Raw genomic sequence first — 144,179 nt, forward strand, 5'->3', positions numbered from 1 at the left:
AAGGGATGTGGTAATGAATCCTGTACATTTACAGAGACATAATATCTTCCTTCATATTCTTCTAGTTCACATAAGAACTTAGAATGTGTCAGCATATCACTTGTCTTCCATACGTTACCTGTCACGGCAGTAGTTCCAACCTGTACTGATGTGTGCACATCCTTACCCACTAGTTCTTCTTTCTCATGAATGTCTTGAGCATTCAAGCTTTTACTAGCGGTCGGCATCTCATCGGTTAACTCCTTCAGAGTCGGCTCCTGGGAACTAGGTGCTTTTAAAGACAAGTTAGCTTGCGGACTCATTTGGTCTGGCTGCAAAATAGAAAACAAAGTTACAGACACGTCCCCCCTAGCCAAAAGTGGAGGGACCACATAGGTTTTACCATCATTATTAACACAATCATTTGATAGATGATGAGAATCTGGAAGTAAAACAGGGTTAGGAATTATATCATCTGATAACCATCCCTGCATTGCCACATCGGCTTTAACTTCGTTATGATCTATTGCGGGGGAGCTGGCATCGTGGCAGGACCTGCCCCTAAAAAAGGATTGGTGGTCGCTGTAGCCATAGTTTGACTTAATTTAGTCATTTGCTCCGTTAACAATTTGATTTGGTCACTCATTTGATTGACATGATGACGTAAACTGTTTTTCCCATTCCTGTACTGCCTATTAGGTTTGGAGTTATTTGGCTGAGGCTGTTGGGAGTTATCAGACTCAGACTGACTGGATCTGTCCCTATTAGTCCTGTAAAATTTCCTCCTTGCCTGAGGGTTTTTCTTCCACTGGGAATTACCCTTCCTCCACTGTGGATTCTTTTTGGCAGTAGGACTTTGTCCTTTGTTATCCTGGGATTCCACATTAGGAGTTTTAGGCCTGACAACAGGTGAGGCTGTAGCCGATTCCTGTTTCTGAGGTTTTGGGGATTTAACCACCTCAGCATAGCTTCTCTTTTTCTGAGATTCTAATCCCAGATGGGCTTGGGTTTCTGCCACCTCTTGTCCATGAAATTTCTGTCTCTTTTTATCAGGCAAATCATCATTGGCATGCAGTACTATATACAGCGTCATGCATTCATTAACAAGCCAATCTAACGAGCAATCGCTATCATAATCTCTAGCAAGATTTGTCCGAATTGGAGAAGGCATTGCATAGAAGAAAAGATCACGGAATTCTCGAGAATCATATCTGGGCTTACGTTCTGTAAGAGAATAAGCGTTCTTTAGAACAGTTAAAAACTCTCTAGGACTTTGGTGAGGCCTACATTTCAGATTATACACAGCCTTCTTAGCAGCTGAGACAGTTTTATACTGTCCAAACTCAATCTTAATCTCATATTTCATATTAGACCAAGATAGGGTTCGCATACTTTGTAAACCTTCAAAGTAATGTCTGTGATGACTTGAAAAAGTCCACGACACATAGTGTTTCTTGTTGGAATCATCATCCATCCCCAAAAACTGCATTGCCCTTTCAAATGATTCTAAATGATCAGCAATATTAGCTGCGCCTTTTTTAGAAAATTCAGCAACAGTCTCCTTAAGGAATTTAATTACCTTAGGGGCATCATAGACAGGTACGGGTAATTTCTTAGTACCCTTTACTGCTCCTTTCAAATTACGGGAGCGCCCGTCTGATCTGTGTGTTCTGGCCGTATTGGCACCTTGTAACATCACAGAGGGTTCACCTGAAACATGACCTTCTGTGAGTCAGAGGAATCGCGTGTATCAGAACATTTAATCTTCTGATTCCGCTGTGATTGGACAGAAACCACCTGGTTAACCTGTTCTTGTAGAGTTTGTAATTGCTTACTTAAACTCAGAACAGTAGACTCTGTTACGGTGGTGTGGGTTTTAACCCCTTCATCACCTTCACCATACAAAGATAGCTTAGGCATTTGCACACTATCCTGTTTAGACAATTGGACTTGGAGTTCTCGTATCTCCCTATGACAATTATCCAGATCATAGCGACAATTCGTTTCCCTGCTCTTAGCATCAAAGTACTGGCCATGAAGTGCCAAATGCTTATCAGTCAAATCATCAAACTTTAGTCTCAACTGTTTGTACTCCGCCTGGGTATCATTTAACTGATCCAGGGCTGCTTTGGAAACTTGCAATTCTTTTTGGAGACTAGACACTTCTTTTTCTCTAGTTTCACGATCTCGCAACAACCGAGAAGCCAATACAAAAAAGTAGGGCCAGGATGAAAAGATTAACCCTTCGCGCTCCTTCAAATCTGATGTTTGAACAATAGCATTCAAACGTCCAACCAAAGGTGATCCGTCAGACCATTCATTTGTTAGGGTCATTTGTACTTCATCCTTAAGGGATTGGAGCCACTCTCCATAATTCTCTTTGATTTTCATATTTTTATGATAACCTCTCATAATATCCTGTTTAATGTTATTAACATGTACCAGCATTTGTGCTTTAGACATCAAAACATCTTCACCAGAAGTAGCACTCGATTTGCTAGACACAGACATGTTTTATGCACTGATCAGTATACAATACACAGTACCAAAAATATACTATGTGAAACAACCGAAAATAACAACAACTACCGTATATCAAGAATTGGAACTATTATTTTACGTGAAATATCTCAGCAGTGCCTCCAATTATGTTAGGGATATTAATGAGACAAAATAGGCAAAACCAATATTTTATCACATACGCAAAATAACGACGCTACCAAATATTGTAGGACCACATCCACAATATTAATTTAAGGAGATACCCTATATTTTATCTCCGATCCTAAATTCTTTCAGATCGCCGAAAATTATAATTCAAATTAGATAGATATCGCCACGATAGTCAATCAAAAATATTTATTTATTGTGAATACAATTTATAAAATCTATGTATGAGTCACACAGTGCATAATATAAAACACAACGTTCTTAAAACATGTCAAAAATGAATCAATTCAAATACAATATATTATCGATAGTTATCAATATGAAATAGTACTATATGAGTCTAACACACAATTAATTTCTAGTCCACTCAGCAACCAAAAATTTATAATAATCAGGGCAGTAATAAAAATATCACTATCTCTCTAATATTAGTTCAACTAATATAACAAATTAAAAATAATTTAATTGTGTCTAAGAGTATTAGTGAAATTCCTAATAGATGCAAATAATGTCAAACTTCATCTATAGGTAAAAATACCTTTTCATTATTGTTATTATCACGGGTTATAAGCTGCAGTCTCACAAGCCGCCATATACAATAATGCAATATAGTACTTCCCAGAAACAGGGAATTCTATACGAAGAAGACAAAATTCACCTCTATTCAGAATAATAAAACAATTATAATTACCACCACTTGTTGCTGTTGTCCCACCGGTCCTTGTAGAAGTTAATCCAGGTTAATTGGCAAGAAATTAAGTGGAAAAGAATATAACTTTCTACCAGTTATATAGGTTAGAACTCAAAGTAACTCCAAGAGTGAAATATGGTGCCAGAATCTTAAGATTCCAATTCTCTGGGGTAAATTTGGTGAATCAGTCCGTCCTTTTTCTTTTTTTTTTTTCAATTAACCAAGACATAAGCTTAAAAACAGAGCTTATTATCATAGCCTCCACCTCTTGATTGGAATTCTCCAATCATAACGGTGGAGTTTTACCCATTAAAATTAGGATTTCTACTCATATTTACACCGTTGTAATTTCTTAATTTACCTGTGAGAGACGCTCTGGTCTAAGAATTAACTTAAAACCATTACATATGTGTTTGGAATTTATCCTTGGTCACCCTTATCGCCAGGTGTTACCTCCTAGATAGTAACTCAGGCCTTGGTAGTCTTACCATGTATCCCCCATTCCAAGTTACATTTCTAAAGATATGCAGCGTCTACTCCTTAACTTTCTCATGGAAGATAACATTAATTGTATCATATATACGCTGAAACATCATTATACATGAATACTCCTTTGTTCTCTATTATAGAGGGAACAAGGACAAAAAAGAAATCATCACTACATGATTAAGTAAAATAAAATGGCTCTGACTCCATTTTGTGTTCATGTAAAGTACAGAATATATGGAATACATGTTTTCTATCATAAAATATCTGACAAACTCTCTGCCAGAGGAAGTGGTTATGGTAAACTCAATAAAAGAGTTCAAAAGGAGCCTGGACGTGTTTCTTGAAAGCAATAATATTACAAGTTATGGATATTAGATTAATAGGGACAGAACGTTGATCCAGGGATTTATTCTGATTGCCATATTTGGAGTCGGGAAGGAATTTTCCCCCTGGTATGAGGCAATTGGCATCTGCTTCATAAGGGTTTTTTTGCCTTCCTCTGGATCAACACAGTAGGGACACAATATTTATATAGGTTGAACTTGATGGACTTTGGTCTTTTTTCAACCTTATGAACTATGTTACTATGTTACTATGTTACTTTTATTCAAAGATAGAAGACAGAATATGAAGAAGAAGATGCAGCAGTGGTCTAGTGGAAGCAGCCAGTGGACGTCTGCGCGATGCGGGTAGACAATCTCTGCTCCTGCCCGGCAGCTCCACTGGGGTTTCCATAATGGAGCGCCGAAAGTTCATGTCACACCGGCGCTCCATCATAGAAGTTCTGGCGGAAGTTGTCTGAGTGCATCGCACAGACGTCCACCGGCTGCCAGAGAGGAGGATCCGCAGCACTGCGGGGGATTCTCCTCTCTGGCAGCCGGAGAACATCTGCACAATGTGTGCAGAAAACCTCCACTGCTGCTGGCCGGCACTTCCGCCAGGGCTTCTATGGTGGAGCACCGGAAGGTCATGTAACGCCGGCGCTCTGTTATAGAAGCTTCGGCGGAAGTGTCAGCAGCAGCGGGGGTTGTCTGCATCGCGCAGACATCCACCGGCTGTCAAAGAGGAGGATTCAGTTCCTTTGCAGCACTAACTAAAAAAGAAAAAAACACATGCCCGGCACCCTGAACTGCAAATCCCTGCTCAAACCTGATTATAGGAACAATGTGCAGCCTATAATCGGGCAAATACGGTATATTAAATAGTGATTTCACTAAAAAATGTAAAAAAGTTGATGATGAGTTCAGATGACTCTCAGTGGGGTCCTAAATGGTATGATTACAGAACATAAAAGTCTTGTCATGTTAGAATTTAACCTCCTGTTATGCACATTTAAAAAAAAATAACAAGCTAAAGTGCAGCCAGGGCAAAACCCACCAGGGTTTTATGGACCCACATAAATTTCCACTACACCCATAATGAAAAAAAATGACTTATTATTATTTATTTATTTAGCACCAACATTGCACCCACTTTGCACCTCTATAAATTGCACCTGCACTAACCTTCATTAATGTAATAATATAAATATGTGCAGGAATATTTATCTGTTAAACACGTTATACAAACATATACCGTAGTTGCTCAATTATAAGACGAGTTTTTTTTCAGCAAATGCTCTGAAAAATACTTTTTTAAAGTCTTATAATCAGGGACGTCTTATATTCATGAGGCTATGAGACTAAGATCCAGATCCCCCGCAGCACTGCAGGGGACCTGGATCCTCCTGTGTCCCCCCCCCAACTTACCGGTACTTCTAAGTCCCCTGTGTGTAGCCGGGGCAGCGTGTAGACGTCTACGGGATTCACGTAGACAACTTCCGCTGCAGCCGGAAGGAGGTGCGGTTAGCAGTGGGGGTTCCCCTTACCGGGGAATTCTCTCTGACAGCCAGGGGAAGGTCTGTGCGATGGACGCAGATAACCCCCGCTGCTAACCGCTCCTCCTTCCAGCTGCTGCGGAAGTTGCGTACGCGAATCGCATAGACGCCTATGTGTTAAAAGGCATATCATGAGGCACAATGGCATTTAGAGGGTTAAAAGGCATATCATGGGGCACAGTGGCATATAGGGGATTTAAGGCCTTTATGGGGCAGAGTGACAAGCCTGGGGGCAGATGTGCGTAACTGGGGGGCAGGTTGGAAAATAAAAGGAATTAAGAACAAAATATTTTTCTCAATCATAGCTTTTATTAAAAAAAATAGTTTACATGAATTAACATTTACTGGTAAAACTTTTTTCCTATAGGGTCGTCTTATATTCAGGCTTTTTCTTTTTTTCCTAAATTAATATTCAGATTTTGGGGGGGGGGGGTCGCCTTATAATCGAGCAAAGACGGTATATTTCCCGGCTGCCGCTGCTGCTTTATGGTGATGTGTTCAGTTACTTTGTTACATGTGAATAGCTGAGAGGATGAGTTTTATAGCAGCTCTGATGTTATTAGAGTTATAAGAAACATGTATTTCCCCCTACTACAGTTGTCCTTTAACTTCAACCTCTACGTGTTCATTTCTCACTCCAGACTGGATGGCCTGAAGAATGGACGGAGCCTTGGCCTAGTGTATCAAGATCTGTTGTTTTCCAAGTAACATCATAAAATCATAATAAATTTGAGAAACACCTGCATTTTTTTGTAGGTGCTCTTCATTGGTTGATGCCATAGGAGGCCCCTGCCGCCGACCAATAGAGTCCCTCATATGGATCTTTAACTCCTGACGCCGAAATATGGCCTTGTGTCACGAACCGAGGACACAGGTAGATAAGGAGCCCAGGTGCAGGGGATACGAGGGGCTCTGTCTGTACCCCACGATGCATGATGGCTTGGGATTGGTACAGGCGCAGGAAATAAATCAAAGACTGAAGATGCGGATTAAGAGTTGTATTGCACATGATGGTACAACAATATAGCAACAAGGAAAGTCTCTTGGCTGAAAGCCCGCTGTATGGGGTACACACGGCAGGGAGCCCTCGGGATGGGGCACACACGGCTGGTTGCCCGCTTGCAGGGCACTCAACTTGGGAGTCCACTTAGTGGGCGCTGGCCGCAACTCAGGAACACGGCAGGTTGCCCGCTTGCAGGGCACACGGCAGGTTGCCCACTTGCAGGGCACACGGCAGGTTGCCCACTTGCAGGGCACTCGACTTGGGAGTCCACTTAGTGGAGCGCTGGCCGCAACTCAGGAACACAGCAGGAGACAAAGTAGGAGCATATCAGGAACCAAAGCCGGAACCAAAGCCGGAACCAAAGCCGGAACCAAAGCCGGAACCAAAGCCGGAACCAAAGCCGGAACCAAACAGGTAGTCCTCAATGTCAAGGCCCAGACTTCAGGGCTGGGCAGGTTTATAAAGGCTGTCTTGATCATGAAATCAACTGCAGCTGGACCTGATAACCAGTCTTAGTGGTTCTGAGTGGCAAGGGCGGCCACTAGTGGCTGAAAACGTAAAATGAGTAATACAAAGTTTAACCAAGTCCATACAGCGAAGGGAGAACGTTACACCTTGGGAGGTTCCAGGAGTTAAAAGTTCATACCAGCGACTCTATTGGTCGCCGGCAGGGGCCTCTTCTGGCATCAACCAATGAAGGGCATGCTCAAAAAGCATTTCCTGGGGGCACTGACAACATATCAATACATCATTTTCTTTGGTAATGAATAAACAGGTGGGTTTTCTAGCCTTTAATGCAGAATTTAAAGTAAAGCATTGGAGGGGAGGGCATGTCCTTTCATTATCCAGCAGCTTTGGCCCAGATGTTTCTCTAATCAGACTTAATTCTTTGCCATATCTCTCAGACATGGTACAGTCAAAGTTTCTGCACACGTCGCAGCACCTTCTGTAACTAAGGCCAGAGAACATGCTGTTTGAAGGAAGTACGTGAGAAGAATGCTTAACTCACTGTGGCTCATGGGAGTTACATGAGGACAAGATGTCAATCTCCAAGTAGAGACAATGAATCTATAATTTCAACCAGCAGTTTATAGACTGCATTAACCTATAAAGGAAGAATAATGTAATTATTTTGTGAGCAAATTATCCGAATAACATTTTTTTTACTTCTGTAGCAATTAATAGTATACATATTTATATATGCAAAGACTATGAAAGCAGTATAATTAAGAATCCAAGATATACCATCAGAAAAATTTAAACAGATTTTTAAAATGTGCAGTCATTGCATAAGATTACAGTGCGAGGTTAGTCTGACTTTGCAGTTATATTGTAAGATATAGAAAGGTGTTCAATTTAACTGGGCCATCAATGATAACAACATGGTCACTAATATATAAACAAATCCCAAGAAATTAACGTATGTACATGCATCATTTTGCAGCTTAATGTAACCTTGAACTGTAATTCACTGCAGCCCTCTGGTGGTGAGCATCAGGAAAATGGTGGCCATAAAGCTGACGTTATAAAATATGTAAGTATTTATGTATCTGTTTATTTATATGATTTATCTAAGCCTACCTTCCTTCCATTGAACCCTTATACAAGTAACATTCTAGGTCTCTAATGCATTTTGTGCCTTATGGGAAATGTGACCCAGAATTTGTGATGTACGTATAAAGTATTCATCTGAAATTGTGACTGACATTTTCTGATCATGAATCCTGGAGAAAGTTTATTCCTTTGCTGCTAAGGGGCATTTGAGAGGTATGGTCTAGAATGACACATCACACACGAGTTTAGTTTGCTGCCATGAATAATTTAGACCAGAATTAGAATAACTGTACCTCTGAGATAGTTTAACTTATTCAGGCATCATTCAGTTTTATTAATGATGAGAAACTGTCAAGTGCTTTTCCAAAAGGCAATTTGTAGGACTATAACTCCAAATGCGACAGGACCTCTTTACACTATAAGCACAGCAGCACTGAATGGCTGTAATTTCTGTAGAAAGTCCATGTTACTATTTAGGAGAAAGGACAGCTCATCCACAAAGTAGTAGACCGCAAAGCAGGGCTGCTGGGTGCTGAAGTCTTCTGTAGCATCCCAAGTTGGCTCTGAAAGTAACATCAGCACAAGCACTGGATTGATGAATCACTATCTGGAAATCTGATGGAAGTTGGATGCCAGGAGAAGGCTACCTGACCTCAAAAATGCTCTTTTGGCTGAATGGGCACAGATTCTCAGACATACTCCAAAACAGGCCCGGACTGGCATTTGCCCAGTGGGCCGGGCCGGAGCAGGGCCGCGGCCGGGCCAGCCAGGACCGAATTGACTTAGGGGCTAATGGAGCTGCAGCTCCAGGCCCCTACCTTAAAATAGGCCCAGTCCGGACCGGACTGACTGGGTCTATGCGGTCGTCCTTAACGCAGGGCAAAAGGGGAACCTGCCCCTTAAGCCTGCAGCAACTACGACCGGGCCCGCTACTTACCGGCAGACGCGCGCGAGCAGCGTCCATTCCACGGCCAGGGGGACGCAGGAATCCAACAGAGCCATGCTGTGCATCTGCTTCCCCTGTGCAGATCCGCGGAAGTCTGCGAGCGGCGCGTGCATCATCGGTTCAGGTAAGGGGGTGAGGGAGGCTGTATGGTGTATGTGAGATTGAATGAAAGAGTGAATTAATGAGTATCTGTGAAGGAGTGAGTGAATGAATGTTTGTGAATGAGTATATGTAAATCAGTATCTGAATGAGGGAATTAATGAGTATCTGAATGAGGGAATTAATGAGTATCTGAATGAGGGAATTAATGAGTATCAATGTATGAATGAATATCTGAATGAGTGAATGATTATCTGTGAATTAGTGAAAAAATATTTGTGAACAAGTGAATGAATATGTGTGTGTGATAGCATGGATGTGTAAGGGGGGGGCAAAGATGCCACAGGCAGGCTGCTATGGTAGAAAAGTTGCCACAGGCAGGCTGTTTTGGTGGCAAAGTTGCCACAGGCAGGCTGTTTTTGTGACAAAGTTGCCACAGGCAGGCTGTTTTGGTGGCAAAGTTGCCACAGGCAGGCTGTTTTGGTGGCAAAGTTGCCACAGGCAGGCTGTTATGGTGGCAAAGTTGCCACAGGCAGGCTGTTTTGGTGGCAAAGTTGCCACAGGCAGGCTGTTTTGGTGGCAAAGTTGCCACAGGCAGGCTGTTTAGGTGACAAAGTTGCCACAGGCAGGCTGTTTCGGTGGCAAAGTTGCCACAGGCAGGCTGTTTTGGTGGCAAAGTTGCCACAGGCAGGCTGTTTTGGTGGCAAAGTTGCCACAGGCAGGCTGTTTTGGTGGCAAAGTTGCCACAGGCAGGCTGTTATGGGGGCAAAGATGCCAAAGGCAGGATGAGTGAAACCGTCTGTGGAAACCCTCCGGATGCGGGTGTCAGTGAGGCAGAGCCTGTCCTGCTGTGTGTATGTGTGTGTGTCGGTGTGCCAGAGCCTGTCCTGTTGTGTGTATGTGTGTGTGTCGGTGTGGCAGAGCCTGTCCTGGTGTGTGTTTGTGTATGGGTGTTGGTGTGACAGAGCCTGGTGTGTGTGTGTTTGGGTGTCAGTGTGGCAGAGCCTGTCCTGATGTGTGTGTCTGGGTGTCAGTGTGGCAGAGCCTGTCCTGATGTGTGTGGTCGGGTGTCAGTGTGGCAGAGCCTGTCCTAGTGTGTGTGCATGTGTTTGGGTGTTGGTGTGGCAGAGCCTGTCCTGGTGTGTGTACGAACACAGAAAAGAACCCCAGCACTCCAATCAATTAGGTTACTTTACTCAAAGAAAGCAAAACAAAAAAGCAACATTCCGGCCAAACAGGGTCTTTGTCAAGCTCAAACTGCCCTGTTTGGCCGAAACGTTGCTATTTTTGTTATGCTTTCTGTTTTTGTTTTGCCCTTTTTCCTGCTAGCTCCCAGCTTCCTGGGAGTTGAGTGCTGAAACATTTCTTCTTTCTTTAACTGTCCTGGTGTGTGTGTGTTTGGATGTCGGTGTGGCAGAGCCTGTCCTGGTGTGTGTGTTTGGATGTCGGTGTGGCAGAGCCTGTTCTGGTGTGTGTTTGGGTGTCGGTGTGGCAGAGCCTGTCCTGGTGTGTGTGTCTGGGCGTCGGTGTGGGAAAAGCCTGTCCTGGTGTGTGTGTTTGGTTATCTGTTTTCTTAATTTACAGTGGGAACTATTTCATTTTAACTTATCCAGAGATAAAATGCCCTCCTGAATTTGTAGTGACTTCAGGGGACAAAACATTCAAGGCCCTGAAATCACCCTGAAATAGTGGAATTGTGTTATTTACTCTATAATATTTATTTCAAGGATTAGTCGCACTAAATTGTGGCTTCAGGCTTCCCATGTTGAATGACCAAGTATTATGTATATGTATGTACATATATGTTTTTTCATGAAAATGGGCTGCTCAGTCTGAAATGCCCGGGCCTATTTTTTGTCCCAGTCCGGGCCTGCTCCAAAATATTATGGAAAGCATTCCCAGAAGAAAAGAGGCTGTTATGACCAACTCTATATAAATTTTTATGGTTTTAGAATGTGATGTCCAACAAGCTTATATAAGTGTGATGAACTGGTGTCCACATATTGTCACATTGCGTATATGGATATGCACAAAAATTATTATTTTTACTCTCCACATACTATTATTATTATTATTTATTGTTTTAAGTAGCACCATCAAATTCCTTAGGTAGACAGGACATAACAAGTAGCATGTAACATAATTTGATTTACAGAAACAACAGGTTAGGAGGGCCCTGCTCAAAAGATCTTACAATCTAGAGGGAATTAGGACAATAGGTAAAAGTGCCAATGTAAGGGATGGACCAGCCACACTAGTGTAAGTATTGCAGGAGAGGGACTGGGAAAGGTGAGCTAAAGGAATATGGGAGGGCGTTAATGTGCTATGTTGTAAGCGTCCTTAGAGAAGTGGGTCTTGAGGGATTTTTTGAAGGACTGAAGGCAGGAGGTAAGATGGAAATTATGTCAAATAGCTAAACAGAGGCATCTTCTTTTAGGGGTGTGGTTAGAGAAGTGGCTAACAGACCAAAGCATTTAGAAGAAAAATAACATATTTATTAGACTTGCACAAATGGGCCAAAAAACGATTCAGACAAGTTTATCAGTTCGTTTTTGGCTCATTAGTTTTTGGGTAACAATTTTCGCTCCCTGGCCATTCGGTTCAGGGGCATTTTTAATTTGTGAACAAAATTCGTTGCCCAGTGCCCACATTCGCTCTCATTCACACTCTCACTCACAATCGGAGGAGAGGATGTCGCTGCAAGCACGGTTATTTTGCCTTCACTTCAACTGGAGTGTGCTAGCTGATGGGGCAGAGGGTCCAAAATGTTTCACGCTTAAATGGGAACAAGGTAAGGGGCAAAGTTGTGTATGTATGTACTGTATATGTGTCTTAGCATCACTGTGCATGTACACAGTGATTTCTTCTATTTTTGCATATTTGTCACTCTTATACAAATGTTTCAGATCATAACTTATTTAAACAGAAAATTCAGTTTTTAAATTATGGTTTCATGTATACAAAGAAAAAATGCTATCCAACCCTACCTGGCCCCAGTGAAAAAGTAAATTGCCCCTTTATTACTAAATCAACCCATTAACAAAATGTAATTGATAATTCAATCCAATTTAACTAGACACACCCAGGTATGATTGCTGCCAGTCCTGGTGAATCTAAACATCAATTAAAAACCTGTTTTGCAAAGTGTAGTATGCTAAAAGGTACATGCTGCAGCAATCTAAAGAAATTCAAGAATAGATGAGAAATAATCTACTGACATCTATCAGTCTGGAAAGGGTTATAAACCCATTTCTAATGCACTGCAACTCCTGCGAACCACGCATTGAGGGTTATTGTCTACAAATGGAGAAAACTTGGAAGAGTGGTGAACCTTCCCAGGAGTGGCTGGCCTACCAAAATTCATGCAAGAGCACACAGGCCACTCATCTGGGAGGTCACAAAAGAACCTAGACTAACATCTAAAGAACTGTGGACCTTGCTACAATCAAGAGCTGCAAGGGGAAGAAAAACACTGATGACCATAAAGAACACAAAGGCTTGTCTCACATTTGCCAAAAACATCTTGATGGCCCCAAGACGTTTCGGATAATTTTCAGATTTTCAGATTTTGTCCCTGCAACTACATTGGCTGCCGTAGTCATGGGTACGCGTATAAAAGTGAGCATCCGCCCTTTTACTGTGGGGCCACGTCTGTCAGTCAATATCGCACCAGATATGACGTTATATTCGGTGCGGTGCTGACTGGATATGATGTCATATCCGACGCGACACTTGCTGGCAGACATGAACCCACAGTAAGAACGAGGCTGTTTGCAAGATGTGCGAGCGCCAGAGAGAAAGCTGCGGATGAGGTAATGGGATGCGAGAGGGAGTGAGCATGAATGTGTATGTGTACTTGTGTAGGCGTTTGTGAGTGTGAGCATGGATGTGTAAATGTTTGAGGGCAAAGATTGCACTGGCAGGCTGTTTAGGGGGACTGACAAGCTGTTTAGCAAGGATGGAACAGGCAGGCTATTTGGGGGCACTGACAAGCTGTTTGGAGACAAAGATGGCACATATAAGCTGTTTGGGGCCAAAGACGGCACAGACAAGCTGTTTGGTTGCAAAGATGGCACAGACATGTTTGGGGGCTTTGGTGGCACAGGCAAACTGTTTGGTTGCAAAGATGGCACTGACAAGCTGTTTGGGGTTCACAGACAAGCTGTTTAGCGGCAAAGATGGAACAGATACGCTATTTACGGGCAAAGATTGCACAGACATGCTGCTTGAAACAAAGACGGCACATACAAACCGTTTGGGGGGCATAGTCAAGACAGGAGGCTCTTTTAATGCTAAGAATCTAACGCTAAAGCAGCAGAACACAACAGGCAAAAGTAAAAGGTACAGAAGGTGGAAGCGCAGGACCAGTCTGCCTCCCAGAGGATGTCAGCTAAGGACCTTACCGAGTGAGCTCCGAATGATCCATCGATGCCCAGAGGTGGGCGAAGAGAACACACAAAACAGTTTGACATAAGAAGTTGAGAATATCCTAGACCCTGGCCACCGTATGAGCCAGATACATGCAGACGCATGCTACACAGAAATTTGAGTTGTCCTGAAGGTACACCGGGAGACATTAACAGACCGGTGAGACTTGCTCTCTTCAAACAATCCCGTAACATAAGTTATAGGTGCTGAATAGGGATCAACCTGGTGTCCCACACACCAGAACATTCTAGGCCAACCTGTAGGATGTAAAAGATTCTCTGATTCTTTGAGCAATCTCCAATAAACTTGGGTCCATTTGGAAACCCCTGAGATTGTCCACACAGCTAGAGACAACTGACCTTTTAGAATCAAAGGATTTGCCTGACCATCTGGGCCTGAAAGAAGAGATTGAAATGACTGCAGAGCCAGGGGATCCTGAACTATCATTTCCAGAAGACCCGGGAACCAGGGTTGTGAGTGCCAGAGCGGAGCCACTAGGATCAGGGAGGTCTGGGATCTTTGGAGGTAGTGGAATGACCCTTGGGATGAGTACAAAGGGAGGAATGGCATCCTTCGCTAGAGCTTCCAGATCTGGGGGCCAGCTGAAGAATTTGGTGATTTGTTCTGACTGCAAATAGGTCCAAGTATAGAGGGCCTCTTTGGTGGTGAATTTCCTAAAAAAAGATCCGCCTGAGCCGACTGATCGTATTAAGGGAATTATTATTATTATTATTATTATTATTATCGTTCATTTATATAGCGCCAGCAGTTTACGCAGCGCTTAATACAATACATAAATTCAAGGGATATGACAAGACAAGAATTGACAGACTAAGACAAACCGATACATTTGGTGGAGAGAGCCCTGCTTGCAAGCTTACAATCTAGAGGGAAATGGGGTGACAAACATAAGGCATAGAGAAACGGTGAGAGGTAGTGTGGTGGTTGTATCGATGACAAGGAAGTTCTAGCAGCTAAGATGGTATGCTTCTCTGAAGAAGTGGGTTTTTAGATGTTTCTTGAATGTCGGGAGGGAGGGTGAATGCTGAAGGTTCCTTGGGAGTAGATTCCAGAGATATGGGGCAGCTCGAGTGAAATCTTGTAGACAGGAAAAGGAAGAAGTGATGAGTGAGGAGGAGAGCCTTAGCCCATGGGAGGAACGTAGGGATCGAGTAGGAGAGTATTTGCTAATGAGGTCAGAAATGTACGGAGGAGCAGTATTATGGATGGCCTTATATGTCAGTACCAGGATGTTAAATGTAATTCTAAAGGTAATTGGGAGTCAGTGGAGGGTTTCACAGAGGGGGGAAGCAGAAAAGGAGCGACGTGCAAGGAAGATGAGCCTAGCAGCGGCATTTAGGATAGACTGTAGAGGAGAGAGTGGAGTGCCAACCAGAAGAGTGTTGCAGTAGTCAAGATGGGAAATGATAAGTGAATGAACCAGAGTTTTTGTGGATTCTTGGGTGAGGAATGGGCGGATACGAGAGATGTTTTTTAGGTGCAAGTGGCAGGATCTGGCGAGGAACTGAATGTGAGGGATGAAGGAGAGGTTTGAGTCAAGGATGACCCCAAGGCATCGGGCCTGGTTAGTAGGAGAGATAGTTGTGTTGTTAATGATGATAGAGAATTCAGGTAATGGAGTGGAGATGGAGGGAGGGAAGATAATGAGTTCAGTTTTAGAAAGATTGAGTTTCAGGTAGTGTTGTGACATCCATGAGGAAATAGCAGACAAGCAATTGGTAATACGGGACATGACAGATGGAGAGAGATCAGGAGAAGACAGGTAGATTTGGGTATCATCTGCATATAGGTGATACTGGAGGCCAAATGAGTTGATTAGTTTGCCAAGAGAGGAAGTATAAAGAGAGAACAGCAGAGGGCCAAGGACTGAACCTTGGGGGACACCAACCGAAAGTGGAAGGGGTGGTGATGTCTTGCCAGAGAAGTTGACAGAGAAGGAACGGTTAGACAGATATGAGGAGATCCAGGAGAGAGCTGTATCTCGAATGCCTATAGAAGCAAGTGAGTCTAGAAGGTGGTGATCAACAGTATCGAAAGCAGCAGAGAGATCCAGTAGTATTAGAATAGAGTAGTGACCTTTTGCTTTGGCAGAGAGCAAGTCATTGGAGACTTTTGTTAGAGCTGTTTCAGTAGAGTGAAGGGGTTTGAAACCAAACTGTAGAGGGTCAAGGAGGGAATTAGAGAAGAGGAAGTTAGTGAGGCGATTGTACACAATCCGTTCAAGCAGCTTAGAGGTAAAAGGAAGCAGAGAGATAGGGCGGTAGTTAGTCAAACAGAAAGATTAAATAGGTGGGTAAGTGATGGACCAAGGGATGGACATAGAGTCCATCCTTCAAAGGAACAGAATGAGAGGGAGGGAGGGCTTGGTATATTCTGGAAGGTGCAGTGAGGTGAGAGAAGGATGCCTACACCACCACCCTTTCTGCCATCAGGCCTAGGAGTGTGGCTGAAGTGTAGTCCTCCAAAGGAGAGTGCAGCAGAAGCAGTAGTGTCATGGGAGGGGATCCAGGTTTCAGTAAGAGCTAGGAGGTTAAAAGCATGGGATAGAAAAAGGTCATGTATACAAGCTGTGTATACAATCTGCATAGGTGTTGGGCCTTAAAGCGCTATAGAACACAATAATGTAGGGGACCTGGAAATATCACCTGAGTACAGGATAAGGGGAGGCCCACCACACACAAAAGCATGAGTCCTTGTGCAGAAGAGCACTTTTCTTTTTCATTATAGAGATGATCTTGAACTTGGGTAATTAAAACATGGTGGACTTTGAATCTATCTCGAATCCCAAGAGCTGAACTTGTTGACTCAGAGTCAATTCCGACTTGAGGATTTTGACGTCAAACCCCAGCTGGTGTAGTGTCTGAGAGACGAAGTCTGTCTGTTCCCGGGGGGTATGTTGACAATGGGAGAATAATGTCAAGGTATATGATAGATCTGATAACCTGAGACCGGAAGATGGCTATAACAGGCTTGAGGACCAAGGGGCGTAACTGAGGCCGAATGGTAGCGATTTGAACTGCCATATCTGCCTGCCCCAATGTAATTGAAGGTACTTCCGGTGGTCCGGGTTGATCAAGACCATGAGGTAAGCGACCTTGAGGTCCAATTTGGTGAACCAGTCTCCCTCTGATATTTGGTCCCACAGCAGATGGATGCCCTCCCTAGTGCTAAACCACAAAGGCGTTTAGGGCCCACAAGTTGATCACTTGATGAAACTCTCCCGTCTGATTCAGAGAAGGACCAAAAGAAGATGGAAGCGAAAGTGAACAGATTGCGACAAACAAAACACAGGTTTGAGGACAAGTAGAAAAGAAGTGGGGGTGGTGAAGGGGGTGTGTTGGACCGGGTGAGATGAAATGGCACCTGAGACCCATTGAAAGGACAACAGGAATAAGTGGGCAGAGTGCCCACAGGCACAGTGATCCAGGCACACAGATAACATAGTAACCAAAGGTTAGAGGAAGAGAAAAATCAACAGAATGGAAGAAAATAATATAAATATGATGAGGAGAAATGATCTGACCTGCAGCTACAGTGAGCAGCAAATTAAGAGGTAGGGGTTTATGTAACTCTGGATGTTTTATCATTTGTTTTTTAGCCGTTTTCTGTTAACTCTTTCTTTGCTTCTATTCATGAGAGTAAAGAGAGATATACTTTAAAATTATGGTTGGGTATTGAAGTAAATTTGGGGTATGATGATTGTCGACAGCAGCTCTACACTAACATATACATAGATAGATAACACCATAAACATACAGACATAGACACATACAATAAAGGTAAAAAATATTTGATCCCCTGCTGATTTTGTATGTTTGCCCACTGACAAAGACATGATCAGTCTATAATTTTAATGGTAGATTTATTTGAACAGTAACAGACAGAATACCAACAAAAAATCCAGAATAACGCATTTCAAATAAATTATACATTGATTTGCATTTGACCCCTATGCAAAACATGACTTAATACTTGTTGGCAAAACCCTTGTTAGCAATCACAGAGGTCAGATGTTTCTTGTAGTTTGCACACCAAGTTTGCACACATCTCAGGAAGGATTTTGTCCCACTCCTCTTTGCAGATTCTCTCAAAGTCATTAAGGTTTCGAGGCTGACATTTAGCAACTCGAACCTTTGTCTCAATCCACATATTTTCTATGGGATTAAGGTCTGGAGACTGGCTAGGCCACTCCAGGACCTTAATCTGCTTCTTCTTGAGCCACTCCTTTGTTGTCTTGGCCGTGTGTTTTGGGTCATTGTCATGCTGGAATACCCATCGACAAACCATTTTCAATGCCCTGGCTGAGGGAAGGAGGTTCTCACCCAAAATTTGACGGTACATGGCCCTATCCATCGCCCCTTTGATGCGATGAAGTTGTCCTGTTCCCTTAGCAGAATAATATCCCCAAAGCATAATGTTTCCACCTCCATGTTTGATGGTGCCAACTCATCTGACCACAACACTTTCACCCAGTTCTCCTCGGAATCATTCAGATGTTCATTGGCAAACTTCAGACGGGCCTGTACATATGCTTTCTTGAGCAGGGGGACCTTGCGGGCACTGTAGGATTTCAGTCCTTCACGGGGTAGTGTGGTCCCAGCTGCCTTGAGAACATTCACAAGGTCCTCCCGTGTAGTTCTGGACTGATTCCTCACTGTTCTTATGATCATTGAAACTCCACAAGGTGAGATGTTGCATGGAGCTCCAGACCAAGGGAGATTGACAGTTATTTTGTGTTTCTTCCATTAAAGAATAATTGCACCCACTGTTGTCACCTTCTCACCAAGCTGCTTGGTGATGGTTTTGTAGCCCATTCCAGCCTTCTGTAGGTCTACAATCTTGTCCCTGACATCCTTGGAGAGTTCTTTGGTCTTGGGCATGGTGGAGAGTTTGGAATCTGATTGATTGATTGCTTCTGTGGACAGGTGTCTTTTATACAGGTAACAAACTGAGATTAAGTGAGTGCTCCTAATCTCAGTTCATTACCTGTATAAAGGGAGCCAGACATCTTACTGATTGATAGAAGATCAAATACTTATTTCACTGAGTAAAATGCAAATCAATTAATAACTTAATGCGTTATTCTGGAATTTTTTTTGTTATTTTGTCTCTCACTGTTCAAGTAAACCTACCATTAAAATAATAGACTGATCATGTCTTTGTCAGCGGGCAACCGTACAAATCAGCAGGGGATCAAATATTTTTTCCTTCACTGTACATACTAACACTTTACACATACATGCATACACACACTCTTATAATATAAACATATAATTACACAAACACACTAATAGCCACTCTAAAACCGTACACACACACATATATATATATATAAACACACCACTTTATTATCAAATAATTACACGAATATGCACACAGAGCCCCTCCAACAGCATACACGTATACATAGATACACAAAGCCAATCTAACACCATGCACTTACACATAGAAACACACATGCATACATGCTCGCTCTAATACCATACACTTAAACATACATGCACACACAATCTAAAACCATACACTTACATATACACACAGCCACACATGTCCCCCTCATACACGTCTCCTTCTTACATTTTTAGCTCTAATTTTTAAGAGAGCTTCAAGTTTATTAGCAATATCGAGGGAGAGGATGTCACCAGAAGTAAGTGTACAGGTTATCTTAGAGCAAAATTGCAGAGCGTCCAGCGATGTCCTCTCCCTGGATCATATAATCAGGGGGAGGACGTCACCGGAAGCTCTGTCATTTTGGCCAAAGTTCACACATGTTATCTTAGGACAAAATGGTGGACGTCATCTTCCCTGACCATCCAATCAGAGAGGATGTCACTGAAGTTCTTTCCATTTTGCAGAATTTCTGGAAGTTCACACAAGTTTATCATTGCGCAATATGGAGGAGCTTTTGGTGGTCATGTTTGTGAAGATGCAGTCGAAGAGAGAATAAACACCAAAAAATATTAACCTGCGCACTATCCCAAATCCCTATGCATATTTAGACAAATTTTTGTTAGTTTCACTCCAATGCCCATTTAAACTGGAAGCTCGCTTGCCACTTCATGGCAAACCTCTTAGGCATATTGGTAAATGCCATCATTTGGTCCTTCTGCATCTGCAGCATACACACAATGAAGCGTCGTATTGCTTCACAAACCCAGCTGTGGCAGTCTTTGTTCTACGTCTCACGAAGTATTAGGATTACGGTAATGATTGCCTATGTGACCGTGTGGTCGGGTAATTACGGTCGTCGTTGAACGCATGCCTGTGTAGTAATGTCTTTACAGCAGTCTCTCCCCCCCGCCCCAGCTGGTTAGTACCGGGGAGGGGGAGATCCCGGTATTTTCAGAACCGATTTTTACGCAGCTGTTTTCTACTATAGATTTGTGAATGACAGGGCCGCCGTGACCACCTTCTCCCGGCACGGATGGTGGGGTCTCCCAACCGGTCCTGTATTGTGGGGGGGAGGTGGGTGACAAGAAGCTGAATCCGAGGGAGGAGGCAGCGCGATCGCCCAGACAGGTAAGCAGCAATCGAAGGGTTAAAAAGGTCATTATCTGCGGCCCGTCCCCGGGTTTTTATTGCTAGGTCTATCAATGCTCGGCCACGGTGTGCGTTTTTGCATGCTAGCTGTGCAAACTTCCAGCACGGCTGCTTATTTGCGCACACTCATACCCGTTAAACGACCATGCATCTGCCCCTATTTTCTACATCTGTTCGTGAGGCCTATATGTACAATATATATAATTTTATATATATATATATATATATATATATATACTCGGCCTCATCCAGCCCTGCACACGGTTGTCTGCATTGATCGTGTTTGCGATGTTTTCCTTTTGCCTGGTTCATGGCGTCCGATCTGTATGTGGAGCTCAGCTGTGGCTGGTAATGCTTACTGCCGCCTATGCTGTTTATGGCCGGTCACCGGAGGGCTTGTCTCACGTCTGATGTGATCTGGGGACTGGTTGATCAGCATTTTCTGCTTCTCCACTTCTGCTATTACCTATATTTGTATGGGTTTGGGGTGTTAGCAGTAGGGTTCAGTATGGCTTGTGTTATTACTAGGCAGATGTAGAGACCCAGAGACTCCAAAACATCAGGACAGCTTAAGGGTATTCTGTACATGTGTATTTCTTGCTCTTTGTCATGCCTCTATGACATGTATATGTGTGTGTGTGTGTATATATATATATATATATATATATATATATATATATATATATATTCCCTCCTATTCTACCTTGGATGGCTAGGCTTGCCCAGTGCTGACGTGATCCATTGCATCATCTGGACAATTTATTATGTTTGTTGAATAGAGATATATTGCTATCAAACATTTACGCTGGGGTTTATTCACTAAAAGGGGAGTTGATATTATGCAGAAACATGCTAGTGTTGGCCCTTCATAATGAATATAAGATAAGAGTTAGCATTGCTCTCCTGACACTTCTTCCTTTAATGAATATACGCCACTGTGCATGTCCTAGCAATGGAAGGGTTATTAACCACTCCATTGTTGTGTTTTTGTTACAAACACACATTATTGGTAAGGCCCTGTAAACATATATTAAACTGTCCTCATCTGCCCTCTTACCTTAATATGAACTTCCTCAAAACTGGTATTTTTTCCGTCAGACATAACGAAGGTCATCCTAATAAATTATACTGCAAATGTTGTAATAAAACTAGTAAGACGTTCCTTTAGTGTATCTTTCATTGTTTTTATTTTCTATTGGTATCATCCAACGTACTGATTGAGAAAAGTGTTGCAAATCTTTAAAAATTAACGTCTGGTATGTCTGTTCAGAAAATTGTTGAAAAGTTTCCGCTTCTTGAGTCCAACCCATGTCTGTTTTTCCTGCAATAAAAGATGAGCTGAACCTTGTATCATATCTAATAAATATCATCATCATCATCATATAATGCATAGTGGTGTTAGTGAGCTGAAGGCCACCTTCCCTTTAAACCTCATCCTCGTAGGAGGATCATTCACTAATGAATATCTGTAGGGAAAGTTGTGATACATTTCATTTGGTTTCTAAAAGGTGACAGCTTGCCATTTGAATGTTCTTCCCTCTTGACAGATGCCTTTTCAGCATAGAGCAGAACACCGCCTTATGAATTTTTAATTTTTTTTAACAGGGTCCATAAAGATCAGAATATATGATACAAAAAGTTAGGTGCCAGCAATAAAACTTTAGGAGCCATGGCAGGGTTAGTCACTGAGCAAGATGAGTTCATCAACACCAGGATTGTACTTGTGGTTCCTGAGAGCAACAGAATACATTTCCTAATATGCCTGCTGTTGCCATACAGACATGATCCAGAGTTTTCAAACACAACCAGCAGTTGAGTAAGCAATGTTCACTTTTTAACATGTTCAAAATCCTTAGCCCAGTCTAACATGTTGTGCTATGTAACTGCAAGATGTTCGTCACGTATCAAGACAGGTTGTCCATTAAAACTATTGTGAGAAAATGGGCTTACTACCTAGGAACAGCCTTTGTGTTAACTGCTCAACATGCCAACTAGACAGTTAAAATACAAACATGGATGGAAAGAATGTATTCTGCATTCATTGAATGAGGTATTTCTTCTGGCTAGTAACTATAGAAGTAAACATACATTATACTGGCTCTTGGGAGTGTCATGCAAGGACATCACCTGAAGGAGTACCCTGTTTTCCAGGGTAGAGGAAAAAAAAAACTTTTCATAAAAACAAAACTTCTATACAGAGCACACAGTGATGTTTAAAGGGACACTCTAAACTTTAAAAGTTAGTCTTTACTAATGGCATTTAGCAAGAAGTTGATTTAATGTTGGGTAAAATATACAGAGGTACACAAATGGTGGGATATTTCAATCCCTTGTTAAACTTAACAAAGATGGCTTATTCAATGATGACCTAAATTGTTGTAACATGGTTTAGGTCATATCAATGTTCTCTTTCAAATTGTTTGGCTGTTTTTTATTTATTTATTTTAAAGTTGTCAAAATAGGTGTTTTGTGTAGGTGAGCTGACTATTGTTTTGGGGGTTTATTTACTAAATGGGGAGCTGTGGTTTTAAGTCTCACTATTCACTAGCACGTTTCTCTTGTCAATTCTTCCTTTAGAGAATAAACATTCCTTGTAGTAAAGCCACTACAGAAGCAAACTCACAGCTTTATCTCGTATGTAGTTGGTTGTATAGCCAAACACAGGCCACGTGATTAGTTAAAACACAATGCTACTTAAAACTTGTTCATGAAGTTTCTTTCTTCTACCCTGATGATATAATGTAGCTGTTGGCCTCCAGCTCTAGACTGGTGCCTTTAGCAACTCTTACCACCATTGCACTGAACACCATGTGTATATGTGGATTCAATAGACAACAGGAGACTTCCATGACAATGTGAGTTTCTAATGGGTAGCTGGTTCATATGGGTTGGGCAACTCTTAGCTTCTTCTGGGTAGCTGGTTCATATGGGTTGGGCACTGGGAGAGCTCCTTAAGATATTCTTTTTTTTCTGCTTCTTGTACAGGTCTGTTGTTTTGCTTTAAACATTTAACCTGATTGCAAATTTGTGAAGGGTTAAATAAGTATAGTTTGCTTATCTTACAGATCAGCTTAAACATTCTCCCATAGTACTAGATTTCAGTTGGTTGCTTACCACAACCTGATAATGTCCTCAGACTGCATACATTGTAGAGTTTTCTTATTTCCTTACGGTGTTTCATGCAAACATTGCGTAACATTGTGACAGTTTTGTATATTACAATAATAAAAAAAACAACTTAAAACTCCATCTATCCATCCACTCATTCATTGATACAGTGAGCTGTCATGGCAGCTGATAACTCCTACTAATCTTTCTACAACTGATTATATTACTAATTAAAGAAACACTAAAACTGAGCAGTAATTAAATACAAAGTGTGTGTAACCTTATTTTTACACAGATGTGGCTTTGTGTTTTTACCTAGTTACCTTATGAACTATGTACACAAGATGGATTAATGCAATAATTGACTCGTGCCCTGCTGGGAATCTCCTGCAATACACAGTAGAATATAAATGGCTGTTTGGATTATGAATTACAGTCCTGAATATAAATGAGGAATTTTTTTTATCCTTCAGCAGTAAACTTATGAACCTATTCCAATGCATTCCGCAAATGAAATACTTACGTGTAAAAAATACAAGTGATGCCACTTCATGGTTCATGTACGATCGGCTTTCATTCTACTTGATTACAAAGACGATCTCTGTATCATAAGTTATGATTAGTTCCATAAATTGGATTTTCCATTTTTTTGGCGTATCCATATTAGTTTAATGAAAAACAAAGTGCCAAAGCAATCAAAGTGTTTGCCACTTATTTTCTTAAGATTCCCTTGCTGTTTTGTGGCGCTTTTATAGTGATCAGTTGTCTGTGCCCATCTTCCATTATTAAAATGTACATTGGTATGCAGGTCATCAGGGTTTTAGAAGGTTATTCGGGTTCAATGGCTTGGGGAAGTTTCTGGGAGCTGGTTATTGCTCTGGAAAGCTATATGTTCATGAATGTTTGGGTATCTCTTACGACAAAAGTCTTCTACTGGCAGTTTAAGAATAAAAAAAATGCCAGTCGATTATACCACATGGCACATTAGAGGATAATAATTTTAAGTTTGAGCCAACCGTCAGAATAATGGTAACTGCGTCCTAGAGCTCCCTCCCTTTCAGCCACATCGAGTTTCCTGGGAGCCTCTAAGGCATTTGAAAGCTTGGAGAGGAGGAGCTGACATGGTATGATGACTTCCCAAGCTAATCCCTGTATTTGAGCTGACCTAGATTTGGGTGCAGCGCAGGTCCTGCTATCTAGCATCGTAACATCGAGAAGGCAAGACATGCTTTGCTTTTTCATACAAGCTATGCAGTCAATTGGATTTTGCATTAACATACATATTCTGTGTATTAAAGAGGCATAATGCTTCCACCAATAGCATCACCCATAATGAATCCATATCAAAGTACTTGACAATATAATATGGATTGACCTGCTGAAGAGACAGATGCTCCAAAGATATAGTGTACAGATCCCTCCGTTCTCTGTGATGTGTGCCAGTTTTGGCTGCTGGAAGCCAATCACTGCAGCAAAGCCCTTCCATTGAATCAATGGGAGCAATTTCTGTGCATGCATGTGTAGGGGGTCTTGTTGGATCCACTGGAAATCTCATAGGAGCTGGCTGGTAGTAAGTATCCACACATGCACACTGTTCGATTGAACGGTTTTATATTTGTCCTAATTATTTGGCAACGGTTTTTACTAGTGGAGGGGCACCTATTTAATTACAATCACTGACCCGTGCATATTAGCGGGGACCAGGCTTCATGGCAGCCGGCTAATATCTCCTTTACCTAAATGCAAAGGGTTAAAATGGTAGCAAACAACCATGTTAGGCAGCACTTGGCCTAAAGTCAGTGATCAAGCTCTCTTCAGAGACGCCATGTATGAGATGTGTGGTTGGTATCCTTGGTCTGCTTTGCCAACCGGGTATTCTGTATGTGGTTGGCACCGAAAGGGTTAATAGATCTAGTGTTAGGCATATCTCACCAAGAGGTTCTGGCTATTTTATTCCCAACTAGGGATTCTTAATGGCAGGGCCTTTAGGAATGTGTTTTTTGTTTTTTTTTGGCATGTAGTGAGAGATAATTTGCTCTCCATTTGTGCCAGTCTCTTCAGCAGGGTCTTTTCATTTGTGAGTGGGACGTTGTGGTAGAAGAGGGAAAAAGCTAGTAGAATAGGTAGCAGTAAAGTTACTTTTGTAATAAATCACAAACATCTGATAGAAACAATACCTTAAACAGCTGAGAGGATACTAAATACGAGCTTATAGGACACTAAAGTCCTTTATTCAGGCATAATTAAGAAAATGAAGATAAAACATGACAAATACATGACGTTTTACTCCAACAAATGCTATGAAACACATACTGTTGGATGGTGGAAGGCAAAATGCGACTTGCGTTAATATTAACAAACTATTTTAATATTCTTATACCTACAATTAATTGGTATCTGAACTAAACACATGAGTTTACAAAACAAAAAATCCATACTGGTTTGATAGCCGTGCCCTGCAGCGTAATTACAATAGTCAGGTATTTATTTTTTGTGGAAAAGCCGCCTACAGGGGCTTGTATCCTTTTGGCACTCTAGGTGTTAAAGTGTTAGCTCTGATGTTGCGTAATTGGACATAAATGGCCCTTGGTGTGATTTGCATAAAGTACATTGGATGTCACGACTTGCCACCACATGACCTAGCAGTACAACAGGCTGTGCTGTGCATTCATAATCTAAAATGAATTTAACCAAGGTGAAGGGATGACTGATTCTATAGACACTATGCAGTCTACTATGACATTTACATCAAATATTTTCATCTATACGTGGAATGACAATGTGCAAATATGCAAAATTCAGAGCAATGTGTTTTTTAGTAAGCCTGTAAACTGTAGTCCAGTCCTAATCACATTGGGTTGTATGATCCTGTATACTTTGTAAAAACTTGCATCATGGCTTCTCGAAAACCAATTTTAATTGTCCAGATGGGTCTCTTTAATGTAAAGTACATTAGATGCAGTTCTTATTTTTAATCATCCCTAAAAATGAAATTAGGCTTTGTTTTAGATTCAGCAGGGTCTAGATCAGTGGTTCTCAACCTGTGGGTCGCGACCCTTTCACAGGGGTCGCCTAAGACCATCGGAAAACACATATTTCACAATATATAATGACATCATTTTATGGTTGGGGGTCACAACAACATGAGGAACTGTATTAAAGGGTCGCGGCATTCGGAAGGTTGAGAACTGGTCTAGATTAACATCTTCCAACTTCTGATGTTCCCACTTCTCAGTGCATGCTTTTAGATCTTGTGTTTTCCCCCATCCATATTAAATGTACACACACATTGGGACACAACTCTAAATTATTGAATTCTGGGGTTTCAATCAGACCAATTGCCACAGGTGTATAGAATCAAGCACCTAGCCATGCAGTCTGTGTTTACAAACATTTGTGGAAATGAAGAGCTCTGTAAATTCAGGTGTGGTACTGGGATAGAATGCCACCTTTGGAAGTCAGTTTGTGAAATGTCATCATAATGGTGGTATTATTAGAAAGTAGGAGCATTTAGGAACAGCAACAACCACATGAAGTCACAGAGCGGGGTCACCGAGTGCTGAGGAGCCTGGTACGTAAAAGTCACCAACGCTCTGCTGATTCCGCAGCTGAAGAGTTCTAAACTTCCACTTGTGTTAATATCAGCACAAGAAAGTGTGCAGTGGGAGCTTCATGGAATGGGTTTCTATGGCTGTGCAGCTTCATGCAATCACCACATCACCAAGTATAATCCCAAGTGTCAGATTGAGTGGGATGAAGCATGCCACCACTAGATTCTGGAGCAGTGGAAACCTGTCATGTGGATCACACAGTTTGACAGGCTGGATAATGGTATGTGGCTGTTTTTCAGGGGTTGAGCCTAACTTCCAGCAAAGGGAAATCTTAATGCTTCAGCATTGTCCAGATGTTTCGGACAATGTTATGCTTCCCACTTTGTGGGACCAGTTCGAGGAAGGCCCTTTTGTATTCCAGCATGACTGTGCCCCAGTGCTCAACGCAAGGTCCATAAAGACATGGTTGGGTGAGTTTGTTGTGGAAGAAGTTGACTGACCCTCGCAGAGCTCGGACTTCAACCCCCATCGAACAACTTTAGGGAAGAACTAGAATGGAGATTGCGAGCCAGGCCTTCTCATCCAACATCAGTGCCTGACCTCACAAACGCTCTACTGGATAAATGGGCAAAAATTCCAACACACTCCAAAATCTTGTGGGAAGCCTTCCTAGAATAGTGGAAGCTGTTATAGCTAGAATGGGGGGACCAACTGCATATTATTGTCTATGTATTTAGAACGCAATGTTATAAAAGTCCCTGTTGGTGTATTGGTCATTTGTCCCAATACTTTTGTCCATATACTGTATTTTGTTCCATTTATTGACACTGATACCTGCTCCTTGCCAGAAGCAGCAGTGAAAGGAGAGAATCCAATGTCATACAGTTGAATGTTTTTGTTTATTCTTGGGGTACTGTGCACCATAAATACATGTTGAACTCCACCCCCCTCACCTCCAGCAATGCCTGTTCTTATTATGATCAGTTACACTATGAGCTGTGTGTACATGTACTTTCCAACTAGGTTATGTACAAAAAGAGCCTGGGGATTATAATTATGGAAGCTGTACTTATATTGCTGCCTTATCATAAGTCACTGCTATCCCTTAGGATAGGATAGGATTTTTTTTTAATGGTGATTTCTAAGAACAAATTCGGTGTGGGGACCTGCTGTGTTGTGTTTTTCGAAAAACTTTTATTAAAACTGGATGATATTTTACTTGGAGGTGTGAAACCATGGAAGAAACACTGTAAACTTGACTCTAATTTCCCTTTTTAATACTCTTCAAAATATTACTGGGCACAATGTTTAACATTCTAAAATAGAATTGATTTTTGCAAAATATATGAAAAATGGAAGTACTTTCCCAGCAATAGTTCCACTTTTAATTTTAATTTCTTATGTAGGTAACCTTTAATCAAGATAGAAGGGAAGTCATTATTTTCACTTCCCTGGGAAAATGAAAGATGGGAGTAGTTTGTTTGTTATTTTATTCATATTGCAGCATCATATTCAGCAACATTGTATTATTATTAAACAGGACATTAGTAAAGCATCACATGGCAATTTGAATTTAGAAATCCTCTAATAAGCAGAGGTATGGCATTTCGTAGGGGAGGGACAGCCATTTTTTTGTGCCATTTCTTGCCCCAGCCCATTGCTGGTGTTCTAAAAATTTAGATCTTAGAACTAGTAATTTTTTTTTATGCTATTTTTTGAAAGCCTGGGGATCGTTCTCTACTACCATGCACGGTGAAAACAAGGTGATCGGTGATCCAAACTGTAGGGCCACAGTGGAGCTGAGTCCCTAGTCTTCGTCTTCTGGAGCTGCACTCCCCCAAAAGGAATATACAGCCCCCTCCTTCCCACCCAGTCATAAGCCTTGGGTGGGCCGGGTCTTCCAAAGTATCCTAGGGAGACCCACTGATGTCTTCACGTCCACGAAAAACTGAATTCTTCAAGGGGAAGTGGGGGCCAGAAGGCACAATCCACTCCCCCCCCCCACCAATACAGGACAGGGTCTTCAAGGACCCAGTGATGCTTAACTCACTACCTAAACCAAAAATGCTGTAGGTGACTAAAAAGAAAAAAAATAAACCTTTCGAAAAAAGGTATGGATTACTTTGTCAATGGAAATTATACTTTGTAGTAGTTTATTTGTGTGGATGCCAAAAGGCTCGCACTCCAGTCTTGTCAAACCAATGCTGGCTCATCTATGGTTGGCATGTATGGTGGAAGGTTGCCGGTGTGCTCAGAAAGCAAACAATGAAAGATTTCTGAGTCATCTGCACGTTTGCAAGCTATTTGACTAGCATTGTGTAAAAATGAAATGTTATAATACATAGAGTAGGCCTTCTGTTGAGCAGGTGTGCACTTTAAGGAGGCATAAAGGTAGCAAGACTGCATGCAGGCTGTGGTTTTTTGTTTGTTTCTAGTTACATTTTAATGTTCTTGATACTTTGTAATTTGTTTTTTTCTTATCAGTATACCCCTTGAACATGTACTGACAAATGTTGGGTCACTCACTCTCAATGTGTACAGCTGCCATCATGTCACTGCAGCCCGTTTTTGTTCGTGTAGTTTGTGTTAAACCCCGGGGATTGTGAGGGCGGGTTACCTGTCCTCAGACAGGTGTATTTTGCTTGAGGGTGTCCCTCGGTAATGTGGTGTGGGCGTGCCACAATTACGTCACCTGTCCGTGTGTTTGGCAGCCCTTGCAGAAACCCGTTTGTATGTGATTGGTCGCTGGCTTGGTTAGGGGGATGACGTAAGCTCCAAGTAAAATTGCCGCACTCTGTATATGTCCGTGCGCGCCCTTTGGTTGGTCACGTTGCGTGCGCGCTCCGGAATGTTGTGAATTGAAGTTAGTCGTTGTCTGCCTCGGGGCCGCGCCCGGGGCCTTAAAGGGACAGGGACCAGCACTTTTGAAAACGCTGCACGTTCACGAGACTCGGGCGTGCTCCCCCCAGTATTCGGGGGAGTTGAGTGCCTTCTACACATCTCTCTGCTGATGCCGAAATAGAAGACTAGCAGCCAGAGGCCCGAGCCTGCCAGGTAAAACGGATACACAAGGTGGCAGACACACCTAGAGAGGTGGCCGTGACCTGACCCCAGAGCGACAGTCAACTGTCGGGGGTGCAGCCGCTGCTGTTACTCAGGCTCCTCACACTAATCCAGCTGTGCCCTTGGTATAAGGGGCCGCATTAACACCTACGGGTAGGGTTTGTATCTGAAACCTGGCATGTCTCGCCGGATTTGGCCAGTCGGTAACAGCGACCGAAATGGTTACGGTAATGGGTTGACACAACAGCCCGTCAGACCAGGTCACCTGCTGGCCGCTGGCGAGCGCTGTGTGTGCCCACCTGATATAACCCTTTATTGCTCGACATGTGTCACTGCCCTATGCGCCGTGCTGTGCAGACCCCCTAGCCGACCGTGTGCTCCCTGTCACAGTGAATACCTGGGGATTGTGCCCGCGGCAACAGCAGCCCTTGCGAGCGAGTCAGCTGGGATGTGTGCACACGGCCTGTGTTCTGTTTATATACAATGTGTCTGCCCTCCCGTGCGCTGCATGCGGGAATCTGGGCTCATTGTTCACTATTAATTGAGCGCTACATTGTAACCCACCGAAAGGGTTACATCAGGATACGAAGCTGGATCTATTCGTGTTTCGACTTGTAATTGTCCGTTCTGCGCCCTCTCTATTGTTATACTAGGTCAGGGTCGCCCTGCTGCTAGCTGCACACCTATTCGCTGTAATGATCTCAGCGTCCTTGTGTCCCCTGATAATTAGACTGTATACTGTCATGACCAGAAGCTACCCTGTGCGGTGACACGCCGTGCAGCCCGTAGACTCGGGCTGTACTCCCCCCGTGTATACCGTGTGAATGTGCTGGCTTCAGTCCCCAGCTCCCTCCCTCACATCCTGCCCATGTGCTGCTGCAGCTCTTTGTCTGTAAGCAGGGCGCTCGGTTTGGCATGACTCGGGTACTGCTGTCGGGGTGATCTCTCCGGTAGGGCTGCCACACGTGTGCTGGTCACTGTGCGTGTCATGATGTTATTCTGCTGTCTTTCTTTCCTCAGCCCTCCCTCCGCCCCTCCGTAGTCCGCTCTCCCTCCCTTTGTGTCTCGCTGGTCTCTGTCCTTACTGGCACTCTCGGTGCCCGCGTTACGTGGCCCCCGGGACCGGCTGGTGACCGGACGGGTGAGAGAATTTGGGTTCGTGTTGGCGATCTAGTGGTTTGCATGCTCTCCTTGCTGCGGGAGGAAATAGAAGGTAGTTTCTTTTGTTGTTGCTTTGTGTTTCCTGCTGAGCACATGGTCCGAGTCCAGGCTGCTCTTAAAGACACAGCCTCTCCCTACTCTGTTTCGGTTGTGTCCTCCAGACAGGTCTTCTGCAATCCGTGGTACTGTTTGAACGGCTTAATGGACACATAATAAGAGATGTTAATCATCGGCATATCCAGCCCTCCTGTGTCTAGAGCTGTAAACCTCCAAATCAATAAACAGGCATGTAAGGCTGCAGCAATTATCGGTTACTTTGTTTAATTTTAGTGTCAATGCCCAACTATATTATGGCTCATCAGAGCCGTTTTCCATTGTACTCATTTGGTGACACCCCTAGTTTTTGACTGGGTTTTTTGTTGTGTGTAAATGGCAACACAACCCATTTGCTCTTGTAACTTTTTTTAATCTCAATTAGAAAGTTATTTACTTGGTATATCATATTCCCTTTTGTTTGTGATTGGTCAGCAGGCCTAACTTAATTCTATGACCTTAACTGGGTGAAGTCTGATAGACCTTCATGGAGTCAAATTGTACAGACACTAATGTGGTGTAAATTAATTCTGCACATTTATATTAAAGTAGTGGGCCAAGGATTTGTTGGGTTGACACATTTCTAGAAATAATACCAAAAGCCCTGGTTTCTTGACTTAGGTTTGTTTTCCTGCCCTGTATATTTCCATTGCAAAGATGGTCTTTCACACTCTAAACTTGTGACACAGCAGTCTCCTACCTGGAACTGTTAATGCAAACTTTGCATAAATACTTTATCTTGCTCTATTTTAGCGGATACCTGCAGGCCTTCCTTGCACAAACACACAACCATAAAATGTGCTCACTAAGAAACTCTCATTAATCCATGTTCATTAGTTGACCTGTTTTAAAGTGGATGATACATTCCTTAGTTGGTTCACAAGTATTTTTTTTAAATTTCTAATATTTATAACAAGGGTATAATTGAGCAGTTCTGTTGAAGTCAGCCCAATATGACGGGTTACCCAATATAGTTTAGAAAGTCAGTTTAATATAGTTTCCCCAGAAATAATGTGCCAGAACACAGGGTCTTAGATGTGTTCATATGTATCGAAATAAACACAAACAAGTGAGTGACAAGTTGGCCTTTTGTGTGGAGAATAAATGTATAAGATGAAAATGTACACTCCAGCGATACTGAGTACTAGCAAATGTTTGTATAAGCATATATTAAATTTTTAAAGGGACAATCTAGTCCTTTTTATGTTCTTAAAGGATGTTGGAACTAGTTTTGCATGGGCTCCTATGGTTTTGGTTCATGCATTCCTAAAGGGGCACTCCAGCTGTCATCGGCAAATGATGGCTGCGTGGTCCATTTTGCAAACGCATGGAGCGACGCATTTGTCCCCATTGCCCAACCCCCAGCTAAGTGCCATGCAGAAGATGTGTTTGGTCGAATACATCTCTGTGCACATGATGTACTCTCCTCCAGTCAGCTCCACTGCAGGCATGGGCTTGTGCTCATCTGTGGAAAGTCGTCCCATGGATTGGCTTAAAGCAGCCAATCAGTGGCAAGTATAGTTGCCACATGGAGGCGGTCGGGCTCTTCTGTGTCAGGTAGGTGCTTTTATTTATTTTTCCCTGATTTGGAGGAGTGCATTCTAAAGTACTCACAGATGAGTTTAATATGCACTCTTCTATAGTGAGGGTGTCAGGGACATTATACTCTCTTTACTGTCTCACTTGCTTCCAGGAAGTGTAAGCCAGAAGCATACTTAAGTATACTTCCTGCACATAATCTAGCATTCTCATTGAAATTATTTGGAACTACAGCAGTCAGCGGTTTCTGACTATAAGTAAGGATAATTATCTGTCCCTAATGGTACAGGACCCGACCAGAGGGGGCGCCCTACTGGACTTAATATTAACCAACAGACCTGACAGAGTAACTAATGTGCAGGTCAGGGGGCATCTAGGAAATAGTGATCACAATATGATACATTATAACTTGTCCTTCAATAAGGGAACTCTTAGAGGAGCCACAAGAACCATGAACTTTAGGAAGGCAAAGTTTGATCAACTAAGAGAAGCCCTTAACACTGTAAATTGGGAAAATGTCCTCAAAAACAAGAGTACAGACGCTCAATGGGAGATTTTTAAGGATATCTTAAATTCTCACTGTGAAAGGTACATACCGTATGGGAATAAAAGAGTCAGGAACAAGAGAAAACCAATGTGGATAAATAAAAATGTAAATGGGGTAATAAATGGCAAAAAAAAGGCATTTAAGCTACTAAAACAGGAAGGCAGTGAGGAAGCACTAAAAAGCTATCGGGGAAAAAAATAAAATATGTAAAAATCAGATAAAAGCAGCAAAAGTGGAGACAGAAAGACTCATTGCCAAAGAGAGTAAGACAAACCCCAAAATGTTCTTTAACTATATAAATAGTAAAAAGGTTAAAAATGAAAGCGTTGGCCCCTTAAAAAGTAATGAGGGAGAAGTTATAGACGGGGATCAGGAAAAAGCTAATCTATTAAATATATTCTTCTCTGCTGTATTCACAGAGGAAAATGAAATGCCAGGTAATATACAGCAGGATGAGATAACTGCCCCAGTACATGTCGCCTGTCTAACCCAGGAAGAAGTGCAGTGCTGCCTAAAAAAAATCAAAATAGACAAATCACCAGGTCCAGATGGCATTCACCCCCGCGTTCTAAGGGAGTTAAGCAATGTAATAGACAGACCCCTATTTCTAATATTCAAGGACTCTATAGTGACAGGGTCTGTTCCCCAGGACTGGCGCATAGCAAATGTTGTGCCAATATTCAAAAAGGGGACAAAAAGTGACCCAGGGAATTATAGGCCTGTTAGTTTAACTTCTGTTGTGTGTAAACTGTTTGAGGGTTTCCTAAGAGATGCTATTTTGGAGTATCTCAATGAAAATAAGTGTATGACTCCATATCAGCATGGGTTTACAAGGGATCGGTCCTGTCAAACTAACCTGATCAGAGGTGAGCTCAAGACTGGATCGGGGTGAATCGCTGGATGTCGTATATCTTGATTTTTCCAAAGCATTTGATACGGTGCCACATAAAAGGCTGGTACATAAAATGAGAATGCTTGGGCTGGGGGAGAATGTGTGTATGTGGGTAAGTAACTGGCTCAGTGATAGGAAACAGAGGGTGGTTATTAATGGTACATACTCTGAGTGGGTTACTGTTGCTAGTGGGGTACCACAGGGGTCAGTTTTGGGTCCTATTCTTTTTAATATATTTATTAATGACCTTGTAGAGGGATTGTATAGTAAAGTATCAATCTTTGCAGACGATACTAAGCTCTGTAGGGTGGTTAACACAATAGAGGACAGTGCACGATTACAAATGGATCTGCATAGGTTGGAGGCTTGGGCTGGGATGTGGCAGATGAGGTTCAACACAGATAAATGTAAGGTTATGCACATGGGGAAGAAAAATCCAGGCTGGGAATATGTATTAAATGGGAAAACACTGGGGACGACTGACATGGAAAAGGACTTAGGAGTTTTAGTTAACAGTAAATTTACCTGTAGCGACCAGTGTCAGGCAGCTGCTGCTAAGGCAAATAAAATCATGGGGTGCATCAAAAGGGGCATAGATGCCCACGACAAGGAAATAATTCTACCACTGTACAAGTCACTAGTCAGACCACACATGGAATACTGTGTACAGTACTGGGCACCAATGTACAAGAAAGATATAGTGGAGCTGGAGAGGGTTCAAAGACGGGCAACCAGAGTAATAAGGGGAATGGGAGGACTACAGTACCCAGAAAGATTATCAGAATTAGGGTTATTTAGTTTGGAAAAAAGACAGCTTAGGGGGGATTTAATAACTATGTATAAATATATAAGGGGACAGTACAGAGATCACTCCCAGGACCTATTTATACCCAGGACTGTATCTATAACAAGGGGACATCCTCTACGGTTGAAGGAAAGAAGGTTTCTACACCAGCACAGACGTGGGTTCTTTACAGTAAGAGCGGTGAGATTATGGAACTCTCTGCCAGAGGAAGTGGTTATGGTAAACTCAATAAAAGAGTTCAAAAGGAGCCTGGACGTGTTTCTTGAAAGCAATAATATTACAAGTTATGGATATTAGATTAATAGGGACAGAACGTTGATCCAGGGATTTATTCTGATTGCCATATTTGGAGTCGGGAAGGAATTTTCCCCCTGGTATGGGGCAATTGGCATCTGCTTCATAAGGTTTTTTTTGCCTTCCTCTGGATCAACACAGTAGGGACACAATATGTATATAGGTTGAACTTGATGGACTTTGGTCTTTTTTCAACCTTATGAATTATGTTACTATGTTACTAATAGCATGCATTATAATCTAATTTTGAATTTAATAGAAAATCTGTTGAGTATGTGCAGGAAGTATACGGTTGGGGGGTACACATCTTTCTTATTAGTGTAGGTGTTTTTTATATAACGACAAAAAAATGGACCCCACTATACATTTTATATCAAATATGGCTGGAGTGGTCTTTTTAAAGTGTAGACTGAGCAGTGGCTTCAGATTCAATTACTTGTGAAGTGCTCCAAGGTAAATTTGTATAAACATATGTTCCTGTGATTTTATCTTTTAAGTCACTTTTATTGTTGCCCAACTTTGATTTGTGCCCTTCTGTAGATACAATTATGATTGGCCTAATATCAGATATACATTTTGAGTAATTTTTGTATCCTTAATGATCTGTGCTCTTTAACCACAAAACAATCTTGGCAATCATGAGTTTGGGGAATATTTGCAGACTGCTGGATCTTTGTAACCTGATGTGTAACTTCTTGAAATATGGGGCTTTGAGTATACGTTGTATAAATAGAATGATTTCTACTCAACCATGAGTAGCTAATGCAAGAGTGACAGACAAGTCTCAGTTTGAACAAGATAACTTACCGTAGTTTTGTGGCAGCATTGTGGAATGTATAACAATTCTTTCAAAAACTCCTAATTCATGTTTTGGCTTCTTAAGATTTTTTTTCTTGGCTATACCAGAACCACTGTGTATTGATTGGATTAGAGCCAGTCAGTGGTCTCCCAAGGCTCTTTGGCTTCCTGAGATTGCCATGTTGAGTTATGATTGTGGTGCTTGCAGTTCTTTTTTGTTTGTTTTGTGGTTTGTGTGTTTTTTGTTTGCAACATTGTTGTTTGAAGTATCTTATGAAATAACCTTTCCACATTGCTTATGAATAGGTAGCTAGAACTCACTATAATGTACTTGTTATATAGCAATATCCAAGTTTAGGGCAGGAAGATGTATAACATTAACCAAGTGTAAAATGTAGTTACATGTGTGCAGTTAGAATGAGTTGCTCCAAACCATAAGGCATTGTGGACTTCCCAGTTCTAGAATTAGGTGATATTGTGTAAGTTTAATGATACCTTTTTTCCTTCATATGGGAAAAATGCATCCACAGTTGAGGTGGACCAAAACTGTTCAAATATGTCGGAGGTGAATATGAATTTCCGTAGTGACAGGAAACGATGTAGGTACAACTTTTTAATATGCTCTGCAACCTGTGATGTTGTAATGGAATGACACACAGATCAAAGAGAAACATAGGTTTAGGGTCTCACGGGTGTCTGCTTTTTGGCAGAGTGCCGACGACAGGTGTGAAGATACGGCGTGTTGTGGAAGCCCCTCTCACCACTCCGCCTTCCCGACGTCACAAATGCGACCATGGGAGCTGGCAGTGAATAGGTGGCCTCCCTCAGCCCCCATTAACCAGCGGAGGTTCTTGGGGCCCTGCAGCACCACTGCACAACTCAGACAAAGGTAGGAGCTGCGGGGCTCTGGAAGAGGCACCACCCAATAAAAAAAAAAAAAAAAAAGTGCTCTTGAGCAATGTTCCCTCTAATTTTTCTTTGGTGGTGTGCGCAGAAAATGTAAAAAATTTTCCCAGAGCCAAAATTTTGTGCGCACAATATGCTTCTGCAAATGTTAAATTTACATTTTTGGTATAGCTCGCTCATGGTTAATAATACTACATTATAGTGTAATAATGTAGTATTAGTTGCACAACAGTATTACTTACTGTAATGTTTTTTTAAAGGTGAAATTCTGACTGCATAAGTAAATTATGAGCAAATCAAGAGCGGAGGCTCCAGGCCGCATAAAGGATAAAAAAAAAAAAAAATTGGGAAAAACTGTTGTGCGCAGGGACGTACCTAGAGTATTTGGCACCTGGGGCGGATCCTGTACGTGGGACACACACACACACACACACACACACACACACACACACACTTTAAAACTGCATAGCTTCTATCGTTAGGCAAACATTGACAGGGGTACAGCATAACTTATCATTATTTACTAAGGCAGACATTGACGGTGGTACATCATAACACCTATCACTATATACTGAAGCAGACATTGACCGTGTTACAGCATAACTGCTATCATTATATACTGAGGCAAACATTGAGGCTGGTACAGCATAACTGCTATCATTATATACTGAGGCAAACACTGTCAATGGTACAGCAGAACATCTATCACTATATACTGAGGCATGCACTGACGGTGGTACAGCATAACACCTATCACTATATACAGAGGCACACATTGACAGTGGTACAACACAACACCTATCACTATACATTGAGCCAGACATTGACAATAATGCAGCATAACCCCAATCACTATATACTAAGCCAAACATTGATGTGGTGTAGGCCTACCACTTCACTGTCTGGCCTAGTGTGTGTGTGTGTGTGTGTGTGTGTGTGTGTGTGTGTGTGTATATATGTATGTATATATATAATGCACCGAAATGAAAATTCTGGACCTGAAAATTTAGAATTCACTTGACTGAAACCGAAAATGACCCCCCACACACACCTTTAAAAACAAAAATAAAAACACTGATTAAAAATAACACACCAAAATTAGACAAAAAATCAACTATATATATATATATATATATATATATATATATATATATATATATATATATATATATATGATAAACCGCAATCACACTCCTATCATGTCCAGGTTCTAGCATGTACTGGTTGCTTGGGCATGATAGGAGTGGGATTGCTGTTAGCAATTAACAATATTAATATATATATATATATATATATATATATATTAATATTGTTATCAAATTTTTCTATCCAATTTTGGTGTGTTACTTACTTGTAATAAAGGTGTGGTTAACACACCAAAATTGAACAAAAAAATATAATTGCTAACAGCAATCTCACTCCTATCATGCTCAGGCAGCCAGTACATGCTGGAACCTGAGCATGATAAGAATATGATTACAGCCTCCCTATGCCATGCTATCCCCCCCCCCACACACACTTACACATCCATGCTATCACGCACACACACTCATTCACAAACATTAAACTACACCATAACACCCATCACTCTCACACACTTACTAATTCACTCTCACAGAATGTTTTCCTACCTTTTCTCTGTCACTGTCACTTCTCCTCCTCTTCGTTCTTCCTCTTCTGTGTCCTCTCCTTCCAGTGCAGTGGAGGCGGTGGGCGTGGCTTCAGTGCTGTGCGCCGGGATATGACATCAAATCCCGACACACAACATCAGTTGCCGCGTACATCGCAAGGGAGCAGGATCGGAGGTCTGCATTAACAGACCTCCCGGTCCCTTGATTTTTTTAAGACGGTTAGAGGGAGATCCTTGATCTTCCTCTATCTGAGCCTGCACCTCTAGCGGCGGACATTACTGTCCGTCTCTGGAGGGGTGCCGTGCACACAACCAGTAGTGGACCGCCCCCCCCCCCGTCCGATACGCTGCTGGTTGTGCGCACAATTTTTGTTCGTGTGCGCTCCCTCTTAAAGCTATGTGCGCGCGCACAAGCGCACAGCTTAGAGGGAACACTGCTCTTGAGATGTTGGCTACCTACTCTGTCACATTTTTGGTACACCCAGATGCCTGATATCACACCAACCAAGTGTTTTTAATGTTTGTGTCTAGCCAGCAGACATATACAAATGAGAGAGCCCATATAATTACCTTATGTTTTTGTGTGTCAACCTTAGACATATCTATACAGACGCAAGTGGTTTTTGTTTTTTATGTTAATAAAGATGTGAATTCTATTGTAACATTTTTTTTTTCTCCCTCTTTTTCCCTTCTCTCATCTTCTGTCATACTTTTTTAGTCCTCCGATTAGGCGCCAGTGGGGACGGAGGGATAGACCTCAGCAGAGTGTCTTTGTACAGGATGATAGTTTTGTGAGGCCTGCCTTTTTTCCTGTAGATGATCGTAGAGTTTTTGCCCTCACCAGCGCTCCACCACGAATGCTCCATCCTGCTACACACTCCACTCAACAGACGCCATTCATGGTCGACCTCCATGAGCAGGTAACATTGACAAACTAAGTTTGTTTTCTGAAATGTTCACTAAAATGTTTTTCTGAAATGTATCCTAAACTGCACTGTGTTATGGGGATCCGTGTATGTGATAAGCATGTGTATTCAAGGAGGTTTAGGCTTACTTCCTTGTCTAATATGCTTCTACGTAGGTTCACATCAGCTAATTTTTAGAGGAACCTATGCAGCGCAAGAGATTGGGATGTTACATTTCAGGATGATTAAACAGCTGGCAGTACTTTAAAACCATCACACTATACATATGTTCCAATAGTAGAGATGTTTAGCATAAACACTACAAAATATTAATTTGGGTTGTTTCTTTTTGTTTCATCTTCCAGGTGCACCAGGGACCTGTCCCTTTATCATACACTGTTACAACCGTAACAACGCAAGGCTTCCCTTTGCACACTGGCCAGCACATCCCAGGTTGCAGCACTCAGCAGCTGCCAGCATGTTCTGTCATGTTCAGTGGGCAGCACTACCCACTGTGCTGCCTGCCCCCTCCGGTGAGTGGGATCTGAAAATCGAAGTGCATGATGGCAGAGCAACGGATATGTCATAGCAACAATATATGTACAGTTTAATACAGATTTGTACATTGTTGAACAAGTCGTGAAATGTTTTAATTTGTTGTTTGGGCTTCTAAAAGGGTATGTTTTATTTATTTGGCTTAAGTTTACTTTTTGATGTTTCTTTTTTTACTTATGTACCTTTATCTTATACATGCAAACTGATTTTAATTATGTAGACAGTACGTTTAGCAGTGTATTATGTGGCTGTGTTTTGCTATTCTAGCACAGCCAGTACAGTGCAGTATATTTCTGAAGCTACGCAGAGGCAGAATATTGGCAAATTCTGTACAATCTGCCACCTACTCCTACATGTGCTGCTCTAGTTGACATACTGCAAGAGACCAAACAAGCACTGTTCCCATCTTTGGTTATACACTTCTCATTTTCATACTTATATGATTCAATAATAACATAATACTTTAAAGGAGGAGACACCGGATAGCGCTGCATGGACAGCTCCTATAAACAACATTTCAATACTTCTTTCTAATGGACTACTTTTTGGGGGAAATAGTCTTCTCTAGGTTATGGATCTGGGAGATGCACCATATATTGTCCCCTGTGACTTAGGGTAGCGAGGTACAGCTTTGTAACCTGGAGTCCTCTGTCATCATGTTGGTAATGTATTTGTTATACTGGCAGTCGTGTTTGGATGAATGCCTGGTTTATTCCCTAAGCACCTTTTTCTTTTTCCCATAACAGCTGATTCCAGGGTGCACAATGCAGCAGCTTCCTGTCTCATACCAGCCATTTCCCCCCCTGCTGTCCGGAGAACATTACATCTTACACCCGCACCCACCAATGCCTCCACAACAGCCTCCCCATCTGGCTTCACTTGCCCCCTTTGTTACAGTGCAGCCCCAGAGAATGGTAAGTGCAGGTTATACTGCATATTTTGTTCAGGATTATTACAGGACATTGTGTTTAGCTGTATAATTTAGCATGGAAGCTGTTATTGGTCACTGGTAAGCTTGCAACGAATTTGGAAAACCATGGCAAACACATTGGGGTATATTCACTAAAGGGAGTTTTTTTTTTTTTTTTTTTATAACCTTTCTCACTTCACTATTCAGCCTGAAAGACTATTCAGCCAGAATGTCTGAGCTGGCCCTGTTTAATGCACAATTCTATGCATTAGTAGATTTGGTATTATCAACTAACTCTCATTTTATCCTCCTGACAAGGTTTTCTAACTACTGTGTTAAACCTGTGAGGTGGTTTGGGTTCTCAATGTACTACATTATAAATTATGATTATTAAAACAAGGCATTTCAGTAAATATGCCCTACTATAGAGCTGTTCTGTATGAGGTTCAGAATAGCATCTTAAATGTTTAACATTCTAAAATGTGCAGGTTTTCTTTTTCGCAAACAATATGAACAGTGTTGCTCTTCTTTCTACCTCAGCCTCTGCAGAGGATAGAGAATGAGTTGGATGTTCGGGGGGACCAGCATCACATGGGCAATTTCCCATTCCATCACTCACACCCTGTGCCTGCACTGCCCCATTCAATGCCCATGCATTACCTCTCCCATGATGCACTGCACCAGGATATTTCCTTTCCAGTGGTAAGTGGCACTGTAACACAGTTTTTCTAGAAGAAATCTTAATTTTCTGTGGCTCATTACAATTATTGCTTCCATTAACACATTTCCACTGTTTTATTGGTTAGTGTTAATCTTTAGTTGTGTATATTTATGGCTTGTCTACTGTGCTAATTTATGTGTAGCCATATGCTCATCTGATGCCACGGCGATTGAATGCCCAACGGTATCGCCTACAGCAACCACTGCCACCTCCACCTCTGCCTCCTTCGTATTACCCAAGTTTTCTACCCTACTTTCTGTAAGTATGGCATTGCATGCCTTTCTATTGATATCCTAATGCCATCCCCATAAGAGGATTTAAATGGCATTTTCTCTTTGCAGTTCCATGCTTCCTGTGTCTCCCACCTCTGTTGGTCCAGCCATAAGCCTAGATTTGGATGTGGATGATGTAGAGATGGAGAATTATGAGGTGAGTTGGCTCCGACCCTCCAGCAATATACTGTGTACTTGCCTGCTAAACTGTTACTGCCAAGCTCTTCTTTGGCTTGTAAACTGACTTTTATCTGTTTTAGGCATTGTTGAATCTAGCAGAACGTCTGGGGGAAGCTAAACCACGGGGACTAACCAAAGCCAACATTGAGCAGCTTCCTTCTTACCGCTTTAACCCTGAGAGCCACCAGTCTGAGCAGACACTGTGAGTGAATTATGACCTTGTAGCTAAGGAAGGAGATATGATGTGAACGAATGCATTAAAATAAGTTTGGTCTCTGGTGAAATAATGTTTAAGCCTAGCAAAGTACAGTCTCTGAGGAAACTTCAGTAGACCTGTGTAGGTCTGGGTGAAGTAAGACTGGATAACCAGGTGTGTGCAGCAAAGAGAGCAAAGGTGTCTAAAACCTTGCATGGCAATCTGTCATACACTGCCATCTGCAGGTGTGAGCTAGGGTAAAATATTTAATAGAAAGCCCCTGTCTCTGCTTTTACCTCATGACTAAAGGATGCCCAATTTGTTCCAGCTGCATTTTTACCTCAAATGTAGCGCCGACCCTGTCTGTCCTCTGGTTTCTCAGAGTTTTCTGACCGGAGCAACGCTTGTGATTGTAGCACATGTTGTCTCCAACATCCCACGGCAGCAAATCTGATTCTGATATAACCAGCACTCTCTTCCTGTTGAATGGGCGTTTGAATCTTGTGAACAGACACACAATGACCTATTAAGCTACAGGCATATGTTGTCTTTGTCCACCTCATTTACTAGATATGAGATGTAGATGCAAGGTGTTTTTTCACAGAATGACAATGTATTTCTATGTTCAGAAAATGTTCTTAGCATTAATACATTTATATTTTGGTGTAGGCTATTAGGAATGCAAGCTTAAATAAACAAAGCCTATTCTTTTCCCCTTAGATGTGTGGTTTGCTTTAGTGACTTTGAAAGCCGGCAGCTCCTCAGAGTGTTGCCGTGTAATCACGAGTTCCATGCGAAGTGTGTTGATAAATGGCTTAAGGTAGGTCAATTTCTTTCATCAGTGCTCAGAAGTAGCCTACTAGACAATCCATCTGACTTCTTGGGATTATTAACTTCAGGGAGAGCTGTGGTTTAAACTTTCTGACTGTGCTATCAATTATGTTATAATTTCTTCCAGCTTTATTATGTATATTTCATGGTGTGAAGAGACTTTGAAGAAACCTCACTAATTCCTCTACAAATTTGTTTGCAGTAAATGCTCACTCACTGGCTTTGGCTCTTCATAATGTATAGTGAAATTAAGAAGCAGAAACTCTTTTGCCAAAATATCACATGGCTGACAAACAAAGGAGGTTTATTGGAACAAAATAAATATAAAATAAGTTGGTTTTTTTTTTCTTAGTGCTAACCTACATTACTGTATACAACAGTGTATTAATGTATCAATGACGCATTTTTTTCCCAATGACAATCCCTGTGTCATTACTGTCAAACAGCTACCTCAAATCTTCCTTTTATGCTTTCCGTGTTATGAACACATGATTAATGGATTCTTACACAATAATTGTGAACTTTTAAAGGAGGAATTTATATATGTATGCATAAAAGCATGCATTATTTATATATTTTATATGTTTATATATACTCCATAAGGCTCTTTACAAAAAGCCATGTTAAAGACATAGCTTGGGCTACATCATAGGGTGACCACATTTTTTTTCTGCCATTCAGGGACACACTATGAAGCGGAAGAGATTACACACACACACACGTGTATTTTATTTATTAATTATTATTAGGAAGCCTTGGAAACATGTTGATTTCAGATTTAAAAATATACATACAATCATTATATTTGATGAGTAGATTCAGAGAATTAACTCCTCTATTACCAGGCATTACACACAGTCACACAAACCTGGTGCTGGCTGCAGCTTACACCGAGCTTGGTGTGAAGGAGGCACTCTGCTTATCCTGATTGGCTGAGACCTCCTTCACTCAGACTTCTCATTGACGCTGCCCAGGGCCCGGGACTTAAAGTCCCTTTGCAGGACATGTGGTCACCCTACATCATCCCTCGCCTGAATTGTGTAATTAAGGAGAAGAACCTTAAACAGAATTTGAGCATAACAATTGCTTTTCATACTGTGCAAAAATAGGCATGTCAACAAAGAGCTATGTATTCATAGACTTTTCGCTTGAACAATAGAAGCATATTGTAGGCTGTCTAGTAAAAGTAGATTATGAAACTGAAAGCGCTGGATATGCGTAAAATATGTCTCAATGTTTTGATATTATCTGCATTCAGTCACCTAAAAGACACATTTTAATCTGTAATAGTTGGAGCATAAAATGTTCAGTCATATACGAGTACATTTACAATAAGATACGGTTCTCATGAGCTGAATTCTTACTAGTGTGAGGTGTTGAACACTAGCTGCAAACTGGCCAGGATTTCTGGATATATCCAATTTAAGAAGGCAACCTAAATTAACATGCTTGTGTCCAAGAATGTCCATAAACTCTGGTCTGTTTCTGGCCTTCAAGGCCTGGTGTTTGACTCACATTCTTAGAAGCTTTGAGTTTCATCCTACCTTGGAAATGATTACATCTGGTTTATTTTCATTACAGTCAAACCGCACATGTCCAATCTGCCGGGCTGATGCCTCTGAGGCTCATAGAGATGGAGAATGAGGCGCAAATAATGTCCCCTCACCTCCTCCTGGTGCACAAACCCCGAGGGATCAACACACAATAAACCAGCCTCCTTGTCTGACTCGGATGCTTCAGCTTCTCTCTCCACCTTCGCCTGTCCTTCCAGCTTGGACACAGCAGCTTTGGATCTGGGGGTGGTGTCGAGTCACACATTCCACGTTCTCCATGCTAATACCTCTACACCTCAATACTTCCAACCAGTACCCATAAGTTCTCATATTTGTGGGCTAAGGAAGTAATTTGAGTTGTGTTGGAGTTAACATTGGTTGCAAATGGGCGAGATTATTTCTCTCCCTTCGTTTTTGAGGGTAGCTTATGGTTAAAATAAAAAGACTGGGCCGTCATGGCCAGTGCTAGCCCCCAAAGGGTATTTTGAGGCATTACCAGGGACACCCTGTTTATATATTTTTGCTGCCAATCCCTTTGGTTGAGGGAAAGGCCACAGCTGCTTTTTTAATGTTTGCACTGAAGCCCTAGTAGGGCTTTTTCTTATTATTTCCTTGTTTTTATAATGGCCTGTATTAGGTTATTTTATAAGCTTTAGATTCTAATCAGCATCTTATGTCGTAATTTTTATTTTTGTCTGATGCTGCATTGCCCTGTATTTCCAGCCTCATTTGAGCAATCCGTTTGAAGTCACTTGAGACCAGTATAAGAAACATACTGAAGTGCATTGCAATGTGAGAACAATCATGTTTTTTCCTTTTATTTTTTGTGTGAAACAGACTCTGTTCTGCTTCCAATGACCCACATTTAACCAGTATTTTTACATATTCAATTTTTATTTAACACTGCAATTGGTTTTAGCGGATAAACAAAGGTGCGTTATGTTAGGTAGACCACTGATCGCTGACCCCCCCCCAGGGTTTCTGCACCCATTAGCTACTGCATTGACTTGTGTAGAAAACTGCATTTTTGTTCCAAAATGTACAAATGGTGCTTTAATAGTCTGTAGTCAAACAGAGTTAATTTGCAGGTATTTCTCCTCTTGAAAATGTTACGCTCAGCTTTTTTTTTTTTTTTTAACCTGCATTTGGTAAACTGTCTGCCCTTGAGACCTTACAAGTCTTTTAATTCCAATTTTCTGTCACTTAGTACTCACCAGTTGTGCAAGAACTGCTTGCTCAGCTTATTTACAGTCCCTGCAATGAACCCTGGTAATGCCTCTGCGTTCTATTTTGTTAGGCAGCAGGTTTACACACTCGCGGGTTGGTGTGACTCCACACAATACACCAAACGGTGTTCTTGTGAGCGTGGTGCACATGGTACCTGCATTTTCCCACACTGGGCCCTGTGGGGGCAAAGAAAAGGGGCAACTGGATGAGCAGCTGCCTTATGTATCAATTTGTATCTGTTTTAGTTTGAACTTGCATGACTGAACGGCAATGAAAACCCACAAAAGAGCCAGTCAACCATTTCCGGTCTGTGTGCGCGTTTTAACGGTCAGGCAGAAAGACTGTCTTGATGTCTCACAATATGCATGTCTGAGCAGCTTGGAATATGGTATCTGCTAACCTTGGCCGTCTGTGGAGTGACGTAATGGGGGTGGGTGGGGATAATAATTATATAGGGGTATGTATCATGCTGAGCTGATTCCTGCTGTGCACTTGTTCGCCAAGCAGAAGGCACCTGAACTGTTTGTAGGGATATAAATGAATGTTTTGTTGCCTGTGAAGGTCACACTCGGGCAGGGATTGTGTGTTTTTGTATGTGATGGTTTTTTTTAATCCCCTTTTCTCAAAAATCAAATGACTTCAGTGTGGCCCACATCACATTGCAGACAATGTATTGTTTGACGGCGCCACTACATACAGCTGTTCTTTCTTTTTAAAACCCCTTTTGTTTTTTAAATCAGTAGATCCGCACCTGCCAGTGCTGTGGCCCTATGCTAAGCGATAAATAAGGTGCAGTGTCACTGTCAAGTGCAGTTGATTTTCATGTCTGATCAATGATCATAATACCGCCCATAGTTGAGGCCAACTGTGGACATTAGAGTTTTGGCTTTGGAAGCCTCAGTTGATGACTGGGAATTTGAAATCCAGTCTCGCACATATACTTATATGTAAACAGAGGAAGATGGCTTACTGTCTTGCTCCAAGAGACACATCCGTTACTCGAGGAAGTTCCTCTAAATCAGTGATTATTATCCCACCCCCACTTCGAGAGCATTTTGTGATGCGTTGCATGTGATAAAAATGTAATATATCCATATTAATGCACTAGAAATAGCTGCCACTTCTGTATGCTATTTGATAGTACCTAAACTGGTTACACATCTGATGGGTCACTCTACAGGACACTACAAACATTTCCCCCCCCCCCATATTGTCCCACCATTTCTTTTCTGTAGCTAAGAGCTTTGCCAGGGCATTGTGTTTCAAGCCATACTCCTAACAGTGAAATAAGTGAAGAATTGAACTGTTCCAGATGCTGGAGCGAGAATGTATCTTTCCAATCCCCCCTCCCTACATAAGACTAAGTAAATCGTCACATCTCTGCCCCAATCCATTCTCACGTGTGAAGTGGCGGTGTCTTCAGCAGAGGAATAGGACGGAGCACTTGTTATACAGCACACGTTACCAAAGGTCTTACTGTATATAACAATCGCAACACGTCGCAATTTTATCAGCAGCCTAGCCCTTGCATCTTTTGGATCCTGGAGGTGTCCACAACCAAACTAGGCCCATCTCCAGCAGATAAAGAGGTTTAACATCATATGCTCGCTGATCCACTTTATGAAATACATACAATAGGAACCCTGCAACCACAGCTTGAGTGCTGCTGAACTCTTAGGCAAAGCACTTACTTGCCTCATTATCAAAGTATAACACCCATTCATTTAGGATGTCTGTGATTGCTGCATATATGCCACATTTTATCTTAAATACCCCTATGGTGGGATATAGTGGATTGTTTACTGTATCATCCTAACCTCCTGGACCCCATACTCACTGGGCTGAATTTAATTATTCCTTCCCACTAACATTCCTGCCCCTTCCCCTCCCCTAGAGTTGTGGCTTCCCTTACTCAGGGTCCCGGAGGTGTCTTCTGTGTTATAACTATATATCTATATGTGTGTATACATATATAGATATATCTCTCTATATAAACTTTTTATTTTTGGCTTTTGGTACTTGCACATTTACTGGTTACCTCATTTCCCATGTATGTATTTGAAAAAAAAATGCTAATATATAGAAAATGGTTCTTGATGCTATCAAAGTGTGTTTTTTTTTTTTTTTTTTTTTTTTATTTTCCTTCATTCCATTGGAATAATATTGGTTTGTAGCATTTAACATAACTAGTACTATTGTATTATATATATGTGTATACTGATTGAAATTTTTAACAGATTTGTACTTTTTTTAAAATGAAAGTTGCTAGTTTTGCTTGACCTGGTAGTGCAATCATTTATTTTTTTTAATGTTGTGGCTGAATTGAGAGGGTTCTTCACTAATAAATGTATACAAGGATAATATCTGATATTTGCTTGCCTGTTATTGCTCTGCTCCACTATTTGGTATGGGTCTTGTACTTAAATGTGACTTCTTAATGAAATGACTAAAACTCAGGCATGCCCATATGATGCATACAAAAAATTTATTTTTACCATTGTTTCCTATGGGAGAACCCCACACCTGCATAGCTTAACATGCTACGAATATTTGTCTTATATTTTAAAGTTACAGAAATGCCTTCCATACAAGTGTTAACCAGGTCTAGGGTTTATGTATGTCATTTTAATTAGCCGGGGCACATATACCACAGGGCTGTCTAACATGCTGTTACAGGAATCTGAACACAACTAGATGTGTTCACTAGATACCACTGCGTTCAAATGTAGCTGTAACGTGTCCCAGTAATCAAATAATGGACTTTTATGTCCATCACTCCACAAGGTAAAAATGCAAAGTACCAGCAGTGGTACGATCAGAACCATGACACCTTCCAATGGCCAGATTTACGATAACACACAATTATCCATCACGCTATGGGAATATCATCCACTCTTGCCATTCTGTCACGTATCTTTATAATCAAAGTTTAAAGCAGATCTTTCACTTTTCCATGTAACTACAGTAAATGGGAGCAGTCCTTTTAACTTCCCGTTTTCAGGATTCATAAAAGAGAATTGATTCATAAAAGCTAGTTGTGCCACCGCTGCCCACAGCTCTAAACCTAAGTGAGGTGAACATTAATAAAATCTTAAACTACAGTAAAAGGAGCAAAAGGCACAACCTAGACCCTTTTGAAGGTATGCTTCTTGTTTTACTAAGGTTGTCTCTCAAACTGCAGTGTAGGGCAAGGTTAAAAAAATATGGTTGTGCCGTTTCTCATAAGGTTTCTGACACAGTCAGGATGTGTTTAGTTATACAGGTTATACATAAATTGATCCTAGTGCAATGTTTGACAATGTCTTCTCACCATCAAAATCAGGATTTTCTTGGATCGGTTCTCAAAATGTACATTAGATTTTTATTTTAATCCCAAATGCAAAAACCAACCTGATGGCTGTACTTGGGGAGGTAACCCCAACCTACACAATCCATTAACAAGATGCTGTAGCCTCAGAAATGTAAATGATTGACATGGGACTCTTTCATTTGGAATAAAAGTTATTTATTGTCCTATGCTGATAGGTAGCAGAGTATTGTAAAGTGGATCTACCCCTGGTATGAAGTCCACCTCTATGTGGACCTTTGCAGATAGCTAAAATAAAAGGTGGTTGATACACCTGTAAATATGAGCATTATAATTAAATGTATTTTATATACACTGCTGTTGAAAGGTAGCTGTTTTCTTGGAAAACAATGCAAAAGGATTTTCACAACATGCCACTGGCCTCGCTACACGCATGGAGATATTTCATTAAAAATGTTTACAATGTATTTTTGATCCATTTGATATTACGTTAATGCTCTTATTTCAGAACCAAGGGCATTTCTAAGTGACCTAAAACTTTTGAGCAGTAGTGTAACTTCTGGGCTATAAGTAATCTTTTTTTTTTGTTAATCTTATAAATTATCTTATACTAAAGTGTACTTATGTTTTTAATACCCATTTCATTATGATGGTCTTAATGCCTCAACATATTATATTATATATATATATATATATAATCATGTATTTTCTTTATTAGATCCATGTGATATTGTTGTAAACAGACTTCTGATTCATTCATTCAATTATGGAACAAAGAATATAAATCTGATACAACCCAACAGCAGTAAAGCTAGCGTGCTTAGTCAGTTCAGGCATTATTCAATTATCTTAAGTCAATGTAGTGAGGTGGTTCTCATACCCAAGAAAAATCTGCTACCTCGCTGCATAGGGTTTTTTTTCTCTCTTTTTAAATTGTACTAGCTCTTACAATATTAGCAAGTATATTTTATTTACCATACATACCACAGTTACTTATGTCTTGCATTTTATGTTCACAGTATGGATAGCAAATTATACATGTTTCTTTATCATCTATGCTATTTATATGGTGACATTCATTGAAAACAGATCAAATTTCAGTATATACATATCTTAAGGACTGTTAGACAATTTCTAGTAATGGGTGCTATCTACAAGATGAACCGGGGCAGGCTTTGGGTCAGTTATTGATTTCACGGTACTTGCAAGATGTATGTTCAATATGTCAGAATTTGATATAACTACATAGTGCTCTTTAAAATAGATTTATATTTAAATTATTATGAGCATGCTCCATAGTCTGGCAATGCAGCAAAACGCCTTTATTATACAGTGTTAAATGCTTCCTAGTAATATGTGATTAAATGTGATGCTTTGTTGAAATGCAATATTTTATGAACACAACCAAAAAAAATAATTTCTACTTTTGTAATCTTAAGAGCCAAGAAAAGCCCAAATAGAGTTCAAAAACACTGACCCTACTCTAGGTCCGGATCAGTACTGATGCTTGGCTCATAGTAATAAGGAAACACTCCTAATGATCTTGCGAAGGAACAGCAAACTGGTAAATCATACCATGACTGCAACAAAAGTGGCAAAAATGGTTTGCATGAAAGAATTGTCCAGGCTTGGCTTTATGGGAAATAATGTGTTATTCTTACACACTGGTTAATGTATTGGCAAACTTTAATAAAGCTGGTAAAGGCCCCCCCCCAATTTATTATATTATCTGCCCAATGCCATTCATATCTGAAACAGCCTAATTATGTTTTGTAGTCTTTACAGCTTATTAAATAATCACCATTGATGGAGGCTGATAGGGATTGGATACACAGCATAGCTACTTATGTGAGTCGTATATTTCAAGAGTGCCAATATAAAATTCTAAAAGCTTGTGTAGTGCATAAGACACCAACAAAACCTGAATCTGGCACAATTATAAAGGAGGTGGTAAAACCCAAAAAACTACATTCTGAAATAGCTAAAATAAACCAGCCTCTGAGATGGTTTTTTTTGCTGATAAATTTAGTGTAAACTGAAAGCACATAAGCAACTGTAGAGCAGGACTTGTTGGAAAATTCACCTTGCCTCAAGCAGCTGCTGGTTCTTGCAAGGAATTGGCAGGCGACATCAGCTAGTTTAAAACATATTAAGTTAACATATAAACGTAACCAAACAGTACCAAAAAGCCAAAGGCTACTAGATTTCTAGTAAAAGGAATATTTGTTATAATCAAAAACAATACATGACTATTTGAGCTCTAGCTATCAGGGCACAATGTCTAGTAGTGCCAGGTAACAGCTTGCTGTCTGTCTGATGCAGACATTTGTTGTAATCTTTAGGTTGGAATCTCAAAGTGTGTGCTATGATTGAACAGAGGAACATTACATTTGCCACCACTGTATCAAGGGGGAAGGTTTAAGCAGGTCTGCCAATACAACACACCTTCTGTAATGTTCGTCTTCAGGTGTGCAGTTTAAAAACCAAGTGCTGATGAAAACTTAATTTAACTATGCTTATACTCAACAGGCCACCTGGCTTATGCCGCAGGGCACCCTGCCATATACCTTATGAATCTGAAGTGTAAGACGCGCAAATATCCCTTTTGTTTCAGTTGATTGGGTGTTTTAACAACGTGTAAATCATACACAGCCATTTACATAATTTATAGTTAGCTGGGCAAATTAGTCTAAGAAAAATTGACAGTTTAACTTGGGGGGAAACATATTTAATTGACTAATCTGCAACATATGCAGAAAGTAGGTTCCACAAAACCAGTCTTCCTTACATTCACAGGCATTCAATACATATACACACACACTTAGCACACAGCAAAATTCTAAAATGTTTTTAATTTATATTTGGAATAAATTATAATCTGGAATATAGTCCAGTAGGGACATATAGAATACTAGTGACAAGAGAAGGCATCTAAGCAGGGAGACCAGTCACTATATATTGCCTTTATTACAATACAGGGGGTTGGTAACCATCCCCAATCCCAAAGCAAGATCAGTCACACACACACACCTTGCTACATGCAGGATCTGCCAAAATCCATTCAAAACTGAGCAAAGACAGCTGCCAAACTCTCTCCTTTGGTCTTTTAGAAAGCAAGAAAAAACTGTTACACAGAATGAGGAAATCATTTTCCTCTTGTTCCTCGAAGGAGTAAAAACCTCACAATAGTTATCCCCAGAAATCTAGGCAGAAAGTGAATTTTGGGCTGTTAACTCGTTAGAGAGGATTCTTCCATTGCCAAGATAAATGGGGGGGGGGAATAGAGCCCTCCTGTAGGTGAAAAGGCTTTGTCAGTTGCAAAAAAAATTAAAAGGAAAGAAATAACAAATATAGATGTGGAACCCTGCAACATCTACCTGCATCTTTATGTTCGTGGTCACTTAGCCATTGTCCCCTTCCAGTGAGGAGAAAAAAAAAAAAAAACACTGCTACAAACTGCTTTACCCTCCTTGCCAGGGCGAGGATACAAGGATCCAAAGTCAGCAGCAGCAACCATTAAAAAAATAATGTTATGAGATTAAGTATCTCATTCCTCCCTACCTGCTTTTTTTCCTATTTTTTCCTTCATTCCCAAGCTTCTTGGGATGCAAAAATATATATATTTATATAGTGTCAATCGTCTGTGAGATCCTGTACAAAGAGTAGCTGGGAGCGACTGAGTCCAGCCTCCTGGAGGGTAGGAGGCACAGGATCTTCCTCGCTGGGAAGGCACGGCAGCACTCGTCGGGGGAAATTTGCCACTATCTGGAACTTCTCTGGAGTCTCCTTCAAGGAGAAGAGGAAATCGTGAATCACCTAAAATGGGAAGAATAAAATGGTGTTAAATAAAAGCTTGACATCCGGTTTCCAGTAAAAACAAAATAATAATTAAAAAAAACCATTAACAGATACACAAATGGCCAAATAATTTGTAATGTTACCCTGGAGTCTTACTCAAGTGATTATTGGGCCAACAGAAAAAAAGTCTTGGCAATAACAGAACTTAGTGCCAACCGAATACACCTTTTACAAGCAGTAATGGTATTCTCCTGACAAGCACATGATATTCATCTGAAGGAGAACATATCTACACACTTCTTGAAAAGAATAGTAGGTCTGCTATCTTAAGAGGAAACTTATACCATAACCATTACTCAGAACAGATTAGACCGAACAATGCGATTCCCACCGCAACCAGAAGATATGTTCTTGTGGTAACGATGGATCCCCTCAGTACAGTGTGTCAAGCAAGACCATACAAACATGGAGCATGACTACAAAATACAGCGTAATTTATCAGTCATCAATACACAGCCTCCCTGAAGACATGCCCTCCAACACGACTAAGGACTTAGCTGCCAATCACAAAGTCTAGAACTGGGGTCGAAGGGGCAAGACATGACGCTAAAGCCACAACAATGAAAGGAAGAAGCACACACTGATAGGCCTATAAGTTAAATATATGTCCTGACAACATACTAGAGATTAATGTGCATAATAGAGACAGCAGCAAAATGTGGCAGCTGCAATAAGAAGTTGGACCAGACCACTTACTGATAGGGACTGTGTGAAAAGGAATCTCCGCTCCACTCTTGTATCGTTTGGCATCTTGAAAATGATTTTCAAACCATCGGGATGATCTGGTGGCGGCTCTGCAGGAAGACACTCAGATTTCCGCTCCTTTTCTTCCTGTAAGTTCTGCAAAAGAGGTGTTTATTATATATACAGCATTTTTCTAATATCGGATAAGACAACAATCTAAAAAATAAATGCAGTCTTAAAGGTTCCTCCGTCATTAAAGCACAGGATTCTTCCTTGGTAATATATATTAAGCTGCAGGTTTTAATTCACTGTTTTCTGTGTCTAGCTTGGTTTTAGACTGACTTGATTAAAGGCTAAGCATGTCTGCTTCATCAGTGTATAGTTTGCGTTGCTCTCACAGAAACTAATAGTAACTATGGCAGCTTGGGAAACCGCTCCAGAGCCCATTCACTGGTTCAGTCTAAGGCATAAACATCACACATTATAAAGTTAAATATCACAAATATATCACAATCTAGGAGAAATATACATGTATGACACCCATTCTGCACCAGGTGCAACGGCTCATTTGGACTGCCGTCCCCATGACCATCATTATTCAGCCATATTTTATTTAAGCAAACAAACAAAATCATAAAAGGTGTTATTGACTTATTTATTTAGGATCACATAGCCGACTTGCTGCTGGGTGGTACGACATTTCAGCCCCTCTACGGCAAAGTTTTTCTGCAAACACTTAGCGATAGTAAGGAATGCAGTTTTCTAGTAGGGGCCACTTTGCCAATCACATATCCCATACATGGTTGGCAACAAAAAGGTTCCAAAATGACTGAGACGGCATCATGAAAAATGGAAGACCACAATAATAAACCCTCATTGTTTATAGAGATTGGGTGATCTGACCTCCATGTTGGAGTTTTACAATTTCGCTAAGTGCTCTGGTAAGTGTTAGTGTGAGATTCTGGTAAGCTGCACCCCTAGAAAACTGGAGTTTGGTAAACATTACCTGTTTCTTCCTTTCTTCTGCCAGTTGCCTGAGCTGTTCCTCTTCCTCCTCTCTTCTCTTTTGCTCTTGCTTTTCTCTCTTCTTGCGTTCCTTTTCCTGATCAGCACGCAGTGATGCCAAATAAGCCTCATCCTGTTGTTGCCGCAGCACCTGGGTTTGATTTCGCTCCTCTCTGATTAAAAAGAAAAAAAAATGTTTGTGACATGCTAACAGAACATTAGGTGGAACACACTCAACATTTAGAATCGTCCTACTGTAGAAAAAAATACTCAATGTTCACTCAACTAAGTTACTGAGTTTTGAAAAAGATGATGGCAAACCACAGCATAAACCGTGTCATAGGGGTAAATCTACTAAAGCAGAATGTAATTAAATAATATGGCCCTTTATATTATTATTATTATTATCCTTTATTTATATAGCGCCAACAGTTTACGCAGCGCTTAATACAATACATAAATTCAAGGGATATACCAAGACAAGAATTGACAGACTAAGACAAACTGATACATTTGGTGGAGAGAGCCCTGCTCGCAAGCTTACAATCTAATGAATAGTTTAATTTGAGGCAATGTTGAATAAATCTTATTGGTCTTATTATCTATTGTACAGGGCTGACGAGGCTCCTACAGGAGAAGCTCACTAAGGTTTGCCCTTCATTACGCATAGCAATATCATGGAATTAAATCTGCCATTCTCTCCAGAAGCTGCAGAACTACTAAGTCACATTAGAAACACCCCCTGATAATATTAGCCTGTGTTAAAAAACAACTATTCCAAAAACATGCTGAATGATAACTATATACAGTACTATAATATTATCCCAACACCTACAGGTGTACTTACCGTTCCAGTCTCTCTGACACAAGGTAAGTCTGGTTTGCATCCATTATAAACGTTAGTTGATTAATTAAGTCTTGTGGCTGAATTAACCCTTCCAATCTCCCAACTACAGTCATCTTGCGGTCCTTCAACATAATTATGGCTAGAAAAGGGTAGGTGTTCTCACGCAAGGCCTGGGAAACTGAACATGACAGAAATAAAGGAGAGAAATTAGAAACAGATGATTGTTTGAAGGTCGATAAACCTACAGCATGCGGCACACTGTATGGCTAACCTCTGAATCCCTCCGGCTTGTTGGTCGAGCATGCCCAAAACAGCATCCTACTGTTAATGAACTGAGTCACCTCAGGAGTGCAGAGTGTGTTCCTAGGAGAGAGTGACACCGTTTACTAACACTGCTCCAACATGAGGCGAAGTCAAAGACAAGAAGAAAACACACCTGCAGAATTCATCAGAGTCCTGATGATCTTCACCATGCAGATAAACCAACAAGAACCGCAGCTCCTGCTTGGCATCATTTAGGGCCTGGCAATGAAAAAGCAGATCAGATTAAACATCATTAAAAACATTAACAACACTAACCGCATAGTGGTAACGGAGATGTATGGTGCATTTCTGTAGTAACTATAACATTTATTAGAAAGACCCAAAGAGTGTGCTTTTTGTTTGGCATCTAGTTCCATTGTTTTGTAGATATTTCGTTTAGGTGCTCGCCTTGTGGAGCTACGATCTGTTAGGGTGGTAGAGTCAGCTGTACCTCACCAATTTCCTGGTCTGAAGTTTTCTTCTTCCTTGCCCAACCCCACACTTACAAAAGCTGCCTAAACTAACAACAATTAGCAACGTAACACTGCAAAGGCAACTTAATCATGACAAAAAAATCATACATATATACTATTCATTTTAATCTGTAAACACACAATAGTTTATTTAGAGTAGAAGACTATAACATGTAGGTTCTAGAAAAAGTGATTTTCTCATTTAGTTTCAATAAAAGAATTCCAAACAAAAAAAACTCCTTCATAATTTTCACCAGCTTTCTGTGGGCTTCTTTTATGTCTTTTATTTCCATCTGCATTTAAACAGCTAGGCCATTTCTGGCCTACGCCTGGGGACCTTGGCAAGGCTGACGGCCGCTCGGTAGCTCCATGCTACATTAAGTGTCCTATTCATATAACACTAGGCAGGCAATGGAACATAAGCAAAACTCTAGATTTGGGAATCGTGTATATAAAACTGAAGTCTTACCTGGCTATAGGTCCCCTGGTAAAACACAGGGTGATTTCTGCCATACTTCTCCTCAAACAACTGTATAAAGGAGATAATGTCTCCCACGGGGTCAGTGACACGGCTGCGAGGGTCTGGCCGGATAAAACGAATAGCAAACCTGGACATAAGACAGATACATATGGTACAGAGATTCTTAATTCAGCAGCGGTTACCGGGCTACATGCAGCTCACTTACCTAAATACGTCAAGTAGTGTATAATACGTGATGCGGAATGGAAGCATGATCAGGTAGTAACCCCATCCCCAAAGCCCCTGTAGAAAGAACATTGCATTAGAACGCTGTGCAAGGAATTGAAAAAGAAAACTGTGCCCATACACTGGTGTGAAAAAGGATTTGTCTCCTGGCTGATTTTCAAATATATATCTGGCTGCCTGGGTGCTACTGACGGCTAACAAATAGAAATAGAAGAAAATGTACAATGCCAGGATTTTTTCAGTGTTTTATTGACTAAAAAGAACAAGGTTACAAGAAAACTCTACTTTTCAGTCCCTACCCTACATACAAACGAGAATTAAAATTATGTATACAGATTGGGATAGAAGTGATGAATTAGAGAAGATGATGTAAAAGTGACACCGGAGGTAGAGATAGGCAGTTAAATACTAAGAGAGGGGTAAATTAGTCAGATGGGGAGAGTTGAAAACAATTAAGACAATTATCTGTATGAATGAAAGACAAAAATATTAAAATTATAATCTTTCTAAAACTATCAGTAACTATATCATCAATACCTATCTGCATTTAAATGCATAGAAATCAAAACTAATCAACATCCATCAATAACCCTCCATTCCAAGTGCCTAAACTTATCCGATCCTAGAAATCACTACCCATAACAATCAATATCCATCAATAACCCTGCATTACAATAAGTCAAATTATCCCTACTATATTTATCAATAACTTTCAGCATCTAAATATATAGAAATACTAATCAATAATTATCAATGCTTAGCAATAACCCTCCATTCCAATCAATAAGTCTCTTATATTAGTCCTAATCACATGTATCAATACTTATCTCCATCTAAATACATAGCAATCTATATCCATCAATAACCATCCATTCCAATCTATATCTTGTCAAAAAATACCCCTTACCATATTTATCAATACCTAAAAAAAAAATAATACTAACCAGTTATAATCAAAAAAAAAAAATAATAATGTATACACACATATATACATATATACATACACACACAAAAAATGGATTGGTAAATTGACACAAAAACAGACAACACAAATAAACATTAGTTTCTCTTAAACGAGGCCCTCCCTACATTTACGCCACCCACCCGCGAGATTTTACGCGGGTTTGACGGCTGATGGTCCGCTCAGAGTAAAAGCCGCTGCATGAAGAAGCAGGCCAAAACTTCTCCATAGTCCTTTGAGAGAATAATCAATAACTAGAAGAAGCATCATACGAATTCCTGCTAAAGGCTTTGGATATCAAGGATTTGAGTGTAAGGGGGATGGAGCCTCAGCTACAGAAATAGGCAACAATGTAACAAATAAAAAACACATTTTACAGGACTATATGGCCAACAACAGACTCTCCTAACTCACCCTTGGCTGTGGTCGTGAAACCACATAACTGTATACTCTGTGGTCCGCTGTGTTCACCTGCAATGGCCGGCTGGGAGCAGTATTAAAGACGCTGGGGACCCCCTCCTGTTCATTCAATCTGTCCTGAACAGCAGCCTGGAGAAAAAGAAACGTAAGGAATTCATAATGAGAAACATGTGGATTATTATTCAGTTTATATTTTTAGAACAGATAAAACAGAGAGCTTCAGTTCATACCTTATAACCAGGACCTGACACTTTTTCATTCCCCTTCAGATTTAGAAGTGGGGGAGGTATTTTGTTTCCAAAGAGGGAGTCATTTTATAAGGCTGTCACACTAACGCACACTTACTGTACTACCCGCTCTTGGCCATACTCATGCCAACTAACTTTTAGCCAAAATTATGGAAATTCAAATACACCAAGCACGCTTATCCACCTGCAGCAAACTTAAACTGACCTTTTTCAGAAATAGCAAAACATACAGAAGCTCAAACACAGCGACCACTTTACCACGCAGACGGTCCTCGGCTCTGCTTGGGCACCCATCCTGGCCACACTTACAGCACCGCATACACATACAGCACATCACGCTCTCTTTTCACTGAATGTACATTGATAGAATTATCAGGAGTGAAAAATAGGATGGTGTGTTGAAAGTACAGACTAGTTATTTTAGCGAGGTTAATGCATCTATACAACATTTAGTAGATCTGGAATGAAGCTGCAGGATTGTGTGACATTTTATCAGGTGATCCCACTAAGTGCCCACTAAGACTGTGGATCCCGCTCTTATCAATACCCCAGGCTTGCAAAAGCAGCTTGGACTACCATTGTGGACACAGAATACTTAACGTTCTGTCTGAAAACAGTACCGTTGATTCAGTGGACTGGTACATACCTCAATATTCCAATTGTGTTGCTGCAGGGTTTGGCGACATTGGTCCATTGATTCAATACCTGTTAAGTCCTAAAAGACAGAAAAGGTGGAACATTTTTTTCCAAATTTAAAAGTCTGGAAATAACTTATTACGTGTGTATATATATTTATTCTATATTCCAGGCTCTAAGGCTTTTTTCAATTAAAATGGTAGATATTTGTGTAACATACCGTATTTGCTCGATTATAAGACAAGGTTTTTTCAGAGCAAATGCTCTGAAAAATACCCCTAGTCTTATATTCAAGGTTGTCTTCTAATCAGACCTTAAATAGAGGTCTGGCTACAAGACTAAGATCCAGATCCCCCGCAGCGCTGCAGGGGACCTGGATCCTCCTCCATGGCAGTCTCTGGAGTGGCCTCACATGACCTTCCGGTGCTCCACCACAAAAGTGCCGGCAGCAGCAGAGGTTGTCTGTGCGCATGCCACAGCCGGTGAACATTTGCGGGATGCGCACAGACAACCTCCGCTGCTGTCGGCACTTCCGCCAGGCTTCTTTCACCGGCATGGGCAACCTGCCTGGTCTGCAGCTATGCAGCCCTATAAGCAACAAACTGCAGCGCACTGTGTGTTCTGACACCTATCTATAAGTGCCAGCATTAAATTTTTCAGCAATTTGAGCTACTGTAGCTCGTGTGTTAAATTTGACCACGCAGGCCAGCATCCCCCAACACCAACCCTCCCACACATATGCATCAATAAGCCCTGGCTGCCCTTGACACTGTCGCCGGTTCACCGCTTTCCCTTCTTTACACTACTTTTGATACCGACCACCGCAGACCAAGAACACCCCACAACAAGATGCTCTGACCCAGCCATCTAGTTATCACAATTTGGCCCTTGTAAAAGACACTCATATCCATACCCATTTTTCATCCTATCACATCAACTTTAAGGAAATATTCACTTGCTGCCTAATATATCCCACCTACTGACAGGTGCCATGATAAAATTATCAGTGTTATCCACTTCACTTGTCAGTGGTCATAATGTTATGGCTGATGTTTATATACATACACATGTGGATATATAAACGCACATAAAGGGACAAGAAAAAGTTAGCGACCACTTTGGAATTACTTGTTTTTCTCACTCCGTGTGACTCTCCCCTTTTTATTTCTTTTTTTTTTATTATTATATAAAAGTATAAAGGGAAGTTGATGATTAAGCAAACATCAACATGTCATGTCTATTCCATACACCCCTACGAACCAAACCAGAAAACAAATCGACAAATCTGAAACATAAGTTGTCATATTCCTGAGGTCAATCCACAGCATCTCTTATGTGTCTGGGCTCTCACTGGGCCACTCCAAATGGCGGTTTATTATTTTTTATTTTCAAAGCATTCTGTGGTAGATTTAGTTTGACGTTTATGGTCATTGTCTTTTTGCAATACTCAACTTCAACTGACCTGCAGCTGGTGGACAGTTATTCTTACATTATCCTGTAGGATACCTTCATAAACTTGGGGATTCATTGTCCCCTCGATGATGAAAAGCTGTCAAGGTCCTGAGGCAGCAAAGCAGTCCCAAATCATGATGCTCCCTCCATCGTACTTCTCCGTTGGGATGTTGTTTTCATGTTGGTATGCTGTGCCCGTTTTACACCATTCGTAGTTCTGCATGTTTTCACTCAACAATTCAACCTTAGTTTCATTTGTCCACAAAACATTTTCCCAGTAGCATTGTTAAGTGTTATAGTGCTTTCAGGCAAACAGCAATGTTGTTTGGGAGAGCAGGGTGTTCATCTGTGGTGTCCTGCCATGGACTCCGTACTTGCTCAATGTTTTGCATATGGTAGTCTCATGAACCGAGATATTATCCAGTTTCAATGCTACTGTCGCTCTTGGGTTCTTTTTTTTTTACCTCATTGAGGATTTTGCGTTGGGCCTTTAGAGTCATCTTATTGGGGTGCCCACTTATAGGGAGAGTAGCCACAGTACTAAACCATCCCAGTTTACAAACAATTTGTCTAAGCGTGGGCTGAGGAATATATAAACTCTTTTAGATTACTTCGCAACCCTTTCCAGCTTTATGCAAATTTACAATTCCAGATTGATGGGTTTTCTGAGATTTCTTTTTTGTGAGGGATTGTTCACATCAGCAGATGCTTCTCGAGAGTAGAAAACTTAAAACGTAGAAGTGTTTTTTGGGGTTATTTTAAAGTAGCTCTAACACACATCTCTAATCCCATTTGATTGATTGGACTCCAGGTTTGCCAACTCCTGACTACAATTAGCTTTTGGTGAAGTGATTTGCCTAAGGGTTCACTTACTTTTTTCAACCAGCAGTGTAAATGTTTGAATGATGTACTCATTATTGCAAGAATAATACAATCATTCGTGTTATTAGTTAAAACAGATTGTGTTCGTTATTGTAACTTAGATGAAGAGCATATCATAAGACACATTCATACATGAACTTTGGATATTCAAAGGGTTTGCTTACTTTTTCTTGCCACTGTGTGTAAATGTGTGTATGTGTATATTTCTAATATATATATATATATATATAAAAATATTATATATATATAGCAATTTGAAGAATAACCTGCATTATGTTTTACCCTTTTCTCACATCTAAAGGAAGAAAATGACATTGGCTGTGTGTGTGTGTATATATATATATATATATATGTTAGATTAAGCATGCAAGATGTTTGGTGGCTTCTCAGACGGAACTCATCTCTCCCGCCTATATTTTTCTTTTTATCTCTGCTCTTTCTCACTATCTGAAAATGAAAACAACAGCAGTCATAAACCACAAAACATTTGAGATGTGAGGTTTTACATAGCGAATGACCACGAATCAACTTGAATTTCCAGTGATGCAAGAACCTCTGTGTCTTTTCTGATGTTGCATTTGCCATTGTGAATACAATCTCCCAGCAACCCACAATTTCACACTATGCAGGTGGGTTTGTGGCTTGCTTCACCCTTTATATAAAGCGTGCAGTGAAATAGCATTCAACAGAAAAGCTAAAAACGGACGTAAAGTAAAAACAATTAACCACTTAGCTAGCCGGAGTTTTGCAATAACTATTGCTTTACGAAGGTACAGACAGGGAATGTACCAGTTAGTATTTGTTGGACTGTCTGTACCTGTCTGCCGGGACATATACGGGGCCTTGAAAGACTAAATTGTTTTTAACCCTACTGCTCCTGTTAAAGGGACACTTTAATGCATTTGATAGCTGAGAGGTGCCGTTACACTCACATGGTATCCCACTTACAAATAAATTGGGGGAATCTCCAGAATTTGATCAAAAATTCTCACGCTTTACATATTTATCAGTCAGCTCCAGGACTGGGTTGGCAAATTCTGGGGGGCGAACAAGATTTCAAGAGGGGCTGCTTCAAGCAGCGGCAGGTGTCCACGGACCACGAAGGGTGGGGGGGAAGCTACAGCTTGTTTAGGGGGCTTCCCATGGCACTGTAGTATCCCTTTAATGTTGAAGACCCATTTAACGCTTTCACTTTGTTGAGCTGCATGTGTGCATATGACCTTTTACAAATTCTCATGTACTTAATAACATAAAAAGGAAACTGTAGATGTTTCCCACTTTCTAATAACCTACACAATAAAAATGTGTTCATTAGTTATTTGGGCTGTTGATGCAATGATTTACATGCAGTAAAATAAACTGGAGTCCGTACACAACTGATACATATTTAACTCTGTCAAACCTTCACAACGTTCTATGCTCTCATGAAAAAAAGCGGTCCAAAAACCTATCATGGCAGCACGGAATATCATGAAGTAGCGGAGAGGCAGTCCGAGGGAAGCGCCATTAAGTGCGATCAAGCCAGACTTCCTTTATGAATGGAGGGCCCTGTGTTCTCAATGAACACGATGCTCTATTAATCTGCTGTGAGTGCTGCTGATATAAAAGAAAAATGTAAGAAAAAAAATAGAATAAAAACTTAAATAAAAAAAAATGCGCCAACAGGTTGCCAGCCGATCTATAATTGGGCACACACAAAGAATTTTTCTCATCCCTCGTCACACAGGGGATCAAACATTATGGCACATCCAGCGACCTATCGCCCCCTCCCAATTAAATAAATCACAAATTATGAGAAAATTGCCTTTTTTTTTTTATATAAATAAGCCGATGACTCTGGATTACAACTCCATCACACTCACCCAAGCTTATAAAACAGGAGCATGAGAAAAGCAAAAAGCTGGCATACTTGTAAAAACGTATTCTTTTTTAACTCTTTCTTTCCAGTGAAATGAGCGCATCATGTGGTGTGCACTGTAGATTTAAAAAAAATATACGAAAATCCATTCCTGTGGGGCAGTTTTGGTATCTGGAGATGCAGCTGAATACATTTTGAATGTATATACTTTTGTGGGGGTACTAAACGGCCTTAAATGAGACAGGCTTCAGAAAATAAAAGCTGAAAATTTCAAGTTTGGAAACAGGAACGGGAAAGTTCCAATTTGTCCCCCAAAAATACATAAATGAATGATTTGGATTGTAAAATATTCCCCCAAAATTTTTATGTATTATTCATATTAAGCGTAGGACTATACTAAAAAATAATATTTTTGTTTTATACAGTACCATCAAATTCCGCGGCTCTATCTGTCCTCGAAAAAATATATTTTGCGTGGGTACACAAAAAATTAAAAAAGGAGAATCATGGTTAAGAAAACAGTATAAAAATGCAGAAAAAGTCTCAGGCTTTTGGGAACAAAAGTGTCATAAACTTAAAGAAATAAAAAACACCAATATAGTTGATCAGATCAATCTAAACACTGGACGAGCACTCAAATGGTACTTCTGCATAAATATGCTCATTTCAGAAGCAATAACCATCACCCACATCGCTTGTACACCTCAACAGCTTCACAACGGAAATGCAGAATCATCATATTAAATAGTTGGCTGCCAACTTCTACTCTCTCTGACAATATACTTCATTAATTAAAATAAAAAAAATATATAATTCATTTTGCTTTCAGCAGATCAGTTTTTATATTAAAATAAAAAAACACAAGTTGGAGTAACTCCAGAACGTTGAAGAAAGTCCAGATGTGATGTACGGAGGTTTTACTCTACCAAGAGGGTGGTAGAGAAATGGAACAGCCTCTCGTCAGACATGGTAGAAGTTAATACAGTGTCATAAAGCTATACAGAATATGACACAAGACCAAGGACTAATTAAGGTCTAAATCTCTATATCAGGAAATACTGGGCAGTCGAGATGGGCTGAATGGTTCTTATCTGCCGCCATATTCTATGTTTCTATGACATCCATGACTTGACAAAAGTCGGCGCACTTAAGAGCCAAATATCTGGTGCATCCAGAAAGCTCTCCATAAAATGTTGCCCATGGCAGCCTGGTTAGTAACCTCTGGCTAAAGTCATATTCTGCCCACCTGACACCCAATTTAGTATTGGGGTCAAGCAACAGTGTCCAATTCTTGCTATTACAATTCGACCACGGACGTGTTGGAACGTCTTCGTACAACTGGCCTTTAATAGGTTAAAATGCATAAAGAACAAATCTGCATGTAAAGTGCAGAAATATCCAAGTCACGTGATGCGATGGGCTCAACTGCAGCCACTGTGATGATCTCCTGCACAGTGAGGCAATGCTGCGTGTCACTTTCAATGATCCCGGGAGCTAGACAGCTTACACACACGGTGCAAGAGGCCCTATGCAATTGTGTTACACGTCTAGTATCTGGAGAAGAACTCTCAGCACTGCCTTTACGCCATGCCGTTACAGCGCGACCATCACTTCATTATAACACACAACTTTTCTCGATGCCATGGCAGCCCGCGGTCTGTACTTCATACAAAGCTAGGCCAGGCCTCCAGCTGTAACCAGACACCCGGTCCCGCCTCTCCACACTTGGTGTACGCGGTCTACAAACCGAAACCCGCGTCCGCGCAGCTTCCGCCTCACTCTACCTGAAACTGAAGCAATTTTTCGGTTTGCTCCTGGCTCAGCTCTCGCTCCTCCGGCGCCGCCATCTTCCCTCTCCGCCTTCCGACCCGTCACTCCCATTCACCGGAAGTGACGACGCAGATCCAGGTAGAAAAGAGGAAGTTCCGTCGAAGCCCACCATCTTAGTTCGGTGCTTAGCAACGAGTGCATTTTAGGAAGTTCATGTAGCTGTCAGACTAGCGTCGGAGTTGCCATACGCTAAATTTGGAAGAATTAATAAAATGGAAACGTGTTTAAATAATCATCTAAACATGATTATAAATGTTACTTGCTGCAAACACAGGGATTTTCTTTTATAAATGAACACCAAAAAAGCACAAAAAGTACAGGCATTCTACACTTCATTAAGTGTAAGTTCTACACAAATTAAGAACTCGTATCTGCGTCAGTATATATACAACTAACCACACAAATCAGTTAAGAAAAAAAGAGTACACATGGGATGTAGTTAAGCGCCACTTCTACAGGTTGCTACAGGGAATCTCTGGGTTTTGGTGCACCCCACCCTCTTCCAACAACCGCATGTATTCCGCAACATTGGACCTTCTACCCCCATCCCGCAAGGGTGGGCTCTGGGTAGCCGAAGCTGGAAAGTTGCCCCGGTATGTGTAGACTTAAGATTTTGCATGTGTGACCCATTTTTTCATGTGTGTATAACATGCAGTAAATCCATTGTGCCCTACAGCATTACTTTTCTTCGTCAGACCAACTGGCGGTACTAGCCTGAGCTGACAGATCCCTTACAAAAAATTACTGCACTTTTTATGAAGTAATACTGCAGTTTTTTGGACATGAAAAAACTGCAATACTGCACTTTTACTGCAGTATTACTGCACATTTACTGCAGTTTTACTGCAGTTTTACTGCACATTTACTGCACTTTTTTTTTATATTGCAAACCTACAGTTGTACTTCAGTGTACTGCAGCTTTATTGCATTTGTACTTCTGTACAAAAATAACTGCAGTAAAACTGCAGTACAGTGAAGTACAAATGCAGTAAAACTGCAGTAAATGTGCAGTAATACTGCAGTAAAAGTGCAGTATTGCATTTTTTTCATGTCCAAAAAACTGCAGTATTACTTCAGAAAAACTGCAGTAAATTTTTCGTAAGGGATTACCCACACGTGAACCCCTGTATTGCCAAAAATAAAGATGCATTTTGCGGCTCTTTGGACATGTGGTTCACAGTGACCATGGCACGGTGACACTAGAGATTCATTCACGAGAGCAGACTAGAAGAAGCTCCAAAAACATACTGAATTTTAGGCAGTCAACTTCCACAGGTCTGGGCATGACTGGGAACTCTCCGGGTTTGACCTGGAGATCTCTGGGTGAAGCATTGGTTCTCCGGGTCAACACCTGAATCCTCCGGGTTGAGAGAGCGGGGTCTTGACGCACCTCGCTCCCCACCCATTTCCCCTTTAAATGGGGGTGTTTCCCGTGGTGTCAGCGAGACCGCCCCTGATGCCAGATGATCAGCCCACCGACGTCAACGGGAACGTCCACCGATGTCAATGGGAACGCCCTGGGGCATCCCTGGAGCTAATTAACTTGGATTCATTTCTTGTTGGAAGAAACACAGAAGTTAATATACAGTGGGGCAAAAAAGTATTTAGTCAGCCACCAATTGTGCAAGTTCTCCCACTTACAAAGATGAGAGAGGCCTGTAATTTTCACCATAGGTACACTTCAACTATGAGAGACAGAATGAGACAACAAAGTCCATAAATCACATTGTCTGATTTTTAAAGAATTTATTTGCAAATTATGGTGGAAAATAAGTATTTGGTCAATAACAAAAGTTCATATCAATACTTTGTTATATACCCTTTGTTGGCAATGACAGAGGTCAAACGTTTTCTGTAAGTCTTCACAAGGTTTTCACATATTGTTGCTGGTATTTCTGATCTCCTCTAGAGCAGTGATGTTTTGGGGCTGTCGCTGGGCAACACAGACTTTTAACTCCCTCCAAAGGTTTTCTATGGGGTTGAGATCTGGAGACTGGCTAGGCCACTCCAGGACCTTGAAATGCTTCTTACGAAGCCACTCCTTCGTTGCCCGGGAGGTGTGTTTGGGATCATTGTCATGCTGAAAGACCCAGCCATGTTTCATCTTCAATGCCCTTGCCGATGGAAGGAGGTTTTCACTCTAAATCTCACGATACATGGCCCCATTCATTCTTTCCTTTACACGCATCAGTCATCCTGGTCCCTTTGCAGAAAAACAGCCCCAAAGCATGATGTTTCCACCCCCATGCTTCACCGTAGGTATGGTGTTTTTTGCCTATTGCAGATTCAGTCTACCCAGCCTGGTGCAAGTCTACAATTTTGTTTCTGGTTTCCTTTGACAGCTCTTTGGTCTTGGCCATAGTGGGGTTTGGAGTGTGACTGAGGTTGTAGACAGGTGTCTTTTATACTGATAACAAGTTCAAACAGGTGCCATTAATACAGGTAACGAGTGGAGGACAGAGGAGACTCTTAAAGAAGATGTTACAGGTCTTTGAGAGCCAGATATCTTGCTTGTTTGTAGGTGACCAAATACTTATTTTACCGAGGAATTTACCAATGAATTCATTAGAAATCCTACAATGTGATTTCCTGTATTCTTTCCCCCCATTCTGTCTCTCATAGTTGAAGTGTACCTATGGTGAAAATTACAGGCTTCTCTCATCTTTTTAAGTGGGAGAACTTGCACAATCGGTGGCTGACTAAATACTTTTTTGCCCCACTGTACATCCCTGGGTACTTAGGGAACTAAGCCAAGAAATGGCCAGGCCATTGCTTTTGATCTTCAAGGATTGTCTCTCGTCTGGTATGGTGCCAGAAGACTGGCGTAAAGCAGACATGACACCAATAATAAAAGATGGCTCAAAAGCTCAGCCAGGTAACTACAGACCTGTGAGTCTAACATCTGTGGTGGGGAAATTATTTGAAACATTGCTAAGGGAAATGCATTTAACCAATAGCATCATAACTAGGGGACAACATGGTTTATTTAATGTCTCTACTAATGATCTTGCGGTTGGTATTGAAAGCCACGTGTCAGTGTTTGCAGGCATTAAATTGGAGGCAACCAAGTGGCAGGTGAGTTTTAATCCTGACAAATGCAAAGTTATGCATTTTGGGAAAATAAATGTTTAAATTCTACCTTAAATGGGGTTGCGCTGGAAAAATCATTCACTTGGGAAAAATTGTAGACAATAAACTTGGCAATGGTGTTCAATATCAGGCAGATGCTACAAGGACAGTAAGATATTGGCTTGTATAAAAAGAGGTATTCACTCACAGGAAATATATAATTTTGGCATTGTAAGACTCCGCCTTGAACATGCAGTGCAAGTCTTGGCACCTGTTGTTAAAAAAACAAACATTATAGCTCTTGAACAAATGCAAAGGCAGCTACAAAGCTAATAAGAGGAATGGAACATTAAGAAGTTACATTTGTTTACTTTACAAAAAAAGGCATTTTAGAGAGGATATGATAGTATCATTCAAATACATACAGTGACAATACCAGTCGCTCTCTGACGGCCTGATCATTAATAGGACTGTGCAAAGAACACAAGGTCACCTGGCTCGAAGAAATGAATATTCACTTAATGCTGTGAAAAGGGTTCTTCACAGTAAGGGTTCTTTTTGCCTTCTTCAAGTTCAACAGCAAAGTTGAACTTGATGGACTTGTGTCTTTTTTTAACCTAAATTACTTGCAATGGGGCATGTAGATAGTAATACCTTATGCTTTTAAGTGATTGCATTAGGTTGCGGTGAGCTGTGTTGATGGATAGATGAGACGACTACCTGAACCCGACATGTTGATGTCTAGGACTCCTATTATTGCCCATACATCTGAATATGTTCCCTGCACACTAATGCCCACAGATGAGGATTGTATCTGTTGTGAAATTGATAGCGTCATGCAGGAGTCCTGTAACTGCGAGACACAGTGAGAATTGTTTAGAGACAAGTGTCTACTGTTACTGTTCAGTTGTGCTTGGATTTTCATGAGACTCCATCCCTGAGCAGAGAGCCTGCTATAGACAACAGGTAATAGTTGTATCTGGGTAGAGTTTATTGAAGATGACAGACACCCTTTTTTTGCATTTTCGTTACAAAGCTATGACACCCAGAAACTTTGACTTTGGTATGTTTATATATGTTTGTTAGTGTAGACATGTATCCTCAACAATTTCCTCTTTCCGTCTGCTTTTAGTTAGGCATGGTTCTTTGTTAGCTATGTATGTTTTGCCTTTTTATTCACATGATGCTTATGTGTAAGTATCAAACTATAGTTACATTAATTTCATTGTACCTATTCAACCCTTATGAACAGTGGTTTTTAATGTACACTATATGGACAAAAGTATTGGGACACCTGACCATTACATCAACAAGGACTTTTATGGCATTGCATTCTAAATATAAAAACATTAATATGTAGTTGGTCCCCCCATTTGCAGCTATAACAGCTTCCACTCTTTTGTGAAGTACTTTCAAGTACTAGGAACACAAAACCCATATAAGGTTTAAAACCATTTAAGTTATTTCTTACTACCATTCAACCCTTTAAATGTCTATGTGGACTCTATTTGACTAGTTTGTCCACTATGCCATGCCTCATCTTTATTGTACCCTGTATGAGTTTTATATATATATATATTATTTTTTTTAATGGAAGCACACTTTAAATTATACAAAATGTTAGAATCATAACTGCAGCTGGTCTCCGTGTCAATTTATAAAAAATAAAACAAAACAAAACAAAAACCAAGATACTAACAAAGGATTCCAACTTGGCCCAAACAACTTTAGCAGCTCTCTTCCCGCTCTCAAGGAACAAATTGAACTCCCTGTCTCAGTTCAAGGGGGTATTTAATTGCCTCCCCATGAAATAGTAAATGCAGGTGAGTAAAATTGAGGAGTATTGGAAGTTCAGGACTAGATCCATCACCAGCAGGATCTCAGCCGCTTGTAAGCTGTACAGTGGGGTACTGGCTATCCTACTCAATGAGTGGAAACTATAATACTAGAGTGAAGGAATACATAGGGGCAGCTTGTATTCGTATATGAATTCTAAAGTTATTTAGCACATGCACCTGCCTCTTGTCAATGAGTTTCATTGCATGCATTGGTGCTGGTGGGTGCAGGAGCAGCACCTGCCCCTCTCAATGACTTTCATTTCCTGCATTGGTGCAGGAGCAGCACCTGCCTCGTGTCAATGAGTTTCTTTTCCTGCTTTGATGCTGGTGGGTGCAGGAGCAGCAATTGCCTCGAGTCGTGTCAATGACTTTCATTTCCTGCATTGGTGCTGGTGAGTGCAGGAACAGCACCTGCCTCCTGTCAATGATTTTCATTGCCTGCTTTGGTGCAGGAGCAGCACCTTTTTCTCGTCAATTACTTGCATTGCCTGCTTTGATGCTGGTGGGTGCAGGAGCAGCACCTGCTCCTCTCAATGACTTTAATTTCCTGCATTGGAGCTGGTGGGTGTAGGAGCAGCACCTGCCTCGTGTCAATGATTTTTTTGTTCCTGCATTGATGTTGGTGGGCGCAGGAGCAGCACCTGCTGGTGAACTGTGGGTATGACAGCTCTGATGTCACTCCACTGATCCTCCCTCTGATGTGGAGCGGTAAGAGTCACAGGGCTGGGTGCTGCTCCTGGGAATGGTTTGCTTCTCGCAGTAAAGATCTCATTTGATCCCTAGATCCTCTGATCGAGAGATCACTCCAGCGCTGGCAAGCCTTTTGTATTAAACAGAAACGAACATGTCGGACGATTTTGGCTTCTTCTCCTCTTCGGAGAGCGGGGCTGCGGTGGAAACAGAAGAGGACCCAGCCGCTGCTTTCTTGGCCCAGCAAGAGAGCGAAATCGCTGGCATAGAGAATGACGAAGGTTTTGGAGCGGTGCTGGTGGGCGGCCAAGATTTCTCGATGGACCAGCCAGAAATTGGTAAGCCGCAAGGTGAAAGGGTATCGCCCGATTTGGCGAGCGGCGCGCTGTACTCCCTACAACACTAGTGAGTGCGAGTACGCGCTAGTCCGCAGAGCTTACGCTCACTAGTGTGTAGGCAGGTTTCCAAGGTCACGCAGTGGCCCTGATAGTACTACAGCCTGGTGCACATACCTGCTAAACACTCACAGTTACAATTTCTAAAACTGCAGGCTCTGGTTTAGGATGAAGGCATATGATTTTTTATAATCTGATTAGATGCCACTTAGTGATCCAGTCCCTTGGTGGGTCATTGGCCTCTGTTTGTTGTAAAAGGCCACGTTATTAAAGTTGATAGAGAATGTTTCAGGCTGTGTGTTAGTCTACTTTAATTCACTCTTGTTGCTCCTGATTTTGAGTGATGGCTGCTGTTAGTTTTACTGCAAAGCAGTTTATGAGTTGTGTAACAATTTACTGTCCCTGAGTGCTAGTGACCAACCCTAAACATCAGATTACCCGGCCTTGTTTTATTGCGATATTGTAATAAAAAACAATGGTGGTATTTTGCAACTGTGTACTCAGCTATTGCCATGTAATCTATGTGTGTGTGTATATGTATATATATATTTCAAATAGGGATGCATCTTTCCTTTGAAATGGGATGAAATTACAGAATGGATCGTTTGATACAAAGAAAATAGGGGAATCACATTTTATATTAATGATTTTCTCTTTTGGGCTGTACTGAATGTTAACTGGTAGAATATACTTGTATTAATCATTAAATATATATTAGCTATTAAATATACCTCCATGGGTGGTTCCTTGAACACTTTACTCAGTGGACAATGTCAGCAGATTAGATAGCGGCTACAAAAGCCCAAGGAATCAGATTTGACCCAACTCCAACTCTACTTGTATATGAATATTAAAGCTCATATGTAAATGTTAAGTAACTACCTTGTTTCTGATGTAACAGCCAACCTACTGTAGAAATTATATCATTGGAGAGGTTGGAAAAAGTCTGACCATAGGTTTCTCGTAATCCCAAAACTAATTTACTAAAATGAAAGACATGCCACAGCAAGCGCTGTATAGATTTAGGCTCCCCTCGCTGATGTCCCCTAGGCATCACATGTCTGATGCTGATCAGCCCCTTACAATGCAGTTGTAATCCACCAAGAACATTTGCGAAACAAATGGACCCCCAGCCTTTTGCGGGATTGAACAATAGAGCTGCAGTAATTATCACAAAGCTCAACAGCAGAGATAATTTCAGTTTTCAGAGCTCCAAATCCATATTCTTTTCTTGTGCAAAATCTTCTAGCTCAATAAATGTAATCTATGAATCTCATCTTTTGTGAAGAGAGGAATGAAGGTCAGATGGGCAATTTATTCCCAAATGATCTATCAAACAGCTAGCACGCTTACATGATTTTGTCTCTGGAAAAGGCTAGGAAAAAACATGTGACTAAGAACAAATTAACTCACATTCAGCTGTTTTTTTTTTCTTCTAATGACAGGTCCCATCCACACTTATACATATTCTAGAGTTAGAGAGTCACCTGGTTAAAACATGAATCTTCTTTTGAATGTTCAAAAACCTATGGTTCACAAAAACATAACTAGAACTTTATGCTTGATGTTTGATGCACAATATGTAGACTTTTGTCTTAAACTACTGGATGGCCCATGGCAAACCAGTTAGGGTTGACCAGGTGTTGACCAGCGATCAGCTGGTGACTAACTAGTCCCATTGGGTAGATTTGTGTAGCCTGCCAGCACCAAAATATGCTGAACAGTGATGGTATTCCATAGTTTGTCCCTATCATGTTTACATTTACGTGTGAATATATGAAATGAATGTAAAGATTACATACTACCACAGTACCTATATAAGGAAAGCATTATATAATGTTAAGGGGTGGTATATTATTGCATTTTACAATTCCTTAGCACTTGTTCTGCTTTGTACTGATTGCATCTCTAGTATATATAATATATGATATTGTGTGTATATAGAAGTGCTTAAAGGCAATCCATGAAGTGGAAAGCAAACTGTGATATGACTGAACAGGGAGAGGCCAGTAGACGCAACTCAAGGAAGCATGTTTGTGTTTCATATAATTAAGGGAGGGAGCACTTTTTGCTCTTTTTGTATTTTTTTCATGCTGCACCTGTCTGATTATAAATGACAAAGGAGCATTCGTTATACTTTTACCTATTCAAAATGTTAAGTCCCACACACCAGATCAGAATTCCCTTTTCTTCTTGTTCTATTTATTGATGGCATGCCAGTTTATTCCATACGGCTATTACGGTTTGAGGGAGTGAAAATTATACGTAGCGTTAACAGTGGTACATTGATACAGAAGGAGAAGAATATACAGCTTTTCCAAGGATACAGTATTTGAGGAGGTTAAGGGGGAATGAGACAGAAGATGATGGGCTTTTGGCTGAGGGTGGTTTGATTGTAGCAAAAGGGCGTGGAGAAGTCAATGGTGTGGAGATCTCAAGGGTAGGAGAATGAACAGTTTCCTTCATAATGTAAATTGAGAGTATTGGGAGGTTAGATTGTATTCTTCACAGAGTAGTACTTTAGTGAACGATTTGAGTAAAAAGTATGGGAGGTTCTCGCAGAACGAGGTTGGGAATTTCCGAGAATATGTTCAGAACAAAAAAATCCTGAAGATATGAATGCAAGAAAGTCATATTAAGAGAGAAGCAAGTGGTGGAAAGAACAAAAAAGGTGGTTAGGAGAGTGTATGGAGATACGATCACAGATATTAGTAGCACAGTGATGTCAAGGAGTCTTGTTCACCATTTATTCAGAATTACACCGTTTTGATTTTGCAGTGGGATTTGATGACCTGGTCACCACCCCAGTGAATGGAGACATATATGAGGTAAGAGTGGACGTGTCGTTTGTATTAGACATAAAGAGTGCTTTTATACATGGATTAGAGGCGACAATTTTGTGTTGTAGTATTTTGACCAGTATTGAAAAAACAAAAACCCTTAAATCAAGATTGCCACTTGTATGTATGACTATGTAATCTGCGAGGATATAACCCTGAAATTGAGAGACAATTAATGTAGTATTGCTTTGTTTAATTCTTATTTTTTTCTTTATTTTATTTGGGAGTAATGTGTTTGATCTTGTATTTGTTTCATTCCTTATTTTTGCATTACATCCTACTCTCAGCCCAATCTGGACATTAAAACAGCAAGGGTTACACAAACCCAAACAGAAGGGGCATCATCTAAATTTCTATTTAAGTGTTCTCATATAAATAAAAATTTATATTTTTTTATATATTTAATGACAGGTGAAAAAACTGTAAAAGTGATACCATCAAAAATATCTTTTTTGTATTTTACATATTTTTGGCTTTATAATGTATAATATTTAGTGTATTTTATTTGCTAAAATATTTATTTTATGTACATACTGCCGTTTTGGGATTAATTTAGAGGCATTAACTGACCCTCCCACTTGACAGCACGGAAGTTCCACCCGACTTTTTGGTAGCTAAGACTGAATGAGCGAGAACTTTTGAGCTCACTGTGTGATTCAAGGAACCGGTATTGGGAATGGGTGTTGCTTGGGACAAAACAAATAAGGTGTGGAGTTGTCACTCTAGCATTTAGACTCAGTAAACATCAGTCTGTAAGGACTGTGTGGCGTTGTGGGAAATAAGCTATGAGATAAATATCTGGATTTTCTTTTAAATTATCTGTAATATATTAAAACAAAACTACTTGAATACATAAGTGTTTAAATTCACAGTCAATTCAATCAGATCTTTGGTCTTTAAAGAAGAGTTCATTCTTTTTCTCGGTAATGATCCTAATATTCACTTCATTTTGCAGCAAACTGTGGCATAAAATGCAGACAGCGCAATAAAACAAATAGGTAATCCATTTTAGATGACACTGTGGTATTGTAAACCTTACTTCTCACAGAGCTTAGTGTAATGAATGTAGTCTATTGTTCTTGAGATAGTCTGCTATTCTTAGCAGGGATCAATAATAATTTTCCAAATTAGCTACGGTGACCCAGTTTCTCAACAATCAATGTTCCAGCAATGGATGTTCACTTGTTATTTTCTGAGTCAGTGAATTGTACCTAAAGTAGCAAGGGTTTACCTTGTTCTCTAAGGTAAGTTCTTCATTTTCTCACTAAGTTAACATTTGCTTTCTACAGATTTTATTGGAATAACGTTGTTCTCATGTTGTTTTCTCCAAGTCAATGGAAACAACAAGTCTATAAAATACTAATGTATCCTACATTTGTTATTATAGGATGTTGCTGGTCTTGGTGATGGTTATGTAGCAATAGCTCAGGCGGACCGACTGACCCAGGAGCCTGAAAGCCTCCGAAAATGGAGAGAGGAGCAGAAAACACGTCTAGAGGAACTTGGTAAGATACAAGGTTGAGAATTGATGACGAGGGATTAAAGTTCTATGTCTTTCTTATCTTATGGGAAATGTTCCTATGTAGTGATATTAAAATGTCTGAGACCATCGGGTTAAGGTTTGTCTATTCACAGCTGGTCTGCTGTGTCATATGCTTGCATTTTTACATATTTGTAGGAAAATTTCCTTTATAACAAAAGGATAGTACACCTTGGCTTTGAGATGCAAGATGTGAAAGTTTGTCCACACATATCTCCTGCAAGTAGCTGGGGGGGGGGGGGGGCGGGGGAAAGGGGCAATATATATATATGGACAATAATGCAAAATCCATTCATGCATTTGCAAAGGGCACTGCACAAAAATGTAAAGGGACCACTCAGCTTTTATATGGATTAAAATGTGTCCTAAAGATTGTCCCTTTAACCCCCCAGTCCCTATAGACATACCGGTCCTTACAAAAAAAAAAGGTGTCACAAGATGCCATCATGGACGTATCTACACGATATGATTTTTTTGCAGCTGCCTGTTTGGGATATTTACATTTGTAAGAAATATCATTTGCAGATTAGTGTGCAAGTAAGTCTTAAGGTGAATTTTTGCAAAATGTATTGATCTAAATAGATTTGCTTGATAACAAGGGTACCAAGTTCCAACTTACTTTTGTGTTACTGTCTTGGAGAACAAACAGTTATGATTTACACCTTTCCTCTGTGCCTCCCAGATGCAGCTTCTAAGGTGACAGAACAGGAGTGGCGAGAAAAAGCCAAGAAGGACTTAGAGGAGTGGTATCAAAGGCAGAGCGAGCAGATAGAAAAAAATAAAATTTCTAACAGGTATGTGATGACCTCTGTGCTGTACACAGAGAATATCCTTATACAGGATTGGAAGCACTGATAAAGTTGCATGGTATCTTTAAATTATTGACAGATGATCCCTTCTTGTAATTTAAAATCACCAGATCTATTTAAAAAATCCTGCAGTTACACCAGGCATGGGGTCGGGGCTACCTCGGCAGTTCTTGCCCTGTCAAGTTTTTTGTTTTTTTTACTTCAGTCTGTGAAGAGATGCAGGCGGTGGTGTAACTAGGAACCACAGGGCCCCGGTGTGAAAATTGCCCCAGGGCCCCCAACTTCACTAAGCTACGTACCCCTTAGTGCCATCTTTGGCCCACAAACCAGCTTGCCTGTGCCATCTTTGGCCCACAAACTGCCATCAGTTCTCAAACAGCTTGTCTGTGCCCCCCAAACAGCTCGACTGCGTCATCTTTGTCCTCAGCTTTTCAGTGCCCCCAAACTGCCTGTGCCATCAGTGCCTCCAAACAGTTTCTGTGCCGCCATTGTTCTCAAACAGCGTGCCTGTGCCCCTGCCCACACTACTTACCTTCAGGAGTATCTGATCGGATGATCTCTACACTCTCCGAGCTGTCAGCTGCAGCTATTACTATACTTAGCCTCTTTAAAGGCGACGGACAAATGGGACAATTGGGTGCAGGGGCCGCCTAGGCCCCTAGAGTGGGTTGCAGTTGCTACCATGATTGTTACACCACTAGGTGCGGGATTTTCTGGACATTTATAGAGATCAAATGTATAGCTGTAATCTCCCATTTAAGGGGTATAGCTGCATAGCAGAACCTTATGGGTAGGATTAGTTATATCATACTGAAGGAGATTTTTACTCTGTAGTGGCACAACACTTGTGCTTCTCCTCAGTGTGGACTTACCATGGGGCAACAATTTTTAGATCCCAATTTAGTTGGCCTCATACACATTTGCAATAAGTAGGTCCTTATGTTGTCAGTGGCTGTACAATGTGCAATATCATTAAATGGATGACAATGACTGAATATATATAAGTGAATAATATGGTTCGCAATACAGTTAAAGATAATAGGGGCATTTCATTTGTAGACCCTACCCTACTGTGAAAAGAAATAATGTCTCTGACATTTCTACTAACATTAATGCTGTATACTTACTGCAAAGTCTGTTTCTATGTTTCTGTCTCACTGGATTTCCTAATATCCTATTAACGTGTCACTTTCCTGTTCCACTTGTCCTCTCTCTCTCTCTCTCTCTCTCTCTCTCTCTCTCTCTCTCTCTCTTTCCCCCCTCTTTTCTACGCTTCTACCCCAGGATTACGGACAAAGCATTTTACCAACAGCCTAACGCTGAGGTCATTGGTTATGTGTATGTTGACTTTATCCAGTTCATTGTTGTCTGTGATGGTTTTGTCTCCGTTGCAACCTGTGTTCCTTAAATGCACTGTGATAAGTTTTTACTCTAGTAAAACAGTCCAAGGATTAATACAAATAATATTTATAATAACATGTTGTTATTATGAGTAATGATAAAATTATACTGCCTGTCAATAAAATATTCTTGTAAACCTAGTTAAGTGGGAGTTTTAAAAAATGGTTTGTTTTGTCTTTCAAATATGATTGGATAGCCCCTGTTGGAGCGCAGTATGAATATCAAAGTAAAAATTATGTTAAACCTATTAGAGAAAGGGAAAGACTGATACGTCTTCATGTTGACTTACCTGACGTTTCTTTGTCGTAGAGCATCTGACGAGGCCCTAGTGCCTGAGACAAAGGATGAGGAAACTGGGACTGAATGGGAGAGAGTCGCCCGACTATGTGATTTCAACCCCAAGAACAGCAAGCAGTCGAAAGATGTATCTCGTCTGCGATCCGTACTCATCTCCCTGAAACAAACACCCTTATCCCGTTAACCTCTCTCTCCTTCTGTCTCTCTGAACCTCGCTTCACCTCCTCGCATCACATTATACCAAAGAAATCATCCCAAGAAGGTTGGGCATATGATGCTTTCCGCTGGAATAGGCCTATAAACCCTACATTTCCACCCAAGTAATGAATGGAAAACATCTTTAAAAAAACAAAAACAAATGTCCCTTTGAGTTGTGTATTTTATGCCCATACACTCTGAGAAAGGAACATGTAATGATGGCTTTACAGAAGCTTTGTTGACATATCTATTTATTGTCTCGAGTGCCTGGCTTTAATGGTTGCCTGCTTTATATCGAGCGTGACGATTTTTTTGGAAGGTGATTGCATCACCAGACTGGCCGTTCAAACACATACTTACTAATCTATTCGCAGGTGCTGCACATTATAGCTATTGGCAGCAAACACACTTACTGACGCAAATAAATAAATAAAAAGTTACCACCTATCGCTACTTAACAAGGAGAACATCATTTTTGGAGCCGACCGTTCCGATTGCTTGGCTTATAGAGAAAGTCCTGCCTCTGAATATTCCTTTTCAATGAGGTTTACTTTTTCTATGGTTAAAAAAAAATTAAAAACACGCACATACACACGGGCTCTGCTATAGCGTATTTCTGGCAATTTTATAATTTGTGTTTAAAATATTTTCTCGATGGGGAAATATCTACAGAAATACCTTTTTATTTAAAGCTGTCAACACTACATAATGTAATGTGGCACTACTATGTGGCAAAAGCAAGTATCTGTAACAAGAATATTTTATGCTTGGTATTGGGCTAAATCTTGCTGTATTTTAAGCAACGACATTAATAATCCTCAATGACTAACCGGTATTGCTGTGTCTGTCATATCTGTTGTTTCTTCTGCCTCATATGTAAAGTGATGAGTGATTAGATACATTTCCCTTAACAATAATTTTCATAGAAGTAGTGTCCGCATGATCTTCAGATCTCACTGTCTTTCTGTAAAGCATGCAAACAAGGCCTTTGCAGCTTTACATTTTTATTTCAAATTTAGTGGCACGTTATTTTGGGAGATTATAGTTGGTATGTATGATATGAAAGGGAAGTTGGACTATGTAGTTTCTTATAATGGCACGTGTGATTGATCACTGCTGCATATTCCCTTTAAATCTTTCGAGTTGTCCATTCTGCAGATGCATGAGGGATTCTGCAGAACCCCCCCAACATGCATTTACCCCTTTTCCCAGCAAAATGGGGTGAAGGAGGTATGTTCGGCAGAATATACAGTGTATAAATAAGCTGGTTCCATTCAGACCTCTGTGCTGAAAGTGCTCCCATTGACTTTCGTGGAAGCACTTCCCTGCCACTTAAAGCAGCCAATCAGTGGCAAGAATGGTCATACCATGGAGTGCAGCAGCTTCTGTATCGGGTAATTTTTTTTGTGTACTTTAAAATCCATTCTTCTATAGTAGTGGTCTCGGGATCATTTAACTGTCCCTTTTGAAAAAGATGGTTCATTAAACCATATAGGACAGCTTGTAGCGAAAAACATTTAATATTTAGCTCATGAATGAATATATCCAGTGAATGAATGTTCAGACCGGCACTTCTTTACAGTTCATGACCCAAGATATAAATAATATTGAATGGGAGAGGTTGTCAGACATTGTAGATAGGCTTATTAACTAAACAGTAATCTTAAAAGAGATTAAGCCTTTGATCTACTCAATTTAAAGGCCAAAAATTATACTGTATCAAGGGAGAAATTGCTCAGGCATAATCTATAATTTAAATCTGTGAGACCATCTCAGAGATTTTACTGCACAGGTTGCAGGGCCAACCCAGCCTTTCCTAAGAGAAAGCCCATTAGGGTTGTCTATCGTTTTTAATGAACCCGCAAAAGTTATTCTACCATAGACAATGACATTATAAAAAAAATGCATGGTTCAATTTATTTTCTGTTCTGTTTTGTGATACGGAATAAGAAAAAAGACACACTTATCAAAGTGTCAAATAAAACAACAAAACACCTGGCCAGTTATTTTACTAGAAAGATTTTCAGCGTTTAACGCTAACTAAATACGGTAATAGTATGTCTGCGGGGTGCATGCACACCCCAAATCCACTCAGCTAAGCATTCTGTAACATAACATAGGATTGTGGGGGGCTGCTTATATTTGTTATAGCGCTGGCACTGATAAGTACAAGTCCGACAAACATCCATGCATTTATTAGAGGTTTTGCAGATGACGGGTCTGCTTTTCGTTTATGTATATATTTGCTGAAAAGTATGTCCCTTGATTTAATCTGAAGAGGATGTTTCATGGAATAAAAATATTCTTTTGAGTATGAAATACCGTTCTGCATACAGTAATGTAGTTTAGCTCTGAAGAAACCTCTGTTTTATTTCATTATATTCCAATAAACTTTATCTGCAGACCTCCATGTGATATTTTGGTCTCCCTTCTCAAACACCGCACTGAGCTGACTCAATACGAATTTATTATTGCTTATCTGAAAAAATTCTTTTCTCCATATACTTTCAGTAGCCAGCATCAGTCTGGATGATTAAAACTGAGCCATTCCATTGTTAACCACAAGGCAGCGAGATAAGGTATTTAGTAGACTGGGCAAAGATAATAAAGTTAGGACACTCATGACTAGAGATGAAAAAATTTCTGGAAATCTTGAAGCCATCGAAAAAAACAGGAAAAAAAGTTATTTTTATGGAAAAAATTGCAGAGTGGAGTCATTTTACAAACTCATCACTATTTTGTTACACCGGGAACATGAAATGCAGTGTATATGAGAGTATGTTTTAAATAAAAGTACAGCTTATTCAGTAATGAACTAAATTTGCTTTTTAAAACTTTTTTTGTTGCAACAAGGTCTGTACGTGTTAAGAACATTTTAACTATACATGAGAACAGGTACCCCCCCCCCCCTTCCTTCAAATGCAACAAAATAAATGAGGAAACCATCAACACAAAACAACAAAAGATTTCCTGTAATCCTCCATGGATTGGACAGGGATCAGATTTGCACATTAGCACCATTTGTAAATGGAAAAGTTAAGTAACTGACATTATTTTTGACAGTCGGATGCAGAGACATTGCATCTTTCTTAAAGGTCTTCATGTAATAGAGAAGATATTCCACGCTCCATTTTGTTTACATTTTTCCTGGAGAAAAAAATGGCTTTGGAAAAAATTTATTTTCCCGAATTTTTCCACTTTTTCCCCCCAGACTCTACTCCTGGCAGATAAATACTTATCTGAAAACATATTATGTAAAAAAGTCATTTTACAGAATAAAATATTTTTTAAGTAAAATATTTTGGTGGGAGGTTCCCATTTACAACATCTGGTCATCGAACCGTGGATCCTGTAAACCTGCTGATTATTTGAAGACTTAACCCTTATAATTTATAAGGCCAATGTTTGGCTATTTGTCCCTAACTAAATCTGTGTTTACCTACTAATAACACTTCAGAGGATAAATGTATAAATAAATAAAATATATTTTTTATTCCATCAATCATTGCACTGCAAACTATAATTATCATTTCATCATGATGCTATTATTATTGTTAATGAAATTAAACTACAGTTTGCTGATCAATTCTGTTTACTTGTGAGTTATGCAAATAAGATACGGCAATGTTGTCCTCAAAAACAGACATAAATATGGAATAAGTTTAACTTTAACAACAACAACATAGACATCAATCAAATTCCTAGATTGGTGGGCCACTCGGGAGATCAAAGGATTTTCTATAGCGGCTGTTGATTCCCACAAAATGTCTAATGGAAAACAGGACAGTTAGAAGGTCATCAGCATCATTTTTTTAGGACATTTTTTTAACAAACACAATGGACATTACATACAAATTCTGGTGCAATGTATGAAATGTGGTCTTTTCACTATAGTATTATTTCCAACATGAGTTTGATTAAATCACTGTTTATTGAGGTCTGATCAGCTTCTCCAGCCCAACATCACCAAATTGTTCCCACATATGAAAAGGCAATGAACACCAAACTCCTCCCACTTGATGACATCATACATGCCAAGAGAATACGGTTATCTAACTCCCTATAACTTGTTTATCATCCCAAACATCACGTATTTATTTATATGAAAATATTTCCATAAATATAATAATAAAACAACTAATTATAAAATAACATTTTATTTCCCTTAACCCTGGATAATAAATAACATTATATAGAGTAGTCATTTATTAAGTCTCCATGGGTTCTGGAAGTCTCTCATCCACTCATTCATTTGGAACCGTGAAGATGGATCCCTGTTTCTTTGAGTGTTTCCTTGTGCGGTCTGTTCTTTTTGACACCAGTTTTGCTCATTGAAGGTAGTTTTCCTAAATGACTAGGAACAGCTTCACACACAGCACCTGATAAACTGAGTAGACACTAGACTTGGGTGCCGGACAACTCTTCGTGTTCGTCTTCGTTTCGGGCGAATATTCGTGTGCGTTCTTCGCGTTCGTTTGTTTTTTCCTGTTTTTTTTAGAAGGGGTTAATACGGTACGGGCTAAGCAGCAGCTTTGGCGCCAGGAGTTTAAATGTCCGTACGAGCAACTCTATTGGTTGCCTGCAGGGGCCTCCTTTGCCATCAACCTGTACTTCATTGGTTGATGGCAGACAAGCCCGCTGCTGGCGACCAATAGGGTCGCTCATACAGACTTTTAAAATCCTGGGCAAGCAGGGACCACTGGTCTCCCTGCTACAACGTTTAAAAGTCCATACGACCGACCACTAAAGTCGTTTGTACAGACCTTTAACTGTTATAGCAGTGGTCTCTGCCGGCCAAGTTAACCCCTGATGGCGAACCTACGGATTTCCACTCCTGTTATCTCCGCAGCATCGCAGGGGTTAACGGGAACAGAAATCCGTAGGTTCGCCGTCAGGAGTTAAAAAGGCCGTGCAAGTGAGCCTATTGGTCGTCTGTAGGGTCTTCTTCTGGCATCAACCAATTGGTTGATGCCAGGGGAGGACCCTGCAGGCGACCAATAGAGTCGTTCGCACGGCCCCTCAGAATGTTTTGTATCATTTTACTCTTGTCAGTAGTTGGCAACGAACTGACGGCGAACCTACGGATTTCCGCTTCCGTCAACCCCTGCGATGCTGCGGAGATTAGATAGGCTAGATGGGGAAGGGACCAGGGAGATTAGTAGAATCTTCGTGAATGCACAAGTCTAGTAGACACACCAGAATTGTTCATCCTGTTTGGCTAAACTTCACATGTTTCTTATGTAGCGTTTTGTTGGTTTGTCGCTGTTCCATTTGGCTCCTGAACAATTGTTTGTGGATGAAACCAGACTTTGTTTTTTTAAAGAGAAGTATCACCATGTGAATTTTTGGAAACAGAAGGTCCAGGCAGCAATTGGTCTATGTGACGTTTGAATTGCTGACCAAAATAGTTTTCTATAAAATATCTCTTGGAATCGAGAACTTCCATTACTTTTAGTGCCTCCTGCAAGGTATGTCACCTGTAGAATTTCATCCACAGAATATCCTCCCTAGCCTGTGTTCTCAGAATGTTCTGTATCATTTCACTCTTGTCAGTAGTTGTGTAATGGCTAAGTCCAGTTTTGTGCATATTAATGCAAAAGGAACTGGGCAGGCTTTAAAAACTTTTGGATAGTCACCAGGTTTCAGATGCAATTTTACTGCTGTATATTTAAGCTTGTCAAAGGAAACCATCAAACGCCGATTGATAATTATTTTTAAGGTATTTATGTTTTTATATATATGTTTTTTCTATAGTGAATAATTTTGTTAACACAACTGTGTCAGTGAAATTATGCCATTTGTATATCTCGCTAATTTTAAGATGAGGCTGATCTTAGCAACATTCTTGTGAGTGCAATATCGTCCCCTCCTCCGAACTTTGAATTTGATTGGATAATCTGCAATATATCATTTTGTGTTTTTCTTTTCATTGCATTTAAGTTGCGCATAGGAGAGCGCCATTTTTTGGGCTGCAGCTATACAGGAAAATATTATATATTATATCTAAATATCTCAATAATTTGTGTTTTCCACTGGAATCAATTTATTTTTTTCTGCATGTGTATGGTTAGCTTGTGTATTAGTTCTCTGCTATGTAGAGTAGTTTAAATTGATACTTCAACAAAGAAATGTGTTTAAATACTGTATGTTGTGGACTAATATAAGGAGGTATAAATTAAAGATGTTTCTTCAACGCATGTTTCAGGATCTCCAGTTTGGTGAAGCTGTGAAGTTTACCCACCAAAACAGGATTGTGCAGGCAAGCATGTGTATTAAAGGGCCAACCCATACAGGTTTTTCTGCATGAACGCTGAGCAGATTCTGCATAATGCTTTGTTGATGCATTCAGGAAATCTGACTGCTGTAACCTTTAAAAGAATACAGGGTCCATGGCAATTTGACTTTTGTGGCCTCCCTATTGGCCACATCATATAACTGCAGTAAGAGAAAATGTGAGTTATTTGTTTTTTCATGATGACTTCCCAGTGACCAGGGGTGTTGCTTGGTTCTAACATATGGGCTAAAACCCAACTTTTCTGTGTTTGCTTTCAGTATATATGCATGTCATAATACATGAACCAACAAGAACTCGAGAGAAAAAAAAAAGCACGTGAAGGCTAAAAAAAACCCAGCTGCACTCACTAGAAATGGTGTCAAATTACCAATACATAATTGATGTCCCTTTACTTTACAAAGCCATTTACAACCACAGGATTGTCTGTAGTAACAAGGAGATTAGGCAGTATTAATGCAGATACTCAAGGGTAAACTATTTTCGACAAGTGTATTGTTTACCAAATATGTTTTGGCTTCTTTATCACTGGGTCCCTCTGACTGTTCTCGCCCCCCCCCATATTTATGTTCATGTTTTCCCCTATACTTACATTTACAGATATAGCTGGATGTTACCGGTATATACATTTGTCACTTTAATATTTTAACATTGAACATCATGTAGTATATTTTGTGTGTGAATATACAATGCATAATTTACCGGTATATATTTACTGTATAATATTATTATATATAAATCACAGTAAGTGGGTGTTAAGATGCTTTATTAAATATATAGTTTATAGAAATGGTTGTATTGGTTACACAACACAAACCAATCCACTGTGTATTATTCTAATACTGAATTTGTATTATTAAGGATCATTCTTTTTCTCGATATATAATTGGATAGGATTAAAATCTTTGTATTTAAGATGTTGTCAATGTTTAAATATATGCATTGATACTGCACAAGTTATACAGTTCTATATAAATATATCCACATGGTGTCACTAATGCTCAAATATATCTAAGATGCTAACCTTAGCTATCTCCATAATTAGTATGTATTTACATTAAACACCACTTTTTTTAGGTACACCTGTTCAATTGCTTGTTAACAAAACAGATAATTAGCCAATCACATTGCAGCAACTCAATTCTTTTAGGGATATAGACGTGGTTATGACAACTTGCTGTCAGAGCATCAGAATGGGGAAGAAAGGGGATTTGAGTGACTTTGAACGTGGCATGGTTGTTGATCCAGGCAGGCTGGTCTGAGTATTTCAGAAACTGCTGATCTACAAGGATTTTCACGCACACACACCTCTCTAGAGTTTACAGAGAATGGTCCGAGAAAGAGAAAATATCCAGCGAGGCGCAGTTGTGTAGACGAAAATGCCTTGTTGATGTGAGAGGACAGAGGAGAATGGGTCTGAGATAACAGACTGGTTCGAGATAACAGAAAGGGAACCTTGAAGCAGATGGGCTACAGCAGCAGAAGACCACACTGGGCACCGCTCCTGTCAGCTAAGAACAGGAAACCAATTCACACAGGCTCACCAAAATTGGACAATGGAAGACTGGAAGAACGTTGCCTGGTCTGCAACATTCAGATGGCAGGGTCAACCCAATAGCGCACTTTTGGGATGAGGTGGAACAAATCTGCAGCAACTGCGTGATGCCATCATGTCCATATGGACCAAAATCTCCGAGGAATGTTTTCAGCATCTTGTAGAAAGTATGTCACGAAGAATGAAGGCAGTTCTGAAGGCAAAGAGGGGTCCAACCCGGTACTAGCAGGGTGTACCTAATAAAGTAGCCAGTGAGTGTAATTCAATTTTATTTTCCATTGTAATTAAAGCTTTTTTTTTTTTTTCTTTCTTTGCTTCCATTCCCTCTCCCTGTTAATTACTCATTTAAAACAGTAACCTTGTACTTGAAAATATGTAACAAAGTACACTATATAGGCAAAAATATCAGGACACCGGACCATTACACCAACAGGGACTTTTATGACATTGCATTCTAAATACATAGACATTAATATGAAGTTGGTCCCCCTTTGCACCTATAACTCTTCTGGGAAGGCTTTCCACAAGATTTTGGAGTGTTTCTGTGGGAATTTTTGCCCATTCATCCAGTAGAGCGTTTGTTAGGTCCAGAACTGATGTTACATTTTCTCGTTTATGTTCATTTACTCCCCTATCCATTTACACATGCATCATAGATTATATTTCAGGATAGCTGGGGGAAGAACTCCACCTTACACTGATCATTGAGAACTTCCATGAGTCATAAAGAAGTAAGACTATGAATGTTTTCCATTAACCTGTTAAAATCTCAGGTATCTTTCACCCAAATCTATGCGAACACTATGCTATAAACTCCCTATAAGGGGAAATCGCATGTCATGACGTTGTCAGCTAAACTGAACTCAATTACTGCATGACTAAGCAATTCCATAAACTCATTGCCACTATAAGAGGGATCCTGAAATACAACATTTCATAGTGTCACCTAAAACCAGAGTAGAATACCCCAGTTACAGCAACAATAATAAATAATTATATAAATAAATACATCAAAACGTTCTATCTCACCACTATGAATGCGTTGTTTTTGCATGAAAGTATAATCTGGACCATGTTGTAGAATTCTTACCTCCCCACAGATTAAGGCACACGCTCACACAAATGACATTTTGGCATTTCTAACCCTTTAACTTTAAATATCTAATTAAAGTAAGATGTTAAACTGTAGGACACATTGTGCTGACGCGATGACACTCTACAATCAGTAACTCACGGCAGGACTTAAAGGACCATCTACATATATGTCTTTCTGCAGAAATATACACACTGCACGCTTTTTGAAGATATCGTTCTATTGGAAGGTAATCTTTCTCAGGAACATGATAGCCGCCACCGAGCTTGTAGAATTGACAGTGCTGTTTTTCAGCGAGATGAAGAAAATAATTTTAATTACACTTGCTTTTAGACTTGAGAGGGAGGATAAAAGCAGGTCATGGATTTTTGGGGGCATAAGCCATACTTCCATTTACTATTATAATAATACACAAAGCATTGCGAGTTTGATGGACAGCAGCGAGGACACTTATTTTATCTAAATGTAGCTTGTCAATTCTTGCATTTATTTACCCATTTGTTTACAAAAATCTTAAAGGGGAAGTCCCACATTTTATCACTAGTATTAGATTATTATTTCTTTTTGTAATTTTAAATAAAAAAAAATTTAGAGAGAAAGAGCTTTAGTTTTGGCGTTCATGTGTTTTCAGTTTGGTGCATCAGTACATGCCTGTTACTGTATTTTTATTTTTTTAACTTACCTTTTAAACCTACTTTTTTGTTTAAAAAGCGTAATGCTGATGTGGTTTCTTTTAGTGGCTCCCCAGGATGCAACCATAGGTTTAACCAGAATAATAAAGAGGCAAATGCTTCATATTTTATATGACAAATTTACTGTCCATTTCTACCAACTTGCCCCATTAGCAATAGGGTAGCACCGGGCACATGCTGGAACGTCAACATATCAAGTGTCTCTTCAGTGAGTCCACAGGAAACGGCTAAACGTTAACGGGGGGCACCACGAGGCTTCAAAGCGGTCATAAGAACTCCAACCATAATGGCAGCAACTGTGAAACCCTGCGCCAATATACGGGCGCGCATCATTAGTTGGGACTGACGGGTTTTCCCCTGCTTGAAGGATATCAGTCCGTAGGTCAGCGCTCCGGTGGTAGCAATGCAACCTGAGGAGATCATAAAGGAACATTTCATGTCACTTTCATTTACAGCCTACCAATAAAAATGCACCCTAAAATTCTCAGCCTTTATCTCTATCCCGGCAGACACAGATCTTTGCATACACACACGCACACCATTTTATGACAAAATAGTGTGCAAGCATGTAAGAGATTTTAATAGAAAAATATAAATTTATCTGCAGCCACACTCGTGTTTTGAGAGGAGAGATCCACTTTAAAACTGGTCTCCCATGTAAGAAGTGAAATTTAGATTACGAGAAGAATAAAAAAGAAAATAACTATATAATTCTCCAACTAGCGTTAGGCAATTAAACTATTGCGGTAGGACAACTGCCATTACGGACAGCAGTAAATGACAAGGAAAGAAATATATATATATATATATACCGGTATATGAAGTAACATGATTAATATTTTCCAATTGCATGGTTGTACTATTACAAAAGAGAAAATTATGTCTTAAGTTATGTTCAAAATTATTAAAACCTGGAAAGCAGCGAAAAGATTAAATTCAAGAATTATGTCACAGGGTGTATGTAAACATTTCAAAGGCGCACAATTCTTAATGCAGATACTAAACGGTGTGTTTGGAGGATAAAAAGATGCAGTTTAGCCTGTTTTACATATAGGACCATACTTAGACAACACACATATATATCATGCAGAGGCAAAATAAAAGATTTAAAAACATTAAAAAACACGTATAGATATACACAGTTAAGGATGAAACAGGTATTTGACATCATGCGAATATCAATAATAGCATCGTTCTGAATAAATCAAAGCTCCAGCCAGTAATTACAGTGTATATTTTTGAACATGCTCTGTACTTATCTGTTATTAGTAAGCCCAATTAATAAAGGATGTACGCCTAGCATCCCCCCTTACTCAACACCCGAAATCCCCCCCCCCCACGTACCAATAGGTACAAACGGGTTCTCCTTGACCTTCCGTATAAACTTGTTCTTAAAGCCCTCTCTCGTCGTATGCGGGCTGGGAGTAAATCCCTCAATCATTGGGGGGTCCGGTTGGGCCATACCGACATGAAACTACCACAGTCCTCACACTGTCAAGGGCACACTTCCGTGGGGCGGAGCTGCGTTAGTAGCCCACCAATGGCAAGGAGAAAGAAGTAAAGAGGCCCAATACAGATTGCAGAGAGGAGGGACCTATTGCAATACGTGCGAGAATAACACAGCCACCAGCCCCGCCCACATCCCTGGTGACGTCACCTGATTATGTAGTCGGGAAGAAGATAGGCGAAAGCCTCTGAAGTCGAATGACATGATAGAGACAAAACGGTTTACAAAACATACGTATTTATATTATAATATCTATATTATGTTTAGATTTAATAAAGGGACAGTTTTGCTACTTTGTGCAAAAAAGAATGGCATATTAGGATATACGATAGCATATACATTATACTTTATAATGAATTCTAGTTATATTATAACGTCGTATATAGATATGTAATAAAATGATTTAACCACATCATGACCAATGGATTTCATACTTAAGGTGGGAGTTGTTTGCTGATTAATAAGTCTCCTTTTCCCAGTTATGATACCTACACACATTTTTTTCTTATTTTTTTAGTAGTTATAAAATGGGGATTCTCTGATTGTGCTTGGCTTGTGGGAGGTTTTCTTCATTTCTATTTAAACTGAGCAGTAAGGCAAATCTTATAGGAAGGAACAGAGGTAAAAGAGGTGAACCGGTGACAGGCTTATGGGCGGCCAAGGCTTAATGATGCACATGGGGGAATGAAGCCTGGTCTGTGTGTTAAAATCCAATAGACGAGCTTCTGTAACTCAAATTGCTGTAAAAGTTAATGCTGGTTTTTATAGAAGCAATGGAAGAAGATGGCCAGGTCTGATTAATTCATTTACATCAGGTGTATGGCCGTGTGTGCGTCACTTATTTGGAGAACACATGGCACCATGATGCATCCATCGAGGCCCCACCTTGCAACTTACAGGACCTAAAGAATCTGCTGCTAACGTCTCCGTGCCAGATACCACAGCACACCTTCAGTGGTCCAGTAGGGTCCATGCCTTAACAGGTCAAAAAGGGGGACCTACACAATATGAGGCAGGTGGTCATAATGCTATGGCTGATTGGTGTATATAGTGCTGCATGATTAGTTGGTGCTTAATAAATACAAGATAATAATAATGTGGTCTAAAAACGGTGGCTCCTGTGACTGTATCAGGGGTGGACTGCGATTTCCCCCTGCCTCCTGGGCCCGTTCAAAAGGCTTTACAAAGGGCCAGTCCGACTCCACTGTAAAATCGAGGCTGCTTGTGCACTGTTCAAAAAATATGCTGCTGCAAGTGAGAGGGAGGGTGAGGGAGCGAGTAATTTAGCAAGAGGGTAAGGGAGGAAGTGAGTATGCATGTTAGATTGCGTGTATACATATAAGTGAGTTAGCATGAGAGCGAGTTTGTGTGTTAGCATGAATGTGTATACCTACGTCTGCGCATGAATGTGTGTATGTGTAAGTGTGTGTTAGCATGAATGTGGGTCTGTGTGTGAGCAAGAATTTATACGTGTTTGTATGTGAGCATGATTATGTTTGTGTGTTAGCATGTATATGTGTAATTGTATGTGAGCATGAATGTCTGTGTGTATTAGCATGAATGTTTATGTGCGTGTAAGCCTCAATGTGTATTTGTAAGTGTGTCTTTATTAACGCAGTGTGTAAGTGTGTGTTAGTGAGTATGTATAAGTGTGTGTGTAAATATGTTTGCCAGTGCATATGTGAGTTACTGGGGTTGTGGGAGGGGGACATGCACAATGAGCCCATTTGGGGCACTTGGCTTTACTTGCCCCTGGACCACAAGGTGCCAGCCCTTACCCTGGGGTATATGGTACTGTGACTTCATGCAGACAAGCTATTTTTTAAATATATTGAAGGTTTTATTGACCACACTAGCATTTGTCCATTTAACAGAGGCATTTATGATTTTTTTCTATGCTCAGCTTGTAGGCTTCAAAAATCTCATTGGTTTGGGGGCACTTGGAGTTTCAGTATTTAACAGTGTTATCTATTTGTTTTTTATTCACTTATGAGTTGTGGGTGCACTTGATTGTGTCCACTCCCTGCCAAGGTTCTGCCAGCTTCCTGCCCACTCAAGTCCAACTAGTGCTAGCCATACCCCTGAATGAAAGCCCCCCTCTCAGCCTTTTCTAGATATGAACAATGTTAATGTATGACTAAATAGAAGACAACCTGGAAAAGCGGCAGATTTGCTGGAAGGCTCCAAGTACTGCAATCATTCTGATCAATCCTTAGGAACCGTAATGTTAAAAATCACTAACTCCCTGGCTGCTTCCAGCCATTTTCCAGTCCCTTTTCAAACCCAGGAATGTCATGATCCTTCCATCTACTAATATAGTGGGGGCTCCAGGCAAGAGTGATATGTTTCTACTAAAAAGCTGAATTTGTCAATTTCAAATTCTGTTGTATGGAGAGGTTTGCAATAAAAATGCACATATATCTAAAATCCTTTGTTTATCCGTGTAAAAAAAACACCAAAATGTAAGCTTATTTTGCTCAGCATTATTTTTTATTAGTTGATTTGTAAGACAGCCATAGTCAAAAAGAATAAGCATTTACTGATTTGCTGCAGAAAAAATTAAAAGATGATGTTGACACCACAGCCTTTGTTGTTCCTTCCTCGTGCGTTAGTTCAAAAGTTTCTGAATTGTGAAAGCAGAAAAAAATGAATGAATGTCTCACATTAAATAATACACATCAAAGATCTAAATCTTTAGGGCATTATACATCTTTTTTATTAATAATAATAATTTTTTTGCAAATAAGTATGAGAGCATACGGTAATGAGAAGATTGTGCAGCGAGACTACCCATAGAGCCATGAGTTACTGAAGTACAATGATGTATGGAAAGCAATTGAGTGGACAAGTATTGTCAATGCATGTTATACAAATATGAGAGGGAGAACAGAGAATCACAGATAAAAATAAAATAGAAGGCATGTTTGAACAGCAACTACACCTTACCTTCATGCAAATGCACTTAATATAAATACTGACTGTTTTATTTTTTGGGGGATTTTTATTGTTTTTTAAATTCAGAATATCTGTTCAGTTACTATCATAAATAGAAACATAGATATTTGTTTTTTGCGTTAGGAAATAGCATAGCTGGGTAACCTGGCAAAAGCAAGATGTGCAACGCCAGATTTGAGTCTGGCAACATGAGCTAAGTTCCATCTCAGTTGTGAGTTCAGTACCTTATTAAAAACTTGTTGATATAGGATGCCTAACCTGGAAAATGTTCAAAGCTATGCTTAACTTGGGCATTAGTACCCAGAGATACAATTGAAAAATGTTACCACAATATTGTAAACCGAAAGGACTAATTCATTTGTTGCCTCAAGGAGTTCCTCCTGGAAGAGAAAGGATTATATTTTAAATAAATGGCCATTCCTGATCAGATTTTCATGTAAAACACGCTATTTATCACTCACGTGGAAGACTGAAACTGGATATTTATATCTCAATATTAAATCTATTTATCTTGGTCCATCTATGTATCTGTCAATCTATCTATCTATATATCTGACTATAGATCCATATAGTCAGCTACTCAAAGGGAGGGGAATTTCCAAAAATATCAATATTAAATAGATAATAATTCAGTTTATAAATCAAACCGCCTATCAAATTTATAGTTTCCACTAGCACCATTTGAATGGAAATATGCAACTATAGATTCTAATTGGAAGAGAAAATTAATAAGATTTAAATCAAATAATTAAAATTAAAGAAATAATAATTGTAGTCAGGGCTGTTATATCGATTAAGTCTATAAAGTAATTAAATCAGCCGATCACTTAATTTATATAAATGCCATCCCATGACTGTTACTGAAATTTTATTATTTCCATTTATGTACTTGTACTTATGTATTTGAGTGGAGCCCTTACCGGAAGAATCATGGGCTATGTAAAGTCTGGGATTTAGTACAAGTAACTTGTAGTCCTTTACAGGGTCAATCCATCCACTATATGCACTGTAATGCATATGATAGCTATGTGGTCCCATTTTCAAGGGGACCCCCTTACAAATAATATACTTACCTGCAGTCAGCTACACTGCTGGCTTGGTGGACTCTGTGGGCTGGGGGTCTGTTTAGATCCCCATCTGGAAAGAGCTTCCCTACCACTGATTGGCTGCTTCACAGGGAATTTTAATATGCATTCTTCTATAGTGGGGCTGTCAGCTACAGTAAACTGTTCCTTTAAATGAATGTCATTTTATGTGATGGACTCTATAGAAAGTCAGTGCAATTTTTAATTAAGGAATTACTTACCGGAGTGCAGCCTTCTGTTTTCAAATTTACTGGGCATTCAACCCCCAGCTATAAAAACCAAGACAGAGTGCTGAGTGCGAGAGAACTGAATGATAAGCTGCGATGTCGGTGTATAGTAGGATTATTAACCCAACACCCCAAAATTAATTCACCAATTTTCCACAGGCGCAATAGTGCATAGATATGCAAAACCTTAATACATTCAGTTGAAAAAACAAGAAGGAATCCAACTCATATTTTACATGAGCACCTTGGACAGTAATTTATGTATCTTCATGCCCATAATATGTAAAACCTGGTAAATGCATACAGTAAATGTAATTCACAATTGATCATTATAATTGATAAGAGTGATAATTGAGGAATTGCCAATATGAAATGCATCTTACAAAGTCCTTCTCCAGCTCCACCAGAATGAGTTCCAGCGATAGTAGATCATTAGACACCTACATAATAACACACATACGTCATGTATTGAATACAGTAAATGCTGATACCTTTACCAATACCAATATTTTATTTGTAATAACCTGTAAGATATGCTTACCTTTCTTGCTAATATGTATAGCACTTTTTATTTAATGTATAGGACATATGTTTTGAATGTTGGTCTTCAGACCCAGGTCCAGATTATGATTACATGTTATTTATATATCACCAACAAATTACACAGTGCTTCTTGCAATAGACACTTTCTAAAGGTATGACAAAACTAAAACTGACAGATTAAACAAACCGATACAGAAGGCAAAGAGAGCCATGCTCACAACCCATGGAATTAATACATATATATAATACATTTTAATGAAACTAACAAATCATTCTATTCCCTTGAACAGAGATACACATATTTTTATATCAGACATTCTGCTGCAGTAGATGTAAGGGTTTTCATAGACACATTATGTCTGGTTTAAAGGCTGGGTAGAAAGTTTAGTTTAGTCCGAGTCTGTTAGATCAGTGTTTTAGATCTTTAGTTGAGTTCAGATGTGGAGATTGTGAAGAACCATGTCTGATCGTCACTGTTATTATTATTATTATATTTATGTGTACCGTGTTTGAATGTGGCTGCAGCTCCAGCCTTCAAAGAGACGATCCTATAATCGGGCTGGGGCTCTTAATCAGCCAGCACAGCCCTGTCTGCCCAGACGGCACCCGCACTACAGGGGGGATAACACAGGTGGGGGAACCCATTGTATCCCTTAATAAATGTAAATTTACACAACTAATTTAATCAACAAGGTTTATAATTTATCTAAACATCTACAGTCATAGAAAGAGAGAAAGCAAATTTGGTAAAGATAATACCTGGCTAACTGACGCATAATGGATTGCAAGCTTTTTACCACATGAAAATATAAAAAACTTGAAACAATAAAAATAAAAAGTGAACATTTGTTACATATATTTACCTTGTCTTTGTCATACTGAAAAGTAAGAGTTTGCAAATTCTTAACAGAATCCGATGTTCCCTAGATAGAAAATATAGTAATTCATGACTATGGCAGGCTCAGTGAATGGCCATAAGTATTCAGGAAATAGTCTTAGAAAATTTGTGAGCCCTTTGGAGATCTCTTATTTGAATGCAATCTTCATGGAAAACCGGAACCAGATGAGAAAAACTACTGAGAAACTACTAGTGCCTTGAGCTCTCAGGATCCCATACCAGATTAGCAAATACCAAATATCTTCCTTCTGCAGTCCACAGATTGAGGTTCTCTGTGATCATCCCTCACTCTCTAACATGATGTGTCCTGCCAGTGACATTTGTTTCAAAGCTGCCTCAGTTGCAAAAGTTCTGGCTAACCTCCTCATTATAGCAAAACCAATGATTGTGAGGATCTAACAAGCACAATTGTCCTTCCTCAAGCACTAATTTACTTTGATGTCAACAATTAAACTATCACAATTACCCCCTGCGGATCACTAATAAAATTTTATGTAAAGATTGCTACATCTCAGTTTCCACTTGAGTCTTGTGTCTCTCTTCTGGTAGGGCTTCATGGTGCTCAACGTTCCCACATTACCCCCTTTCATGTTTGTTGCCCCCTCATTCTGTCTCTCTTTTCTTCCCTTCTTACTTCTCCTTCATCTCACAAGTATCTCAACTCTTTCTCTATGTTATTCTCATTTAAAGACCGCCTTCCTCCCTATCCCGATGATGCTCACTCTTACATTCCCCCTTTTCCTGTGTCTTCACTCCTTCCTTTCATGCCCTCTGTGTCCAGTTGATGCTCACACTTCATCACTCCCCTTATCTCTTTTTTCTGTCCTCTTTCCTGCCTTCCTCTCCCCTATTCACCATCCCCTTCCATTTTATTATTGATAATCACTTTCACCCTTCTCCAACCTGTTTTCCTCATATCCTTCCATTTAATGTTTCACTCCCTCCCCTTTGTCCCATATTCTGTTGCTCCAATGATGACCCCTACCTTAATTCCCTGTCCTCTCAAACTTAGGCACAACTCCCAAGTTTCACCTGAGACTTCCTCTTAGTGCAATTAGGTACAAGAATAGAAATGTTTTTTGAAACCAAACCTACATCTTCTATTTTTAATAGACAATCCTTCAGTGCCACCATGTCAATGTTTTCCTGAAATACAAAAAAACAAAAATAACAATTATAGATCACTCATTAACTAAATACTGTATAATGGTTATATGTTTTTACATTTAGGCATAACCCATTTTAACCATTTGGTGTATTAATTAAATGTGATATTATTTTTCACAAACTTACCTTTTCTATGTGGGTTTTAGGTAATAAAACAAAACATAAATTACCTCTCAAAAAAGCTCCTGAGGGCTTCAAATTAATTCTGCTAGTTGTGTGATTCTACCTTTTCTTATAGTTTTTAAATATGTGATCAATACAATGATAAAGCTCTAGATATCTTTGTAAATAAGTAAATTATATTACATCTGTAGTGCCCTAAGTTACAATTTATGTCTGTTTTTCTCATGATGAACATGTAAAAAATTAAACACATTTTATTTAGACTGACTTTTGTCAGATATTTTATGCTGGAAAGTATGTTATATTTGTGCATTTTGTGCTCATATAAAATAGAGTCAGAACCATTTTGTTTTCCTTAATCATATAATGCATTTTTTGTCCTTGTTCTCTGTATAATTGAGACCAAAGAAGCCTTTATGAATATAGCTGCTTCAGCAAATATTACCTAATTAGTCTTATCTTCCATGAGAAAGTTAAGGAGTAGAAGCGGCATATCTCTAGGAATGTAAATTGGAATGGGGGATACATTGTAAGACCACCAAAACTGATTTACTACTGAATTTTGTCTACTTTAATACAGAATTTCCTTCTTCTGGGAAATAGTATATGACATTGTTGTATATGATGGCTTGTGAGACTGCAGTTTATAAGCCGTGATAATGACAATAATGTAAAAGGTATTTTTACCTGTAACTGAAGTTTGACATTGTTTGCATCTATTAGAAATTTCACCGATACTCTTTAGACATTATTAAATTGTTTTTAATTGTCATATTAGTAAGCAGGGCTGGACTGAGACTGAAAAGCAGCCCTGGAAACATTTGGAGACTAGCCCCATATAGTTTATCTCGTGGTCAAGCACTTTTTATCACATTATTTGTGTTAAAATGCCAGAAAGCAAAAGTGTTAAAAGGCCCTAATATATTAAATACATCACACATAACGGAATCAAAACATTTGCTGCTGCAAACATTTTTAGATGAAAAAGTTAAATTTTATTCAGTGGAACAAAACAGTGATCACATTATTCTTCACGATATTCTTGTAAGAAACTTTTATTTCTTTATTAATTCATGTAAACTATTTTTTCATATTTAATAAAAGCTATGATTGAGAAATTTTTGGTTTTTGTTTTTATTTCCTTTTATTTGCCAACCTGCCCCCCCAGTTATGCACATCTTCCCCAGGCTTGCCACTCTGCCCCCTGATATGCATTTTAACCCCCTATATTCCCCTCTGCCTCCAGAAATGCCTTATAACCCCTATATGCCACTCTGTCATATAGGGGGTTAAAGGCATATCATGGGACAGAGTGGCATATAGGGGGGTAAAAGGCATTTCCGGAGGCAGAGTGGCATATAGGGGGTTAAAAAGGCATTAATAGAGGCAGAGTGGCATATAGGGGTTAAAAGGCATTTATAGAGGAAGAGTGGCATATAGGGGGTTAAAAGGCATTTCTGGAGACAGAGTGGCATAAAGGTTTTTAACAGACAGAGTGGCATATCATGGGGCACTCTGCCTTCAGAAAAGCCTTATGCCCCCCTATATGCCACTCTGCCTCCCTGATATGCCCTATACCCTCCTATATGCCACTCTGCCTCCAGAAATGCCTTATACCACTATATGCCACTCTGGAATTTAGGGGGTTAAAAGCAGGGCCGGCCCAAGGCATAATGCCGCCTGCGGCGAAGTTTAAAATGCCGCCCCCCCATTATCTACCCTTACTCTCCCTCCCTCCCTTTTATCTACCCTATCCCCCCCTCTTTGTACTTACCTTTCAGCAGTCCTGCGGCGAGTCTCCCTGCTCGGTCTCTGTGCCGGCTTGTAATGCTGAACACCGGAAATGACGTCATCAATGCCCCATGGTATTAAATTGCCATATTAAATAAAATTAAAAAAAAGAGTGAAAGTAGCACCGTCCGCCAGCATCCCCTTACAATAAATTACTGCAGTTTTTCAGAAGTAATACTGCAGTTTTTTGGACATGAAAAAACTGCAATACTGCACTTTTACTGCAGTATTACTGCACATTTACTGCAGTTTTACTGCATTTGTACTTCACTGTACTGCAGTTTTATTGCGGGATTACTGCACATTTACTGCACTTTTTTTTTATACTGCAAACCTACAGTTGTAATTCAATGTACTGCAGCTTTATTGCATTTGTACTTCCGTACAAAAATAACTGCAGTAAAACTGCAGTCAGAGCCGGCCTTAGGCGTTGTGGCGCCCTGTGCGGACTACTCCTCTGGCGCCCCCCCTCACTACCCGCCTTCTCTGCCCCTTCAAACTACCCGCCCTCTCTGCCCCTTCAAACTACGCCCCCCTCTGCCCCTTCAAACTACCCCCCCTCTGCCCCTTCAAACTACCCCCCTCAAACTACCCCTCCCCTCTGCCCCTTCAAACTACCCCCCCTGCCCCTTCAAACTACACCCCCCTTCTGCCCCTTCAAAATACACCCCCCCTCTGCCCCTTCAAAATACACCCCCCCTCTGCCCCTTCAAACTACACCCCCCCTCTGCCCCTTCAAACTACCCCCCCTGCCCCTTCAAACTACCCCCCCTGCGCCCCTTCAAACTACACCCCCCTCTGCCCCTTCAAACTACACCCCCCCTCTGCCCCTTCAAACTACACCCCCCCTCTGCCCCTTGAAACTACACCCCCCCCTCTGCCCCTTCAAACTACACCCCCCCCTCTGCCCCTTCAAACTACACCCCCCCCACTTACCTTGTTGCCGGAGTCCTGCGGTGAGAGCGGGAGGCATCCGACTTCTCGCTCTGCCGCGGTGCCGGCATTTCATGTTGAGCGCCGGAATAGTCCGGCGCTCAACATGAAACGCCGGCACCGCGACGGAGTCACAGAGAGTGAGGGGCGCCGAGCGGTTGCTGAGAAATTCACGAGCAACCGCTCGGCGCCCCTGCCCGGGACTAAGATTAAAGCATCGTTTTTTTTTAAACTTTATTTAACGTGAATGATGTTAAATAAAGTTTAAAAAAAAACAACGATGTTTTAAGTTAAGTACCGGGCAGGCGCCCCTGCTACCATGGCGCCCTGTGCGGCCGCACAGGTCGCACACCCCTAAGGCCGGCCCTGACTGCAGTACAGTGAAGTACAAATGCAGTAAAACTGCAGTAAATGTGCAGTAATACTGCAGTAAAAGTGCAGTATTGCAGTTTTTCCATGTCCAAAAAACTGCAGTATTACTTCAGAAAAACTGCAGTAATTTTTTGTAAGGGTCAGCACGCAGAGGCCGTTTAGATTAGATTTCGGGCGGCCTGGGGGGCAATTTGTCCCCCTGCCCAGCACGCCCCGGCGCTGGAGGAGGCTTCCAATCCCGCTCGCAGCCGTTTTCAATGTTAGTTTGCCGGCCGCCCGGCCCACCGGGAAATTTCCCGGTGGGCCAGTACGGCCCTGTTAGTAAGACTAATATAAAGAGACGGTGATCTTTTTTGTTACTGCCCTTTTTTTTTTTTATTTGATTGCTGAGTGGAGTGGAAATTAATTCCTTTGATATTAACAAATGCTGTTTATATAAGGTGATACTCGATCAAGCTAAAATGTTGATGCAATCTGCTTTTTTACCTGTTGCATTCTGTATATGTTAGACTCATAAAGTAATAATTCATATTTGATAGCTCAAAGATAATATACTGTATTTTGGATCTGATTCATTCTGACATGTTTTAAAGATAATTTTTCTATTGTTTTATATTATGCACTGCATGATTTGTATAGAAATTTTTTAGATTGTGTTTTGACAATAAATAATATTTTTGATTGACTATCGTGGTAATATAATATCTCATTTGAATTATCATTTTCGATGCGATCTGAAAGAATTTAGGATCAGAGATAACATATTGGGTATCTCTTTGTATTAATATTGTGGATGTGGTCCTACAATAATTGATAGCGTCATTATTTTGTGTATGTGATAGAATATTGGCTTTGCCCATTTTGTCTCATTAATATCCCTAACACTTTTCTGGCCACACTCAGACACGTAAATATAAGAGAAAGGGATTTTTATCTTATTATATTAAGTCTTGTATTTTTATTATTTTTTCTCATGTGAATTGCTTGTTTAATAAAAGATTATCCTGTAAAGTTATACATACTTTAAAAAGGCATGTGTCTCCATTGGCCGTTGTGCCTAAAATAAATAAAACAGAAATACAAGCTAATGACATTCCCAGATGAATAGTCTTGTAATACTTGTAATTTCTTGCTAAGAATACATATTCATTTAAGCTTATTTGTTTTGCATCTTGTTTAAAGTAATATGGGGTATTTTGCCAGAAGAATACCACTTCTTAGCTTCCATTCTCTAAAAGACAAATTAAACATCAAGTTGAGAGTTTGGTGGCTAAATTCTTCCATCCCTACAGTCTGCTTACAGGGGAAATGTCCGCCTCACACATTCTCCCATAACTAAATTCATTTATTAAAACCTAGAGCTTGAACGTTTTGTTTTTAAATCATGTTTTGGACTATTTACTTTACAGATGCTAAGATGTGTTGCAAAATGTGACAAGGACTGCCAAAAAAGGCATAGTAACTTCACACAAGGGGAGAAATACTGTTTGTGTCCTCAGTTCAGGCCGCTGTCCCCAAAGGCATACATGCAAGGTGTGTTCAAAATACTTACCTTTTTTAAATTTTACAAAGGTCTATTTGGGGTGCTGAATGCAATATTTAGGAACAGTGACAGATCCACCTTAAAGGGAACTACATCAAAACCTGTTTTTTTATATATATATGCTATCAACCATCTTATATATATTTGAATATTACTTACCATATTACTTACCATAAGAAAATGCCAGGAGGGCAAGCACCAAACAAGCTATGTTGCTCATTGTGTATATAGAGGAATCTCAGTTCTTGCAAGGTACCACCACGAGATGTAACACTTAATACAGTGATCAAGTGTTTCTTTTATATTAGTAAGAACACTCCATCACATGATGCAATTTGGCTCTTAATAAATGCTTAATTCATTGAAGTTTGTCCAAGCCGCAGACATTTAAGTGTTCCAGGACTTCTTCTTTAGGCTATAATAGTTGGCTACTATAATTGCTTTCCCGTGTTTGTCTTGGGCACATAACAAAATAATGTACTTTGCCACAATTCTGCAGCTCGATAAGTGAACAGCAAGACATAGAATACAGGTCACCTTCGTTTGCCTTCCTTGGATTATGTGAAGGAAAGGGGCAGCAAACATTTCTCTTCCAGCTTAAGTCCCTATTTCCTGACAATACAACTTTGGTGAGCGTAAACAGGATAACTAAACAAACTCTTATTCTGACTTTATAGACCCTTCCTTTTTATGTTCATTCTAGGCCTTAACTAACTTAACCCCTTTGTGACAGAGGGGTTTACCCATCTAGGTGACCAGAGCCTTTTTGCCATTTTTACTAGACTTCGTAGGGGAAGAAATCTTCGTATTCTGCAAAAATTCGCCCCTTCCTGTGTTCGGTTTGGGTAAACATTCGTGTACATTCTTCGTGTTCGTTTTTTTTCTTTGTTTTTTTATGTTTTTCGTAGAAGGGGTTAATACAGGTTTAACGCGGTACAGACTACGCAGCAGCTTTGGTGCCAGGATTTTAAATGTCCGTACGAGAAACTCTATTGGTCGCCTGCAGGGGCCTCCTCTGCCATCAACCAATGAAGTACACCTGTACTTCATTGGTTGATGGCAGACGAACCCCCTGCTGGCGACCAGTAGAGTCGCTTGTACAGACTTGTGCCGCAACTTGCTCCAACAGTTAAAGGTCCGTACAAGCTAGACTTGTGCATTCGTCTTCGGGCGAACATGAAAACGAGCACGAAGAGGCCGTTTTTTTGTTCGTTCCGAAGGAACGTAGAACAGAATACAGTGCCGGCAAACCGTAGGCGAAGACGAAGACTCACAATCACGAAGAATCGAAGATTCTTCGTGATCGTCTTCGTTTTTGCCGCGCAACCGCCAAAATTTCAAACAGGAGTGAGCTGATCCTCGTCTGTCCAATCAGCTCACTCTTGTGACGTAACGCTAAGGGTCTCGTCCAATGCCTGTGCTGCTGTTTTTTGAATTCTGAAGGCGCCTTTATAAGACCAGAGCTTGCCTGAGAGATCCATTCATTTTTCGCTGTGACTGCTTTGGCAACACTGCTGTGCTGCATCCGAGCGTTACAGAGAGAGATTGTTCTGTTCTGTGTGAGACTGGTAAGCCTTAGCCTGCCATTTCTCACTGTGTACTTCATCCTCACTTCAGTGCTACTTAATTAATATATTTAATAATAATAATTTGATTAATTTAATTTTTTTTAAATTAATTTGTCATCAACTTTAGTGTAAGTGCTGTTGAGTTGACAGTGCACCCAGTGCCTCAGTGGCACTGGGGTGCCCTTGCCCTGGGCTGGCACTAGTGCCTATTGCCTGTCCTGCTTAAATAAATTAAATAGAATTTATAAATTACAATTTAATAGAATCTATAATTTAATAGTTCATTATAATATTATATATATATATATATATTTGTCAGTCATATATATATATATACTATAGTATACTAGTGTAGAGTGTACTGTAGACATTCATCTACTAGTGTCTAATTTAAAATCAGTAATATTAATTAATATAATTAATAATTGAATTCATTATAAAATTATATATATATTTGTCAGTTATAGTTAGTAATAGTATACTAGTGTAGAGTGTACTGTAGACATTCAGAACATCTACTAGTGTCTAATCTAAAATCAGTAATATCAATAATTCTCTAATTCTTTCTTATCTTAATAGTTAATTAAATTAGCTATAAATAAAAGTAATAATATTAATTAATTACTACTAGCGTATAGTTCAGCTAATCTTATTAGTACTGGTGCTGCAGCTCTATAGTTTGTGCTTTGTTTTAGCAACAGTAAGAGACCAAGTCAATTTTTCTTAATTAATCTTTCATTTTATTTCATTTGTTTTGCTCACCTCAGTCCATCAGTGAAGTGAACTTGTTGGGCTAGTGAGTGCAGCCGCATAAGTGCTGTGTTTTTTTTTGATCAGCAAGCAGTGACGTTAACTGTTTTGCAAAGATTTTCTCATTTATTTTACATTTTATTTCAATTTTATTAAAAGTACCCTTAGTGTTTTGCTCTCCTCAGTCCATCAGTGAAGTGAACTTGTTGGGCTAGTGAGTGCAGCAAGCAGTGAAGATAACTGTTTTGCTGTGACATTTTATTTTATTTCTAATTCTTTTCAAGAAAAATTGACTGTGACGAGCTGTACTAAGCAAAGCTTCAAGCTACTAGCTGTAGTACTAAAATAATTCTAATCTTCTTTAATCTTAATCTATAATATATTATAAATAATAATATTCTAATTCATAATCTATAATATAAGTAATTCTAATTCTAAATTCTAATTCATAATCTATATTCTTCTATCTATAATACATAATATATAAGTAAATTAGTTCTAATCTATTAATATTATATAACTTAATATTAATTAATAAATCATATACTGAATCTGATTTAACCTCACTTTAGCTTAGTGGGTTTGAGAGCGTCTGCCTAGAGGTAGACTTATAGTAAGGAAATATAGCTTTAGGCTAGCATAGTGGTAGGCTAAGCTCTTAGGCCCGTGTAAATTCAAATTAAAAATAAAATACTGCTAGTTATTAAATAGTTAATCTTGAGTTAATAATTTCAATAACTTTAGGATTTTGGCAGATTGCACACAGCACAGTGCAGTAGTGCATAGTTTTACTTTTTAAGCAGTAGCACTGAAGAGAACTTCCTCTAATTTTTTTGTCTTTAATTCGTTTTTCCTTTTTTTTATTTTTATTTTTTTATTTTTTTTTTTATAGTTTTTTAAACACTACACTACACTACACTACACTACACACACAACACAAAATTTGAAATGGATCCTCCTTTTGGGACTAAGGAGGGACAAGCTCCATCTACCACCACCACCACCACCACCAGCACCACCACCAGCACCACCACCAGCTCTAAGATGCAGCCTTTGCGTCAGTCTAGTCGGCCAAGTAGGCCAAGCTCTCGCTTATCATTTGGGGAAGCATTGCTTGAAGGATCATCAAGTAAAGGAAAGGCACCAAAAGCAGGCAGTAGTAGTGCGGCTAGGCCCACAAGCTCTATGGTTTTTTACGGAAAGCCTAAAGCACCAGAAGCACGTTCAAAGTTAAAGGGTAGCACAAGTAGTACCAGCCCAGTGACTAAAAAGAAGTGCCTTTTGCCCCAAGCAGCATCTTCCCCATCCACCAGCAGCATGCAAGGTACCAAGCAGAGCCAAATTAGCAGCAAGACTCAGAGGGGTCCCAAACCAAAGCGATCTCATTCCTTTGTAGGGAAAACCACCACCACCACCACCCCCGCCTCTACCACCACTAGTGCTGCGCCTACTGTTCCCACTGGTACCGCCACGCCATGTCCTCCTAGTACCTCTAGCAAGCCACCAAGTCCTTACAAAATTTTTGTAAAGACAGTTAGAGAGAGGGCTACACATAGTGGAACTCCACCTAGCGAGGTAGCAGAGGAGCCTGAGACTGAGAGGCCAAGTGCAGAGTCTATTCTTCCTGCTCGCACTACTACTAGTCACGAGTCTCACGACGATATCAGTCTTAGCTCCAGCCTAGCAGGAATTCCATTCGATCTGGCTAATGAAGAGCTAGACTATGAGCCAGAGGAAGTAGAGGAGATGAGTGGTCAGGAATCAGATTCCTCAGGGAGCAGTGTCCAAATGACTAGTGCACAATTTTCCCCTGAGCCTCCACCTTCTCCGCTACGATCATCACCATCACCACCACCAGCAGCAGCAGCAAAACCTAGCAAATCTAAAGCAATTAGCAGTCCCACTATGGCCAGTACTGTTACCACCAGTCCCACCACCACTAGTTCTGCCTCTGTTCATCCACCCCGAGCAGTAAGAGCAGCACCCAAGGCACACTCCAAGGCTATGCGCGCCCCAATTTGGGAGCACTTTGAAAATGTTGAAGAAGGGCGCTATGGAAAGTGCAAACATTGTGGGAAGCTAATAAGCAGAGGGAAAGTGTCTGGCCATTTTACCAGTGCTAGCATGAAGCATCACCTCAGCACTCAACACAACGCTGTGCTATTGGGGAAAGATGCAGAGGTAAAACTTAGTGCAGGCAGCATAGCTGGTGGCCGTGGAAAAACCCCAACAGCTTCTTCTTCTGAGCCAATAGCAGCAGCAGCAGCAGCAGCAACTAGTGCTGGCAGCCAGAGACCAAGGCAGGTTGGAGCACTGCATGCCCAGCCCACCCTGGAAGAATTTGGGGCATTCCACTCCAAGAGAACGATGCCCAAACAGCAGGCCAATAAAGTAACGCGACTTATTGGTCAGTTCATTGCTGTTGGAGGGGCATCCTTCTCCATGATTGAAGGGGAGCCTTTCAAACAATTGATGGCGGCTGTGGCTCCACAATACACAGTTCCGTCACGTTCCACTTTCAGCAGGAACATTGTCCCCTCGCTGTATCGGTCCTGTGTTGCAGCAGTGAAAGAGGAGCTTTCCAAGGCTGCTGGTCAGTGTGTTCATTTCACTACAGATTTGTGGAGTGCACCTAGCGCCCAGCATGCCTTTCTTTCTTTGACAGCACACTGGTGGCAGCCCGGTGTGTCTAAGGAAGTTGCTGCAGCAGGCTACCGATCATTCCTTCTCCATGCAGAAGTGATGGATGAAAAGCACACTTCCCAAAATATTCTGCATGCGATTAGGAAAATGTTTAGCCTTTGGGTGGGAGCAGAGGCGGGCACCAATGTTGAAGTTGGTTTTGTGGTAACTGACGGAGGTGCCAATATGGTGAAAGCGCTGCGAGATGGTCATATTGTTGGTGTGCGCTGTGCAGCCCACATCATCCATCTTGTAGTGAAGGCAGCAATGTCAGAAGGAACTAATGTGGCAGCAGTAGTTCTGTCCCGCTGCAGAAAGATCGCTGGGCACTTTCACCATAGTGTTAAGGCTAGCCAACTTTTGAGGGAAGAGCAAGAGAGGTCAGGTCTTCCCGTACACTGCCTACGTCAGGATGTCAGTACACGGTGGAACTCAACGTTAGACATGCTAGAGAGGATTTTGGAGCAGCAGAGGGCAATCCATAATCTTGCCTCAGAGCACAATATTGGGATTACCTCTCCATTGAATAGGGAGGATTGGACAGTGATCGCCCAGCTAGTGGCAGTCCTTAAACCATTCAGGGATGCCACAGAAAATTTAAGCTCAAACACTGCCAGTCTGGCCCAGGTAATCCCAGTGTTCTCCCATCTAGGCAGCAAGATGGATGTGTTCCTTGGAAACCGTGAGGCTGTTCAAGGTGGCACTCTACATCCTGACGTAGCAGCCATAGTCAGGAAGCTGAAGGATCTGCTAAAAGTACACCTTCGCAAGCGAATGGAAGAGAGTCCCGAAATGATGCTAGCGTGCCTTTGTGATCCAAGAATTAAGGGAAAGCTAGCTTTGAAATTCAATGTTCTCAGTAGCTACCGGGAGCAATTGGTCAACAAGGTGCGTGACTGGCAGCGTAAAATGGGAATGCTGTCCGAGGAGGGTGAGGTGCAGGAGGAGGAAGAGATGATGTGGTCTGCTACCCCTAGCAGCAGCATCAGCAGCAGTGCCACAAGCAGCACAACACAGCTGAGTGGAGCAGCTGCGTTTTGGGAAGAGGCACTTGGCAGTATAGTTGGACCATCTGACAGAGCTAGCAGCAGAAAGGAGAGTAGTGCTGCTGAAATGGTCAAACTTTACCTCTGTGAAGTTCCTTCTGCTCCTAATGTTGATCCTCTTAGCTACTGGGATGAAAAGAAGAGTGTGTGGCCTGCACTCTCATGGGTTGCGCAGCAGCTTCTATCATGTCCGCCAACCACTGTTCAAAGTGAGCGCGTGTTTTCTATGACTGGAAACATACTGAGTCCACAGCGCTCACGCATGGCACCTCATCTGATGGAGCAGATTGCCTTTCTTAAATTCAATCTGCCCAAATTGGGTTACCCAGCTCTTAGCTTGGAAAGTTAAATTTTTTCTCTCTAATGTTTAAGGTAGTTTCTCCCCCTGGTTGCACTTGCTGCGGTGTGGCAATGCCTGCTACCTCCGCTGGTGTAGCCAATTTACGCTAGGGCCTAGTGTCTGAGCTCTGTAAGTCCGCTCCCAAACGCCTAGGACTGACAGTCTTTGGATGCTTTGCCCTGGGGTGAAACAGGTGAGTGGGTCGTCAATTGCCCACTCATTCACCTTTTTCCGTTTCCAACGCTGCTGCTGGTGGTGGTGCCAGTATCTTTTGCCAGTTCGCTTCCTGGCTGAAATCATGCCTCAGATGTCCCTAATGGAAAGGGTAGTTTCTCCCCCCTGGTTGCACTTGCTGCGGTGTGGCAACGCCTGCTACCTCCGCCGGTGTAGCTAGCTTATGCTAGGGCCTTGTGTCTGAGTTCTGTAGGTCTGCTCCCAAACGCCAAGGACTGACAGTGCTTGGATGCTTTGCCCTGGGGTGAAACAGGTGAGCGGGTCGTCAATTGCCCACTCATTCGCCTTTTCCAATGCTGCTGCTGCTGCTGCTGCTGCTGGTGGTGGTGCCAGCATCTCTTCTCTGCCAGTTCGCTTCCTGGCTAGAGTCATGCCCAAAATGTCCCTAATGGTAAGGGCAGTTTCTCCCCCCTGGCTGCCTCTGTTTGCGGTGTGGCAACGCCTGCTACCTCCGCCGGAGTGGCCAGCTTACGCTAGGGCCTTGTGTCTGAGCTCTGGAAGTCTGCTGCCAAACGTCTAAGACTGACAGTGTTTGGGTGCTTTGCCCTGGGGTGAAACAGGTGAGCGGGTCGCCAATTGCCCACTCATTTGCCTTTCCCATTTCCTTTTCCATTTCATTATTTTCCTTCTGATACACAACCAACCAAACATAACACACACAATAACACATATAACACATATAACACACAGTGACATCACACATAACACACATACACACACACTTACAATGCACAAAACACAAGGACCTTTTCCTTGTTATTTGCCCTGGCCTTCACTCACTAATAGCATTACATTAACACTATAACTCACACTTCACCCTATAACATTTTTCCATCCACATACCTGCCAACAGACCCAACTTTTTCAGGGACAGTCCTGCTTTTTTCCAGTCCTGTCCCATCTAATTTAGCTAAACTAGGTATGCAAAATGCAAATACACATAGGTAGTTATAGCTCGGTAGGTAACGCTACTATAAACATTTAATAAATATAATCAAGTACTAAATAATAAATCTAACTTTAAAATACATTTAAATAAACCCCTATTTTTTTTTAAAAAAAAACATTAAAATTAAATTATTATTATTTAGACATAATCCATCTTTAACCAAACCAGTGCACTGCTACTAATCTTAAACATAACCGTACATTAACCCTAAGCTATTTTTTAGTTCTTGTCCAACATTTTTCCATCAGCATACCTGCCAACACACCCAAGATTTTGGTGGACAGTCCTGCTATTTTCCAGTCCTGTCCAATAAGTAAGTTGGGTTGTTGCAAAGTATGCCATTGTAAATAGGTAGCAAATGTTAGGCATGTAAAGTGGTCCAAAATCAATTTAAAAATGTAAAATATTCCCTATTCTTTTATTAAACATCTATGGACAGTACACCTCGGTATGTGTGTGCAACTCTATTGGTCGTTTCGGCAGGGGGCTCGCCTGCCATCAACGAATGAAGTGCATTCTGCAGTTCTGCAATTCACTCGTTGATGCCAGACCAGCCCCCTGCCGAAACGACCAATAGAGCTGCACACACGTACCTTCACGGCAGCTGCTGCTGCTGTGATGTGTTATTAACCCCGTATTAACCCCTGCTAGGCAACCAGGAGGAAAACGAAGATTAAACGAGCACGAAGAATGTCCGCGAATATTCGCCCGCAGAGAAGACAGGAACGGGCGAATATTCGCGGAATACGAAGATTTTTTTTTCCCCGAAGACGAGCACGAAGACGAACACGAAGAGCCCCCTGGTGCCCAAGTCTAGTACAAGCCATTTTATTGGTCGCTCGTACGGACTTTTAACACGTCTAATTTTTACCATATATTTGTTCAGTCATGATTCTTCTTGTCAATGTTTGATGCCCTTACACAAATTACATATTCTTTTTTTTTTCAGGAAAGATAGGGCCATACCATTTTCTTAACTTTAGTGCAACATATATTATAAAGAATATATCTAGTTTTACTTATGTAAATTTCCACTAAAGCAATTATTTGTGTCTTGATTTTCAAAATTATTACATCTAAATTATTTTCCATATACTTCTTATTATAGGGTAAATATTAAGACAGTTGTAGTTTTTTTACCTTCAGTATGCTGGGTTTGTAATGATAGCAAGAAAATTATCTATAAAATAGAATGAAACCATTGCAACCATGCAACCGCTTTGCCACAAATTTCTTTTTTCATAAATGCTTGTGTGTTCCTTATGATTTCTTGCACAGTTTAAGCATAACTGCAGAAAAGTACAAGAAAACCTGTTCACCTGTTTACAGATACTAAATACTAGGCTAGTGCTGTTAGGGATATTAATGAGACAAAATAGGCAAAACCAATATTTTATCACATACGCAAAATAATAACGCTATCAATTATTGTAGGACCACATCCACAATATTAATACAAAGAGATACCCTATATTTTATCTCCGATCCTAAATTCTTTCAGATCGTGACAACAATTATAATTCAAATAAGATGTATATCACCACGATTTATAAAATATCTATATGGCTCACACAGTGCATAATATAAAACAGAAAAATTCTTTAAAACTGTCACCAACTTGGATCAGCAGCCGCTGGTACGAGGGAGAGGGAGACCACCTTCTGCCAGTCTCCAGCCACAGCGGCCCCCACGGAGGAGAGGGGACTGCCCTCTGCCAGCCTGCAGCCATAGCAGCCTTCACGGAGGAGAGGGAGACCTCCCTCTGTCAGCCAGCAGCCACAGCAGCCTCCAAGGAGGAGAGGGAAACCCCCCTCTGCTAGCTACCAGCCACAGCAACCTCCACGTAGGAGAGGAAGACCTCCATCTACCTCCACACGCCCTCTGGTGGTTAGCCCAAGAACCGCAGGCACCTATACTTATAGGCTACGGTCTAGCCACACTCAAGATGGCTGCCGGATTCCACCAAACAGGAAGTGACATCATCCTGTTCAGATTTTGGCGCCAATTGCTCCAATTGGTGCCTAGTCACTTCCTCATCCTTTATAAACTCCCAGTGGACATTCAGACCTTGCCCTCTGATGGTTGTACCTATTCATATAGTGTTAGTCCTCAGTGTGCGTTCTGGTTTGTGTTTTCTGTTATTGACCCCGGCTTGTTATTCGCGATCTCCGACTGGGCGACAGACAAGCACAGAGGGAGGAGATGAGGAACAGAGAGAGACCCAGGCGACCCAATATACGTCTAGCTCCACGTTTCATTCCCCCGGCTGTTTCAACTGTGAGCCCTGAGCACTTGAACCTATGCAAGTGGGGGCTACCAGACTTTCTGAGCAAGACAGAAACCGTAGGAGACAGGAGGGTCTCTGTATGTACTGTGGCCAGACTGGACATCTTGTGAGAAATTGCCCCAAGAAGCCGGGAAAACGCCCGCACCTAAGCAGGCTCAGGGGACCTGCCATAGGTGTATTAGATGTTTCCTCTGATTTGCTAGTTTCCCGCATGACAGTTCCTGTTCGTCTATCCTGGTCCTCCAGTCACATCTCTACTGAGGCCTTTCTAGATTCCGGAGCGGCGGGTAACTTCATAGACACTACCTTTTGCCAACAAGCCGGCATTCCTACTGAACCACGAGCGGTTCCCCTCATCGTAGAAGCCATTGATGGGAGACCCCTTCAACCGTCTACTGTGACCCATTCTACGTCACCACTCACGCTAACTGTCGGGCTCCTACACGAGGAAAAGCTGTCTTTCCACATCATCCGTTCCCCCACAATATCACTCATTCTGGGGGTTTCCGTGGTTACAGTCTCCTAACCCCACCATAGACTGGAGTTCCAAACAGATCACGGCATTGGATAAGGATTGTATCAAGCATTGCCACAGACCGATTTGCCTTGCCTCCTTGTCCCCAGCTTCAAAACCTCCAGTGTTGCTGCTTGAACCATACCAACAGTTCGCAGACATCTTCGACAAGAAGGAGGCCGAGAGATTACCACCACACAGGCCATATGATTGTCTTATCAACTTATTACCCGGGACTATGCCTCCTCGTGGGCGTGTCTACCCACTATCCATTCCTGAGACACGAGGTATGGAGTCTTATATCGAGGAGAGTGTAAGAAATCATTTTTATACTTTTATTTTGTTCTGCACATTTTAGGCCTGAATGCAACTTGAGTGCTAGGAACATATGGTATCAATTAAGTGACGTAGCTTAGAGGGTCTTCTGTGGAATGCCGGTGTATCCTATTACTGTTCCAATAGGATTCCTTTACGTATACCCTAACCAAATGTAAAGGGGTATAAATTGGCATGACTACAAGGACAAGGTCTTTTTCCACGCTCTTTCCACGCTCTCATCTTCATCTCACCAAGATACTTAGCCTACAGTACCTTTTATCAACATTTGTTCCAGCATTGGTATTGTATGAATTGATAATTTGTTATCGAATAAACCTTATTAATAAGACATAGAAGCTGTGGTCTTGATTGCTGTTTGATCACTGGAGAAGCTTAGATATTCAAGACAAAGAATATTCTAACAAATTGACGAGCCAGCCAGTCTTTAGTCAGTTTTCTACGGCGAGCCTTTACTGCACGTTTGTTTTTTACTTTTCCTCTTCCGACAAAGGGGGGATAGTGTGCAGTTGTCTGAAGAGATCAAAGAGATCATCTGACTAAAAAAAAAAAAAAACCTAGCAGTGTGATCAGAAGAAAGTGTAATTCGACACTACCAGACCATTACCAGACCACGTGGTGAGAAGCAAGAGCATTCCAGAACCGTGTATCGTAGTGAGAGCAGATTGAGCAAGCAACTGATCTACGGTAAGTATGGATTTTATTAATACTTTGTCTTCCGGAAGTAAACTTGAATTTACGTTTGTTCCTTATACGGCTAGTGATTCAGCTTTGTGGCATGATTTATGGCGTCAATGTGAAGATGCAAATAAGAAGATAGACAAAAAGATATTTTCTGTGAATAAGGAGAAACAAAAGTTGAGAAACGTAATGAAAATGATTAAGATTTTTAATACATTACTTGATGGTGGTGTTAATCTGACTAATAATGATGTTAGTCAAAGTAATTCACAGAGTAGTGACATGGTTAAAAATGAGATGCACAATGTGTGTGCAATAGAAAAGGAATGTCCTAAATGTGATTTATTAACTGAAGAGATTTCTGATTTGTCGGATTGCTTAGAAATTAAGAATTTGTTAATTACAAAATTGCAGAAAGATTTGAAACAAGTTTGTGTAATTACAAGGGGAGATAGACAAAGACACAGCTTAATTCCAGAAAATGTAGAGGATGAACCAGAGGTCAGTTCAGAACAGGAACTGCAAAGGAAGAAGCTTAGAAATAAAGCAGCAAAATTAAAATTACAGATACAAAGCGAATTAATGAAATTACTTAAAGAAATACCGCCGTATAATTCTAATTTGGATGCATTTGGTAATGCAGATGTATTTGAATCGAATACAGAGAAGCATAATTTGGCTAATGAACAACGAAACAGATTATTTAAAATTTGGTTGCCTACATACATGAGTAGAAGATTAGTAGCTCCAATAAGTACTCCTATAGTGGAGGATGATGAAATCATCCATGGAACAGATAAGGATAGACTCCAACAGTTGATTAAGTTTACAACTGGAAATGAAAATCCAACACTTGACATACTAGAAAACCTGAAACCTACAATTTCAGAGGATCCATTTTCTTTTTTGTTAAGATTTGAGCAGGCATATAGAATAGTTTTTAAAATTTCTGATGATGAATGTCCTGCTTCTATGATACAAGTGTTTGTTAAAAAGTTTAAATATTTGGATCCTACTAGTATTGCAATTGCTTCGGATATGCAAACACTTGAGGCTGCTGCTGCGTTTATTGATAAAATCAGAAGGGAACGCAAAAATGAAAAGGTTAAAATGAATGTGTCTGTAGTTAACATGGTTAATAGCAAGGATATAGGTAGAAAGGACAGATCACATTTAATTCACCCCCCTTCTCCCCCTCAGGAATTTAAACATACCCAGATGCAGAATCCCAGGGGACACAGGTTTTGGAATAAAGAGTCTTTTCACTGTTTCTATTGCAAGAAACTGGGACATTTTAAAAGACAATGTCGCAAATTTCTCTATAATAAAAAATTAAAAGAGCAAAGAAAATCAAATGGATTTGTTTACAGTTCAGATCCAAATGTATATACTAACAGGGCTGTAACACCTCAAAGAGATTTACTTTACACTCCAATGATTAGGCAAATCAGGGAGATTGAAGTTAATAAAGAAGATTTACCTAATACAGGAACTACACAGGAGTATGTTTGTTGTAAGTGTCGTGAGAGCTATAATACGTAGATCTATGTTGATTCAGTATATAGGGAGCTAGTATAGCAATTAACTCTAATTCGTACTGTATCCCTGCACTCTGTCTTCTATGAAGATGTTTTGAATAAGTTAATTTATTTATAAGAAAAACTATATGAACAACATCAGATGTGTTATATGTTAAAGTTTTGTGTTTTGTTTTATTCTGTAAGTTAAGATCCTGCAATGTTATATGTTGTATATGTTAAACTGCAACTACATAGTGTCCATCATTTGCAGAAGTACAAGTTAGGGATATTTCCTTTCTTGCTTCTCAGGTTGATTCAAAACCTTAATTTAGTTCATGAGAACAGGGTTTTGCTTCATGACTAAAAAGGATTACTATGTATTGTATTGTATTGATCAAATATGTTTTTCCGTAATCAATTGAAGTATTAATTATTTACTATTGTCCATATTCTTAAATTCATCTCATGATCCAAATTCATGTGTTATAATTTGCTATTTGGTTATTTGATAAAATGATGCGGTCTTTAATGTTAATCATTTTAAACAATTTCTTAAGAATCATATTAGAACATTACATCATGTTTTATAGTGAGGTGCTACAATAATAAAGGTTTTGTATCAGCTAAGATTTTGATGCTGCATATCTGTTGTGTTTTTTAGGTTGTATGTAAGAATCGAATGGACAATGCAAATTATTAAAAAGTCTATCATGGCAAAGACATCTGACATTCAACAAGAGACAATCTTTTTTGTTTATAGCAGTTCTGATGACGACAATACTGATGATTGACTGTTTTAAGGAGGATCCACAAATTGAAGATCTGCAGATTCGACAACTAACTAGCCAAATTAACGAAACTCGAGTGTTCCCAGACATTATTAGAAAGAAGAGAGAAATTGATGATTTTAATGGTCATGTGTGTTTTGGTGTAATGAAAGGGTACTTATCAGTATGTAACATTAGAATTAACTTTACTAGACAAAGTAATGTAAGGTTAAATGTTACGATAGGGCCTAAACATTTATTTAGTTGGACTAAAGGGACCTACACACAAGATGATGAAAAATTTGGGTCTTGGGATCATATTATAAATGAAGTAGCGTACTTGAGTGTAGTTATACATGGTGATGTGATAGTAAATTGGTCTGGAGATCTAGCACCAAATACTCCAGGTTTGGCAGTAACTAAAGATGGAGAAACGAGAACAAAGGTATTATACACGGAACAAGTATGGTATAAATTTCTGCAACCAGGAACAATACTACAAAATAACATATCAAATACACCTATAGTATGGAAAATACAAGCATTTAGGGATTCAAAGTTTGTAAATGTGGAAATGGCAATAACTGTAACAGATTTGATTATTCCTAATATAGAAGTATTTCCTAATTCTATAGAGATCCTAGAAGGAAGGGATCAATTAGTGTTGACATGTAGTATTGAGTCGGTGTTATCTCCTGAGTCTTTAATGACATGGATTAAGGGTGATGAGTTCCTGGGAAGTTTTTCTAATGCAAATCCGAGTATGATACATAGAGGTCTAGTAGGTAGAGTAGAATGGTCTGAGAAGAGATTTACATATCATAAAGACCAGCCTACTCTCAATGACAAGGGGAATTATCAGTGTTGTTTAAGATTGAAAAATTTTGAAAGGAAATGTGTAGATGTAAATGTTACTGTCATCTCACCAACAATATCTGTGTGTGAAAACAAAATTTTTAAAGAATCAAGTCCATTTCAGGTAAACTATCTCCATTCCAAACCTCTCCTTTTAGATGGTAAATTTATAACAATAATTTGGAATTTTAATATATCAGAATGGAAAATTTCATCTAGATTTCCACAATGCAAAAAATATTTATTAAATATGGAAAGAGGTGTTGATGACTGGTTTGGTAGAAATAATACAAATTTGAATAGGAAAAAGAGAAATGTAATACAAGGAATTTTAACAGGTGTAAATACAGTAGAAAGTATACTTAATACTATGGATATTAAGACACTAAAGTCTGATTTGGAAACTGCAGGGTTAATAGGAAGTAAAGAAACACATATTCAACAAGGTTTAAACAAAATCTTGGAGAATATGATAATAAAAACAGCTTCTGTGATAGGACCTGCAGTGCAACATCTCCAGGAAGCAACCATGGCTTTAATGACTAATGCTGATTTATCAGAAGTAGCCAGAGCTTGCTTGGAAATTCAAATTGAATATTCTACTGACTTCAAAATAATGGCACAAGCATTCCAAGGTGGTATTACTCCTCTAGGAATTCTATGTAGTTTACCTGAAGAATTTACATTTGCTCGAAATCATACTGATTTATGGGTAAATAAATGGTTAGGATGTAGTAATGATGTGTGTAAAGGTACATCTTTAATACCAATGGCAGGTAAAGAAGAAACATTATTCCCGATGAGAGTATTGGGAATACCTGTCAGTAGTACACAATTATTATTTTATAAATTAGAGTATCCTGATTTTGTTTTTTCCACAGATATGTCAGAACCGGAACAGTTAGATTTGTCTGCATGTTTACATTTTGTGTCCAAAATTATTTGTTTGTCTTATCAAGCTGAAACTATATATCATTCATGTTTTCATAACCAGAGCTCATGTTCAGGTACAATTCAAAGTGTGAAAACATCTAACGATCTTGTAACGCCTATAGAGAAAGGTAGAGTATGTGTACAGGTAATGTCTAATGGGGAATTGATTAAAGCAATGTTTTCTAAATGTACGCATACAGAAATATTATCGAAAGGTCTGTATTGTATTGATGGCGATCCAATAGCAATATATATATATGGAACTCAGATTAATGTTTCTCAAATTAATTCTCAAAAATTAAATGTTTTGCCACTACAGTTTAATTTATCACAAGTAAGTGAATTTCCATGGCAAAAGTGGGCAAATGAGATAAGGAAAGATGTAGGATTTTTAAATGTCTTGCAAAAACAATTAAAAGAAGCACAGATTGTATTTCAACATGAGCAAGGTAAACTCAAAAACATAGAACATGAATGGTCAATAGTCTCAGGTACATCTTGGTGGAAAAACTTTGCTAAGTCAACAGAAATTATGGCAAAATCATCTGTTGGCTCCGCTATCACCAATGTTTTGTTACATCCATTTATTATTGTTTTATTTGTGTCTTTTATATGTATTATTTTTCAAATATGTTTATTATGTAGAATAAGAAAATCATATTTAACTATTCGAGAAAAGATAAAGCAAGGAGAGATGATATTAAGGGAAACTTTAAGACGTAGGATGCATCAGTCTTCCACAGATTCTTTTTTATAATATTATCGTTTACATATCTTCCTGCACTCACTGAATGTGATATGAATGTGATACGAATGTTGTATGAATGGACAGCAAACATTTATTTATGGTACATAACCATAAACAGGGGGAAGTGTAAGAAATCATTTTTATACTTTTATTTTGTTCTGCACATTTTAGGCCTGAATGCAACTTGAGTGCTAGGAACATATGGTATCAATTAAGTGACGTAGCTTAGAGGGTCTTCTGTGGAATGCCGGTGTATCCTATTACTGTTCCAATAGGATTCCTTTACGTATACCCTAACCAAATGTAAAGGGGTATAAATTGGCATGACTACAAGGACAAGGTCTTTTTCCACGCTCTTTCCACGCTCTCATCTTCATCTCACCAAGATACTTAGCCTACAGTACCTTTTATCAACATTTGTTCCAGCATTGGTATTGTATGAATTGATAATTTGTTATCGAATAAACCTTATTAATAAGACATAGAAGCTGTGGTCTTGATTGCTGTTTGATCACTGGAGAAGCTTAGATATTCAAGACAAAGAATATTCTAACAGAGAGCCTTAAACGAGGCTTTATTCAGCGATCTACGTCACCTGCAGGGGCAGGCTTCTTCTTCGTATGGAAAAAGGATGGGGACCTACGACCCTGTATAGATTACCGAGGTCTCAACAAGATCACTTGACGTAGTAAGTACCCGATACCTCTGATCACCGAACTTTTTGACAGACTGCGTGATGCCAAAATATATACCAAGTTGGACCTGCGAGGGACGTACAACCTCGTCAGGATTCGACCCGGTGATGAGTGGAAGACCGCCTTCAACACTCGGTCCGGCCATTACGAGTATACCGTTATGCCCTTCGGACTATGTAATGCCCCGGCAGTCTTCCAGGAGTTCATTAATGATTGTCTTCAAGATTTCCTTCCACAGTTCGTAGTGGTATACCTGGACGACATCCTGATATACTCTCCTGACCTCCAGACTCATCGGAGACACGTGTGCAGTGTCTTAGCTCGATTGTGACTTCATGGACTTTACGCTAAGTTAGAAAAATGCTCCTTCGAGGTACGCAAAGTGACGTTCCTAGGGTATGTCATAACCCCAGAGGATTTCGAGATGGACCCGACCAAGGTCCAAGCGATCAAAGAATGGCCTCAACCGATAGGGCTGAAACCTCTTCAACGCTTCCTGGGGTTTGCCAACTACTATCTGTCACCGCCACGGGTCCCGTCGCTGGCGGATGGAGGTCTGTCCACAGCTCACGGAGACCCGTCCGCAGCTCACGGAGACCCGTCCGCAGCTCACGGAGACCCGATGTCTTTACCGCGGGTTCCGGCGCTGGCGGACGGGGGTCCGTCCGCAGCTCGCGGGGAAGCACCGGTAGGTTGGGGGGGCATAACACAGGAGGATCCAGGTCCCCTGCATCTGAGTCCCCGGTGCTTACATGAATTAACATTTACTGGTAAAACTTTTTTCCTATAGGGTTGTTCAGGCTTTTTCTTTTTTTCATAAATTAATATTCAGATTTTGCGGGATCGTCTTATAATCGAGCAAATACGGTAATTTAGTGAGAGGGTAAGGGTGGAAGTGAGTATGCATGTTAGATTACATGTGTACATATAAGTGCATTAGCATGAGAGTCAGTTTGTGTGTTAGCATGAATGTGTATACGTACATGTCCGCATGAATGTGTGTATGTGTAAGTGTGTGTTAGCATGAATGTGGTTCTGTGCGTGAGCAAGAATTTATACGTGTTTGTGAGCATGATTATGTATGTGTGTTAGCATGTATATGTGTAATTGTATGTGAGCATGAATGTCTATGTGTGTGTTTGTAAGTGTGTGTTTATTAACGCAGTGTGTAAGTGTGTGTTAGTGAGTATGTATAAGTGTGTGTGCAAATATGTTTGCCAGTGCATATGTGAGTTACTGGGGTTGTGGGAGGGGGACATGCACAATGAGCCCATTTGGGGCACTTGGCTTTACTTGCCCTTGGACCACAAGGTGCCAGCCCTTACCATGGGGTATATGGCACTGTGACTTCATGCAGACAAGCTATTTTTTAAATATATTGAAGGTTTTATTGACCGCACTAGCATTTGTCCATTTAACAGAGGCACTCCCTGCCCAGGTTCTGCAAACTTCCTGCCCACTCAAGTCCAACTAGTGCTAGCCATACCCCTGAATGAAAGCCCCCTCTCAGCCTTTTCTAGATATGAACAATGTTAATGTATGACTAAATAGAAGATAACCTGGAAAAGTGGCAGATTTGCTGGAAGGCTCCGAGTACTGCAATCATTCTGATCAATCCTTAGGAACAGTAATGTTAAAAATCACTGACTCCCTGGCTGCTTCCAGCCATTTTCCAGTCCCTTTTCAAACCCAGGAATGTCATGATCCTTCCATCTTCTATGGGGGCTCCAGGCAAGAGTGCTATGTTTCTACTAAAAAGGGTACTAGATGAATTTGTCAATTTCAAATTCTGTTGTATGGAGAGGTTTGCAATAAAAATGCACATATATCTAAAATCCTTTGTTTATCCGTGTAAAAAAAAAACCACACCAAAATGTAAGCCTATTTTGCTCAGCATTATTTTTTATTAGTTGATTTGTAAGACAGCCATAGTCAAAAAGAATAAGCATTTAATGATTTGCTGCAGAAAAAAATTTAAAGATGATGTTGACACCACAGCCTTTGTTGTTCCTTCCTCGTGCGTTAGTTCAAAAGTTTCTGAATTGTGAAAGCAGAAAAAAATGAATTAATGTCTCACATTAAATAATACACATCAAAGATCTAAATCTTTAGGGCATTATACATCTTTTTTATTATTAAAATAATAATTTTATTGCAAATAAGTATGAGAGCATACAGTAATGAGAAGACTGTGCAGCGAGACTACCCATAGAGCCATAAGTTACTGAAGTACAATGATGTATGGAAAGCAATTGAGTGGACAAGTATTGTCACTGTATATTATACAAATATGAGAGGGAGAACAGAGGATCACAGATAAAAAAAAAAAAAAAAGAAGAAGGCATGTCTGAGCAGCAACTACACCTTAACTTCATGCAAATGCCCTTAATATAAATACTGACTGTTTTATTGGGGTTTTTTGGGGATTTTTATTTTCTTTATACAGACCATTATTTTTTTTTTTAGATAAATTCAGAATATCTGTTCAGTTACTATCATAAATAAAACATAAATATTTGTGTTTTTTTTATATTAAAATGAAGTCTTGCTGGGTAACCTGGCAAAAGCAAGATGTGCAATGCCAGATTTGAGTCTGGCAACATGAGCTAAGTTCCATCTCAGTTGTGTGTTCAGTACCTTACTAAAAACTAGTTGATACAGGATGCCTACGCTGGAAAATGTTCAAAGCTATGCTTAACTTGGGCATTAGTACAGACACTTTGTATCTCTGAAATGATTATTATTTTATAGAAATGCAGTGTGGTTCAAAAGTTTGGGGTCACTTATAAATGTTCTTTAAAATAACATAAAATGCATCAGAAATACAGCACAGAGGTTGTTAATGTTGTAAATGACTATTGTAGCTGGAAACAGCTGATTTTTAATGGAATATCTTCATAGGCGTACAGAGGTTTAAGTTATTGAGTATGAATCATTACAAATTTCCTTTTGGCCCATGAAAACAGCTAAGTGACACCAAACTTCTGAACAGTAGTCTATAGATATATATATTTTTAAAAAAAACACTTATCCTGCACTCAGTCCACAAGCAACATCGATTTGCCCTGGTGATTCTTCAACCAACCTTGTAATAATCCACAAAACAAGTGCACTCACGGGTCTTGTATTGCTTAACAATCACAAATTTTATTTACCTATCAACAATCACATTGATGTTTCAAATCACAGCGTGACCTTTGCCAAGATGTGTATGTATATATATATATATATACATACTGTGTATATATATATATATATATATATATATATATATATATATATATATGTGTATATATATATATATATATATAATTGTTTTAAATGTTTACTATAAACTTACCAAAACAGCGCACTCAGTCTCCATTACAACTGGGACAAGTATCTGTTCCCGATACTAGAAAACAACATATAGTAAAATCATTATATAGTAGAAATATAGCTGCATAAAACGTTGATGAAGTATTAAGCTTTTTAGTGACATTACAGTGAATTCTGGCATTGGCTAAGAATTAGCCAATAAATAACATTTAACCTACAGTGATGTTAGGAGATACTTGATGCATTTTGCTGATCTGTAATATGAGTTTTTTTTATCTATTGAAAAGTTATTTGTATGTATTAAAAAACAATTATTTAATCACATAGTATTTTATTTTAATTTTTAAGAGATACAAATGAAAAATTTTACCACAATATTGTAAACCGAAAGGACTAATTCATTTGTTGCCTCAAGGAGTTCCTCCTGGAAGAGAAAGGATTATATTTTATTTTAAAAAAATGGCCATTCCTGATCAGATTTTCATGTAAAACACGCTATTTATCACTCACGTGGAAGACTGAAACTGGATATTTATATCTGAATATTAAATCTATTTATCTTGGTCCATCTATGTATCTGTCTGTCAATCTATCAATCTATCTATATATCTGACTATAGATCCATATAGTCAGCTACTTAAAGGGAGGGGAATTTCCAAAAATATCAATATTAAATAGATAATAATTCAGTTTATAAATCAAACCGCATATCAAATTTATAGTTTCCACTAGCACCATTTGAATGGAAACATGCAACTATAGATTCTAATTGGAAGAGAAAATTAATAAGATTCAAATCAAGTAATTAAAATTAAAGAAATAATAATTGTAGTCAGGGCTGTCATATTGATTAAGTCTATAAAGTAATTAAATCAGCTGATCACTTAATTTATATAAATGCCATCCCATGTTACTGAAATTTCATTATTTCCATTTATGTATTTGAGTGGAGCCCTTACTGGAAGAATCATGGGCTATGTAAAGTCTGAGATTTAGTACTAGTAATTTTATGTGTTTATCGATCTGGAAAGAGCTTCCCTGCCACTGATTGGCTGCTTCACAGGGAATTTTAATATGCATTCTTCTATAGTGGGGCTGTGAGCTACAGTAAACTGTTCCTTTAAATGAATGTCATTTTATGTGATGGACTCTATAGAAAGTCAATGCAATTTTGAATTAAGAAATTACTTACCAGAGTGCAGCCTTCTGTTTTCAAATTTACTGGGCATCCAACCCCCAGCTATAAAAACCAAGACAGAGTGCTGAGTGCAAGAGAACTGAATGATAAACTGCGATATCGGTGTATAGTAGGATTATTAACCCAACACCCCAAAATTAATTCACCAAATTTCCACAGGCACAATAGTGCATAGATATGCAAAACCTTAATACATTCAGTTGATAAAACAGGAAGGAATCCAACTCATATTTTACATGAGCACCTTGGACAGTCATTCTTTAATTTATGTATCTTCATGCCCATAACATGTAAAACCGGATAAATGCATACAGTAAATGTAATTCACAATTGATCATTATGATTGATTAGAGTGACAGACAAAGAGGAAATGCATCTTACCAAGGCCTTCTCCAGCTCCACCAGAAAGGCCTTCAGCAATTCTAGATCTTTAGACACCTACATAATAACACACATACGTCATGTATTGAATACAGTAAATGCTGATACCTTTACCAATACCAATATTTTATTTGTAATAACCTGTAAGATATACTTACCTTTCTTGCTAATATGTATAGCACTTTTTATTTACTGTATAGGACATATGTTTTGAATGTTGGTCTTCAGACCCAGGTCCAGATTATTATTACATTTTTTTTTATATATCACCAACAAATTACACAGTGCTTCTTGCAATAGACACTTTCAAAAGGTATGAAAAAACAAAAACTGACAGATTAAACAAACCGATACAGAAGGCAAAAAAAAACTGTCTGTATATAATACGTTTAAATGAAACTAACAAACTATTCTATTCCCTTTAACAGAGATACACATATTTTTGTATCAGACATTCTGCTGCAGTAGATGTAAGGGTTTTCATAGACACATGATGTCTGGTTTAAAGGCTGGGTAGAAAGTTTAGTTTAAAAAAGTCTGAGTCTGTTAGATCAGTGTTTTAGATCTTAAATTGAAAAGAGTTCAGATGTGGAGATTAAATGTAAATTTATACAACTAATTTAATCAACAAGGTTTATAATTTATCTAAAAAAATCTACAGTCATAGAAAGAGAGAAAGCAAATTTGGTAAAGATAATACCTGGCTAACTGACGCATAATGGATTGCAAGCTTTTAAGACTGTCTAGCTCACTTCTTCAGGCCTAGATACTCTCGAAAGCTTGCAAACCATTATGTCAGTTTTTACCAGATTAAAATGTAAAAAACTTGAAATAACAATAAAAATAAAAAGTGAAAAAATGTTCATAAATACATATATTTACCTTGTCTTTGTCATAATGGCAAATAAGAGTTTGCAATTTCATAACAGATTCCAATGTTCCCTAGATAGAAAATATAGTAATTCATGACTATGGCAGGCTCAGTGAATGGCCATAAGTATTCAGGAAATAGTCTTAGAAAATTTGTGAGCCCTTTGGAGATCTCTTATTTGAATGCAATCTTCATGGAAAACCGGAACCAGATGAGAAAAACTACTGAGAAACTACTAGTGCCTTGAGCTCTCAGGATCCCATACCAGATTAGCAAATACCAAATATCTTCCTTCTGCAGTCCACAGATTGAGGTTCTCTGTGATCATCCCTCACTCTCTAACATGATGTGTCCTGCCAGTGACATTTGTTTCAAAGCTGCCTCAGTTGCAAAAGTTCTGGCTAACCTCCTCATTATAGCAAAACCAATGATTGTGAGGATCTAACAAGCACAATTGTCCTTCCTCAAGCACTAATTTACAATCACAATTATCCCCTGCGGATCGCTAATAAAATTTCATGTAAAGATTCCTACATCTCAGTTTCCACTTGTGTCTTTTGTCTCTCTTCTGCTATGGTTTCATGGTGCTCAATGTTCCCACATTACCCCCTTTCATGTTTGTTGCCCCCTCATTCTGTCTCTCTTTTCTTCCCTTCTTACTTCTCCTTCATCTCACAAGTATCTCAACTCTTTTTCTATGTTATTCTCATTTAAAGACCACCTTCCTCCCTATCCTGATGATGCTCACTCTCACATTCCCCCTTTTCCTGTGTCTTCACTCCTTCCTTTCATGCCCTCTGTGTCCAGTTGATGCTCACACTTTATCACTCTCCTTATCTCTTTTTTCTGTCCTCTTTGCTTTCCTGCCTTCCTCTCCCCTATTCACCATCCCCTTCCATTTTATTATTGATAATCACTTTCCCCCCTTCACCAACCTGTTTTCCTCATATCCTAGCATTTAATGTTTCACTCCCTCTCCTTCGTCCCATATTCTGTTGCTGCTCACTTTGTTACTACCCCCCACCTCCAATGATGACCCCTACCTTAATTCCCTGTCCTCTCAAACTTAGGCACAACTCCCAAGTTTCACCTGAGACTTCCTCTTAGTGCAATTAGGTACAAGAATAGAAATGTTTTTTTGAAACCAAACCTACATCTTCTATTTTTAACAGACAATCCTTCAGCGCCACCAGGTCAATGTTTTCCTGAAATACAAAAAAACAAAAATAACAATTATAGATCACTCATTTACTAAATATCGTATTATATGTTTTCACATTTAGGCATAACCCATTTTAACCATTTGGTGTATTAGTTAAATGTGATATTATTTTTCACAAACCTACCTTTTCTAAGTGAGTTTTAGATAATAAAAAAAAAACTAAACAACATAAATTACCTCTTAAAAAAGCACCTGGGGGCTTCAAATGAATTCTACTAGTTGTATGATTCTACCTTTTCTTTTAGTGATCAATACGATGATAAAGCTCCAGATATCTTTGTAAATAAGTAAATGATATTACATCTGCAGTGCCCTAAGTTACAATTTATGTCTCTTTTTCTCATGATGAACATGTACTCAATACAGCGATTTTTATTAGATTTTAGTTAGATTTTAGTTAGATTGGAGTTCAAAATAGGTTCAGACACACATAAATCTTTTACATCATGAAGTAGCAAATAGTCATGCATTGGAAAAAATGAAACACATTTTATTTAGATTGACTTTTCTGGCCACACTTAGACATGTAAATATAAGAGAGATGGTTTTTTATCTTAGTATATTTAGTCTTGTACTTTTATTCTTATTTCTCATGTTAATCTACCTATGTCATTGTTTGTTTAATAAAAGATTATCCAGTAAAGGTATACATACTTTAAAAAGGCATGTGTCTCCATTGGCCGTGGTGCCTAAAATAATAAAAAACAACAAAAAAAAAACCGTAGTAATTAAAATATTACCTATGTATAGTAAGGTAACATTTTCATAGCAATACAAGTTAATGACATTTCCAGATGAATAGTCTTCTAATACAATTTTCTTGCTAACAATAAATATTCATTTAAGCTTATTTGACACTCATCTTGTTTAAAGTAATATGGGGTGTTTGGCAGATCATGTATTGAATAGATTTCATGAGGTTTTGTTTATTGACTTGTAACAAAGAATACCACTTCTTAGCTTCCATTCTCTAAAAGGAAAACTTCATGACAAATAAAGCATCAAGTTGAGAGTTTGGTGACTAAATTCCTCCATCCCTACAGTCTGCTTACAGGGGAAATGTCCGCCTCACACATTCTCCCATAACTAAATTCATTTATTAAAACCTAGAGCTTGAATGTTTTATTTTTTCTAAATCATGTTTTGGACTATTTACTTTACAGATGATGTGATGTGATGCAAAATGTGACAAGGACTGGTAAAACCAGGCATAGTAACTTCATACAAGGGGAGAAATGAATGTTTGTGTCCTCAGTTCAGGCCGCTGTCCCCAAAGGCATACATGCAAGGTGTGTTCAAAATACTTATCTTTTTTAAATTTTACAAAGGTCTATTTGGGGTGCTGAATAAGAATGCAATATTTAGGAACATTAACAGATCCACCTTAAAGGGAACTACATCAAAACCTGTTTTCTTTGATATATGCTATCAAACATCGTATATATATTTGAATATTACTTACCATATTACTTACCATAAGAAAATGCCAGGAGGGCAAGCACCAAACAAGCTATGTTGCTCATTGTGTGTATAGAGGAATCTCAGTTCTAGAAAGGTACCAACACCAAGATGTAACACTTAATACAGTGATCAAGTGTTTCTTTTATATTAGTAAGAACACTCCATCACATGATGCAATTTGGATTGTTAATAAATGCTTAATTCATTGAAGTTTTTCCAAGCCGCAGACATTTAGGTGTTCCAGGACTTCTTCTATAGCCTATAATAGTTGGCTACTATAATTGCTATCCCGTGTTTGTCTTGGGCACATAACAAAAAAATGTACTTTGCCACAATTCTGCAGCTCGATAAGTGAACAACAAGACATAGAATACAGGTCACCTTCGTTTGCCTTCATTCAGGGGCGTAACTAGACGCCTCAGGGCCCGGGTGCGAGAATCTGTTAAGGGCCCCCCCACCCCCTCACCCCCCCAAAAAAAACATGATTTTTACCCAACAATTTTTTTTCAACAAATTCAATTTACATATTGAATCATATCTGTAAAAAAATCTAAGAAAAAGGGGCGCATGTACAAAGGGCATAATCCAGGGGTGTCCAAGTTTTTTCTGCAGTGGGCCACTTCATCAGAATTGTATACGTACGCGGGCCGCACTCATTTTTCACTGTGAAAAAAATATGGCCTTTAATAAAATATGCAGATTAAAATAAAGTAAATGACACAAAACCTTTACTCTTCCTCTCACTGATTTCTGGGCCTTGAAAGTTTTGCGACTACAAATTCAGGATTCCCTAGATTTATTCTAGGGATGAACTAAAATGAAAATTCTGGACCAAAACATTCAGGGTTCACTTAGCCAAAACCGAAAATGACCCCCACCTTTAAAAATAATAATAAAAACTCACATGTTTAATAAAAGTAGGTAACACACAATTGGACAAAATTAGCAATATAACTTGGCATGATAGGAGTGTGATTGCTAACAGCAATCACACTCCTATCATACCCAGGCAACCAGTAAATGCTGGTACCTAGGCATGATGGGACTGTGCTCGCTGTGATTGCGGTTAGCAGTCACACTCCTATCATGCCAAGTCAGCCAGTACATGCTGGTACAGGGTGGCTGTAAGTGATGTGCAGATCCCATACTGCTGGCAGCATCACTACACAAGGGGGGCAGCTAGCTAGGTTTCAGCATGTACTGGCTGACTTGGCATGATAGGAGTGTGATTGCTAACAGTAGTCACAGTCCCATCATGCCTAGGTTCCAGCACTTACACATCCATCCAGTAAATGCTGGAACCTAGGCATGATGGGACTGTGATTGCTGTTAGCAATCACACTCCTATCATGCCAAGTCAGCCAATACACGCTGGTACAGGGTGGCTGTAAGTGATGTGCAGACCCCATACTGCTGGCAGCATCAATACACAAGGGGGGCAGCTAGCCAGGTTTCAGCATGTACTGGCTGACTTGGCATGATAGGAATGTGATTGCTAACAGCAATCACAGTCCCATCATGCCTAGGTTCCAGCACTTACACATCCATGCTATCACACACACATCACACACACACACACACACACACACACACTCATAATCATTCATTCACAGATTCATTCCCTCAATCACACACACTCATTCAAACACCCTCCCCACCCCTTACCTGCACTGCAGCTCCTCGATGCCGCTCACAGACTTCAACAGGGGGCGCGGCCTCCCTCTGCCTTCTCTGCTAAAGCACAGAGGAAGTAGGATGTCACGTGAACTCCGCTTCCTCTGTGCAGTCCAGAAGACCCTCCCACAAGTAAGTAGCAGGGCTTGAGGTGCGGCTCGAGTAAGATCGGTTGCCCTGGCTGCCGATCTCACGCGGGCCGCACCTCGAGATCTCGCGGGCCGCATGTTGGACGCCCCTGCCTTATTTAAAACAAAAACGGAAAAAAGATTTTGGGCGGCCCCTTGGCTTGGGCCCCCCTGCCGCCGGGGCCCGGTCGCAGTCGCGACCCCGGTAGTTCCGCCACTGCCTTCCTTGGACTATGTGAAGGGAAGGGGCAGCAAACATTGCTCTTTCAGCTAAAGTCCCTATTTCCTGACAATACAACTTTTTAGTTAAACAAAAGTTTAATTAAACAAATTCTTATTCTGACTTTATAGTCCCTGGTTTCTCACAATTCTCCAGACTACTTTTGATGTTCATTCTAGGCCGTAACTAACCCATTTGTGACAGAGGGGTTTACCCATCTAAGTAACTAGAACATTTTTGCCATTTTTACCTTATCTTTGTTCAGTCATGATTCTTTTTGTCAACGTTTAATGCCCTTACACAAATATATATTATTTTTTTCCAGGAAAGATTGGGTCATACCATTTTCATAACTATAATGCAACATATATTATAAAGAATATATTTTTTAAAAGAATTGTAGTTTTACCTATGGAAATTTCCACTAAAGCAATTATTTGTGTCTTGATTTTCAAAATTATGTTCCATATACTTCTAACAATTATAGGGTAAATATACCTTCTGTATGCTGGGTTTGTAACAATAGCAGGAACAGTATCTATGAAATAGAATGAATTTAGACACTTGCCATGCAACTATTTTGCCACAAATTTCTTTTACACTATTTTAATAAATGCTTATGTGTTGCTTATGATTTCTTGCACAGGTTAAGTGTAACTGCCAAAAAGTACACGAAAACCTGTTCACCTGCTTCCCCGGATAACAGAAATACCGTATTTGCTCGATTATAAGACGACCCTGATTATAAGATGACCCCCCCAAATCTGAATATTAATTTAGGAAAAAAAGAAAAAGCCTGAAGACGACCCTATAGGAAAAAAGTTTTACCAGTAAATGTTAATTCATGTAAACAGAAATGCCTTATACCCTCTATATGCCACTGTGCCCCATGATATGCCTTTTAACCCTCTAAATGCCACTGTGCCCCATGATATGCCTTTTGACCCCCTATGTGCCACTCTGCCTCCAGAAATGCCTTATACTCCTATTTGCCACTCTGGAATTAAGGGGGTTAAAAGGCATATTATGGGGCAGAGTGACATATAGGGAGGTTTAAGGCATTTCAGGAGGAAGAGTGGCATCTAGAGAGTTAAAAAGGCATATCTGGAGGCAGAGTGGCATTAAGGGGGTTAAAAGGCATTTCACAGAGCACTCTGCCTCCAGAAATGCCTTATGCCCCCCATTTAACACTCCCTCCCCCTCCCTCCTTCAAACTTACCGGTGCTTCTGACTCCCCTGTCACGTAGCCGGGGCCGCGTGTAGAGCTCTACGCGATTCGCCTAGACAACTTACGCTGCAGCCGGAAGGAGGTGTGACTAGCAGCGGGGGTTGTCTGCATCCATCGCGCAGACCTTCCCCGACTGTCAGATCTCTGACAGCCGGGGAAGGTCTGCGCGATGGACGCAGACAACCCCCGCTACTAGCCACACCTCCTTCCGGCTGCAGCGTAAGTTGTCTACGCGAATCGCATAGACATCTACACGCTGCCCCGGCTACACACCTGGGACTCAGAAGCACCGGTAAGTGGGGCGGGGGGTGGGGACAGGAAGATCCAGGTCCCCTGCAGCTGCGGGGGATCTGGATCTTAGTCGTCTCATAGTCAGACCTATTTGAGGTCTGATTATAAAACGACCACGATTATAAGACGAGGGGTATTTTTCAGAGCATTTGCTCTGAAAAAAACCTTGTCTTATAATCGAGCAAATACGGTAATAGGCTAGTGTGTTCGGATTCATAGAAATTGCAAAGGTAGAGAATTTTAGCAAATTCAGAGATTTGTATGAAGCCATGAAAAAAAAGGCCACCCCCCACGAAGTGGACGAATATGAAGCAAAATGCTCTGAATTTTCGTTTGATTTCAGCGGACATTCACATTAGGGTAAAATGGCGGCACTTCCTGTACTGGAGGATTTAGAGAGAGGACGCCAGCTAAAGCGGTGTCTGAATCAAATGAGCAAACATTGTTCACATCTCTTTCGGTCTATTCTACAGAAACATACAGCCTGTTGACTGAGCCAGATCTTCTGCTTTAGAGTCTGATTTTGTTATTAACTGCCCTGCCTGATTTAATGATGCTTGTACTTTTGAGTACAGTTATCATGAAACTTGAATAGGTCACAGTGGGCCCTGAAGAGGTATTCCGTTAAGCAGCTTACAATGACCCACAAGGCCAGATGTTAACTTCATTAAATGAGCCTAAAAACTGGATGCAAAGATAATGACTTTTTCCTGCATGCCTGTAACTCTCGCAAGTCCTGTGTCTGTGGAAGCTTCTACTCCTGGTTCCAGTGTGATGACTGAAGCTGTTCTGTACCTGAGACTACATTTTACTAAATTTTAGGGTTACATTGGCTCCTGACCCACAGGCCTACCATAGAATGGTTCTTTGGATGAATTTTAGCCTAGGCAAAACCAGTATACATCAATTTCACCCAACCCACTGCTCTCATGATAGACCTCCCTGCAGAAGACCCAACAAAACAAGTTCCTTCCTCATATTGGGAGGCATTTCCCCTCAATAGCAGATAGAATAACATCTGTCCTCTGGCTTCATCAGTCCTCCACATGTCTTGCCTGGGCTGGTTTTTATTTTGTAGCCAAAAAGTAGAGATTTATCCACCATATTTTGATTATAAAGAACTCAACAAAGTCACTATTAACAATAAACATTTTGTAACTTGTGTTAACCAAATGTATGATCCCTACAATGATCCAATATTTTTACCAAGCTGGATCTCGGGAGTCTTACAATCTTATTTGTATTTGTAAGAGGGGCCAAGTGGAAGACAGACTATAACACCCATGGACATTATGAATATCAAGCCATGCCTTTTGGACTATGCTATCCTCCCGCTGTGTTTCAAACATTTGTCAATGATATATTTTAGGACTTGCTTCTGACTAACATTATGATGGAGGTCATGATTAAACTGAATGCATCCAAGAGCACTGCTGTACAAAAATATCTCTTTCATAGAGCCCACGTACCTAAAGTATACCAACATTATGTCTATATTATCATATCTGTAAGAATTACAGCAAATACTGTATTTGTTGCAGATGCCACTTTAAAAATGTATAGTGCAATTTGTTTAATTAGAAGAAAAATATCAAATATGTTGCTCAAAAAGCTGTTATTTTTGATTCCTAAAATATTCATTTTTTAATGATCTGCATATCCACTAATATAATATAATAATGTAGTTTCACCTTTAACAATTCTGAACATGTCACTGCATCATGCTATTTATTACAGTTTGTGAACGTTTCACCAAAATACCAAATTCAAACAAGATGGATTATTTAAAACCTAATATATTATTAAATAATACATTGAGTACACTATGTCTCTGAGAAGAGAAGGAGTCATTGTTGAGTAAACATACTGTAAATGATCTCATGCTTCTCCAAACAACCTTTAAATTCTATAAGACAGACCGACCTTTAATGAATTCTATCGTATTTATATTCTCATGCAGTCATCTTTTTAAATAAATATTGTATTAAATATGTTGTTTCCCTTCAGGTGATCTCTCAAGTAGTGTATGTTTAATACATAGATCTAAGCTTCCATTGCATTCTTTGATCAAGTATTATCACAAATAAAAAAATAAAAAATAAAAAAGGACATAGTAAGAGGTGAACTATATATGGCAACAACCTATCGTTGTCCATTTTTGCACACATTAATGTCCAAACAAATTATGTACACATTTTTTTACATGATTAAAGAAGTAAGTTTGAGAGGAGTCTGGACGTTTCACAGTGCTAGGTATAATGTTTCCTGTACTACATTTAGTTCTGAGTAATACGTTTCACAGAGTAGGTGCTGTAGCAGTTAACAAAAATAACCAATAATGGAAAATGATTCGCTTGACTATGTGCTGTTTCTAGCCCAAATGGCGCTCCTGGCAAGAAGTCTGTTTGTGCCTCTCCTTTTTCCTTTTATTTCCCATGCTGATTTATGTGACTTTAAGGCCTGTAACAAACTTTGATCCATTCATGCTGCAAACACTCTGAGCTCTGAGACAAGAGGGCCACCAGGGGAAGAAAGAAGGGCACAGAGATTTGGTTGCCAATAAAAAGATCTGAAAATATCCCAGGGGCTGCCGCCACTTCAGATTTTTCTCCCTTTTAAGAATTTGCCACTGCCCAGCACCCTCTTCAATCAAGCATTGGTGTTAAGACTAGCGCTGAATCAACCATTGCTAGTAAGTGGCATCTTTGTAAGGCTTCTTTTATTTTTTATATTTTTAAGTATATTGTTTATGGAACAACATAAACAATCATAATTAGGTTGTAGTTACATATAAATGAGCAAATTAGAATGCACAGTTACTCGATTAGGAAAGTGCTATTGTCTGAAAACTGTCTATTGTAGTTACATCTAAATGAGCAAATTAGAAAGCACTTGCTTAGGAAAGTGATAATGTCTGGAAATTGTCCAAGTATTATAATGGATTCAATCTCTGGTTTTCCTGTTTTTGTGGGTACTTCTAATGCATTGCAATGACAAGTTTAAAGAGCCATTTTTGGTGCTGTTTTGTCTGAGGTGGTGGGGAAAGGGTATCTTAGCCATGTCAGGGACTCTCCAGCATCTCCAGATGCCAAGGATACCACAGGTAATTATAGCATCTTAATCATTGACTTCAGAATGGAGGACTCGGTGTTTGGTCATGCTCACTCCTAGTCTTGACTTGGTCATTTTGTGACCTTTTCTTCTCCTGCCCAAAGCTTGCCATGCTTCTGTGCTCAACCCACCTTCCCATCATCCGTCTGCCCCTTCCCATCTCTTGCACAGAAAACAAAGAGGAGGTAGCGAGTAGAACAGTAGAATAGTTTACACATAGTTAAAGAATGCATTGTAATCCTAAATAAATCCAAAAATCCAAATATTGCTGTGAATATGATTTATTGCACTCAAGAAAGAAACACGATAACACGATAGAGCTGAAGTAAAATAATTAGTCAGTAATCATTTCTTAATTCCACTTTGGGCATGAGAATTGTTTCTTCTTCTGAAAAAAAAAAGAAAACACAGCATTAGCTTTGGTGTTTAAAAACATGTAATGTTTATTTTTGGAGTTTGAAAAGAAACATAATTATCCACATGGCAAAAATCAGAATTGAGCAAACTATATGTCGTTTAAGACATTTGTTTTAAGGGATTTCAGTCTACTTTTTGCAAAACTTCTGATTTGGGGCATTTGAAGCACTTGTCTAAACTTGCCTAAATGTTAACTCACAATACGTTTTTTTTAACCTGTGTTAATTCATGCCAAGTGATTTTTTTCGTTGTTAAGGCTGTTTTAAACTTGAAACATCTTAATTATGTAACCATTATTATTTTTAATTAGATTAATATTTTCCATTTAGTGAGATTTATATTTTCCATTTATCTTTATTCATATTATCTGTAGGACATTTCATGCAAATTCCATGATCCCTCAGATAAGTCAGCTATTCACCTCGCCTAGCACCTCAGACCCCTACAAGCATATGATATTTTACATGTCACTGTAGCAGCCTCTTAAGATAGGTGTGCAGTACATGAAATTTTTATCATACCAGGGCTTTATATAGAGCACTATGTTCATTGTTAGTTTTCTTCACGATTGCACCTTTTTTGTACAGTGCATACCATTTTTTTTTGTATTAAATTTTTTTTTATTGAGGACATAAATTGTGTTATTGGAATTTTCGAATCACTGAAAATGGCGTTGTGGGACTAGATCCCCTAAAAAGGTTCTGTTTTTATTTATATTTATGTTATACATTTATATTTTATCACATTTATTTTTATCATCAAGTCTTATATTATTTATTTTTTATTTGCTAAATTGGATATGATGGGTGTGTGTGATTTGGGATGAAAAGAAGAGAATGTGGTAAATATAAAAAATATATATACCTCATCCATTAACCTAGGATTCCAAGTAGGCTACCACCATTTCTTCCACCACCTCCGACTGCTCCTCCAAGCAATCCACCTCCTGCAGAGCCTCCTCCAGGTGTTGCACCTGTAAGTCCTCCAACTGCTCCTGTTACACCTCCAAGCAGTCTACCTATGTCCAGTAGCCCCCCTGTTTGTCCACCAAGTAATGCCCCAAGGTTCCCTAGTCCTCCAAGTAATCCTAGTGGGTTCCCTGATCCTCCAAGTAATCCACCAAGGTTCAGTAGTTCTCCAGGAGCCCCTGTAAGGCTTCCAAGTAATCCACCAAGGTTTAGTGGTCCTCCTCTCTGTCCTAAAAGCCCCCCAAGTAAATCTGACCCTCCTAGCAGATTCCCTGTAAGCCCTGAAAGTAAAGGAAGCCCACCAAGTAATCCTGTTAGTCCCCCAAGACCTCCTACCATTCCCCCAACCCCTCCAGTGACTTTACCAAGCCCTCCTGTCAAGTCACCTAGTCCTGAGGCCACCCCTCCAAGCCCTCCTACCAGTCCTAAAAGACCTGAAAGGTCACGTGTGTGGCGTTTATTTCCTCTATCAGTCGCAGGTATAGGTGGTGGAAAAAGTGAATTCTGCAAAACAAAACAGCACATTTCACATCTGCTTGTCTACAATGTATTAATTCTACTTTGGTCAGATTAAATAAACATTTATTTTTGAAGACAATATTTTTTTTGAAGGGTGTCATCTCTTTTTTCCAATCTGTCCAGTCCTGACAGGCATGTCATATTATTCAAAAATGGTTGTTTTTCCCATAACTGCAGATTATTAGTATTATTTTTCTAATCTGTTATACTATGAAATTGGAATAATTCTTCTTTGCCTAAAACTTTGTTAAAAGAAATTCATTACAGTTTTATGAAAACAAATATTGGTCTTAATAGACTTTTTTTTAGCATGTTTGATATTAAGCAGTTAGTAGGTGTTTTCATCTGTTATTGTTCTACAATATATATAAATTAGCTCTGTGTAGTTCTTCTCTCATATAAGGCCCTCCATAACACTGCTTCTTAATACATTTCTGCCCTAATAAACAAATACCCCCTTCGATCTTTACATTCTTCCCATGGGCTAAGGCTCTCCTCCTCACTTATCACCTTTTCCCGTCTACAAGATTTCACTCGGGCTGCCCCATATCGCTGGAATCTACTTCCAACGAACCTTCAGCTTTCACCCTCCCTCCCAACATTCAAGAAAAATCTCAAAACCCACTTCTTCAGAGAAATGAAAAACAAAAATAGGCTTTGTGAAAAAATAAATAAATCTGATTATGTAATGCTAGAACCAAACTGTGACATACCAATAATCCACAATATCACTTTAGCAGTCTCAATTAAAATATGCAATACAATTTTAAGCATTTTATCAGAAAGCTATTATGGTAGCAGAAAGTGTATAGAGAAGGGCAGAAATAATAATAAAAAAGGATTAAATAATTAGAGAAGGAGCTTAATCAAGTCATGCAGCTAAATGGGGTCCTTTACTAATCAGGGTCGGCTTGAAGTTTTTAGGTACTCCAGATGACTAATATGTTAGCTTGCTTGCTAACATATAATAGAAACAGCTTGGGGCTGCCCTATCAGCTCTGTACCCTAAGTGTTTTAGCACAATTTTGCTGTTTTTTACATGTGTGTTCTTTTATTTGATTGGATTTGTTTTCAAAACTCTTATACAGTATGTACAGTAACAGATTTGTGACACGAGACACCGAAAAAGCCATGGAGGAGCCGGGTCCGCTCAAAAGGTCTTGTTTTTTTTCTGCTGAGGAGGGGAGATAGGTAGCTTTTTTGAGCGGCCCCCTCCTCTATCCAAGAAGATCCGGCCCTCCTGCAGGCCTTCTGGCCAAGGAGGGAAGGAATGGGCCACATATTCTTTGCGACCCCAAAGAAATGAAGAAGGGGACCTGGTACCCAACGTGATACAATTTGGCCCCTTTCACTTTTTTGTTTTCTTCACAGTGGAGCCACTGACCTCTGGGCTTGAATTAAAAAAAAGCTGTCTAATTGGCCATAAATAGACAATTTCTGCTAGAGAGCTTTTTTATTCCCAAGCGGCCACTGTATTTTCTGTCTTAACGACCTGTTTATTTAGACCCTTACTGCTTGCTAATATATTCTATACTATATTTTTAGATTAATTTTGTCACAATTATTATTATTCTAATGGGCTATTATTAAGTTGGGTGAGCAGAATATTAGAGCAGTTAATACTGGCTACTTTTTTATACATACAAACAGGCCATACAAATCTCATTCTAGATATGTTTAAGCACATTTAAATATATATATGCTAAAGCTAAAGAAAGCTAAAGCAAACCCAGCACATGGGCGAAGAGGTAAAAACAGGAGAGACTAAGTGGGCCAAACAATTGATTTGTCATCAAATTATTTTTGGATGTTTAGACAGGTCATTGAGTCAAGTCTAACACCCTAAAAAACTATTGAATATGCTGATAACTTTAGTTTGTTCTTACCAGTCTTCCAATTGCTCGTATCAAAATAGGTCGCTGCAAAAGATGAAAGCTGAAATTATTTGTTGTTGCCAATAAATGATTTATACTATTTAGATTTGGTATTTAGGCAAACTTACCATTAAGCCACATTTCGGAGTACTTGTGAATTCTAGTTTAAGAGCAATCTGTAAAATGGAAAAAGTAATATAGGGGTCATGAGTGCTTTCTAAACTACATAGAAGTTACAGTTTATAGTCTGAGTTTAAAAATAAGGTAACATAATGTGGATAACACTTTTACAGTAAAACTATAAGAACTTTTACGTTCTTTGTGAAATGTGTAACAGTTGAATTCCTAAAGCTAAACTTCAGTTTCTGCTATGGTCAATTACACGTCAGGTCTACTTTTTGTAGATTTTGAAAGCAATATATATTTGCTCCCCTTTGTTCTGGTTGCCTTTGTAATAGTGTCAGTTGAAATGAATAAAATTTATGATAGAAAATAAATTCATATGTAAGTTTTGCCACCTTTTGCTACTTAGTTTCGTTGTGATAAATAAGTCCCTTAACTTAAAAACCTAATCGCGAAAAAAAAACATGGTCAGTAGGTCATTTTAATAAATTAACAAAATTAAAAACTGTACCGGCCACAGTTTCCCCTTTAAAGGGGTAATTAATTGTGGACAGGTGGAAGAGGACCTAAAGTGTTTGAATCTCACATAAAACAAGACATTTAAACTAAATCTTGTTGAGGTTGGCGGTTTTGCATTTATATTTGTAAAACTCACAGAATAATATGCTGTCAGATAAAGTTTTCTTTCAAGGTATAAATAGGTTTACTATTTCTTTTACCATTAATTTAAGTGCAGTTCTGATAAGGTTTTTAAGTGTGCCATCCACATCCTGTTGTAGTTCTTCCTATAAAACAGCAGAGCATGGTATGAGATATATAATATATTATTTTACACCTTATTTAACAAACAAGTGCATGCTTTGGATATCATTAGCTGTGCTAGGCTCCTTTGCAGACACTAGTATTTACATTCTAGAAGCCACACGCACACTCCTACTGCCTGAAACGAGAGCACATACTAAAATGTATACTAAAACTATAATTGGGATGGCGTGGGGGGACGTGGAGGAGGCATTGGTGGGACCAGGAGGGGCATCAGTTAAAATCCCATGGGGAAGTCATGCCTTGTTGACATCAGCTGCATCGGCGTTACCAGGCCCGGACTTGGACAAAAAATAGGCCCGGGCATTTAAGACTGAGCAGCCCATTTTTATTTATTTATTTATTTATTTATTGTTAAAGCCCACACTTCATGTACCATCTTTGCATTTCTCCAAATCACTTAAACATTCATGAAAGACACAAACACTTACTCACTCATTCACACAAATCATTTACACATATTCATTGATGCAGTCTCACAAATCATTCAAGCAATTCATCCACACATGAATTCATTAATTCTCATACGCATTCACACAATTCATCCACACATTTATGCATTCATTCTTGTACGTATTCACACTACCCCCTCCCCCCATCCCCTTCTAACTATGTTCCCCCTTATCACTATGTACCCTTCCCCATTTCTCAATATGTACCCCCTCTCACTATCTATCCCCTCTACCCCTTTCTATCTAACCCCTCTCCTCCCCTCCCTTACCCTACTTACCTTGTTGCCGAAGTACGCAGCAACTGCGACCGGGTCCGCCACTCTAGGGGGCCGGGCAGCCCTAACCAGGGCCGGCCTTAGGGGTGCGCGGCCGCACAGGGCTTAAATTAAAACATCGGGGTTTTTTTTGGTTTTTTTTTTACTTTATTTAACATCCTCCATGTTAAATAAAGTTAAACAAACTTTATTTAACATGAAGGATGTTAAATAAAGTAAACAACCCCCCCCCTCCCCGATGTTTTAATTTAAGCCCTGTGCGGCCGCGCACCCCTAAGGCCGGCCCTGGTTGGGACTGCCCGGCCCCCTAGAGTGGCGGACCCGGTCGCAGTTGCTGCGGGCTTAAGGGGCAGGTGCCCCTTATGCCCGGCGTTAATGCCACCGCATAGGCCCAGTCAGTCCAGTCATGACTGAGTCTATTTTAAGGTAGGGGCCTGGAGCTGCAGCTCCATCAGCCCCTACGTCAATCCGGCCCTGGGAAAATGCCCGGTGTGCCCTATGGCCAGTCCGGGCCTGGGCGTTACCCATCATAGCCTACAATGGGTTTGATGAAATGCTACAGATAAATCTATTGTAAATAAATGAATAGTAATCCTCTCATGGGTTGTACTGGACAAATAAGAAACAAAACAGAAGTAGTGTCCCACATTAATTGAGTTCAAATGTATGTTTGGTTTCTGTGTAGGGATTGCTATTTAGATACATGCGACAGTCTCTGGCATTGAATACATCCTGTAGTGTGTAATGTCTCATAATGGCTCTCCCACCAGCATTTTAAAGCATCAAATGAAAAATAAAACCTTAGGGTTCCATAACAGCTGTCCTTCAGCAGCCTTGCATAGTTCACTCCTAATGCTTCCTCCTTCAAGTCCTGTATATCCACAGCTGTTGGAAAATGGATTTCGTGGCACCCAGTAGCAGGTGGCAAAGAGTAGAGGACTCTATGTTGGTAGCTGCACAGCCCCACACAACAGAGTAACAAAAGGACTGGAGGGCCCATTATAAGAGCTTGTCCTGGACCCCATTATCTTTAGTGTTAACTGGTGCTATTTTTAACATTATAAAGTTATGAAATGCATGTTTACCAAAGTTGCATCGGATCCCAGCAGGTCTATGCGAGTGCAACCAGTAACATTCTGAAGAAAAAACATAAAGATCAAAGTTTAAATATATTTCATAGAGATCATTATTAAGAAGCAATTGCTGTATGAAGAGAGTCATATTGAAGAAAATCAATGTTCCGTCTATCTGATGTGTACATAATTACTCTAAATATGGAGTCTGTGGGGTAGCTGCCCGTGTCAGCTTCTTGACTTTGCTTTTTACCTCAGTGAGTTTCTTGAAAGCTATCACATTTTGCATTAGAACATGGTAACTCCATTGGCCATTGGCTTAGGTGACCCTTCACAGTGCAAATTGAAATCCCAGAGCTAGAATGACCATGTCTCCTGCAAACTAACTGCTTAGTGAAAAGTTTTATCTGAGGCAATACATTCTGAAAAAGAACAATGATTATATGAGGTATATATTACTGGGGATGCAATATAGGAAGGTGTACAAATTGTCAACTAACGAGAGTACATTGAGTAAGGTAAACCTATATTGACAAATAGTACTTCAATCGTCATTGCAATAAAAAGCACATTTATTATTTGAGTGAAGTGTTTACTTTTCAAAGAGGTCAAGTAATACATTTCCTATTTCTACCAATCACGTGTGCATTCCCTTAAGTGATTTTGATATAATATTCACAATCTGAATATTATTTAGAAAATTAAGGCACTAAGTTGAAACCGATAATAACCTTAAAACTTTCTTGTCAAAGCCTACTTCTAAAAAAAATTTTCTTATACGTAAAAACGCAAGATTTCCTTAATGTTAAGTGGTTCTTGACACAAGTGATTTTGGCATTTTGCTGTGTTTGAATATGACTGCATTGCTGCTTTATTATTAGACTTACCACCTACCTCAAGGTTTTCAATTGAGTTCACGAGATCTGCTTTGTCTTCTGCATCCTAATAAACAAACAAGAACCGAATGTAAAAGACCCAATGACACTATCGTGATATATTATACAGTGGCCAAAAACAAAATGTTCTTCCTACCTTCGTTATATCATAGACACACAGGAAGTCTGCCAGAGCAATAATAGTTGATTGTACATTTCCTGTCTACAATAAAACAGAGTATGTATTGATTTTCTAGAGTATATGTTTGTTCAAGAAAAAAAATAAGTCTTTGTTAAGAATCTTTTTTTAAATCGCATTTCTTGGTTAACTTCATTGTTGTGGCAAGGTGAGGGCTAACGTTTATATAAATTGACGGCTGGGTTTTTTTGTTGTCACTAATAGGTTAATCCCTGGTAACACATGTGTTCTCAGCCAAATGAACGCAACTGAGGGTTAAATTTGGTCTTTCTGTGAACTGTCATCTTTTGGGATGAAAGTCTCCCAGTATAGTACAGTAATCTTCTGACCCTCTAGTTTTAGATTAACATTTCTTCTCTTTTCAGATAAATGTCCCTCATTTTATGTAAGGCAAGCTTTTGTTTTGTTTTGCTGTATGCTTAAATGGGCAATGTGTCCTCATGTAATCCAGTGTGTCCAAATAAAGCTCCTAAAGGCTTAAAGTTACCGTAAAGACCACCTTGACTGTCTTCCAGTTAGTTGACTGCTGTCACACCATATCATAGAGCTAAACTATATATGTGTACATTTCTGAAAATATACTCACCAATGCTTTCTGTAGGCAACGACCTTCATCTGGGCTGGAGCTCTCATTTTCACCATTTCTAATGCAATATGATGCGATGGGACCTAGAATATAGAGTGATCAATTTCTATAGTTACTACATTAATTTGAAACTACCCCCATTCAAATGTATAATATCAGAGAGGTAAGCAATATATTGCTCAGCCCTTTGATGCTGGTAATGAGGTGATACGTTAAAAAATAAGAAACAACCTCCGCTTTTGCAGTTGTAGTATATATATCATAAGTCGCCTTAATTCTAGGAAATATACAGTACATCTGAATAGTTACCCTAAAACATAATGTGAATACTCACAGAAACAATAGCTAGCCACTACTAGCAAAATAGCCACTCCAGCCTTCATTGTTGTAGTCCCCATGGAGCAAGTATTCAACTAAACACTTACACCTCTACATATCCTTGACCTCCAAGTCTTGATCTATTTATATGCACACGAGTACGTGGGCTGATATGGTTCTAATTATGCATGCATGAAAGATTTGGGCAAATTATGAAATTCATCTGAATAGATTAGAACATTAGACAAGCGAAAGTAAATTGAAGCTGATAATAATCGTAATCCTTATTTGTCATGGTGTTCCTTAGCATAGGATCATCACAAGTGGCCGATCACTTTATGTTTGATGTTCCTGTGAAGCAGAACAAATCAATCTTATCTTAAAGTTCACCAGAAACATTACAACTGATGTATTTGGGAAATATCAAATAATCACTGCAATGTAATATTTGTCTGTCAAACTATTGTAGCTCTTGCATGACTCTAAGTCATGTTATCTCTATCCAACTGGTAACATGATCACTGAGCACCTTGTCTCGCTGTATTGCAACACCCAGTTCTCCTGGGTAGTAAACATAGTCTATTTGCCATCACCAGCTGTTCAAAAAAGTATTACCACTGCTTCTTAAATACCCCTGAGCTTTGTATTGTGTAGTAAAAGCAAAATAGGCAAGTTGATTAATACATTATCAAGCCTAACAATGTTGATGAAACATCCCACCCAATAATATATTCCATATAGCACAATTTGGGTTCTTAAAGTATGCTTTGATCTTTGTGTCTGGTGGATCCAGCCACCCAGTACCAGCAATGATGCATGTTTGCCCTGTCTGTAGCCTACATCACTGATAAACATGGTTGTGCATAAAAGATATTAAAGGTTATGGATCTCCAAATTCCTGTTTACATCGCCCCTCCAGCAGAAGTGTTGGCAGAGAGCTATAAAAGGGGTTTATTCACTTGAGACTTGAAAAGATAGTTTCCTGGAGAGTTGTGGTTTCACTACCTTAAATTAACTATGAAAAGCTTGGTTGCCCCCGTATAATGTATAGTGAAATCAGAAGGATTCTTCAAAGTCTCCTCACCCATTTTATTTTGCATTATACAGGGCCAGCTTCGTCATTCATGCTAGAGAAACTTACTGGTGTTAGCCTTTCATTATGGATAGGGAAATGAGATATTAAAAACATAGCTCTTTCTCCAACTCTCTTTTTAACTCTACTTTTAGTGAATAAACCACAGAGAGTGTAAAGATGGATACCCCTTTTCTTTAGTGGCATGTATGTATATTATGCCTCCAAACCCCAAAATAGCCATTGGGTAGTTGGTTTGTAAGTGTGTATTATGCAGTTACCTAATGATTCAAACGGTGAAAGTAGTAAAATATAGCCAGCAATATACATATAGCCAGCAATCGAGTAACATGTGCTAGTCATGTTTTTCTCTCACGTTTATTCTATCTAACAAAACCAAAAAGAGATTGGGGGGAGGTATGGCAACGACTGCAGCTCCCCGCAGTTTTATGCTACTTTAAGGTTATTTTATTCCTAAGAGGGACCTCTCTCCATAACACACTTTGGAGCATGTATTGGGGGTTCCTACCTCTACTCATTTTCGTGGGTTAATATTAATACTTTTACTAACATGTCAGGTAGTGCTATATGTGAGGGTTTACTGCTATATAATACTAAATCGGAACATTGATTTCCTTGGTATATTGACTTCAAACCCAACTGGTACAAAGAACTTGAATTGAGTAGTTTTAATATTGGTAATTTCATTATAGCAAGTGTGTCTGTTTAAAAAAAAAAAGCCCTTAGTCTGTTGGAAAGGACCTTAACAAATTCTCAAACAATTTAAATTCCATGTCTTTCAACACGATATACCTCAGCAAAGTTTACAGTGGATATAAATTCTTAACTGCATCTTTTAGAACCGATTCAAAATGTTCAGCCATGTTCTTATTGGGTGACGCTCTTGGCCATTTGGATTTATAAAAAAAAAGTAAAAGTTAATTTTGATTTGGTGCAACAAATCCTGTGTTTGATTTAATGAAACAAGATGCCATGTTGTGAAGAAACCCCACCTTATTTGGATCAATACTTTAGCTTCCAGGATGATCTCTGGAAGAATAGAATATTGTCCATTACATGTCTCCCCTTGTTCCTTAATGACCCACGATGAAGTCTATATACCTAGAATACATGGTTATTTGCTAGGGGTCTATATCTTTTCATTCGGTAGATCCTAATTATCACATTATAAAAAAATCGCTAAATAATTAACAAATCAACAAATAATAATTTAAAGGTCTG

General features: G+C 39.8%; 4 protein-coding genes across 7 annotated transcripts; 2 read left to right on the forward strand and 2 right to left on the reverse strand.

The window, feature by feature from the left end:
• The first annotated feature begins 36,932 nt into the window (after positions 1-36,932).
• Positions 36,933-44,897, forward strand: LOC149299440 (RING finger protein 44-like). The gene is made up of 10 exons (XM_089486135.1): positions 36,933-37,036; positions 39,402-39,603; positions 39,954-40,121; positions 40,890-41,057; positions 41,594-41,755; positions 41,917-42,032; positions 42,116-42,203; positions 42,307-42,428; positions 43,143-43,242; positions 44,835-44,897. The coding sequence occupies exons 1-10, from the start codon at positions 36,933-36,935 to the stop codon at positions 44,895-44,897; spliced, it is 1,293 nt and encodes a 430-aa protein (XP_089342261.1).
• An 8,076-nt stretch (positions 44,898-52,973) lies between these two features.
• On the reverse strand, positions 52,974-65,520 carry LOC149299441 (FAS-associated factor 2). The gene is made up of 11 exons (XM_089486218.1): positions 65,458-65,520; positions 59,492-59,560; positions 58,592-58,726; positions 57,197-57,273; positions 56,980-57,118; positions 56,171-56,256; positions 56,006-56,097; positions 55,735-55,912; positions 54,889-55,060; positions 53,895-54,038; positions 52,974-53,156 (listed from the first exon to the last, which is right to left on the reverse strand). The coding sequence occupies exons 1-11, from the start codon at positions 65,518-65,520 to the stop codon at positions 52,974-52,976; spliced, it is 1,338 nt and encodes a 445-aa protein (XP_089342344.1).
• Positions 65,521-71,254: 5,734 nt separating this feature from the next.
• LOC149299442 (clathrin light chain B-like) lies at positions 71,255-78,566 on the forward strand. Of its 4 annotated transcripts, XM_089486087.1 has the most exons (7): positions 71,255-71,392; positions 71,444-71,484; positions 74,275-74,323; positions 75,723-75,840; positions 76,558-76,669; positions 77,969-78,022; positions 78,395-78,566. In XM_089486087.1, the coding sequence occupies exons 1-7, from the start codon at positions 71,255-71,257 to the stop codon at positions 78,564-78,566; spliced, it is 684 nt and encodes a 227-aa protein (XP_089342213.1). The 4 variants fall into 4 exon arrangements, with proteins under 4 accessions (XP_089342213.1, XP_089342212.1, XP_089342215.1 ...); XM_089486086.1 differs by having other exon boundaries at positions 71,255-71,450; positions 74,274-74,323; XM_089486089.1 differs by lacking the exon at positions 77,969-78,022 and having other exon boundaries at positions 71,255-71,450; positions 74,274-74,323.
• Positions 78,567-88,446: 9,880 nt separating this feature from the next.
• On the reverse strand, positions 88,447-89,674 carry LOC149299443 (HIG1 domain family member 2A, mitochondrial-like). Its single transcript, XM_089486235.1, has 2 exons — positions 89,557-89,674; positions 88,447-88,622 (listed from the first exon to the last, which is right to left on the reverse strand). The coding sequence occupies exons 1-2, from the start codon at positions 89,672-89,674 to the stop codon at positions 88,447-88,449; spliced, it is 294 nt and encodes a 97-aa protein (XP_089342361.1).
• Positions 89,675-144,179: the final 54,505 nt, after the last annotated feature.

This window comes from Sceloporus occidentalis, unplaced genomic scaffold, assembly GCF_023333645.1.
Source record: "Sceloporus occidentalis isolate IW3139 unplaced genomic scaffold, rSceOcc1.0.p SCAF_28, whole genome shotgun sequence".
Lineage (NCBI taxonomy): Eukaryota > Metazoa > Chordata > Lepidosauria > Squamata > Phrynosomatidae > Sceloporus > Sceloporus occidentalis.

Bases quoted from the DNA above. Each gene is read 5' to 3' on its own strand.
- LOC149299443 (XM_089486235.1), bottom strand. From the start codon at position 89,674: ATGGCCCAACCGGACCCCCCAATGATTGAGGGATTTACTCCCAGCCCG. The intron at 88,623-89,556 runs GTACGTGGGGGG...TGATCTCCTCAG, and splicing joins GAACCCGTTTGTACCTATTG to GTTGCATTGCTACCACCGGA.
- LOC149299441 (XM_089486218.1), bottom strand. From the start codon at position 65,520: ATGGCGGCGCCGGAGGAGCGAGAGCTGAGCCAGGAGCAAACCGAAAAA. The intron at 55,913-56,005 runs GTTAGCCATACA...TGTCATGTTCAG, and splicing joins CAAGCCGGAGGGATTCAGAG to TTTCCCAGGCCTTGCGTGAG. The intron at 54,039-54,888 runs GTAATGTTTACC...CCTCTTTTGCAG, and splicing joins CAGAAGAAAGGAAGAAACAG to AACTTACAGGAAGAAAAGGA.
- LOC149299440 (XM_089486135.1), top strand. From the start codon at position 36,933: ATGCGACCATGGGAGCTGGCAGTGAATAGGTGGCCTCCCTCAGCCCCC. The intron at 40,122-40,889 runs GTGAGTGGGATC...TTCCCATAACAG, and splicing joins TGTGCTGCCTGCCCCCTCCG to CTGATTCCAGGGTGCACAAT. The intron at 41,756-41,916 runs GTAAGTGGCACT...ATTTATGTGTAG, and splicing joins AGGATATTTCCTTTCCAGTG to CCATATGCTCATCTGATGCC.
- LOC149299442 (XM_089486086.1), top strand. From the start codon at position 71,255: ATGTCGGACGATTTTGGCTTCTTCTCCTCTTCGGAGAGCGGGGCTGCG. The intron at 75,841-76,557 runs GTAAGATACAAG...TGTGCCTCCCAG, and splicing joins AACACGTCTAGAGGAACTTG to ATGCAGCTTCTAAGGTGACA. The intron at 78,023-78,394 runs GTATGTTGACTT...TCTTTGTCGTAG, and splicing joins GCTGAGGTCATTGGTTATGT to AGCATCTGACGAGGCCCTAG.